The sequence below is a fragment of the Drosophila simulans genome, chromosome 2L (assembly GCF_016746395.2).
Source record: "Drosophila simulans strain w501 chromosome 2L, Prin_Dsim_3.1, whole genome shotgun sequence".
Classification (NCBI taxonomy): domain Eukaryota; kingdom Metazoa; phylum Arthropoda; class Insecta; order Diptera; family Drosophilidae; genus Drosophila; species Drosophila simulans.
In genome coordinates this window covers 11,665,057-11,786,952 of record NC_052520.2, presented here as the reverse complement: position 1 = coordinate 11,786,952, position 121,896 = coordinate 11,665,057, and the positions used below count along the sequence as shown (strand labels likewise).

General features: G+C 41.9%; 21 protein-coding genes across 41 annotated transcripts; 7 read left to right on the top strand and 14 right to left on the bottom strand.

Moving 5' to 3' along the window:
* The first annotated feature begins 444 nt into the window (after positions 1-444).
* Positions 445-83,782, top strand: LOC6732011 (calcium/calmodulin-dependent 3',5'-cyclic nucleotide phosphodiesterase 1). Of its 9 annotated transcripts, none has more exons than XM_039298453.2 (10): positions 22,565-22,774; positions 37,458-38,126; positions 58,346-58,636; positions 61,459-62,029; positions 63,412-63,525; positions 65,872-66,444; positions 77,624-77,873; positions 77,980-79,120; positions 79,774-80,012; positions 81,469-83,782. In XM_039298453.2, exons 2-9 carry the CDS (start codon positions 37,667-37,669, stop codon positions 79,920-79,922), a joined length of 3,549 nt encoding a protein of 1,182 aa, XP_039154387.1. In that variant the 5' UTR covers positions 22,565-22,774; positions 37,458-37,666; the 3' UTR covers positions 79,923-80,012; positions 81,469-83,782. The 9 variants fall into 9 exon arrangements, with proteins under 9 accessions (XP_039154389.1, XP_039154393.1, XP_039154394.1 ...); XM_039298457.2 differs by lacking the exon at positions 65,872-66,444 and adding an exon at positions 63,995-64,057 and having other exon boundaries at positions 22,566-22,774; XM_039298461.2 differs by lacking the exons at positions 22,565-22,774; positions 37,458-38,126 and adding exons at positions 51,797-51,804; positions 57,145-57,150 and having other exon boundaries at positions 58,344-58,636.
* Positions 43,174-43,527, bottom strand: LOC27209026. The gene is made up of 2 exons (XM_016184552.3): positions 43,386-43,527; positions 43,174-43,311 (listed from the first exon to the last, which is right to left on the bottom strand). Exons 1-2 carry the CDS (start codon positions 43,388-43,390, stop codon positions 43,185-43,187), a joined length of 132 nt encoding a protein of 43 aa, XP_016024721.1. The 5' UTR covers positions 43,391-43,527; the 3' UTR covers positions 43,174-43,184.
* Positions 44,329-46,924, bottom strand: LOC6732019 (maltase 2). 3 transcript variants are annotated; one of them, XM_016180016.3, is made up of 6 exons: positions 46,844-46,924; positions 45,331-46,492; positions 45,114-45,264; positions 44,866-45,061; positions 44,667-44,807; positions 44,329-44,515 (listed from the first exon to the last, which is right to left on the bottom strand). In XM_016180016.3, exons 2-6 carry the CDS (start codon positions 46,468-46,470, stop codon positions 44,449-44,451), a joined length of 1,695 nt encoding a protein of 564 aa, XP_016024719.1. In that variant the 5' UTR covers positions 46,471-46,492; positions 46,844-46,924; the 3' UTR covers positions 44,329-44,448. The 3 variants fall into 3 exon arrangements, with proteins under 3 accessions (XP_016024719.1, XP_039154397.1, XP_002079152.1); XM_039298463.1 differs by lacking the exon at positions 46,844-46,924 and adding an exon at positions 46,816-46,843; XM_002079116.4 differs by lacking the exon at positions 46,844-46,924 and having other exon boundaries at positions 45,331-46,561.
* On the bottom strand, positions 47,674-49,653 carry LOC6732018 (maltase 1). The gene is made up of 3 exons (XM_002079115.4): positions 48,430-49,653; positions 48,024-48,370; positions 47,674-47,946 (listed from the first exon to the last, which is right to left on the bottom strand). Exons 1-3 carry the CDS (start codon positions 49,618-49,620, stop codon positions 47,730-47,732), a joined length of 1,755 nt encoding a protein of 584 aa, XP_002079151.1. The 5' UTR covers positions 49,621-49,653; the 3' UTR covers positions 47,674-47,729.
* Positions 52,772-53,039, bottom strand: LOC27208601. Its single transcript, XM_039298464.2, has one exon. The coding sequence runs from the start codon at positions 53,036-53,038 to the stop codon at positions 52,805-52,807; it is 234 nt and encodes a 77-aa protein (XP_039154398.1). The 5' UTR covers position 53,039; the 3' UTR covers positions 52,772-52,804.
* LOC27206554 lies at positions 53,110-53,942 on the bottom strand. The gene has a single exon (XM_016180015.3). The coding sequence runs from the start codon at positions 53,557-53,559 to the stop codon at positions 53,335-53,337; it is 225 nt and encodes a 74-aa protein (XP_016024717.1). The 5' UTR covers positions 53,560-53,942; the 3' UTR covers positions 53,110-53,334.
* On the bottom strand, positions 53,540-53,940 carry LOC120285818. Its single transcript, XM_039298467.2, has one exon. It carries the CDS (start codon positions 53,938-53,940, stop codon positions 53,806-53,808), a length of 135 nt encoding a protein of 44 aa, XP_039154401.1. The 3' UTR covers positions 53,540-53,805.
* LOC27206508 (serine protease inhibitor Kazal-type 2) lies at positions 54,313-54,952 on the top strand. The gene has a single exon (XM_016178376.3). It carries the CDS (start codon positions 54,529-54,531, stop codon positions 54,829-54,831), a length of 303 nt encoding a protein of 100 aa, XP_016024716.1. The 5' UTR covers positions 54,313-54,528; the 3' UTR covers positions 54,832-54,952.
* On the bottom strand, positions 55,768-56,220 carry LOC123327480 (PI-actitoxin-Avd5a). Its single transcript, XM_044923929.1, has one exon. It carries the CDS (start codon positions 56,172-56,174, stop codon positions 55,968-55,970), a length of 207 nt encoding a protein of 68 aa, XP_044779864.1. The 5' UTR covers positions 56,175-56,220; the 3' UTR covers positions 55,768-55,967.
* Positions 56,104-57,588, bottom strand: LOC27207795 (ovomucoid). The gene has a single exon (XM_016183463.3). It carries the CDS (start codon positions 57,172-57,174, stop codon positions 56,974-56,976), a length of 201 nt encoding a protein of 66 aa, XP_016024715.1. The 5' UTR covers positions 57,175-57,588; the 3' UTR covers positions 56,104-56,973.
* Positions 59,091-59,345, bottom strand: LOC120285816. Its single transcript, XM_039298465.2, has one exon. The coding sequence runs from the start codon at positions 59,340-59,342 to the stop codon at positions 59,190-59,192; it is 153 nt and encodes a 50-aa protein (XP_039154399.1). The 5' UTR covers positions 59,343-59,345; the 3' UTR covers positions 59,091-59,189.
* On the bottom strand, positions 59,602-59,868 carry LOC120285817. Its single transcript, XM_039298466.2, has one exon. The coding sequence runs from the start codon at positions 59,837-59,839 to the stop codon at positions 59,693-59,695; it is 147 nt and encodes a 48-aa protein (XP_039154400.1). The 5' UTR covers positions 59,840-59,868; the 3' UTR covers positions 59,602-59,692.
* On the bottom strand, positions 62,218-62,491 carry LOC27208211 (serine protease inhibitor Kazal-type 1). The gene has a single exon (XM_016183821.2). It carries the CDS (start codon positions 62,459-62,461, stop codon positions 62,261-62,263), a length of 201 nt encoding a protein of 66 aa, XP_016024714.1. The 5' UTR covers positions 62,462-62,491; the 3' UTR covers positions 62,218-62,260.
* On the bottom strand, positions 62,707-63,012 carry LOC27207189 (PI-actitoxin-Avd5a). Its single transcript, XM_016182924.3, has one exon. The coding sequence runs from the start codon at positions 62,941-62,943 to the stop codon at positions 62,740-62,742; it is 204 nt and encodes a 67-aa protein (XP_016024713.1). The 5' UTR covers positions 62,944-63,012; the 3' UTR covers positions 62,707-62,739.
* On the top strand, positions 66,474-69,317 carry LOC6732013 (polycomb protein esc). The gene is made up of 4 exons (XM_002079110.4): positions 66,474-67,577; positions 67,650-67,783; positions 67,846-68,017; positions 68,140-69,317. Exons 1-4 carry the CDS (start codon positions 67,518-67,520, stop codon positions 69,049-69,051), a joined length of 1,278 nt encoding a protein of 425 aa, XP_002079146.1. The 5' UTR covers positions 66,474-67,517; the 3' UTR covers positions 69,052-69,317.
* Positions 83,783-84,108: 326 nt separating the features above from the next.
* On the top strand, positions 84,109-87,845 carry LOC6732010 (cyclin-Y-like protein 1). Its single transcript, XM_016178387.3, has 3 exons — positions 84,109-84,204; positions 85,267-86,346; positions 86,440-87,845. Exons 2-3 carry the CDS (start codon positions 85,515-85,517, stop codon positions 86,820-86,822), a joined length of 1,215 nt encoding a protein of 404 aa, XP_016024702.1. The 5' UTR covers positions 84,109-84,204; positions 85,267-85,514; the 3' UTR covers positions 86,823-87,845.
* Positions 87,846-88,511: 666 nt separating this feature from the next.
* Positions 88,512-102,413, top strand: LOC6732008 (gastrula zinc finger protein XlCGF57.1). Of its 10 annotated transcripts, none has more exons than XM_016178388.2 (8): positions 88,513-88,850; positions 91,819-91,926; positions 93,982-94,094; positions 94,205-94,970; positions 97,524-97,691; positions 98,396-99,133; positions 99,772-99,984; positions 100,072-102,413. In XM_016178388.2, exons 4-8 carry the CDS (start codon positions 94,436-94,438, stop codon positions 100,686-100,688), a joined length of 2,271 nt encoding a protein of 756 aa, XP_016024688.1. In that variant the 5' UTR covers positions 88,513-88,850; positions 91,819-91,926; positions 93,982-94,094; positions 94,205-94,435; the 3' UTR covers positions 100,689-102,413. The 10 variants fall into 10 exon arrangements, with proteins under 10 accessions (XP_039146999.1, XP_016024690.1, XP_016024688.1 ...); XM_039291066.1 differs by having other exon boundaries at positions 98,393-99,133; XM_039291063.1 differs by having other exon boundaries at positions 94,205-95,504; positions 98,393-99,133.
* A 380-nt stretch (positions 102,414-102,793) lies between these two features.
* LOC6732007 lies at positions 102,794-105,360 on the top strand. Its single transcript, XM_002079105.4, has 2 exons — positions 102,794-103,830; positions 103,911-105,360. Exons 1-2 carry the CDS (start codon positions 103,809-103,811, stop codon positions 105,218-105,220), a joined length of 1,332 nt encoding a protein of 443 aa, XP_002079141.1. The 5' UTR covers positions 102,794-103,808; the 3' UTR covers positions 105,221-105,360.
* A 53-nt stretch (positions 105,361-105,413) lies between these two features.
* Positions 105,414-106,800, top strand: LOC6732006 (tetraspanin-12). Its single transcript, XM_002079104.4, has 3 exons — positions 105,414-106,291; positions 106,452-106,559; positions 106,617-106,800. The coding sequence occupies exons 1-3, from the start codon at positions 105,539-105,541 to the stop codon at positions 106,734-106,736; spliced, it is 981 nt and encodes a 326-aa protein (XP_002079140.1). The 5' UTR covers positions 105,414-105,538; the 3' UTR covers positions 106,737-106,800.
* A 41-nt stretch (positions 106,801-106,841) lies between these two features.
* On the bottom strand, positions 106,842-108,100 carry LOC6732005 (histone deacetylase HDT3). Its single transcript, XM_016180013.3, has 6 exons — positions 107,965-108,100; positions 107,854-107,910; positions 107,760-107,798; positions 107,542-107,703; positions 107,427-107,483; positions 106,842-107,371 (listed from the first exon to the last, which is right to left on the bottom strand). Coding segments are annotated over exons 1-6 (771 nt in total). The 5' UTR covers positions 107,967-108,100; the 3' UTR covers positions 106,842-106,917.
* A 376-nt stretch (positions 108,101-108,476) lies between these two features.
* Positions 108,477-109,644, bottom strand: LOC6732004. Of its 2 annotated transcripts, none has more exons than XM_016180012.3 (3): positions 109,332-109,644; positions 109,153-109,277; positions 108,477-109,096 (listed from the first exon to the last, which is right to left on the bottom strand). In XM_016180012.3, the coding sequence occupies exons 1-3, from the start codon at positions 109,378-109,380 to the stop codon at positions 108,599-108,601; spliced, it is 672 nt and encodes a 223-aa protein (XP_016024684.1). In that variant the 5' UTR covers positions 109,381-109,644; the 3' UTR covers positions 108,477-108,598. The 2 variants fall into 2 exon arrangements, with proteins under 2 accessions (XP_016024684.1, XP_002079138.1); XM_002079102.3 differs by having other exon boundaries at positions 109,162-109,277; positions 109,332-109,642.
* Positions 109,645-121,896: the final 12,252 nt, after the last annotated feature.

Sequence of the window (121,896 nt, the reverse complement as noted above, 5' to 3'; positions counted from 1 at the left end):
TGGCAACTCCAAAAATACTTCGTGCTGTGAAAATGGAAAATGTCCGAAGTTCGCATTTAAACTTGCCAAACAAAGGTGGTCATTTAAGAAATAAACTTCTTTAAATGGCAGAAGAACACCAATTTAATGGAGTTAAAACTTTCATGAATATGTGACCAAATAAGAGAAATTGTGATGTCTGAAGTAGTCATCTAAAAACTGAATTTAATAATCGGATTTCTAAACTAAAACTATAATATATTTACTTGTTGAAACAAGCATATAATTAAAAAGCCAATTGATTTCCGTGGGACCCATTTTCAATTTACAATCGCACCAGATATTGCCATTTAATCCGTGCCACAGGCGAACTAATTTCTGTTTGCCTTTCAATTTCCAAACGTTAATTGCAACAAATTGGCTTGGTCAGGACCAGAGGTCTGTCCTATAACTATTTTTTCGGATGAGCAGGTGCCCAATTGAAACGCTGACCTTTGTTCAGTGCCAAACAAAATGAGTGTTATCAAGTGACCTGCGACAAAAATAAAAAAATCCACATAGCGAGAAAAGGAAACGAGGGACGGGCGAGTGTGCAAAATGTCCAATTTGAATCTATCGAATGCCCCACGCCGTTTGGCCCCCGGGACGGCCACACCTGTGCTGAGCAGAGCTCCTGTTCCCGGTTCCAGTCCGGCTGTTCCAGCTGCAGTGCCCGCGGTGCTCACGGCACGACTGACCTCGGACAACACCGTGGCCAGCGGAGTGGCAAGCCAGCAGGTGTTGCACCACCAGGTGTCTTCGGAGCGGCATCCACCCAGTTCCTGTCCGGACTCACCCATCCGCCGGGTATCGTCGAGCTTGAAAAATTCAGCTCTGGACTTCGCATCGCGGTTCTTCAACAAATGCAAAGCGGCCACATTTACGGTGGATGGTGCCACCTACACAATCGGTAAGTTAATTACTTAGTAGATTAAAGAAGTGATAGGATCCCAAATACATCAAAAGGTGCCAAAAGGTGTACTATGAAAGCAAAGATACTTTTTTCACTGCGCTTTCAGACTAAAAAAGCAGTGTTGCATACTGCGTTGCCCTTTGAGATATTATTTGCTCGCGTTTCCTTGAAATACGTACTTTGTGATATATAAAATACTTTGTGACAATGTAAAACACACCAGTGCCAGTCATCTTAGTAAGACAAAATGCACAACAAGTAGATGCAAATAAATTAAGACCCCTGTAGTACACAACTTCGCAGACGAAGGTAACAAAGTTTCAGACAAAATGAAAATGAAATCTTTCAATTTTCCGGTGTGCATCAAAGGGGAATAACAAAAGCAATTACAAGGTCAACAAGTGTCTGTGTGTGGAGTGTGGATGCATGCATAGCAAATGCGTTATTTCGGCACCTTTCCATCTTTGTTTTATATGCCCACACCTGCCAATCGCCACCCCCACTGCCCATCTGACATTGGGTGGCAAGGTCACCACCGACTGACATTGGCCAGGTGTTTCCTTCACTCTGGTTCGATTTTGTTTTCGCTTTCCCTATCGATCTGCCACAGCCGTCACAGCAAAATGGGTAATTCAATGTGAACCGATGATGACGCGTCTTCGTCTTGTGTGTCATGTTCTGAAGAAAGATTGATTGCAATTTAATAAGCTGCTTATCATTTTCTGTGGGAAAGTGATTGAAACACTAAAAGCGAAAACAGTAGATATATATTACAAAATTTTATTTTTTATTCAAGATTCATTTCTATCAAATATACATAAATAAATTGTAGCTCGCGCTGAAGCTAAGTTTGTTCACCTATTTGAAGAACAATATCTGATGGCAAATATTGATTGAACGAATGCCATTTCGTATTCAATTAAATGCGATGCCTTACCCGGAAAGACGTGTGTTGACATAGCAATTGTCGCCGAAATTGGAAACTCACGTGCCTAGGTGTTAACTGTGTCTTACTGGTCCATCCTTGAGCGCCACTTTTCCTCTTTTCCCAGTGATATGCCGAAAGATAACTTTGATACGGCACGCAACTTTGAATCCGGCCAAGTCCCAGGAGGCGAATTCGTAAACAGATTTTGCTGACTGAAGAGGATTTCGCTCGCTCTCTGCCTAAATGGGTGTGTGTGTGTGTATGTGTGCGTGGGTGTGATGTCCTGGAAATCTGCGTGAAATCGTCGGCTATATGCAAATCGTTTGATATCGAACTTTTCGAGCTCTGCGTTGCCAGGTGGAATTTAAATTGCGAGCAGACATAAATATTTTTAATTGAGAGGGCCGTGAAGCGATAATGAAATGTATCTTCATCTGAATCGATGTATCTGTATTAATGACACACGTGTCACTTAGCATTTTTTAATGATGTGAGGTTGGTTTTATTTATGGTCAGACAATCAGAGCACCTCTCAAAGGAAATGGGAGAAAGAAAATGCCCCAGCTGTGTGCCATCAATTAAAACTTGCAAATGGAAGGGGTTAAGAGTGCAGGGACTCTGGTTGCATCCATGGCAATTTCCACAGGGCGTAATGCAATTAAGAGTGTCACACAGCAAAATGGCTAAGGAAAATGGAAGGAATTCCCAAGTCCGGCCGACGTGGCAACATGTGCGTCATCCACTTTTCTAAGAACCTTTTATTAATAAGCCTGCCTGCTGGCCAAACTTTGTCTGTGGCGTTTTAATCTTTAATTGTTGATTATGTATGCACAAGTGGCAGCGGCGGAAGCTGCCCCACAAGTGAGCATCAGCCCTTGCAACCGACAGGAAACACAGCCCAACTTCGTCCTTCCACCTTACCAACCCACCCCTTTTGATTCCTACGTTCCTGCGTTCTTTGGTTCCTCCGCTCCTTGGTTCCTTGGTTCCTTGGCTCCTAGGTTCCATTTCACCCGTCGTCGATGTCTACTTGTATACTTTGCAGTCGGCGGAAATTGCTTTGTCAACGCTGCCAGTGTGGGAAATTCAGGCCAGACTGCAACAGAAGGTCCTGCACGACGGTATAAGCTTCTAAGGTCCTGCAGCTCGTCTCATGGCTGACTGATGTCATAGATGCGCAAATTAAAAATAATGACAACGGAGATTTCGCAGTCAGAAGTTCAAATTGAGTTGCTCTGGCTTTTAAATAGGTTTTAACACTGGCGAAATACCAATGTTTAAAAGGCTATATGTACATAAAGGATATATGTATGCATGTATTTCATGTATCTTTTGTTTAAAAACTTGAAAACTTGCAATTTAGAAGCTTAATAACCATAGCAAGAAATCAAAAATGTTGACAAACTTTCCTTTAAGCTTTCAGACCGACTTAAGCTCTTTGGGAATTTGTCTTACAACTTTGTGAGCTACCCCTTTCACACAAGGGTATTCGGCAATCAACGCCTTTCTGCACCTTGATTGCAGTTTATGGCGACAAGGAGGAGCGCGAGGGAATAGCACCACAAATCCAATAGTGATCCCAGTGCCCATTCCGCATCTTCCATTCGCCGATCCATTCCGCAAAACGACATTAATCAAGGCAGTAAACGATGGTGCCAGTGGGTCGGGCATGACCAGAGCCATTACCATGGCAGAGTCGTTGATTTAGTTGCTTTCCACTGGCCACTGGAACAGTCGTACCTGTTGCAATCGAGAATTTATCGATTTTCGCCAGAGGAAGGTCCTTACAGTCCTTGCAAGCCGAGGCGCAAGTCCTGGCGGCGAGCAACAAGCGAGTGGGAGAAAAATGAAAATCGATTTCACGCTCAAATTGATTTGGTTTTTATTGCTTTGGCCATTTAATTTATGTTCCCCCGACAAAAGCTGACTGCTGTGCCAGCATGCCAGAGGATAACACAATGCAAAAAGGATCCGATCCGACGGAAGGACTCGGAGTGGAATTCTTTGTTGCGTTACGGTTTGACAATATTAGCGCTTATAAATTTAAAATGCTTATAGGACCGGCGACGGAGGGAGAGCCGTTTTTCCTTGTAGAAAAACAAGGAAACATGTCGACTTGTGGGCGGAAAACATTCCTTAGGCATCGAGGTGACGGCCCTGACAAGATGTCGCTGCTCCTCGTTCGTCCTGTTCCTCCACTTCCTCCAGCTCCTCCTGTTCTTCCTGCCAATGCTGTTGTTGCTGGCAACATTGATTTTCTACTCTGCCACCAACTGCCAGCAGCAGACTATAACATACCAAACCCCCCACCAAAACCAAACCAAACCGAACAGTATCCTGCCTTTTGGACCCACGCACAGCCATACATTATTTGGTTGTGAATGTTGGTTCTCTTTCCTTTTTTTGGGTGAAGAGTGAACAAGTGGATTCGCCACTAACTCCATCGTCCCATGTCGGAGAATTCTGTTGAGGTTTGCGGGCATATTTTGGCAAAAACGTTTTTCCACCAAGCCAAACAGAATGTTACAGGGGTATATAGGGCTTTTCAAGGATTGTTTGTCTGGCAAAAACTGCAGATGGATATATACAAAAAACAAGCTATAAATGGTTTAATTAATAACTATATATATCAGCTTTATTTATTACTTCTAAGTAATAGGTACCATAACAATCGGATTATAATATGCAGTAAATCAGCAAAAATGATAAGTTAGGGTACTTATTCATTCCATAACTACCCGCTCATTAGTTTTCCCACAGCAGAGCTGCTCCATCGTTAGACATCCTGTTGGCATCCTTTACTTCCTGCGCCTGTCGCTGACTGCCGTTGTCACTTTCAACACTCTGCCACCGCCTTTTGCAATTTGTTTCGAATTTGGCATTAATTTTTCACACGGGACTAGGGAAATTGAAATGTTGCCATAACGGAAAGTCGTTACGTAGATGGTGACGAGCCTCAGAAAATTTGGGGTTGATGGCAAATTGTGCAGGTTTTCTAGTTTCACTGAAGGCTTAAAATTCAATTAAAAGTTTATTAGTCAAGCAGGAGCAAAGACTAAGTTAACTCTGTGGCTAAAACTGTGTTAATCGAATGAAACTACTTAGGCCGAAAGTTTTTGAGCCTTACATTTGCCGTCAGCCTCAACATCGAGTGAGAAGCTCATAAAGCCCTGAGACCAGACTGGATAAGTACTTTGAGAGCAGCCGAAAATAAATATCCATTTCCAACTCCCACTCCGGTAGCCATCTCATCTTTAATGGCGCTGGTATTCAATTTAATTGCCATCGTTTCCGCAGCTGATTGCTCTCAATTTCCAGCCACCAACTAGGCCTAGATATATAGGCCTGTTTTCTGGCCTGGTCGCCATGGCCAGGTGTTTGGCAAGTCGTTTGCCAACTTCAATCAACGGAAATTGAAACGCAAACGTCGAGCATCCATTTCTCCCCCCTCGACAAAAAACGTGCGAGTGATGAAAGTGAAAGCAAGTTCGCTCCGCTTTATTCCCTGTTCTATACTATACTATGCCATTCAATAAATACATTTTGGGCTCTGTGGCCATATCTATTCCGTCAGTTATTGTTTGCCCAATCCATAGCTGGCTTCATATTTATTTTATCGCCGGAATGGCGAATGAAAACCAAACCAGTCCGCACCTACTCACCCGCGTGAATTTCCACCGAGGATAACGAACTTTTTGTTTATTTCCAATGCCCAAACTGCAGAGAAAGAAGCGAGAAATTTAATTTAAAATACAAGCAGCTCGATTGGCAACAATCTCCACCCAAGGGTGGTAAAAAAAAAAGTGGAAAATAAAACTGAATTGTTTACATTTCATGGGCCAAAGCCTCTGCGTGGCGGGTGACAACATGGAAAAAAAAAACAAGAAAAAATGAAACTATTTTAAATGGATTGTCTATGGTGTTAAAAATACGATTCGGGCTTAAGCCGATGGAGGGCGATAAAAAAACAGAGGGACTGCTTTAATTTACAGCTGTTAATAAAGGCAAAAAACCTACTAAATTAAATACACTTTTTTCACAACTCGTGGCAAAGTGCGCTCGAGCATATTTGAAATGTTGAACATTTTAAGAGCTCAAAGGGCATATTGCGTGGCTCGATTGCCCTTCTGAAATGGCTGCGCACTTTTCACAAATATTTCACACATTTTTCCCTCCAATTCATTTACATCTCAAATGCAAAACCATATATAACCCAACGTCAATGGGTGTATACAAATATCTCGTGCATGACGGGAGTTCATCTTTCCATCGAGCAGACCGCAACCTAATTGAAATTGTAGTAGCATCATCAATCATAGCCACATAACGTATACGCAGCGTATGCGCACTTCAGAGCCTGCCAGCATAAGCAATATTCTTATCAATTTACCAAAACACACTCCACACACCATACAACCTACAACAGAGCACCTTGCTAACCGACAGCCTCGATATAAATTATTATGGCAATCATCGGTGACTTTTATTCAGGTCCCAGAGCCAGCTGGGGAAAACCCAAAGGAAAATGGCTTTGGCCAGTCTGAGAACGAGAAGCGGAGCTGAAAAAACAATAACACAGCAGGTGATATTTTTTATGGCCAACTCGCGTACCTTTTGGCTCCTTTATTTTTGGGCACTTTTTATGGCTTTCTCTTGTGGCGCCTTCAACGTGAATGAAACTGCTGGGCATTCATTAAGCATCCCTATTTGCTTTGCCTTCTTTGCCGGCTCGTGTAAATTTAATTTAAAGTAAACTTTTCAACTGCAGCAAGTGAAACTTTTTCACGCACAATAGGGGCGTGACTTGGTCGGCACTTAGCACAAGTGCACCTGGAAAATAAAATGAAGCCCCACACAATAATCAGGTTCCGCCGACATTGTTGGCCTGTCGATGGATGGATGAGGCAACCAGTTTATCACTATGCCGCGTTCGCACTTTGCATAATTTGTAGCCCCGGGCCACTTTTGACTCTTCTGAGCTGTTCGCTCACTTATCAAGGTTTAGTTTGTAAATATCCATAGACAGTTTTCCATTTACCAGTCTCTTGCAATTTATCTGTAAATCTATGCGACAAAGAAAAACTTTCTGCTTTATACTTTTACCCCCCTTTATTCCCTTTTTTTTTTCATTTTTACTCAACCAACTTGTTGTGGGTGAACGGAAATGTAGAATGAAAAAAAAAAGTGGGATGCGATGGGCATTAGTGGGTGTGTCGCACCATGGAGGACGTCATTGCCATCGCACACGCTAGAGAATTGTGTTTTTGGGGCGTGCCGGCCAAGTTAGTGCGGTGCTGCTTGGGTTTTAGCCCGTTTATTGCCCTGCCCGCAGTTTTGCTCTACTTTCCTCCCCTTGGGCGCTGATAAAAATCTACTAAACTTCGCGCCGCGTAATTGAAAGGCCAAAATGGATGGATGCACACAAGTTTTCGGCGGATTTCGTTCAAACATGGAAAATTTGGGCAATGTCTTAAATCATTTCGATTGTAAAGGTGTGTATTATAAGCTCTCACTGGTTACTCAGTAATAATGTTTGAAGAGCTTAGTTGAAGTTTTCGCGCAAAGGCAAGTTGAGTTTTGTTTATCTTCCAAAAGTCCATCAGAGATAGTTGACACTAGGGAAAAAGGAGTTCATGGGAGATAGACAACATAAGTTTTAATTTAAATAAAATCAAGTTTATATAAAAATGATAATGTGAACTTTAGATCAACTTTATCACATTAATTTAAAATGTAAAGCTTAAAACACTTTCGAAGTTTCTTCAAATTTCACCATTAAAACAATATTTTCAAGAAGTTATTCTCCAACTGTAAAAATTAATAACAAAGTGAATAAAAATCATAATCACAAAAAACAGCACATAAACCGATAAAAAGCACAAGCTCCTTTTCATATCTCTCACCAACCGACCGGAATCAATCTTCATTTCGCTGTCACACGCTGCGTATACGTAACATTTTTGCTGCTCCCTCTGTTTTATGGAACACAAATCAAATTTATGCGCTGGTCAACGATTTTGATGGCCCTCACTCGGCACTTCATCCCCACTAACTTGGCCCTTACCCCCCACTTCACTCTTCCCGCCACGCGAACACTTGCTACGTGTTTGGAAAACTGATTCCACTGCAGCTGCTGGTTGATGTTATTATTATAACCATTCCCCATGATATGTGTATAGATGTGTATTTGGAAAAAAAAATCCATAGATTTGTATACATGTGACCTTTGATGGTTCCTATTCCCATTTCCGCTGGAGCCTCGGTTCCCGATGCACACGTTGGCCCGGGCAAATTGAAATTGAATTGCGAACTTTAAAAAGTTTATGGCCAAAACGAGGCGAGTGGGCCAAGAGCGCACTTAGCGGGCCAAAAAGGGGATATGGAGTGGCTTACTGGAGGATTCCTCTACGGCATAAATAGAAAAAGTTGTCTTCTTCCGCTCAGCGTCCTCCTCGTTGGCAAGTTTTGTGGCAACTGCTTTGCCCGCAGGGCTTTCGTTCCTCTACTTTGGCATCCTCGACTATATTCTCTATATCCTTGTACAGGATAACACTTACATCCATGTGCGTATGTATATTTGTTTGTGTTGTGTTTCAACTGTAATCAGACGCACACAAGCAAATAAACAAAAATTCATTTTTATTGTTGACTGCACTCAATTACTTATTTATTTATTTTTCTCCTGCTTAGAACTCGACGGCACAGCACGGGACTGAACTGGTCAAATGTGCGCAATGATTTTTTTTCGATTTGTTTGCAAACTCATTTAGCTAAAAAGAGCGGGTTAAGGCAAAGGATGCTCGTTGGTCAGCCTGCGGTTTATACACGCCAGTTGAGTATCTTTAATGATATGTGGGTTATTAGGCAGGCTCTGACCAATGAAGCGATTAGGGAAAACCTTTCGATCAATGGGCCTCAGAATTTGAGTTATCTTAGTGTCCGATGAATTTGGGTAGGAGATTATAGAGGGTGCTCTTTGCATTTTTAGTTGAGCATCGGCTTATAGTCATAGCTAAAGGAATATTCATCTAAAAATATAAGCGAACACCCTGTATTGGAATCCCTGGCCAAAAGCCTGGGCAGTAAGTCATGCATGAAGCGAAACTCACTCGCCTTTTTCGTCAGTCGGCCTAGAGAACATAAGGACCTCCGGTGAATTCAGGAGGAAGGATATTTACCCTCTCCCCCCTGCATCACCACGCCTTTTTATTCCCACTGTGTCATTGATTTCTCTGCTCTGAAGTGCTTGTTTGCTTTTTAAGCAACCGACTAGCCGACCCATACTACGTCTTGACCAGGAAATGCCTCGACGAATCCATGATTACATCTGGGCCTTGGATTCAGGATTTACCGAGTCCTTCGTGCAGGCACACAAGTGCAATCATTCTGCCGCACATACGCACAGAATCGAATCGCACGCATAAATAATCAAAAAGATTCCGTGATCTCGCACAGCAAGTCAATAAATTAATGCTGAATGCAAACCAAATCGATATTCATTCGACCCGTACAATTTTTTCAATTAATTTACAATGCGTCCGTTGAATAAGCAATGCACTTAATACACTCACAAATTATGAACTCATCTCGCATGCTGAAAATATGTTGAAAATATGCTGAAAAGGCCCGAAAAATGTTAAAACTTTTCGCTGCCTGGTAAATAATTAATTTTTATTTTACAACCAGCGACATGGAGAGAAACGAATACGTGTGCATGCGGGCATCGAAAGGACGAAGGGGCGAAAGTATGGGGCACTTGAGCCAAACTAATTAGGAGCAAAAACATAGTATTCTACAGCTTGTTACTGTGGCTGCTGAATGTTTACTCGCTGCCGGCAGCAGTTGTTTTGTGGCATTTGCACTGAGAAAAACTACGATATTATTAATACAAATATTCAAAAAATATGCTAATATTGCAAATAATAATTGTGTATTCATATTGTTAAGAGCTCGTTATAAAGATTAAATTCTATTACAGTCAGTCAATTTTATAACAGTCAGTATTAAGTTTTTAGTTGAAAGCTTTTCTGTGCCTATAAATCAATCTAGTTGTTACTTAAATTTGAAATATATATTATATGGTTGCTGATCACTTATTTTCTCTGTGTATGTCATACTTCCTGCTTCCACAACGTTCGCTTTAGAATTAACCCAATAAAGTTTAAAGGCGGAGACCGTGCATACATACCAACGTATTCCCTTCGTGCCAGGTGAATTGCTGCCAAGTACCTGGCAGCTCTTTAACACTCTCTTACAGCCCTTATGCTCGTGCCCAGGACTTTTAAGTGCATTAATACATAAAGTCGTCCTGCGACTTCTCACTACCCGCTCCCAGCCTCGTGAAGTCAAGTGGACTGACTGTGATTTAAGAGATCCCTGCATCTCTCACGTAGCATCAGCATCAGCTGGCCCGAGCTGTCACTTTTTGGATTCCGGATCCTGGATTCAGGATACTGGGCGACTGTGACCGAGGGGCATCAAAATAACTCTCCGATTGCAGATGGCAGCTTTACAGGCCATGGTCCTTAATAAAACTTTTATATTGCATGTCAGTTGAGGAGAAGGGAGCCAGGAAAAATCGGAAAAATATATGAAAGGTGGAGGAGAGGCAAAGGATAAGTTGGATGAGGTTCGCTGCTCTTTGTTCGCTCGACAAGCGAGTTGCTTCGAATGAAAGCTCTCAAATTAAATTGAAACTATGCGAGAGTGATTTAAAAAATATGGTGATTACGAGCATTTTTACACAATAAAATTCACTTACAAATTAAAAATGAATCCACAATAATCGACAGAGTCAATATAATTTAAATCGGTGGCAAAATTCATGAAGAATGCCATTCGAGCGAATCAAATAACAGGGAACATATATTCATTTATTTGCCCATTTAATTGCCACCACTAAAATATTCACTGTTCATTTTTATGACATTGATGAATATTTAAGTCATTTACGTATTAATTACATTTGAGCACATAACTCATTTCGTAAGTGCATCGCAATCAACGTTGTTTTTTGTCAGCTTTAAAAGCCTCTCGTTGAAATTAATTCGAGTTCCTTTGCGTATAAAAGTTTCCCCATCTGACGGGAAAATCGATCGGGAGGGAATGGGTGTTATCCTTTTGGCTATCGGCATCTCTTTGCCGGCAATTCAATTTGGACAATTTTCATGCTAGCCTACGATTGAAAGTGCAGCAAAGTGGCAAAGTGTTGGCCAATTGCCTTTAAATATTCCCTTCGGCAAATATTGATTTATGTATGTGTGTGTGTGTGCAATTCCTTGCCAAGGACTTTCGTGTCTGGCCAAATTCGAAATATGAAATTCCAATTGCAAGTCCGGACCAGAATCCGCTCACCGTTTGCAGCTGATGGCTGCAATCCGTTGGGTGCGCCGAGTCCTGGGGATCCTGCAACGGGATTAACATTTGTGATTGCAAAATGGGTGAGGTGGGTGGTTATGAAGTCGGGAAACAGGATAACGTCTTTCAGGATTTTCCTGCACCAACGAGACCATACAATTGGCCAGCGATTGTTGCTGCTTAGCCCTGTCATTGTGGCAACTGTTGTTCGCCGGCAATCGAAGGTGGGCAGATGGGCAGGTGGGTGGGTGGCAGGATGCGGTGGGGGAGGGAAGGGGCGTGGTCGTGCGGTTTCCTGTTCATGGCAAATGCGAATGCCATTGAGTTGTGGCGACAGTTTGCCCATTTCACCGTCAGTTTGCAACTGAAAGGCCCGGATAATTGGTTTCTTGCGAGGTGACTAAATGGAAAGTACTATTATTTAATGAAATATTCCCAACTCAAATGGCCATTTCTTTACCTTTTGACCCCATCGCATGTCTGGCTGCAGTACATGCATTAGCCATCTGATTTATGTACCGGGATAAACATGCAAATGACCCCCAAGCCTTGGCATAAATTGCGGCTTTATTTTTTTAATTATTAAACAACGTCGCGGTCTGGCAAGTTATATATGTCAACGAACTTGCTCATTAAGCCGAGCTGAAGGCAATCAAAACTTTTTCCTGTTTTTTTGATATTATTTACTTTGGAAAAAAGTTTTAGGCCCGTCAATTATGGTACTTTCGGTAATTCCTGCCAAGTTTGCCGGCTGCTTGATTCACCAGTGACTTTCACTCTTTAGCTGTCATCTGACCGGCAATATTCCCCTGGGGCATTTAGGACATCTCATTAATGGCGCATAGAGATGGGGTAATGCCTTCAGTCGGGCGGATTTTCCCCTAGGTCGTCCTCGCGTGTCCTTGACATAATTTACAATTTCAATAACATTGCCAGTGCGTCTAAGCTAGGGAAATGTCGAGCAATTTATTTAAGCATTATCCTTTTGGCACAACTCCTTTGTCGTAAGTCGCAATCATCATTGTCATCATGACGATGACGAGAGGGAGGCTGTGGGCGGTGAACGGCAAGCGCATTTGTCATCATTAAGGATGGCTTGCAGGACTAAAAATTAGTCCTCAGTTGCCGGTAAGGAAAGAGGAGAGAGGTGGCGACAATTGGTCCAGGATACGATTTATGCGTGTGCAGTTCTACTCAAGAGTCACGCCTCGGTGTTCGTTGTTGTTGCTGCTGCTCATTATGGCTTAAAAAATGTTGAGCACGTCGACGCTTGTTTGCATGAAAATCGTCCTGCCGGAGTCCGTTGTCCCTCGTCCGTTGTCCGTTGGCCATAGTCCGTAGTTCTTCCCCTCATTCTCGTCCTGTCGTGGACAACACTTGAAGCCGGTCGCTGGGGTCCAAGCAGCTCTGCTCACCACTGCGGCCACTTGATAGTCAGCGCTGACATCTCATTATGGTTGTCTGCCCGTCACCAGTGCGTATGCGTGATGTCTTTCTGCCGTCTCCAATGGCCCGCTTTTTCCTTTGCTGTTACATTTATTTTTTTTTTTTTTTTGTGTTGGCAAAATGTCTGCAACGCGAATTATTTTTATGTGTCATTGAGGACCAATTTCTGTGTGCGACTTATACACATGCATTTCCTTTGCTATAGAAAATATAAGTCTCTGTACATTTCACTAGCAAGTGACGACAGGAAGAAATGAAGTGAAAGGCGGAAAAGGTTTTTTAGTCTGGTTGGAGGAACTCTACTTCAGAAAAAAATTGTCCTGCACAACGGGCTTAACATACTTTAGAAATTCTTGAAATGATATCAACATTTTTCTATTTTCCACTACAATGCACAAAGTGTATAGTTGCATGCGTTTAAATCACTTAAAATATTACACTCTATATGCTCCCATGACTGCTTGAAATCTAATCACAGCAATAAGCTCAAGCTACACAAATTGGAAAATCTCGTTAACAATTTGAATTCAATACTGGCAATTGTTTGCTTTGTGTAGCAAGTTTATTTCAGAGGCAATTTAAACAATCATAAGCTGTGAAATTTGCAGGGAGATTATAATATCGTCGGGCAGCCCAAATTCAGATCAATCAATGGTGAATATGAAATATTAAAGTAATTGTGTAGATGCTCATAAATTATAAAATACTCCCACAATGCTTATACTTCAATTGTATTACACACAGAAAAGTGGTATTACGCATAAATTGAATAGAATTAAAGTGGCTATGAAATATGCCGTCCTATATAACAATGAGTAGGATTTACATATCCTGACCGCTGCCCAGAGAGTTTTCATTTTCAGATTCCCAGAATTCCTGCCCTCCAGACATATATCTTTCGCTTGGCCCTTAATGCAGCCAAGTCAATCATGGCCCACTTGACCACAGCCACTAAATCACTTTGAATGAGCCCGTTTCTCTGTGTGTTGGCCAGGCCCAAGCCACTTATCAGATGTTTATCTTGGCAGGGAGTACTCAGGGACTTTGGCATGGGTACGAGTCTGTATGTACGTCAGTCCTCTACAATCTCTGCCCTGCATGTTGACAGCGACATTTACATAGCGGGCGCCCTTACATCCTTGTGGGCGTGGCAAAATCAATTGCATTGTTGCCAAAGAGCAGGGAAGCGGAGTGGAATGGGATGGGATGTTTGAGGAGTCGCTCGAGCCACTGACAGCACATTAACCCGCAGACAGACAAAATACACAAGGACGCATGCATTATTTATTAGCATTTTCCGCCCGAAAGACAAAGCAGCGAAGAAGGAACCTTTGGGGCCCCAAACAAAGGCAACTTTCGAGGAGCTGCCGAAAAAGTGCTCAATCAGCAGGTCGAACGAATCGCTGACTGACTTCGTTCCTACGCACGAATTGACACTTGAGATGGATTAGCATGACGCCTCAACGGGCCGAAAACTGGGCTAAAAAATGGGGAGGTGGAAAGGCCTCGGGGTGGGACACAATAAATCAAAGCGATTGGAAATTTACAATCCCGAGAATACGGAAAATTCAAATCCTCCTTCACATGGGCCACATTTATAAGGATGAGCTTTTAATCTCGCATTACCATTTATATAAGTTGAAGAATAACAAACTTACAATTAATATAATTTAAATGGTGGCGTAGGAAAGCAAAATAACACCTTGAAAAACTATGAATACAAAGCTTGTTAGCCAAATTAAAATATGCCCATAAACTATAACAGTTACACATAAAAGTAGCTTTATTTTAGGAAACATAAAAACTAAAAAAAAATTTTACAAATCAAAAATTAAACGATAACAATATCTACATAACTACATACAACTTTCCAGCCAAAAAGGTTTTTCCTTTTACCAATTTTCCTTTCCATCAATCCTTTGTTATCGTTCATAGCTGAGAAAAGCAAGTGAAAGCAAGAATCCATTATGGCGAAAGTCCTAAAAAATGTGCTGTGTCTTGTGGTCGCAGTTGGGGCGTTAAATTGGAACAGCTGTTCCAAGTTGTTAGCCTGGTTGGCTGGCTGTCGACTTTGGCTCATTTAGTCCGGATCCGCGGCGCTGGAAACTAACCACTTTTGTTGTCTTCGCCGGCTCATTTTCCTCTTTCACGGGCACTCCCGTCATGCCATTTTCCATTTCCGGCAGTTCCGCCTTCTGCTTTTTGATATCACAGTGGGAGCAACAACAATTACGCAGCGTTTTCCCATTATTCGGTAAATTATGAATTAGCTGTGAGTGGGATCCTTTCGCCGACAACGCATCGCGTACTCCGTTGTCATTACTTTCTTCAATTCAACCCAACCAATGCTAATCCTAAGTGGGTTTTCCGCCAGGTCCTTTATAATTCATTTAGTGGATCTCTGTCAACGTTGATTTAAAATTAACGAAAACCTTAGCCGTAAGTGTTGGTTCACATAAAGATGGCTGCATGGGAAGAAAATCCACCAAATTTGTTCTTAAGGTACCAAAAGTTAATTAACTTATATCGATATAGACATCAAGAGACAATCGGTGATTTTAATAAATACATTTATTTTATTATAGTAAACATTTAACACATATATTTGAATATTGCTTTTATTATTTTGTTGGCCAGTGTACATGTATTTTTGGAGCACTTTAGGTCCTGACAACTTTCCAGGCAGGTCCTTCACATCCTGGCCCGTGTGCTTGTCCTATGTTAAATGCTTTGTCGTACATCAAAATTATGTCGGCATTTATTAATGAGCTGTAAATGTGATTGATGCGAGTGTTGTTGGCCCTGTTCATTATATCACTCCGAATTTGGTTGTTGTGCTCAGCTGCAATGGTGCGGCATTCGACTATAATGTACGCGTACATATATTGGGCGCTTTAAATTATATTGCATGCAATTTACTTAATTCAGGATGAAGTGAAGCGAAATGAATCAAAATGAAATAGAACGAGTGCCTGTCTGTCTGTGACTGCCCTCCGCATTTTTGCATTACTCTTCATGATGTTGTGAAGAGGGATTTTCTTGGAAAAGAAGGAATGAAAAAATCAGGTAGACAGCCGAGTAGAAGATTAAGGATAATTTAAGGACTACTGCATGGAAAGCATTTTGTAATAAGGAAAGTTTAAATCTACTCACAAGTTTGTAGATTTAAAGTTTCCTATTATTTATATGAATACATAGGACAAATAATTTTATTCTTTCAAAGAAGAAACTAAAAACTACACTTTAATCTTTGTCATACAAGCTAAGTCCCAGCAGTCGGCTTACTTTCCTTCGGGTACATTGCAGTCCAGCACATCCTTCCTGTTTATATATGGATCCTATTTCCATTTCCGTCTTTCGCACAATCCTGTTTTTCCGCTACGTATTTGAAATCCTCTGGCACTTGCGAGGCAAGAATAAATATATTAAAACTGAAAGAGGTAAATAAGCAAAGCTCCTGGGTGAGGGTGAATGCTAAAATAGAAATCCAGCTCAGCACGCTCCTCAAGTTTGTTTCAACAATCCGTGCAACGCAATAGGAATCAGCCATTCAACTGACAGAGTTTCAAACAAAGCATCTAATTTGGCATAAAAACGTCCCCAATCGCTGCATTTCCATTGCTGTCCTTAGTTTTGGTGTAGTGTAATTAGACGTAGTCAATTAGGCAAATAATTAGAGCCCAATCTGGAGAGCTGAGCCAACAATGGGCAAACAAAGAAGATTAACAGGCATCCTGTGTCGGTATACAAGACCTGGCCAGAAATACTTAATTAACCTGAGCAAGAAACTCTCTGAAAGGGTTCCAAAAAAGCTGGGATTTGGCTGGATTTCGGTGCCTGGTGCATTAAAAGTGCATTACGCCAGCTGCAGTGTGGGTGGTGGTGGGCGATTACGACAGAGGGAAAAGCAACAGACAACAAACTAAGTGAAACAGATTGCAGCTGCAGGATCTCAAGCACCTAGCTCCTCCTCCTTCCGCACCGCAGGACCCCTGCACAATTTAAATTAATTAAGCTGCGGGGGTAAGGGAAAACAAGACATTGTATCTACTTTAAATGCAAGCCAGGCTTCTATTAGTCATACGCACTGTGGTGCGACAGTGTTTAACCCATTAGCCATCTAGACACAAGGATATAGATAAGTCTGCAATAGCTTGCTAAATGCCTGCAAAGTTATACATTAAAATTGTATTTCCTACGAATGAATGGTGATGAATTTAATCATATTTTAGTTCCTAATATGCTGGATTCACATTTAGGAGAGTATCTCATTGAAAGTACCATTTACATAATTAGTTCATTTCAATATTAAAATATTATTAAGTTTTTTAGTTTGTATGAATAATAAAAATAAGAAAAAAATCCTGCGACAAATATATGACGAATGACAAAGGCATAGGACTCGCCTAATTCTTCTCGGATCGATGGCAGGAACACAGCTAATTAAGGGGTTAAGCATACGCACCGTGTTCAACGTGGCGAGTGGGATGTGACGTGGCTTACCCGACGATAATGGCATTTTTAGCACCTGACATAATTAAACAATCAAGGACCGCCGCCGCTTCCCCGGTGGAAGGATCCAAGGGATTAGGTGTCGGCTTCATAATGCGGGCGCTTGACCTTCGGCGGAGGAGCGTGAAGTGAATCCAAGAATCCGGCAAGATGGATACGCACACACAGTGGGCAATGTGTGCAAGGACCTGGCAAACATGAACAGGGATACACGGGCACACATACATAAACTCATACACAGCAACATGGAGGGCACTAAAATGCGCTTATGAGTTTTTGCGGCAACCTCGACAACCTCGGCAACAACACCAACACCACCACCACCAGCAACAACTTAAATATGCAAATATTTGCACAATGGCAATGCAAAGATAAGATGGGAAATAAGGGGTGTGTGAAAGGGTGTTGATGATGCCACACGACCACGAACGCCCCACCTCGTCATCATGTGGCTCGGGCGTCACTTGGCAGCGCCAAAAGCCCGAACCATCCAACCGTTTATGATTTACTATATACTTATTATCGTCCATCAGGCCCAGCGACTCTGGCACCGCTTTTGTGGCTTAATCTAGTCGAAAACCGAAATTGAAACAGCTCCATGCACATTATAATATCAATTTTGGCCAGCACACACATAATGACTGCAATTAAGACGGGTTAGTTGATGAGATTTTGGTGCTGCCAGTCCGTTTATGCCATTTTCATTTTACTGGGGAGTGGGAATAGGGCTCTTATCGTTATCATTTCGAAAGGGAAAGGAGTGGAGTGTTTTGGCCAACTAAGAGAGTTTGCATTTAAAAGTTCTAAATAGTATAATATTGTCGCTCTCTTTTTATCTCTCTTGCTCTAAGCAGAGCTTTTCACCACTGAAAATGCTTTCACAAAAGTTTTTGAAAAGCTGATTGCTTGTTGGTTGGCATTACTGACCATAGATGCCGCTAACAGGCAAGGAAATAAGCTCAACAAATAATAAAATATTTTTAAATACTACTTTAAAATAATATATTCACATTAGAAAATTAGAAATTAAATTTCTTATCAGAAGGCTTTTTTAGAAGGTTACCAAAGGTAATAAAAGTTTTAAAATACATACATATATGCGTGCACAGCTTAAGTTACAGGTTAATAGCCAATATAATCAAGGCTCAGTTCTCCCAGCGTTGTCATGTGGAATTCGGCGCACCTATTTGGCCGGTATTTAACCGCCCGTTGACAATCGGGCGATAAGGAAAAAATGAAAATGGCTAACTAGCTGTCACGTGGTGTCAAATAACAGTTTAGTGGCAGTGGATAGACTTTTGATATGGCATCGCCGCAGCGGTAATTCTGCTACCGCCGCTCATTAGGCAAAACATCGAAAGTTGCTGCGATCCACAATTTGTATCGCCCGCTGATCGACTGGCTCATTGAATTAAATTTAATTGGAGCCCAGGTAAACAGTCACTCAGTCAGTCAAACATTCGGTGGTCGGTTAAGGCTTCTCCCCACCTCAAACACGCGCTGCCCAGCCATAAAAACGGCATTTTCAAATCGAATCAAATCGGATACTCCTCACCCCCTTGCTGACCAAAAAATAAAATAAAATAGATATCCCCACAATCTGCGCATGCGTGGCGCGCATATTTCATGGCAAGGCGATAATTAATGCAACCAAAAACTGAAATACAAAGTGTCTCTTGTTGTTGCTGTCCGAAGTTGCGGGGTATAAAAAGTCCAAATATTATTTTTATTAAATTTGTACGTTTATGGATACGCTACAAAAAGTTGGTTGAGGCGGCACTTCTGTCGATTGGTAAAAAAGTAATGTATGTATTTTAGATTGCTAATAACAAATAGTTTGAAGATACACATTTGATTAGGCATATATTTAAATGCCAGAATTCGGTTGGATCAAAAATTTAAGTTTATTACACACTTATATTAAAGAAATAAAAATTATGTTGACTCAGAATAACCACTATTAAAACGCAAATGCAAATTATTATACAAAAACATATACTCATACAGTTGTTGAAAGCGAATCCTTTTGCATGTCCGTCGAATGGGATTTTCTGGATAATCAATCGGCTCCGTAGGGCAGTCAACAAATCGGTCGATTGCAACCAGAAATTGCTTTCATGTCTGTCAACAGGTTTTTGACGTTCAACTCTCCAGTTCAGAGCGGTTCAGAGGGGCAAAAGTGTCCAGATAGCGACTGCAACGCGGCTCAAAAATCTGCGCATGATGATTTATTGCCGGTGGCCCGCTTTTGGCATTTGACGCATTTGTGCAACATGCGTTTTGACATTTAAAGCTGATTTGTGTGAAATTTGAACGAACAGGCGGCAACATCGCGCGGCGAATTAGTCTTTTTTTTCATATTATTTTGCACCTCGCATTTGACGCTTGTCTAGTTCTAATTTTAATTAGAATTTGTTATTGATTTAGCTGTTGATTTATTAATAACAGTGATTAAGTGCACGGCTCCAGACCGGTGAGACTGTGGCGCCCGCAGCTTATTTGCCTGGCACGCAATGCTAAGATCCGATCCGAATCAGGCCAGATCCGAGCTCCGAGCCTGTCCAGTTTTGGGCAAGCCTCAAACCAGCTTTCTGGCCAGCACGCACCACCAGCTCCAACAGCACCACTAGCTCCACACGCACCACTCGATGGTTGGGCAGCTGCAGAAGTCCAGCGTCGCTTAAGCTGATCACAAGGCTCCGGTCGCGTATCGGTGCAGCATTTAAATCGGTTGATAAAGTTAAACAAGTCCGAATAAGATACAATAATTAATCAGGAAACCGGCAAAAGCCTATGTAGTGTCAAATTTTGGATAACCCTGAGGTGAGTGCGGACTCAACTGGATAAATTCAAATGGTGATATATTGCTTAGGTGTAGTTTGTAATGGATATATTCATATAAGGTGCTCTGCCAAATTGAATCAACCAAACACAAACATCGTATTTTCATTATGGTAGTTGTGAAAGGATAGACGTACCCACCCTCACAAGTGAAATCCAAATACATATAGTGAGAATAAAACATCTTAACAATCGCCAAGAGCAGAACATTTGTAATTGATCAATATCTCAGTGGAAGTTTAAGCCAAACTCAACCATACTTTCGCTTCAACTCAACTTATCTGGTTGGAATTCATAGGTGCGCTCATAACTTTGGCCAAATTGCAATGTCTTGGAATTCGGCAATTAGCATTGGGATAATTATTGCAAGCCAGGCCAGAGCCTCTGATGTCCTTCACTAATTGGTCTACCTAATTGTTAGTCCTAAATGCAGGCCCCTTTCCAGCTGAAATGGCATTCCAGGCGCTCAACGTTGCGTATGAGCAATATTTACATTTCTGCAGCTGTAAATTGCATTTTGCACTGCTCTGCATATCCCAAATTTAATTACGTATTTGCCGAGCACAAGTCATAAACATTGAGTTAGCCAAGAAGCCAAATATTTAATGGATGAAATCATGAACTTAAATTCAATTTCCGAATGTCGGGCATAGTCTTGTAAATTCAGACATTTAAATGCAGTTGTTGCTAAATTAAATTTTCAGAACGCTCAAATTTTGACAGTGTCCGTTGATGTGTGTAAAGCAATTTGTCATGCACTTGATCAGTTTAGGAAATGCAGCTGAACAGAAATTTTATTTGAATTTTAACACATTCACTGCGAAAGATATTCGGTTTTTATACCGCTCAAGGCCAATCTAATTTTCTGCCAAACAAGATTTTTGTCTATAATTTCCTGAAAAGGAGCGACTTTTTGGCAATTTAAATTGACTATGCAAACTTAATCATCCCAAATACAGATGTTACCATAATATTTGTTTTGGGCATCAACGCAATCTTCCTTTGAACATTTTGTAATACGTTTGTAGGGTAAATTTAAACATTAAAAATGTATATTTTCTCAATTGATTATTCAATACATGATTTGTTTTTTTTATTAAAGTCTAGTCTCTAGCAATACCAAGGGATAATTTATTATTTAATAAGCATGGGAGTGGGGCGCAGATACAGCCCTTAATAAATATGTATAAAATGCTGAATGGGCAACAATGAAAAACGAATAAGGACCTTCTAATCTTTCCGTTGCGGGACTTCCTGTCTTATCCCCGGATGCTAGATCCTTTGTTAATTATGAGATGTGTTCACGCAATGCCGCAATCTCATGTTTCCCTCAATTAAAACTGATTGCCTGACTGTTACATTATTTGGGCCTAATGATTCCACCCTCCTGAAAAGGAGGATTCTTCACTTAAAATCCTCGATAAGTCTGCTACAATTATTACTCGTATTACAACTGTTTTGATAACTGTTTTCCATCTGCTATCTTTCAGGTAAGTCGCTGGGATACTTTGTGCTACTTAAAATCTTCGAAGGGCTTTGGTTATTTTTGGTGCCTGGTAAGTCAGCCCCTAAAAGCAAATAATATGCAAAACAAAAGGGAGTGAACGACGTTCAGGAACTGGGAAAGGAAGTTGCAAACACTTGTACAACTTAAGGGAAACAAGAAATTTTTAGAATATTTTTATCTCCAAGGCGCTTCAAAAAAGGGGGCGTAAGTGTGTGCGTGCCGGGGGTTTATTTTATAAAAGTATCTGTATGATTATGTATGCACCAGTGTAAGCGTGTTTATGTGTGTGTGCTGGCCCCAAGGGTCGCCCTGCTAAAAATGCTTTTCATTTTGTTTTGACTCCCTAGCAGCAGCAGCTGAAAAAACCCCCAGTTGTGGGTGGCAACCTGTTGAAGGCGCCCCTCTGTAAACAACAAAAAAGCCAAAAAAGAGGCACAAACAATGCTCCGAAAGCGAAGCCATAGGAGAGCAAAGAGTCATCGATTTTGAGAGAGGGAAAAGCGAGCGGAAAATATTGGGAAATTCAAAGATACGTTCCAGTTTTCACTTCCTCAAACAAGCGACTACCTAAAAAGCTACATAAACTAATGTATTTATATTATCGGACACAAAAATATACAATATATTTTAAATAATTTTTCCTTATTTAAAAAATTAGTATACTTTTTTAAAGTAAAATATTTCCCCAAATTAAATTAAATTTAAAACCACAGCTTTCGACAACTCGTTGTAGCTTTTCTTACCACAAGCTCTTTGCTCGGCCGAGCTTTTAGCCAATTTCCCCGATAAAATAGCGGGAAATGACGGCGAGCTTTTCCCGTTGAACCAAACTGCAATACTCTCTCGCTTGGCGAATTTTCATGCGCAGATTTCTTCGGGGCCTGAAAGCTTCTCGGTGCTGGCCAAAATGGTTGTTGTTGCTGCTTTTGGACGGGTTAGACACTCGTGAGTGTGCGTGTGTGTATGGGTGTGTGGCGTCTCTGTTTTGGATCTCGGTGTCTCTGTGATTCCGCTGCTGCTATCAACTCCGAATCCGAAAAATCCAGTTCCAGTTTATCCCCAGCAGGCAGCATGTGCGGACGTAGTGCTGCTCCTGCTCCGCATTTTCTTATCGCGTTCGCGTGCTTTCCACCTGAGCATCTCCATCCGCCGGCTAATCGAGTGTTTATCGCAAGCAGATCGGCTAGATCGGGAACTCAGATATCGAAGTTAATTTCCGTGTGAACAGTGCTTTTCGAAAATCCATTAATCAGTAATATTATTAAAAATAATAATCATTATAATCACTTGAACAAGTGCATAACCAAACAAGTGTCTTTCCGCTATTTTGTTTTGTAAATTTCGGTTTGTGGAACTTTTCGTTTATCATTATCAAAAGCGTACACGCCCTTGCCTATAATTTGTTATTTATGCAATTGACTTTTTATCTCTCTGTTAGCTTTATTACGCCCTCACACACCCATCATACAAAACAAAAAAAAAGTGGAAGATAAATATATATCTCCGTATATTTTCACTAATTTTGCTTGATTTATGTTCAATGCAATCAGCCGAATGCAATTTGTCAAACTAACAAAAACGAATCGATTGTATCAATTACTGAGCTCTGCCCCTCGCAAATAAAACAAACAATTTTGCAATCCAAGTGTAAAATATGGCACAACGAGAATTGTTGCTAATCAAATTTATATATCTCCGCTACCGATTCGCTTGGGCGGGGAAATCAGACTGTCAGATTTGACGTCATTATATTAGCATAAATAAATACTATAATCCATGCCACTCCATTAAAAAACACTTAAAAGAAATAAATAAATTTATACTAATGATTAACGCAAATCTGACTCTCAATATGCTGCTCGGCCTCGTTTATGATATCATAAAAATCTAGTAAATACAATATTAATATCGCTACACGCATTCGAAGTCCTCAGATTTATGCGTACTTTATCGCAAAATTTGTTCGACGACAGAAACGGAAACTTAACTTCCTCGATGGTTAACACATTAATGCTCAACCCAATGGGCTGGCATAAAAGTGTGTAATAAAAATACGCGAATATTAAGCATTTGATTTTCAATCGTTTCACGCATTTCCAAACCACTTTTATTCGATGTGTATTGGACGTGGACATATCGTCAAAATCACATCTAAATGTTGCAAAATGTTTATACAAATCTCGGTAAACTGTGGCCACATCATTTTGCCGCTTTTACACACACAGACATATGTTCGTATGTACATCAATGCAAACAAAGTTGAAAAACTTTTGGCTAGTACCGCCCGCCCCCTTATTCCACCACCTCCCCCTTCTAGTGCTGATCAAAGCCAACTGCGCACCGGACGCACGCGTCTACGCTGACGTCGCAGTCGAAGTCGAAATCGGCATCCAAAAAAAATATATTAGTTGTTGGTCGAAAATTCACATCGTTTGCATTCAGCCACACACACCTAACGGATGCAGTATCAACAGCACACGCACGCCACAAAAAGATACGGAGATACAAAAGTATCTAGCACGTTTTCAGCATTTCGCCTACGTCACGCCACCAAAAGCAGACTTGGCCTATGTATATACGAATAATATCGTATATATATAGATATTGTTAATTGCCCGCAGCAATTGTCGCCCCCGAAAATTGGCACAGTGGTCGGCACATGAAATCGATCCCACTGTGCGGTGATCACATGTATCAATTTTTGTTTGGGTAAAACTCTAGGCGATTGGGAAATACTCTAATAACTTTGTGTGAGCAAATTAATGTAAACTAGATTTGTGTTAAAGCATCAGCAATATCTGCCTTTAAAAAAATAGAATATCAAACGGGCTGAGTTTAACATTAATAATCTAACAGATTTTGTACAACTTGGAAGCGTATGTTTAATATCCAACATTTGAACAAAAACTTCAAATTAATGCAGGAAAAAACTCGGCAATGACCCAATTATGAAAAACCTGTTACACTTCATATAATTTATTCATTTTCACAACCTAAGAAAAACATATTTCCCTTATTCATTTTCCCGTTGTCTGCTTTTTTATGATAAATTTTAATTTTTATGCTCTACATTATTATAATATTTCCGTTTTTAGACAGCCCTAATTCAGTAAATCGCATTTTTGATATCGGTAAACTGCATAAAGCATTATGAGAATTGTACCAAAACTTCTAAATAAGTTCTATAAATAAATATGTATTTTATCTTTTAAAAAACAATTTCAACAAGGCACGGAATGTTTTGATTATTAACTCTTAGAGTTCTCACACTCTGAGTTTTTGCAAAAACACACTTCCTTCTCCTCAACTTGCCGCCAAAATTGTAATTACTGGCATTGCATTTGCAAAAATTTGCAATGAGAGAACGCTCTGTGAATAGCTATGTCGCAGGTCTCGGATACTTGTCATTCTGGTTAGGTTGCCATTGTCGATGTCTATTTCTAATTTGGACTATTGTTAGACATGGTCAAGATCCAGTCCAGCAGCTGCGAGATGCGGCAGACGAAAAAAAAATGAGAAAATAAGTCGCGTCGAGGTTTTAGAGTGTCTTGAAGTGGACAGCCGGTCGAGTGTTTGCTTTGGGCCAACATGCCAAGTTGGCCAGCTAATTGCGCCCATGCCCAGGGGATCAATTAGAGCCACAGCCAGGTAGTGCACTCGCAATTCGGCTAGGCCTGAAAATGGTCGACAAGAAATCAAATACTTTGGTATTGGAATGCAATTCAAACAGCGCGTGTACATTGCTCGATTTCGGTTACCCTTTTAAGCGGCGACAGGCACTTAAGAAATGCCAAAAATGTTTGACCTACATTTAACGAGAAATTAATACAAACAGTTATGATACTAAGAAAAAAAAAAAAACAAAAAGGCTGAGCCGAACAAAAAGGCAAGCAGCGAAAATCTCATTAAATTTCATGCAGCATTCGACGCAGATACAGCGATACAAAATGTTACAAGACAACCGAAGATATTGAAGCCGCCCATCAATTTTCACTGCCCATCAGGCGGCGAACTTGTTTCGGGCTTACACGCAACGTTGCCAAAAACTACATGGCCAAAACGACGAAGGGGCGGGAGGATAAGAGCTGGCCACTCAGGACAGCGAGACAGGCAATTTAATTAAAGGCATTTATGCTTTTTACTGCCAGCTGCGGTTGACTCTTCAATTTCTGTATTTCATGGGACATCGCAGGGTAGCAGAGTCTATAGAGTTCACCTTTTGTGCTCACCAATAACATTTGTTATGTCCTTAAAGAATTGGTTAACATTTCGGTACCATTTTCGAGTAATTATTATTTTGGCACGAAATCCTTACCTTATTCAAAGGGGAATAAATTCTTTAATGAACTTACAATTTAGAAAATAATTATACTATTTAAATTGAGATGTATAATGGTATCCAACGAGCAACTATAGGAATTCCTCATCAGGACTTCATTATCATTTATCTGATAAAATCTAGCATCTTTAATGGGTATCCCCACGTCGAGCTTTTGCTCCACTTCCTGCCAGTTCACCGGCCACTTCATATTCCAATTGCCTTTTGTCATCGTATCTGCATTGTCCACTTGCCATCTTCACGTTGCTCGCGATGATCACAAGTGCAGAGCTCCGAGCCCGAAACGGGTTTTAATCTGGCCAAAAGAGGCAACGGGGTGGACCACTCACTGGGCGCTTTTCTGGAACTGTCTTAACTGCCATAAATGATGTTAACGATGCCCTTTGGGTGTTAATTACGAATACGATTTAATCTGGACAATCGAGTGTCATTAAGTGCAGCGCAAATGATCCCCAGCTATGTGCTAATTAAAGCGACAGACCTTGAATAATCGGGCATTTTTTTCCATTCAAAGGGTATAGCAAAAAAAACGAGTATAAAGATGCGTAATAAATGCACATTAATTCAATTAGCCTGTCATAATGTTTTCGGTTTTAAACGAATAAACAAGCGAAGATAAATAATGAAAAAAGTAGATTTGTGGTTCTTGTTTATAGATAAATTTAGATGTCAGCGAGCGACCTTAGAAAAGTTCATAACAAAAAACTCTGACGCCACAAAAAAGGGGAAGAGCTTTCCGAAAATGTTCTCAAAATATTTAATGTGCGGCTTTTCTTTCTGCTGACTTTTCCTCCTTCAGTTTTCTCGTTTTTTTCAAATTTTGGCGTGTTTGCTTGGCGGCGTGGAAATGCCGACGCTTTTGTTTTGTTATTTTCCTTCATTGTTTGGCATTGTTTTCGCTGCCTTTGTTTTGTTTTTTTTCTACGCTTTTATTTTTTGGGTGAGAAGTGAGGCGGAAAAACGTCTGCTATAAAAATTAAACGCCGTTTCGAGCCTTTTGATTGACTGACAGCAAGTTTTGAAAATGTTGGGCAGGTGTCAACCAAATCTGATAACGCATCAAATCATTTTTCTGACTGATAAAAGTATATTGTTTATGTTATAAGGGAAATGTAAAACTTTTGTAAAGGAAACCAATTGAAATACATTTTATGCAGATATACAAACAATAAGGAATATAAAAAAGCTTTGTTAAAAAGGTTATACAGAAAGCGCATTTTTTGTAATACATGAAATTTAGTCACTAGAAACCTTTACCAGAAAAGTGATAAGTATTCAAGAAACAAAAATTTAAAAAAAAAAACTTTAAGTGAAAGTAAACTTCCTACTGGTATCCAACCACTTGGAATCGGAGTTTCCTTGCTAATCGGGAGATCTGCTGCTGACTCAATATATTAAGAATACTGTCATTGTCTAATTCTCACCCACTCTCGACTTATCGAGTAGATAACGGTCGCTCCCATCGGCCAAGTTAAGTGACTTAAGTGCCGTCAAGTTTGCTTCTTTTTTTTTATTTAAGCTTTTACGGCGTCGGCTTTGCGCTTCTTTTGTTTTTGTTTCCGCCGCCCTCGTTCTCTGGGGCTTTCTTGTGTGTGTGTTTTTATCTAATCAATAATCGCAAGAAATGTCCGAATAGCAAACGTGTAAAACCGTTGGGGACCACGACAAGACAAGGACGTGCTTGAAAAAAAAAAAGGAAAAATCAAACGCTAAGGCCAAAGAGCAGACAACATTGACTTCGTTGTGTGTGAAAAACTTTTAAGCAAACAATTGTTGGGCGGGCCTAATAAAATCAACACACACAAGCGTACGTCAGCACACACAGCTTCATCGGCACTTAAGTACACACACACACACACACACACACTGGCGCACTCGTGCTGACGATAATGGAATATTGGCGAAATTGATGAAGTTATTTCGCCGCCATTGTTGCCGCTTTTCGTAGCATACTTCGCAGCGCAGCCTTGCAACGAAATTCGATCCGCAGAGGCAGAGGCGTTGCCTTAATGGTCCTGGCGACGCTCAGCACACACCGACACGTGCCAATCGCCGCCTGCCAACGCCTAGCTGTATGCAACGATATTCAGATCCGCCAGGCACACACACATATATAGGCGCACCAATACATAGCCACCCCAACCACTGCGGCCATTTGACGGCTTGCACTTAATGGCATAATGAATTTATGGCGGCTAGCCTAATTATTCCGGCGAGTGTGGGTGGGGAGAAAGATAGAAGTGTGGCAGAGACAACAACTAAAGAGCTTATAAAGCGGGGAAAATTCGGGTCATGTGACGAGAATAAAATCTGGATTATAATGTACTAATACCAAATTAAAGAAAATCTTCAGTTAATTGATAATGATAATAATGCTAAAATAATAACATTTTTGTCTAAACTTTTATAAATACAGCTAATACCAGCATTCGAATTCACACAAATGACACACATATATTCTCTCATTAATTAAAACTAAATATTTTCTCAGTCATCATGGCATGACAAACTTCTCACATGAATAATTACAGACGCTTCAGGGCCTATAAATTTCCCTCATTTGCATTCATCTCCAATTAGGCGTGAGGCCACACGGCGTATACGTCATTTATGTTGAATATTTATCAAAAGATGACTTCTGGTTTGAGTATCAAACTTTAGGATAACTTTTGATCGCTTAAATTGGTTGCCACACGAAATCATTCCCTAAAACTCTTACTATTCCCCTGTAGGAATCAAACCGCCTGCCAAAAATATCACAACTGGAAAATGGTAAAAGAATGATAGCTGTGGATGTGGATAAACCGAATCCGAAAACTTTTCCTGACAATTTGAAACATTTTGTGAGGTTTTGGGACAAATTCGTATTCATTGCCATTGTGTGTCTGCCTGTGTGGTGGGGTATGTTTTGAAGGCCCGGAGAAATGGTTTCACATTTCAGCGCGCCTAGAACTATGCTACATTGTGTATCTGTGTTATTTTGGTTGCCTGCCAGCCGCAGAGGCCGCAGAAAACACAACGCAGTCATTTGTAGTCGAGCAAAAAAAGGTCCTGGAAAATGTCTTTTTACTTGTCGGGTAAATTTATTTAAATTTCGTTCCTTTTCCCTGTCATGCCGCCCTGCTACCCACTCTTTGTTATTTCTTCATTGACAATTTTTCTGGCAGTTTTCGCAGGCAGTTTTCTTTTTTACCGATTTTCAGTTGCGGTTTATTTTGAAAGCCATTTTAATTAGGAAAACTTCGGTTGCTGGGCCCAGCTGTTGTCCTGGGAACTCGAGCAGGTGGAAATCATTGCAGGGGCATTTGAATTGCTAATCAAGTTGTTGATTCATGAAATGTGACGCAGAACTCTCATCTAAAGAACAACCGAAAAAAAAAAAAAAAAAAATGTTCTAAGAAGTTTTTAATGATGCTGCAGCAAAAAGTTTCTATTCAGTAAAAACAGAAGCAAGTGTAATTTGCTTTTAATTAATGCCGACAAAGCAGTTGAAAGTGGCATGGCCAAACTTGGCCGGCTATGTCTGACCTGACTGGACTGACTGGATTGGCCCTCGGCCAATTGGGCCATTTCAACTCGGTTCGAGCGAGGCGATAAACATGCCAAAAGCGTCAAAAGTCGGTGCTGCACAAACTGCTCAGGAAGTTGCCTCAGCGAAGGGATCGAAAGGGGTATAAATCTGGGCTGGCAGCAGTAGTTTCTGGCATTTGCAAGTTCCTTTTGCCGTTCCGCATTCTCGGAAGCCAAAAAGCTGTGCGAAAATGTTGCATACTTTCCTTGGCTTAGCAAAAGTTTGTTGCACCAGGCAAATACCAAGGATTTTTTGAGGGCAAGGGACCAGAAGGCAAGCGGAATTTTCCAGGATATACATAATCATAATTGCAATACCTTGCTCTACAACCGAGTAAAGATAGTTTACATTTTTCCTTATTTGCTTGTTGGAAAACCGTTGCCGCGATGTTTAAAAAATGTTAATTGAAAGTGTGGGTTAGCTTTCCATTGAACCATGCAGCTAACTATATTCATAATTATTACATAGAATTAATTTGAAAATTTGTTAGGGGTTAGCCAACATCCTTTCGTTTCTAATTTTAGAATATACTTTTCTATTTTGAGCCAAGTCATTCCTTTCATATGGCTTTTCGTACATGAAAGTATTCCATTATAATCCCCATTTCCCTAAAATTGCGTCATTGTAAAGGTACACAAATTTATAGCCACACTTGAGTATGCATTTGATGATGTCACTAATGTTTATTCATCCTTCGTGCGTTTCAAAAACTCAAAGCCTATGACCTCATAAATCTCATTTAATTGCTTGAATACCTTAACAAATGAATAGATGCTACGCCCGACCTCCTAGCAATTTTGCTTCGCTAATAAACTTGATAAATGACAATGGCCGAAAGAAAAACCTCCCGGCGCCATTTTGAATTTCACACCATTACATGTGAGAAAATTGTTCAAATCGTTGTTGTTGCGTGCCCGAAAAGATTTGAGAAATGGCGCATCATTTGGAACGGAACAGGCCAAGTGGTGTCGAGTGCCAGGACTCCCAAAGTGATTCGCCGAATCATCCACAGAGTGGTGAAGCCACTCGAGGAGGCAAGTGGATGGGCATGTTTATTTACCCAAAAAGTCACAACTTTGTGTGTATGGCAAATACAAATAAGCAAACATCAAAACGAAAATTGCACAAATATAACCGAGTAGGGGTAAAATTGGGAATGAGCAGTAGGCTATCTGGAAAAGTTGATTTCTGTTTATGATGTAAGACATTTAACTACCCCTATTCAACTCTTTTATAACCGAATCAGAAACCATCCTTTGACTGTGCACTTAAAGGATTATTATATACATTTATAAATATTTTAATAAATTATATATTGACTGAACAAAATTTTTTAAGAAAACCCATTCAGCAATTTAAATTTATAAATATAAAACAACTTTGTAAATATAGAAAATATTGCATTCTAAGAGCCTATTTAATCCAAGTGTTCTCAGTCAGGCAGAAAATACAAGTTGCATTTTTAAAATACGAGTATATCCATTCGATCTTCCCAATTTTTGCCATTTCCCGCTTGAGTGGAGCAAATTTGGCCAAGAATACGACTTTCGTCCAAACGTATGTACGCTGACAGAGCAACTTTTATGGCCAAAACAGTTAAGAGACTTTGTTGGGGTTCGTGGCCAAAGTTGGTTGGCCATTTCGGCACTAATCGAAAGTTCCTTTCTTTTCAGATGGCCAAATGAAGTGTTTGCATTTAACGGCCCAGGCAACAATAGTGACTGAGTGGTATGTGGGTGTGTAGGGGGTTTTGGGGGCATTATGCAAAAACTGTTGCAAAAAGTTTTCACTTCAAAGTGAAGAACCGGAGAACGTGCCACAAAAGCAGCAACAATGACGTCGACGCCTTGATTTGTTTTGAACCACACTCGGATTCAATGAGTTGCACAAGAACCGAGCAAAACTTCCAGACAATCAACGGTGGGTGATGTTAGGTGGGTGGTGCAGTACAGTGGCTCAGTGGTTCAGTGGTACGGTGGGTGGTGTCTGGGTGGCCACAGCAACAGCTGCAAGTGTAAACAGAATGAGGTCAGTTCTTGTGTTGCATGTTGCTCGGGCATTAGGGTAAACTGTTGATAGACGTTGGACGACGCCTAATCACCAACTGCAGAACGGCAGATAGGGATAGATAGGTTTTCTGGTCGAGAGGACGTGGTCCGTATGCAAATGAAGCCACATTAATGACTTTAAAAGCTGCCCGCCGGACTTTCAAAATAGGTTGTAGTGTACAATATAGTGCACCATGCGAACTGCACAAAGTGTGTACTTTTTTATAGTACTTTTTACTTAGTTTCATAGCAAAACAATCTTAAGGTGCTAAATGCGGCGATGAGAAAACTAGTAATATATCTTAATTTGTAGTTAACCAGTGAAATAAAAGTCTAGACAATCTGCAAGAAACACCATTGCAATCTTTTGTTTAACCTTAAACGTTTAATGCAAAACAGCGGCAGTTTAAAACTTGGCAAAAAGGCTCAAGATTTATTGCACCTTATCCGACGACTTAAACTTTTCCCTACGGACGGGGGCAATCCTTCTGCAAACTGACGAACCCATCCCCACCTGGGGGATCCAACCATTCCTGCCTTTCTTCACTGCGTATGCCATAAATAATAAATACGTGGCACATTGCCACCCCAAGTGGAACTTTTCTGCAGTGCGTTCAGAGGTTCCTTTGTGGTTTTGCTCGGTGCCAGAGCCCAGGGCGAGCTCCTCTCAACCTTCCATTTAATTGACAATTGTCTGCAGCTGAGCAGGAATAAGGCCATAAAACATTGGCAAAGTCAACAGTGTGAAAAAAAGTATCCAAGAAAAAGGAAATGTACGAGATGAGCCTCGGGAAAAGTTTTGTGAAACAGGTCTCTGGAGCCCACGAACATTTCTATTTGTCGCCCTGCCAAGTACATAAAGCAAAGCTAAAATGTAAGCACAATAAACGCATCTGAAGGCTACTGCTCCACTGCCACGCCCCCTTTCTACTTTGGCACTTCCTTACGTCCTTTTTTTTGCGCACATATTTTTTGACAATTTATTTATGCGTTTAATAACGACATCATCAGCATGTAAGCGAGCACACGCATAAAGGACTCCACGCACATATACATATATACCAACATTTACATGTATGATGTGTCCAGGGGCGGGAAAGGGGGTAGCAATAAAAATGTCGCTGATTTGACAATGTTCTTTATGTTCAGAAAGTCGCTCGAAAGGCTTTCAACGCCACAATTTCTCCCCCATCCGCCTGTGAAAGGTGGCTCAACTCATTATGCAGTAATTTAAAATGACTTGGAACTTTTCCGAAGGTGGGGAACAACCTTGGGTTTCACTTAAAGGGTTAAACAAATGCTTCCTGTTCCCCCCATTAAATATTTAATATTTTTCCATTAGCAGTGAAATCAAAGATTAGCCTACCGTAAAATGAATCATATTATAAAACATTTTAAACAGTTAATATTTTTGATGGAAATTACAGTTTATAGTGTCCGCCATTTATGATAATATAACGTATTATGTATGTATATATTGTTTTTAGATTTCTTTAATACTTAAAAAATGAATACATTTAAATATATTTTTCCCTGCCCTAATCCTACCTGTTCGCTTACTCAGTAAAATCCATTAAGCAACGCTCATCGAAATGTATTATTGATTACGCCGATAAACTCCCTATCTGAAATAAACAATTCGTGCCCCAAAGAAACCGAAAGGCAATTGTTGCATGAAGTTCCGCATGGTTGATTGCCAATCTGTGGCAATTATTTTCTGCCGGGAAAAAGCCAACTCCCCTATTATCGTTTTCGCATTGTTTATGCGTCAATGGGAAAACGAGTAAACAAACATGGCTATAAATAAGCGGCTAATAAGGATAATTGCCTGCTTTACAAATTGTCGCAAAATAGGGTAGCGGGAAGGGAAAAGAGGAAAAGGCCTCAAGATAGCGATACGAAACCACAAACACACAGATAAGGAGCAGCACATCTACAAGTCAAAATAGTAATAAATTGCTGGAGAAAATTGCGTGGTGCGGCGGGAGAAAAAGCCCAGTCGCGAAACCGGAACATATGGACAAGGATGCCGAGGAGGTCCTTTGAATTTTATGTGTGTGCAAAAAGCGCGGGACGAAGTGGGGCAGCCGAGGACAGACATCCTTATTTATGGTCGTGCGGTGCGGCAAATTAATAATGCGACTTTTCTCATTTGTTTGCCGTTTCGTCTCTGGCTTTCGTCCTTCTATGTAAATGGGACTTTGTGGCAGGAACTGCATTTAACCCACAGCTGGGAGTCCTGTTCGTCTGTATGTGCTTGTGTATGTGTGTGTATAAATAACAAAAAACAAAAGCAATTTGCAATGTAAATGCTGACGATAATGTGGTTCCCGAAGCCAATAATGACGATGATGAGGTGGACAAAGTCAAGTCAGCCTGTCTGGCTTCCTTTTTCACATTTGGCCTCATGTGGCAACGAAGTTTGCCTTTTTCCTTCGCCCCAAAATGCTAATGAGCCGAGTCAAGACATTCCCACTCTATCTCTACTCTCTGTGTATATTTTCAATGACTTCTCCTCGAAAGTGTCGCCCCTTCGGGCAGTTGAAAAATTTATTGCACACTTCCTGTCGCTCGGTTTGCTGTTCCTGCTCCCCTTCAATTACATGCAATTCCTTCTGGCTTTTTATGGCATCCCGCATCGATCCGTCGCAGAATGTCGTGTGTGATTAACGGGTGCAATACGCCGGGTCCTTCGTCCTGACAGGCCGACATCCTCCTCGTCTGCAGGCCTGCTGTCCTGCGCAACATTCTTGGCCCCAACTATCGCACTTTAACTCATCTTTTATTTACACCACTGCCGAGACAAACCCGCCACGGCGACGCATTGGCGCCCCCCAAACATGGGGGGAAAATTACACCAACAAACAACAGGAACGGGTCATGTCAAGGGGCCACACCAACAACATCACCAAATTACAACAATTAAAACAGGGGGAAACCGTAGCGAAGGCCCAAGTATATACAAACATACGTACTCGTTTATATGCGCAAATGACAAGGGCGACAATGCATTAAATATACACTGATCGAAATATGTAAATTTTCATAAAAATGCTATAATCTGTCTACAGATTAAATGTTCTTAAAGTGCATATTGAAAAATGTCTGTTCTGTATTTTAAATATCACCAATTAAAATGCCATACTGTAAACTGCAAATTAATTGTTTGAACAAAAGCAAAGAACCACATTCACTGAAGCGCATAAATAAAATGCACTTTGTGCATTCAATAAATGAACATTTTCTAAAACTGCCAATTTTAATTGGCTGTCTTGGAAAGTGCATAGCGTTATTTATCGGAGATTCCTGTTGGTTTTCTGTTATTGTGTACGACTTTCAATGCGGTTTTTCCTTTTCCCTACGCTTTTCCATCTGAATTGTGTATGCGCTTTTAATTATTGCCATGAGATGGTATTGTCGCTTCACTTTTATTATTCTCCTGTTATTTGCAATGTTTTCCTTCGAACATCAGCCCTCATGAGGGACACGCCCCGCCTCAAGTTGGCTTCAACGCCCACATTAACAACATTGCCACATTGCGTCCTGGCAAGTGACAGCTTTTAATTAAATAATTGACTATGTTTTGACTATCTTGTGTGTGTTTGTGCGTGTGCCCAGTTGTTTGGGTCTCATCCAGCTTTCATCTGTCAGATCAGTGAGACAAAAAGGCAAGCTAACAAGATGTGGATGTGGAGCTATCCAGATAGACGTGTTTATGATGCTGGCTAGAACGACTGACAGACGCGAGTTCATTGAAACTTTTCGACTGCTGGCTGACTTTTGTTGGCCATCAGAGGAACATATAAGTAGATATACTATAATAAATGGCATTAGTTATGCGGGTCGCTAAACTTTGCTCCCAAAAAACCAATAATAAATGTGGGCGGTGCTAGATAAATGGCCAAGACCCTCGCTGGCCAATGAGTATCAATTTTAAATTTATTCCATAAAAGGAGTTCTCTGAACTCCAAATGTCTCTTTTCAGGGGTTCATCCAACCCCTCGAACCGCAGAGATAAGACGGATTTCGCAATTTATGATGCCACAAACGAAATTTGCAACGCAAAATGTTCTCCGCCCGGTCATAATATCTTTCTGTTCGTTGCCCAGAGCATTGGCATTGATTTCAGGCGAACATCTTTCGTTAATTGAGTCGTAAATGCGGTGTTATTGATACCTCATTAGGCAGGCTGATAAACGCGGCGTATGCGCAATATTCCAGCGCCTTAAAGAGACTTTAAGCCGAGTGTTTTGGTCCTGCTTATGTAAGTCCTGTCAGCTGCTCCTGACATTTGCCTCTCGATTCTGCACCACTCATTCAAGTGGACGCCCTGTGGCATCGGCAGAAGCGGCAACAACAATAATCTCGACCACAAAGCAAGAGGACAAAGGACCAAAAGGCTGGCAATTGGGTTTTCGTTCAATGCGGGCATTCTCGGGCAACAACAAAAACAATTTTATATATGTACATAAAAGCTTAATTAAAATTTTATGATTATCATTTGGAATTCATCTGTTTACCTTGCAGGGGTTAGAGTTTAATAAGGAAAAACAATCTCGAAACACTTCAGTTTTGTTTGCTAATTAATGTTGGTAGACAAAAGCAAAGCAGTTGTTTTTTATTGAACATTTTAGCTAAATGTACCCAAAATAACGCTAACAGTATATAGTAGTAACTAAATTACTGCACTATATATTTCATTAAACCAGAAAAGCTGTATGATTAAAGTTATGGGTCTGCACATCTATAACATGGTTAGACAAATTTGGCTCTAATTACAACCAGACTAAAATATATTAATTAAATGTGAAATACTCTTAGTCTCTATGAATATCTGCGCGCTTATTAAGTGAAAGCTCCCATTGGCCCCATTTGTTTACGTTTTAATTAGGTGGCTAATGTTGATAAAAGCGCCCTTTCATATTTTGCAAATAATCCTTCTTCAGCGGCAACGACCTGCAACATTCCCAAAAGACGGCACGTATTTCAAGTGTCTTTTTAGGCAAGTTAAGTGGAGTGAAGCGCTTGAGCCACGTGCCAAAAGTAGAAAGAGGTTCCACCTTCGTTTCCCCGCGGCCGCATGTTTCCTTAAAAGTGTCGCCATTCCACTTTATTTGTTGAACGTGACGAGCCAACGACTTGAAAATATATATATATATAGTAATAGGTTCAAAATCAGTATAAATACAAATAGCTTTGTGTAGACCACACATGAAGGACCATACGGATTTAAAAGAATTTAAGCGTTGTCATTGGTGTTGTGTTAAAACAAATGGTTTTTGGAAGCATAAACAACAATAAAATGGCGAGCACGCATAAAGAGAGAACCGAAGCCATATGGCATTGATGGATTTTTGATAAATGGACGAGCGTTATGACAAATATGCAAAAAAATCCAATGACAAACTGACCAACCAAAGAGCCATGCGAAAGGCGATAAAATCCGAATCAAATAACGCCAAACAATGTCAGTCAAAACAAGTGGAGTGGCGGGGGGACTGAGGGGACAGGCAGCCGTCGAGTGAGCCAAATAATTGACAGTAGCATCAGGAAAAAAATTAGAGCGGGGGCTTTGTACACTGCAAAAAAAAGTAAAAATAGGCAGCCGTGCAGCTTTTTTTGCACAGTGAAATGCCATAAAATATAAAGTGGGCCAACTGAAAATCAACAGCTTTGTCATCAGAAATATCCAGTATTGTCAGATAAAAATTCATAACGAAAACCTATTCTGTGTTTTTTGCAAACCACACCAATATACGAAGGCAATTCATATATTTAAAATAAAATAAATATGAAACAATTCTTTGTTAAGTAAACTTTCATTTTATATTCTTTTGTGTAATACCACTTTAATTGCATTATTTCGAATGCACGTCGAGTGCACAACGCTGCGTATGCGTAATATCAGTCACTTTCTATTGTTTTGCCTGATTTCACTTACCCTATTTCATTTTCATTCAAACTTAATTTCAAACAGAAAGACATCATAAAAATTCATTGCAAGAGGACATTGTGAGTTTAAGTGAATTTCAATAGTGAAAATGCATATAAAATTTAAATCAAATACATATTCAACTGGCATACGTCGACAAGGCAAATTAAATCCCACGGTTTCGTAAAATGCATTTCGAGTCATAAATTAGATCCACCGATATACGTAGAGCGTTCTAATCTAAATCGTTAAAAATGGGCGATACTCTGGACGAGACGCCGCCAACGCGTCGCGACAAACCACAAACATTGAACATTGGGCAGGAGGAGCAGGTATCCGATCCTGCATCCGGCAACACCTCCTCCCCCGTATCCTCAATCGCCATTCCCGCTGCCCGCGTACCGCGCCACCGATTGCGTCACGCGGATCGGGATCAGAAACGGGATCACTCGAGCGACGGTCTGGTTTCGAGTGGCGAACTCCGGGACGAATTCATGGGCATCGATGCCCAGCCGCGTCGCGAGAGTCTCAATAGCTGCGAGGTGGGCAGTCCGGGGACCATGTCCTCCAGTCTCGGCAAGGCGGGACGGCTCAACAGTTCCAGGTACCCGTCCGGCGGCGCTGGTGCCATCGGCCTGAGTGTCATGGGCAACCTGGTGGGCACCACCACCCGCAAGTGCGTCCTCACGCTGGACGGGTACTCCTATGTCATAGGTAAGTGGCTGCTGGTCGGATTTAATGCAATTCAAAGCTCCTCTTTTATTAAGTACGTACAATAAAAGGTCCTAGCAAGGGAAGCTTTGGACGATGGAAGGATAAAAGAGAAGTGGGTTCGTGGTATGGGTTTAAAAAGAACCGAGAAAAATTAGAAACACTAATACACATTAAAAATAATTACCAACTACTAACTAGTAACCATTTGAAAAAACATTCGGAAAACTATATATTTTCAAACGAATAAAATTTTAAGGAAGAAATGTATTTCTAATAAACCACAACCACTGTGCGGCGGGAGTCACCTTGGGACTTGGCTCCTTTGTTTCCAATCTTTGACCTGACCTTCCCTGAACTCCGTGAACAATAAAGAGAACAAAAGTCTAAGCAGTATCAAAGATCTAGTTTAAATTTCGTCCCACTCACATTTCCTCCTGAAACTCATAAAATAATACGTGGATGCGAATGTGTGTAACTTATTTTTCTATCATTTCATTGCAGGTAAGTCAATTCAAATGGCAACAAAAAGAGCTCCACAAAAAGCAGCAGATTGAGGGTAATTCTCTGCAGGAAAGGTACGTTCGTGGCTCGGTGCAGCATTAAATTGAAAATGAAATTGAATTTCCAACGAGCTGGGCTATTATAAAAGTTATCTCTTCGCCCCAGCCCCCACACCCATCCACCAGCCCATCTTACGGGTAGCAACAATTCATTTAGGATTCTTGTTGCTTGTTGCCCGGTTGAGGTAAAAATTTATGTGCAACTTTTTATGCCTTCTGCATATGCCACGCAGATTTCCTGGCCACCAAAAGCTTAGATTCCCAGCCAGTTGCGTACACACACGGTAGGGAAATTTTAAAAGTCTATGACCAGGCAAACAAGGCTCTGGGCCCCGATCCATTTTGAGTGGCAGCCGTTCTGGCCAACCTGGATAACCGCCTTCTGTTCTGTTGGCCATATGTACGACGTATTTCCGTTTCCTCCGCAGTGCCCCTTTCAACTTGGCTTACATGGTTGCCGGCCAGTTGTGTTTCGGCTAATAAACTGCTCGGGACTACAGTGTAAGCTCAAGAGGGTGTGCTTCCATTTGTGTGTCCATTTGAGATTAAAATTCATGAATTGTATTTCGGAGTAAACGAATTCACCCGGCACCGATGGAGTGCATCAGATATTCAGCAAAATACGCATGCAATTTCGGATTTTCATACCAACAGATGGCAGAAATGAAAAATGTTTTCTCGTTAGATGCTAGCTGCATTTGAGAATTGGTTATTAGTTTATTCAGTCCTCAAAATTTTTGATTTCAAATTTGGATTTTCAAATCATAGTGTACTTTCATGTTCGAATAATCTAATTATCCAGATTATTAATTATAAATATGTTTTACAATATGACAATATAATTTATTTATACAGATTATATAGATTATTTACTTTTCTTACCTGGAAGAAGCCTTTAAGCTCGTAATTTAAATCGCTGCTCTCTTTAAACTTTTTGCGTCTTTTAGCTGAAATAGTCAGCCCAAATTAAGCATTTGCCCATAATACCATTGCCAATTCTTTTAGCCCAAGGTCAGGTTTGTGCCGCACGGCCCCTTTGAGCCTTTGAATGTCCTGGCATGTCCTGGGGTGGCTCGTTTACCCGGTCACGTAGTGGCCACAAATCGTGCGGCGATTTTGAGACAAAGCCGGGCCACGTGGAGTTTGAACCCCACCAGTCCCAAATGCCACGCCCACCGATTCCGATTCCGAACCCAAGAACGAAGCCTTCTTTTTGTGCCGTTTTACCCAAGTCGCTTGGCGGCCGCCTGTCCTTTTGGCTTTCAATTTATGGGCGCTGCAATATTTCGCAAATATCCGTAGCATATCCTGCGGCGACAGCGCAGACAGCATTGCAATAAATAGTCAAGAGTTTGCCAGGCTGTGTGTGTGTCTGTGTACATATGTATGTATGTGATTGGCTGAGTGTTTGGCTGGAAGTGTCCTTCAATTGACATATTACACTTGTTGTTGTCCTGGTCGCGGCTGTTTTGTCTTTCGCCCTTTTACTGGTTATTGCCGTCGATTTGTTTGGCCGCCCCATTTCTGGAGGGGGCGTGTCTGACAGGGAGGAGATGGATGTTACTGTGGACGGGATTTGTATGGCTCTCGTCTGGCTGAAGGCACCGCTTGGCTGATCAAGCATTCGGCCAACAAGTTCGACCCATAGGCAGCCGTCTAATTGATGTGCCGGCAAACAGCAGATGGTTCCATACCCTATTTTTAGGTATTTTCTTTACCCAAAAACCCTTGCCCTTGTGAAAAAAGGGTTAAGTGGCTCATTTAGTTTGCGGCTCATTGGTTAATTTCAGAAATTGCCTTTTAAGTAATTAATTGTAACAAGGAAAGAGGGAGCAAAAAAGGAAGTCAAATTAAGATCGATTAAGAAAAAAAATATAATATAAAATGATTAAAATATATAATAGAGAATAATATTTGTAATTGTACCTAAAATTTAAGAAATAAATTTGACCATATTTTTGACCACTTAAGCAAGTTGACTTTTGTCAAATAATGTTACCATCAAAAAGATAACTTTTTTAAAAGAACCACTTACCAATAATTTAACCCCAAATTAAGGTTGGCAGAAAAGAACTTCTCGCCTCTTTGGGCAAGGATCCCAGGACCTAACTTCCAATCGTGAGTTATCAGAATCCGTGGCATTCTCTCAGGCGTGGCAATGGAGCAGTGCATAACTGAGATGCCTTGACCTGCCTGAGCTGCGTAGTAGGGCTTTCTGGCCAAAACCGTTAAGGAAATTTAATCAAATTTGCATAAATTCCGCTCGAACACAAAACGCTCAAAAATTCTCCGAATGCTAAGGAATGCGACAAAGGCAAGGAAAGACAGCCAACACATATACTCATATATACGAACATAAAGTTTTATTGTCATGTAAGGGAGCTTCATTGAATTTTCCTTGGCCAAAGCATACTTTAAAGGATAATGTATGCAACTCGCTCTGTCCTTTTGGCGCCCCTCCTGCGTTTTCTTTTTTTGCTTTTATGGCAATGGCCTCTCAATTGGCAATCAATTTGCCTTGGTCTCTGTGGGACAACTTTTTCTTTCAAGTGTCAGCGACAGCCATAACAATAAAAGAAAAAAAAAGGCTTAAAATCAATTTTCGTTAAACCCTTCGAAGAGCACACAGACAAAGGCACAGACATAAAAATGATTACCAATGGCCCGAACTCGGAAAATTTTTTAATTAAAAACAGTTAAAAGCGGCGCCAACGACTGTCTGCAAAATGTATGTATATGGCCAAAAGTCCTGCAGAAAAAAATCACATTAAAAGCAAACTCCAAAATGGCTGCTGCCAAGAACAGAAACACGCGCGCCGAAATGTTGGTGAAAATCTGTCGGAAAGGATGGCCGCAAGGGTACCACTGCTGGCATCAAGGTGCACAGCCTTTCTGTTAGAGCCTTCCCCTTACCTGTCTGCTACAATTTGGCTAACTAGCACAAAGGCTTAAACACACACACATCGCTTAGCCACGCAGTGTGTGTGTGTACATGTGCGTCTGTGTGTTTGTCCCGCTTGTTTGCCTTCTGCCTCCTCGAATGTCAGAGAACAAAGGCCAGACATCGCAGCGCCGTTGTCCTGACAATTCGACAAGGTGTTCTTGTCATAATTTGCAACTCAATTTCGCTCGGATTTTTGGACCACTTTCCAGTTAGACGCTGCTAAGTTTGCTCGGCGCAAATGTTTCAGTGAGCAAACTTAAATGTAATTTAAACTTTTTAAGTACTACTCAGCATGCTAGATAACTTTTTTGGAGGTTTTAACTTTCTTCTTCCTTTGATTGAAGTTATAGGCTCAAAGTTACAAAAGGAACTTTACAAAACCACATACTTGGAGCTAATACGATAATGTAGTAGGAGGCCTCAAACGTATAGCTTATGCGCATTTCAAATCTCAGAACACATTTCCTGTCAAATCCGAGTACCAGTTCCCCAGTTAATCGTTCACTCGTGGAGGTCCTTGTTGTCGCAGCCAGCTTTTCGCTCTGGTTAATTTGCAGGCACTTTGCTGTAATTTCATTGGCATATCCGGTTCCTACTGTATCCGCTGCCATTGCCAAGGCATCTGTCATTGGGCCAACTAGTCAGCTTCGGTGGATGTCTTCTGTTCGAAGGCATCAATGCGTTAAATTCGCAGTGACGGCTGTCCTTGCAAAACGCGAAACTATTTGAAAGCGGCAACAAATTGAATAGGAACGATTGCCGACACTTTCCCATTCACCGCTGAACTCGCTCACTTCAAATTCCCCGGGGCCAGGATAATTTATCAAGTTTGTTAGTGCAGCTGGAGACAAAAAAGAAGCACTACCTTCTCGTCGCACGGATTTGTAAAGTGATATAGAGGTATGCAGTTTCAGTCAGAGGATAACACTTACATTTATTTGCTTTTTGCCTTTGCAGAGTGTCAAACGCTTAGCAGGAAGATAAGTGCCTTTGCCATGAAAATCTCAAATATTTAATAGGGCATTAGGATGAACAGAGCTAGCCAAATGAAAATGAGATATAAAATGTCATTCTTAGTTTGTACATTGTAGTTAGCAGCAGGAAAGCCATATAAAGTTTAAGTAATCAATATTTTCAATTTTTTTAAGTTATTATTTTACATCACTCCACTACATTTTTTTTCCAAGTAAAATATAATAACAACACAAGCTTACATTAATTAAATTTAATTCATACAAGGCTATAACTTTTAACACTACAAGGTTGCACAGACTCAAACCAGCTACTTGGAAATCAGTTCCGCATTATATCCCACTCAAAAAGAAAAACCCATCTATCACCGCATTTCCCTCCGAACTTTTCTCGCCACTTGACAGTTCCACTCTTGGAGGAAATTAAATTTGCAAATCCCATCGGCCACATTCAGGAGTCGTTAATCCTGGCCAACTGTTAATGACATTTAAGCCGATGTTCGATTCATTAATTAAGCAATCAATCAATCAATCAGCGAGCACACATACACACAGAAATTGCCTGGGGAATAGCTAAAATCAATCAAAACCGATGCTGATTGAAATTCACTTTGGTCCATTTGTGACGCCACAAGTTGTAGACCAACAGTCCCACCAAAACCACATTGGCCGACTTGATGAGCTGCTTAACCAAGTAGCGACGTTGTTGGCTAAATACGGAAATGCAATCATTATCACCAGGCTTAAAAGTTGTCTAAAACAGCCATCTCGGGCCGGAACTCACCTCATTATCGCTGAGTTGCGCTCTCTTAAAACAATTCCGCCTCCAGGGGGCAGATTAAATCCAAAGTCGTCGGCCAAAATGCTGTAGCTGGATTATTTAAGTAGTTGATATTAAGTACTTTCACCGATTCCGGAACAGAATGGGTTAAGAGCAGAACGAAATGAAACGCAGCGGGGCATATAGACAGCAAAATATATATACTCTTAATCCGATGAGAGATCCGGTTCAACGTGGCGTATGGGTAATGAAATGTTTAAATTTGTGTGAATTGGTTAAGACTCGAGCAGTTTTTAATTATATCGCTTGTCGAACTGAAAGAAGTACTATCGATTAAAGGTTTTAAGTTTTACTGAAAATGACTGGGATTAAACGTTTAAGAAATCCAAGACTTTAAAGACTTAATCGCTGTGCTGTACAAATAATAGTACTTTTCTTATGAAATTGCATGGATGTTCACAACATTTTTGTAATTTTCTGGCCATTCCCAACTATTAACTTCTAATCCAAACAACTTCCATTTGCTGGCAAAATATTTGTACAAGCATCGAGCAATCAAAAGTTTCCAACAAGTTTGCCATAGTTGCCACTCACAAATATTAAATTCAGTTATTAAAGGACATTTAAAAACTTTTGCATGTGGTATTATATTTTGTGCCGTCCTTGCGACATTTCCGCATGGGTGGGAGGATTCTGCACCAGTTCCATAAATCTTTCTTGGTTCCTGGGTGTGTTCTTCCTCCATACATGAAAAATTACAGTGGCCGGGCGAGAATGAAACACCAACATCAACAGCGGGGCCAAGTGTTCTGGGCAAGTTGCCAGGAACAGGCGACGTTGTGGCCACTTTTTTCCGGACAGGATCCGAACCACACTGCCCTCTTTGCCTTCATTACCACTGGACAGCGTTCAATTCAATCGAGTCAAACGAAAAAAATGCACCAGCTCTAGGGTCATTAATTTTCCCCCATTATGTATTCAATCGCGTGACATTTTGAACTGGAAATGCAATTAAAGAGCAAAGTTTGCCGCCATCAGCTGGTAATTCCTCTAATCCCATTCCCGGCTAGACCAGCCGACAGACGAGACCCTCACGGGCGGCCAGGAGCAATGCACTTGCGGCGAGGGATTGACTGCATCGGGAATACAGAAAGAAAATGGTATAGGGACATTAAGATTTAAGGGAACTCTACATTGATGTTTTCCCATTATTATTTAGCTACGATAGTTTTTTACGGTGCAAAGCGGGAAATGAGTGACCAGAATTCAAAGGAACAAACTTACCCAGGTTGATATTTGGAATCCACGCCGGAAACTTCAACCACCAGTTTCTTGGGCTGGCTGAGAAACTCTGAGAGATCCACCAACTGCTCCTTGTCGCTCACATTTATCACGGTAATTATCGACTCAAAATTGGGATAGGACCTGCAAAACGGTTTTCCAATTAATCAATGTCTCTTAAGGGCAAATTTCGACCACCTACCGCTTAAAGGCAAACACCCAACGAGTAAGGGGTTCAATATTGAATCGACCCACACGCATAATGGCCGATTTTCGCAGCTCAAGCAGGTCCTTGTAGACGTGGTAATGGCTCCTGTTGGCCGCCTTCTGGGCCTCCAGGTTGAGCTCGAGGTAGTTTGGGTGGACAGGCAGCCAGGTTTTGGTGGCGGTGGAAAAACCTGTGCGAATTAGTTATTATTTAAGTTATAATAATATTATATGATGGCTTACCGGCATTGGTCTCGTTACTCCACTGGAACGGTGTTCGGACTGGGTCCCGGGAGACCTCCTGGTAGAGCTCCTCTCCAACATTTAAGGCCGGTGGATCCACCGTGTCCTCCCAGCTCAGTTCGCGGTAGTCCACCATGCCCAGCTCCTCGCCCTGAAAAGTGTAGGGGTAAAGCCAAAGGACCACAAGCAACCAACCAAGTCAGCAACAAAATCTCACATTATAAGTGACGGCGACACCGGGAAGGGTGAGCAGCAGCATGTTCATGGCGTCCACACTGGCTGGACCGAATCGAGAGGCGACCCGGGGGTTGTCGTGGTTGCCCATGACCCAGTTGGCCGCGTGCCCGCGTGGCATGTAGATCAGCCACTTCTCCACGTTGTAGACATAGTCACGCGCATCCGAGTCGCCTTTGACATCCGTGATAAAGTGAAAGTTGAAGGGCAGATGGGAGCCCCGAACCCCGTTGGAATCCTCGTAGTAGTCCGCCAGCTGGGTGAGTCCTGCGTACGCCTCCGTCATCATGATGCGTGTGGGTCTTTCGGGGTGCTTGGCACTAAAGTCATCCAGCAGCTGCCGCCAGTGATGAATCATTTCCAAGACTTCTGGCAGATCCCTGGAGTAGATGTGCTCGGTGTAGTCATAGGAGAGTGAATCCCCTGTTTTGCCACTCAATGGCTCATCTTTAAGAGATTCGTCCTCGAACAAATGATTCACTGCATCGATGCGGAAACCAGCTACGCCCTTGTTGAGCCAGAAAAGCAACACATCATCCATGGCCTGAACCACTTTGGGATTACGATAGTTCAAGTCCGGCTGCTCCTTGGTGAACTGGTGCAGGTAGTACTGCTCACGACCTTCGTGCCACTTCCAGGCGGATCCGTAAAACACCGATGGCCAGTTGTTGGGTGGCACTCGAGTGCCATTCTCCTGGACGATGCCATCGTGCCACACATAGAAATCCTCGTAACCCGGCTCCCTGGCCGCAGACTTCTTGAACCACTCATGCTGATCCGAGCTGTGATTCGGCACAAAGTCCAGAACAACCTTGATGCCCAGCTCGAAGGCCGTGTCGATCAGCTCCTCGAAATCCGCCATGGTGCCATACTCCGGCTGGATTGCCTTGTAATCCGATATATCATAGCCAAAGTCAACCATGGGCGACTGAAAAATGGGACTCAACCAGGTGGCCGTGATGCCAGTGTCCGCCAGATAGCGCAGCTTGGAGGTGATTCCCTTCAGATCGCCGATACCATCGCCATTGCTGTCCATGAAGGACCTTGGGTAGATCTGATAGAAGACCGTGTGTTGCCACCAGTCGATAAAGTCCTCCGTGTCGCTCTTCACCAGACCGGCCATACTGGAGCCGGAGTTCAGCAGACTAAAAAGAAGGATTTGGATGAGTGGAGCGCGCATTTCGGCGAGGTATTCTGTTTGATGTGCTCGAGAATTGGCAGTGCGACAGGCACTTTTAAAGCGATTCTACCATATAATTAAAATAATTTTTGCATTAGTCTTTGTCTAATTATCAGCAGTCGTATTAAAGGTATAATTTGTTGGCAGATTTTTATCAGCTCCAATCAAAACAAATTGCGGTGCAAATTAAATGAGTAAACAAAATTGTTTTTCACAATTTCACGGCACTCTGCACTTGACAAGCCAATCGGTGGAAAACTAGGTGCTTTTTATAGACATTTCACCGACCGATCTAGACCAAAATCACTATGCTCACCTCAAGGAAATCAAAATAAACTGAACACAATTATATTTCTCGATGCGTTTTTAGCATCTGCCGGCGATGAACTCAAAGCTTTTGATTATGTGGATGCCATCAGCTGATCGAGAGCTTTGGATCCACAGACGATAAGAGAAGATCACGATGTGTAGAACTTTCAGGTGGCAAACAAAATAAATAAATAAAAATATCTATAGCCCCCACTACAGAAAGTAAGCATTTATTTATTTGAGCTACATTTTATCTTTGACTGTAGTGTAGCAGTAGTATGCAAATTTTCTTTCACTGTACTGTAAAATAGTGAATTGATGGGAAATTAAAATTTCACATTGTCAAGTGTAATCACAAAAACAACGCAAAAACGAACCAAATATGAGATAACATCAGAAAATTGTCATAAATTTTGAATAATGCCTTTGCTTTTGAGAACACCTAACAATCAACTTGTTTATAGCAGCTGATTAGACATACAATTGCAATGAAAATAAAAATCAAAGCAAATTTTAGGGTCGTCAACCACCGCTAAGTGGAAATTTAATTAAATTCGGCAACCATTTATCAGCTGCCTGAGCCCCCAAAAAGGGCCAAAAAAACCTGACGACAATTATGAATTACGACTTGGAATTAAAGTCGAGGGCAAACAGTAGGGGGAAAGTGCCCCAAAGTGAGAAGTAGAAGGTCCGACACCAAGTGCTCTCAATTCAATTAAAATGTTTGCAATGCGCTCATGTAAATGGAAATGTGTTCCGCTGTCAAATGAAATGGAAACTCGATTAGATGGCCCCTGTGAGATACATTTAAATACGAAAATAGAAAAGCACGGCTGGTTGGCAAATGGAAAGTTTTCTCGTACTTTAATGTGGAATTCCAAGTAGTTCGCCGCTTACTTTCGCTTATTCAGCTGAATAACTAATCCCTCGTTGGGCGCCAATTCAATAGCCTCGGCCTTAAGTCGATCCCCCACCCGATGTTGCGAGTCCACTCCCGCCACAAGGACACTCAGTCGATTGGGCTGATCTATAAAGTCCGCGATGTTCACCAGCTCAGTGCGGTTGCTCACGTTCACGATGGTCAGCAGAGTGTGCTCGTTCTTCAGTTCTCTGATAATATATAAAAGAAAGACGAAAATATATACAATATAACGTTAATATATCCCCAATATCCATTTCCCACTTACCGCTTGAAAGCGAAGACCCTGCGATTAACCACTTCTGGTTCAAAGGATCCGTTCTTCAGAACTGGCAGTTGTCTGAGCTTCAGAAGGGACTGATAGATCTTGTAATGACTTCGCCTCGCCTGCTGCTGATTGCGAAGATTGAGGTCCTTATAATTCGGATTGACAGGCAACCAAGTGCGGTTGGCGGATGAGAATCCTGCATTTAGATCACTATTCCATTGCATGGGAGTTCGCTCGGGATCTCTAGAGATCGTCTTGTAGTTGTCGATTCCAGCCTCACAAGCGGGCTGATCCACCGTATCGCTCCAGCTGATGTCCCTGTAGTCAGTCATGCCCAACTCCTCGCCCTAAAGTAAAGGAAAGTCTGTATAAAAATATCCTTAAACAATGAGTTTTCTGTACACACATTATAAGTAATACCAATTCCTGGCAATGTCATCAGCAGCATATTCATGGCGTCCACAGATTTCTCACCAAATCGTGATGCCACTCGAGGATTGTCGTGATTTCCCATCACCCAGTTAGCCACATGACCATGTGGCATATATATGAGCCACCTGGAGATATAGAAGACAAAGTCTGCAGCTGTCGAATTGGCATTCAGTTCAGTGATGAAGTCAAAGTTAAAGGGAAACTGGGGGCCCTGCACTCCATTGGAATCTTCGTAGTATTCCATTAATTGCGACACCGAAGCGTAACCCTCGGTCATCATTATCCTCAGTGGTCCCTCGTGGTTAGCTGTATAATTATCCAGAAGTTGCCGCCAATGCTGAAGGAGGCCGTAATCCTCAGGCTGATTTCTGGTATAGATGTGGCTCAAGTAGGCCTCATTATTTGGATCATCGGTAGTGCCACTTGGAGGCTCATCCCTCAGTTGAGCATCCTCGTAAATATATATAATGGCATCGATGCGGAAACCGGCAATACCCTTGTTAAGCCAGAAGAGCATCACATCGTCCATGGCCTTAATCACGGCGGGATTTCGGTAGTTCAGATCGGGTTGTCCATAGGTGAACTGCCTGAGATAATACTGCTGCCTCTCCTCGTTCCACATCCAAGCGGATCCGGAGAACACCGAGAGCCAATTGTTGGGCGGCACACGAGTTCCGTTCTCCAGGAGAATACCATCCTCCCACACATAGAAATCCTCATATCCTGGCTCTCGGGCCACTGACTTTATGAACCAGGGATGCTTATTCGAGCTGTGATTGGGAACAAAGTCCAGGATGACCTTCACGCCCAGTTCATTGGCCTTGGCTATCAGGGCGTCGAAGTCCTCAAGGGTGCCATATTCCGGCTGTATGTTTGTATAGTTAGATATATCGTATCCAAAGTCCACCATTGGTGACTCATAAATGGGACTTAACCATACGGACGTGATGCCCGTATCCTTAAAATACTGTAACCTAGACGTAATACCTTGAAGATCACCAATACCATCGCCATTGCTGTCCTGAAAGGATCTCGGATAGATCTGGTAGAAGACCTCGTGCTGCCACCAATTGTATTTCGCATCCAGCTCCTTTGACTGGTGGTTGTGGGCCAATATGCCTACTAGGCCCACACTCAAAATGAAAGCTATTTTCACTACAACCATCGTGGTCAACGAACGAACTTGTTTTCTATTATCATCAAACTTTTGCCGGCTTTTTATACTGCTGCCGGCTTTTCAATTCCGGTTTTGTTTATTTGACTTGGCGATTTGATCGCTTAAATATTTGAGCAATTGTTGAATCACTTTGAAAATTGTTTAAATGGAATTAAACATTTAAAGTTTTTTGTTCGAGCCGGCTTTTACAACGGCCAGTTGACCAAACAGTGGGGAATTTTCTAACCTTTCCATTAAAACAATGAAAATGTATAACTGGCGGGAAGGAAGGACGGAACTAAATCGATACATAGTTATTGCTAAAAGATGACTTGTAGTATTGTTGGAACAGCTACTTTGCAAGTTTCTTAACAATGCTTCGACTTACAAATGTAAAACAGAATATACATTTGTTATTAGCCGCAATTCTTGATGAAATGTTATATATTCAAGTATAATTTGACCAAGCATAAACTGAAAATTCTACAAATTTTTAAACTATATTTCTAATTTGAAACCGCCTCCATTTTAAATAACAGATTTTTACCCACTTCACAAGCGGCCATTAAATATACGCCAATTAAGATTTCCAACCGCGAACTTCCGTTGCGTGACCAGGGCGACCAAATGAAATTTCACCCAATCCCCCCCAGACTTATTGTGGGCTGAATCTGGCAGCTTAATTAAACATTTTACTGGAGTCGAGACAGCAGAAACAAGGAGCTGCCATTGTGTTCCTTTCTACCTTTGAGCAAACTGCTTGTTATAAACTTCTAATGTATATTGAAAATTGTTGCACAAATATGTGCAGAAATCTTCACGTGTAAGCCAAGCAGAGTCGGCATAATTTTGCCGCTTTTCACGGCGACATGAAAAGGGTTTGACAAGGGGGCGTGGCTGTTCGCATTGAGATTCCTTTTCCGACCAAAATCAAAGCGAAGAAAATTCGCTGTAATTTCGAGGCCGCACCTCTGGGGAAATGCCAAAGAGGCGGGGAAAGTGGAAAGTTAAAGCGAAATGTTTTGAGGAGGGGAGGGAGCGCTGGCTAATCCACCCGTCTGCATCCCCAAAACTCTGGCAGCTCTCAGTCACCTGTCTCACCTGTCTGTGGGTTCCTCGCAGGACACCAGGGTTTACCTTTCATGTCGCGACTCTGATTGAATTGCCTTTTGCGCGAGCAGAGGACGCGTTTCGGCCGCCTTTTGTGTTGGGGAATTCTGAAAGAGGAAGGAAATTCCCTTTTTTTCCAAGCACTTTTCAATTTGGCTTTCTGCCTGCGCCGGTTCGAATAAGTAAATATACACGGCCTACATTTTTTATTATGTAAATATTTAATCATATCAGAAAATTCGGGGTGCCTCTCATCCAGCTTGGCATATTAAAAATCAGCTCCCACTAATCCGGTAGCCCCAGATAAATTTACGAATTTATCACACGCGCCTAAACATATGCTACGGTTTTCCCTCATCCGCATTTTCCTCTTTTCCGCCTTATCCATTTTTTATGCGAGTGTGCGTTGTTGTCTGACAACCCTTGAGCATCAGCAAATTTGAGTTGGGCGGTCTCTCATCCAGCATTTGATTTTATTTATTTTTTTTTTGGGCTGCTATTTAGTGCTGTCAATAGGTTTACGCTTATCAAATACTTGTTATCAGAAATCGATTACAAAAACAGCGGCTGAAGCGGTACGATTTTGTTGGTTTGTTGTCATTTGTCGTGATTGCCGTTGTCATAAGTAGGTTCCACATGTAAATTTCCATACATATATCCCGGTTTATTTGCCTGTTTTTCGTTCAAACCCACCCGACCTTCTCTATCTTGCTGTTATTGTTATGACTCCAGGCGGGGCAATCCTCTTTCGACCAAATATTATCATTTTATCTGCTTTGACTCTGTTCGATAAGCTGGCATTCAAGTCACTGACTGATAAATGTTCGGCATTAGGGCACTTTCGTTACCAATTGGTATTACAAATTGGTATTTGCCAGCATAGGTTATTTACAGAGAGCGGCGAGTCAGTTAAACGGGTTAAGAGTGTTCATATTTATTAAAGTCTAGCTTACTGTGCCCATTGTGACTATCTAACAAAAATATTAAAAGTATAAACAAATCCGAAACGAGAGGTATTATTTCACACTCTAAATAAGGTATACAAAAATATTGATTGTGCTAACGAACAGTTGGAAAAAAGACGTTTGTTTACTCGTTTTTACATAGGTAATAATAATTTTTTAAATGCAAATGTGGTTATTAGAATAACACTAAAAAGTGGTTAAAAGCAAAGCGAAAGGTTTTCCAACTTACCTTATTATGAGCTCCACTAAAATAATTGGATATAACATAATCTTTCTCTGGAACGAGATAAAAACACATTTAGGGCCGTGATTCAACCCGTTTTGTTATTATCTTTTTAATAACATTGTGGCTAGTCGAATTCTGGACTACAGCTGTCAGCTTCCTGTCATAAAGCCAATGGCAGTAGCTTCCCCGAATCCCATAAAAGCGGCCGATTACGTATATTAGACATGGTTTTCGGTCTTGTTAGTACTGCGCCTTCGGTATTAGCCAGTTGGTTTGTTTGCACCCAATTTGGATGTTGCGCGTAGGCACGTATTGGGATTCAATTAGTCAAGCCACTGTGCAGAGTTAATAAATCAAATCCCAACCATCAGCCATCCTCCAGAATATCGAATCGCTGCTGGCGAACGATTAATTATGCATAAATTTGATTGATGTGCGTGAGGCGACTGTTTAATCGGTGCCGAAAGCTCCTGCGACTTACTCTTCCACCAAAAGTGTCAACCAAAAACGAGCTGCGACCCAAAGTCACCAGTTGATTAACGAGGTGATGACGCACTCGACGGCGATTTTAATTAGCATTGAATGGAGCTATTTGCATATAATACACACCGATGCGCATCGTCGAGAAAAACAGATTATAAAACAGAAATGCAAGCTTACTTATACTTAGAAATAAGTAATACACCTACAGTGTAAACAAGATCACGTGATAAACAATTTATTTTTTTAGGGAATTTAATTATAAGCTGAAACACTTGAAATCGTGGGCTTTAACAAGTGTACTTGCCTGTTAAAAGAAAAAAGAGCCCGTCGTGCTGATGATATAATTGGTTATTCTTTATTATTATTTGATTTTTTGTTTGCTTTATTTAATTATGAAGTAATTGCTTTGTCAAGAGAACCGAGAAGCTTGACAAGATCCCATTTTTTTGATGTTTAAAATTCTTCCGAGCTTTCTATATTCCCGCTGAGTGCACTCAAAAACACATCTATTCTGATAGGTCACACCATTGGTTCCACAGACCTCTGCCTTTCGAAGATTACAGGGGCAATAACTAGCCTCCGATGAAGCCAGAAATAATATAGCCAATAGCCCCAAAAGAGCCATCATAGCCAAGAACTTCATTTTTCCTTAGAAAATGAAAAATTATCCGATGCTCGCAGTCGTTTTCCACCGAATGTTCTACCAACACTGAATTTCAGTTTAATTAATAAACACCATGCTTTATTTGTTTAGAGTATCTTGGTTATAATATACATTACTGATAAACGAGAGAAAGCATTTCAGATTGTTTTAGTAAGAGTATTAAGCTTTTGATAGTTATTCATATTATATCATCTCAAAAACCATCTCACAGCACTCATCACTACAGTATTTAGGTATTTGAATCCAGTTGGTATCGAAGGTTGATTTCAGTTTGTCTAGTTGCAAGGTCCATCCTTCCTGATGTTCAAGGTGCGTCCAAGTTTCTTGTAATCCCTTTGGCTGCACTCAAACTCACAGCGATTTTTGAAGGTAACACCATTTGAGCCGCAGACCTCAGTGCCCTTGGTCTTCAGATCGCAAGGACAATAGCTGCCCTCCGAGGATCCGGCAAAGAGGGCGATCAAAAGGCCCAAAACGACCAGCAAAGTCAGATACTTCATGTTTTCTATACGTTATACGTGGATATGTGGAATGAATGGGGTTTTCTGTGCGGAACACGTCGTCGTCTCGCTGCGAGCATTCAATTAAGACTGAGTTTCGAATCTGAGTCGTTTGTGTCGAGAGTGTGAATAAAAGTTTTTGATGCTTTTGTGTGTGCGTAAGTTTTGCTAATTAGTCAAACAAGCTGCTGATTACTTCGCACTCCTCTCCCGACCTCCGAAACACCCAACACTCCCCACTTTTTCTCACATCTGCTGGGTATTCGTTTCATTTGCATGTGCCTTCCGGGCTTCCAGTAACTTACACGGCTGGCAGTTTAGAGCCCGGACCGTCAGAATGGCGAATATGAAGAGCATCAGAACCAGAAGTAAACCTCTCATGGCGGCAGTGGCTCCACAACTGGATATATAACTTAGACGAATTTCCCCAGGGCCGCCCAGGCAGCTAAGCTAATTGAAATTGAATGGCAATTGAAATTGAATAGCTAGTGTCGTGTAAATTGGCTCACAAAAAGGCTGGCGTTTCATTAATTACCGTGCCTCCTAAAAAGCGAAGCAAAGTGCATGTAAATTTTGTGTAGATTGGGAAATTCCCTCGACTCTACCTGATCGCTGATAAGAAGGCAGAGAGAAATGGGCGAAAAGCTCTCAAATATAGTGAGTAATAGAGTGAGTATGGCTATAGCTTTTCGGTGTGAGCTTTTCATTCGACTATAAACAATTGCGTGTTTGGTTCTGCGATAAGCTAAATAAGCAATTAAGCTGGAAGTGCCGGAGCCCATAAATTATTCAAATAATTTGCAATGCATATGCCTAGCATATCAAGCTTTAGGAACTGGAATTGCTCGCATTTCAACGGCTAGCCAATCACAATGTTTAGTTCTCAAAACCAAAACACTCACTACTCCAAAGCACCACGAGAGCTGATAAGATAGGCGGCCAAATCGAAGCCAGCCAAAGCTCCATTGAATGAAAAAATGTGTGCAGCTCCAGTATCGGAATCAGTCTAGCAAGTGGATTAACCCGGTAACAATGAAATTCCTAAGCATTCTAGTGGCCCTGTGCCTCCTCCTGGCCATCACCATATCGCCCATTAGCTGCGATGATACGGAGAAGGTGGAGAAGCCTTTCTGTCCCTGTCCCAGGAACTACGAGCCCGTTTGCGGATCCAACTTGGTCACCTATCCCAACCGATGCGAGTTCGACTGTGTACGCCGAAATGTTGAACGCCAGGGACGCAGTATGGGACTTCTGAGAGACGGAACGTGCTAAGCCCCCAATCCTTTCGACACACATGCCAAAGAAGAATCCAGAAATTTAATCGTATAAAAGTGCCTTGTATTAATCATCAATGTGAAAAAAAATATAGAAATAAATCAGCTTATCAACCAGAGTATTTGGCATTGCATTTGATAGCGCTTGAACACCTTATCGCCAATACGAATCGTACAAAACGCGACACTGACAAAAACTAGTAACCACTTCCGAAGTTTGCAGTGATTTATGAACTCAATACTTTCGTTCAAGTGGCTTTCGCCACCAAAGATTACGAAGGGTTCGCAAATAATTTAAAATTAATCTTCGATGAGTCACTACAAAATCACCTATCTTTCACATTATGAACCAGATTGTAAAATTGTTATTACTTGTTAATTTATAAAGTGGCAAATATGTGAAAGTCAAATATATGGAGTTTTTTCATTGCTTAAGTATTTTGCATAAATATTTCGAAGTTTTTAAATTGGGCAGATTTAAATCATAGCTTAATTAAGAATATAATATAATATAATATAATATATAAATATATCTTATACATTCATGTTAAGTCAATTCAATTTTTCTAATGCTAATCAAAACATCTGAAAAACCTACTTTCATTCCGCAGCCCTGGCTTTTTATAATATAATTGTTGTTTTATTAGTTGACTAAAGCTATGGCAACATTTGTCTAAATAGAATCCAAGCCAACAATTGGGTCAATAACAGAAACCTAAAAAGTGCACACATAGAAATTCAGTACTTTTTAGACAGTTGTTTTTCATATAATTTATTTTAAACCCGGCTTCGGCATACCAATTGAATAAATATGAATATTCAATTATTTAAATGGATTAGTTTTCATTGGCATGAAACTATTGGAAAAAAATACTACGGAGTCAGAAAAAATATTAGTAATCACATCACCTTGAAAGTATTGCAAATTTATAGATTTTACGATATAAACTATTTTTATTTGTACCACAAAAGATTTAAACAATACCGTTTGTATAAACACAGTTTAAGCTTAAGCGATTCGTCCTGATACCAGAAGCATATACATTTTTAAATTATTTATACATATTATTTATTGTTCACTTTTCATCATACGAATGTAAGTCGAAAACCAATTGGCGATCCATGTTCAGCTTTCTAGCATCTTCCCTTCTTTACCATAGTAATGAAGCGTCCGTTTTTACTTAAACAATCCAAAACACACGGGTTAGTATAGGTCAAGGAGTCCGATCCGCACACAGGATCATAGTTTCGAGGACACGGGCAATCGTACTGGAATACCTGGCCCACAGCCAGGGCCAAAAGTGCAGACAGGCAGAAAGCGATGAAGGCTAGGCAACGCATGGCTATAATGCTAGACAGGCTTGGCAAGACTGGAGCTTTCCCAAATGATTGCCACTTATTTATAGATAAGCCAGAACCTGCCACCTTAGCAAGCCCTAGTTGGAAAAACTACAGCAATAAACCGTGACTTTATAACTTTCTAAGGTTCAAAGTTAACCGATGCTCGCAGTCCTATTCCACCGAATCTTCTACCAAGACTTAGTTATAATATGCAATATTGATACGCAGGAATATATATTCATTAATTTATTAATATATTTTGCTTTATTTGTTGGGTAAAGTTATGGCAACATTTGCCTAATTAGAAGCCAAGCCAAAAATGGGGTCAATAACAGCAGCCTCAAAAAATGCACACTTAAATATTTAGTTCTCTGTAGACAGTTGTCTTTCATCTAATTTTCCGGCTTTGTTATGACAATAAAATAAGTATGAATAAATATTTATGCATTTAAATTTTCTATTTATTTGCATTGTCATGAACCTATTGGAAATAAACACTGCGAAGAAGATTTAAACAATATCGTTTGTGTAAACACAGTTTAAGCTTCAGCGATTCGGTCTGATACCAGAAGCATATATGTACATTTTTAAATTATTTAAAATTTTTATTTATTAAACACTTTTTATCAAGTCGATATAAAAATGGCAATTCATCTTTAGTGTTCCCGCACTTTCCCCAATTTTTCACAGTAATGTAGCGTCCGTTTTTGGCTTCACAATCCAAAAGACACTGGTTGCATTTATTATTCACATTACATCATACAACTTTTGGTCGGCCATAACCAGGTGGATATACATATTACTTGCACTTTTTCCATGTTACCACTGTTATGGGGTTTCCACTTCTAACTTCACATTTGAATTCACAGTAGTTGCTGTAGGTCTTGGAGTCCGATGCGCACAATGGTTTATATATAAGATTACAATGGCAAAACTCCTGACCCACAGACAGGGTCAAAAGAGCAAACAGGAAAAACCCAATAAAGAGCAAATATCGCATGGCTATAATGCTAGACAGGTTAGCCAAGAATGGAGCTTGCACACTTGATCGATACTTTGCAAGCCGTAGTTTCGTGGAAAAACTTCAACAATACAACGTTACTTAAGCACTTCCTAAAGTTCAAATGCCGTTTTTCAGGGGAAAAAATTTCTAATGAATTATATACGGATTATAAACGGATTTTAACTATAACTGTGTAAATTTGTAAATTATCTCGTCACTCAATGGGAAATGCCCATCATTTAGACGACGTGGCGTATACGCAATATAAAGTATAAGCAAAAGAAAATTGAATCTTTCTATAAATCATTATATATATATGTATATATATATATAGATGTATAAACGCTTATTGTTCCCCTAGTTCGCTAGTTGCTCGCAGCTGTTGGCCTTGGCAACTTTCGCACAAAAAAATCTTTTTTAGCTTGGCCTAATAAAATCCTTTCAACGCACAAAAGCAATTTCAGTCTAATCTTGTAGTGGCAAAGGAGGCAGCTTAGTCTGGTCGAATCAAAGCAAAGGATATTACAAGATGAAGCTGAAGAAAAGCTTAAGCAGAAGGAAAATAAGTGGGGAATCACGGATGCCATAGCGATTGCCAAATGCTCTTTTCACAATGAATAGATGGTTGAGTTAAAAACATGAATATTAATATTTTTAGACAGACGAATTTCATTTTAAATAATAATTTATAAAATTTTAACTATTAGTTTGGATCTAATAAAACAGTGATAGAATTTTCAATATCTACTGAACAATTTGCTGTCTGTGTTTAAGATACGCCCTTCCAATTTAAGGAATCCGCAAAAAAGTTTCCCGACCCTTTTGGCCAAGGAGCAAACAAAATACACAACACAAATACACTTTTGCTAAGACCGACAGCATTAGAAACGGGGGATTTGCAGCAAGTGAAAGACAACAAAAGGATTTGGGGCTCATATGGATGTGTGCACAAGCGAGGATAGTTTGAATACTGATTGCCATGCGGAAACCTGTTGGATGCCACACTGAAATTCAGATACACACTTAAACAAACATGATGTAGAATATCTGAAATTCAGCTTAAATGTTCTTTCTATTTCTTCTGATATTTTTTCTATTTCTATAGATATATTTGTATGCAATATAGTTAAATAATAGTACGCAATAACACTTCTACTCTTACTTTCAGTTGCCAGCACGCCGGAGAGTTTGCCCAGCAAGCGGGACGAGGCAAGTGGTGGGGCGGGCTCCACTGGCGGCACAAGTGGTGCGGCAACGAGCAGCAGCAACAGCGGTGGTGGTGCAGCGAGCGGTGCAGCGAGTGGGTCAGTTGGCCCTGCAAGCGGAACGGCAACCGGGACGGGATCGGCGTCCGGAGGAGCAGGTGGTGTCAGTACGCCGGCACAAGAAGCCGCCAGTCCCACGGTCTCCGAGCTCAGTGGCAGCGGCTCAAATGCGACAATAAATGGTCAAGTGGCAAGTAAGTAAAGCGCAGCTCATGGCATTTTGCATCCCAGTTGTGTCCCCGCTGTTGTGTGCATTATTTTTGCATATTTCATCATCTAAACCTAGTGCTCCTGCTCCTGGTGGCATTATAATTTCCATTTTGAGGACAGGATACTCCGTGCATAATCCATTCAGCACCAGCTGCGGAGATTGCGGTGGCTAAGTCGGTTTGACATCGCTCGGAAGTTGCATGAATTTAAATGGGATGGCAATTCGTGGATTGTTGTGGTTGGAAACCAAATCGGCTAATTGAAATTGCATCGCAGCGCAGTGGTCTTAATTACATTTTTGTCCTATCGTTTGGTTTAACCCAATTAATTTGACCAGATATAGAGGGCTTTTTTAAAACGACTTTCAGGGGCTAGAAAATCAATAACAGCGTTAGGCAATAGGTTAATATACACATAAATTATTTCAAACAACTGATATTATTGACCCTGAAGTTTGTTTTTTTTTTATCGAATCGTAAAATATTCTTATAGGGCTTGTTCTACAACCTGATCGTTGGTCTCATGCGGATATCGCATCTATCTTCCGTAGCTCCAAGTACTTGCATTGTTATTCCAGCACCATCCTCTATAGTTAGGTGTGCAAAAAATTAATCCATCCTGTTCATTATACCTGGCTGTCAAATCCAAAAAATGAATCAGGCAAAGCACAATTAAATTATAGAAATGCATTGCCACAAAATATTGTGAATAGGAACTGATAGAAATCTGTATACATATATATATAAATGAGGAAGTCATTACCACCCACAGCGTTAAATTGTAATTTTTCCACTAAATTACAAGAGCTTTCCATTGAACTTGAAGCGTTAACTTATAATTTAGTTGCTGAATTAATCTGAGGAATAATAAGAAATAACCTATTTCGAACAAGTAATGTTCTTTACTTTAAAGCTTATATGATACCTTTTAAGTATTAAACCTACTTACATAGCGTAAAAAAAGACAAAACCAATTTTATTATCGAAAGTTACTTGGTATCATTTTCTGGTATCATGATTACAAGTCACAAGCTTTTTTCTTTACTTTCCCTTGGGCCACATATTAAATCTTTTATCCCAGCACACACCATAGGGTAAACAATAGGTAGAACTTTTCTTTTCGTTCACCCCGTTTGTCAAATCCAAAAGAGCAAACAGGCAAAACGCAATAGGAATATAGCAATGCATCGTTCAGATTATAATGAATACAACCTGATAGTAAGTTTGATTATATACTTATAGGAAATCCATAGACTGTAGAGCATTAAATCTTGAATTTCGCACCAAATTTACAGTTTTTAATTTATGATATTTTTAAAGCTAGCAAATAATAACAAGATATGAGGCTATAGTCGATAGTTTCCCGACTACCAGATACCCTTTAGTTAACTAAATATTTAGTTAACCAAATATTTATTTATTTATTATACAGTAATAGATAGAGTAGTTTGCAAAACTACGGTGTATATATGATTAGCACAGCAGTAGATGGAAACCTAAAGTATCTTAGTGTATAAAAAAGATTGATGGTGGGCCATCGATCATGTTACCAGTTGCGAAACGCACTTTATGCGGCCATCAGACCATTTAATTGCCGGCAATTTCCATCGCCGTGCTCACATGGGTCAAAACTACATACGGAATTGGGTTTTTAGTCGTAAGGCGATGCCAGGTGGGGATGCCAGCAGAGCACTTTCCTCCGGTTACCCCAACATTGTGGGGTAAAACGAAGCGTTGGAAGTCATTAAGGACGTGAAGAGGCGCCAGTAAAAGGAGCATAAAACATTTCATCCCAAAAAACTCGACTCGATAAAGAGCCCGCGTATCTAGCAGTTAAGCGAAGGAATCTCGGGTGTAACATAAATTTAAGTGCAGCATAAAGCGGATTTTATGACTGCCCCATCACCTTTCTACCGAGGTGCTTGCACTGTCAAAATAAATGGAATGCAGTTAAGATTCTCGCAGCCAGTACGAAGACACTCCGCTCTTCTTGGGGCAGCAAGCCCTCTGGGGTGGGGGTATTTGCAGATAGATTGCTCCCTGCACCCCCTCCCCAACTTGCCACTTGACAAACACACACAGATAAATCCTTTGCACTTTTTCGACACGCCCGGGATGGAATCTTAGGGCCAACTTAGGATGACGCCACTCAGCCAGCTCAAAGACGGGGGTTGGTGGGGATGGTGGAGAGTGGGGCCAGGACATGCCTTTGGGGGGAAGCAACTTCTTTGGGGCTTTTGTTCGCTGCTCGTTAAGCATTTTGCTCTCACTGGGGGCTAAACTAAATAAAGAATGCCATGCTACAATGGCCTCAAATGATGGGAATAAATTATTGATTTCTTGTCCATTGCGTCCAACGATTTTTGATCGAACAACGGAGGGAAAAATGTAAAGTTAAAATTAAAAAAAGATTTTCTTTGTTCATTTTCTTTGACATAATCCATGTTGTTTTTAGAAACACAACATTATTGAAATTATTATATATTAATATAAAACCAAATGGGGTAACAAATAAAATTACAAGAATTATTCATAAAATTAAATTATATTTTATATTTAAAGATTTCTTCACACAATTATATACCTATTTTACCATATTTTACATATGGTTCGCATAGCACTGTTACCACTGTACTGGTTTCATCCAAGCCCTTCTTGCATTTTCAAGACCTTTGGGGGTGCCTTGTGTGCTTCGTTAGATCCCAGTAGGTTCTTAATCAATGTGTCAACAGTGAGAGTGATATAACTATATATAAGCAACCGATTCAGTTCCTTCGCCCACTGAATTCTCAACGGCTTTCTTGCAGGACACGGCTCACTGACGATTATCCGACGCACCAATAGCCGCAACTTCACCCAATTCGACGGCCAACTGGCATCGCCCTCATCCACCGCCTGCAGCAGCACAGCGCCGGGAATTGGCTTCGCCCAGACGCCGCTCAGTGAACCACTTGCGGAGCGACTGAGCTTTCGTGCTTCCGGTGGATCCAACGGATCCGCGTCCGCCGGCGACAGCCGATCCAGCAATCAGGGCCCATCAAACTCCGGACCAGCCGCCTCCGCCGCAGCCGCCGCCGCGAAAATGCAGCCATCATCGCCGAATGCCACCAACTATCTGGCCGATAATATACAGATCTCGTCGGCCAATCTATCGCAAACCGAAATGGTCGTGGGTCGCGATTCGGCCGATTATACCGCCATGCATTCGATTAACGTGGGCGTCGGCAATTCGTTCCTGCGCGGGGACACCGATATACCGCAGGAGTCGGGACACTCCTTCGAAACGCCCTCGAATATGTCGTTCACCGCCGGGCAATGGGATACGGAAAGTTTGCCGCCAGTCGACACGCCAGATGCTCTTAACAAAGCGGCCGGAAGGTAAGTTCCTATCAAATAAATACAGTAGGTATGCGATATTTGAGCAAACTTTAATATCAATCCAAAACCATTTATATCACGGTACAAAGAAGAAAACAAAAGAAAAACTAGTGACGATCGCACCTTTGACATTCAACCTCTGTGACGAACCTTTTTCTCTTTTTTTAAGAAGAGTATAGAAGGATTTCTTTTATAACTCCTTAATATATTTAAAGAGTATACTTTTGAGTACTAGCATCTTCCTTTCTTGACATAATTTACATTTTCATGCGAGGCTTTACATATGAGTAAGCATAAGTGAGAATAGGTGATGTTGTCGGATCCACAGACAGGCTGATAGATTTTAGGACACGGGCAGCGAGATTTTTGGGCCTCAGTCAGGAGCAAAACTGCAAGTAGGCACACAGCGAGAAAAAAATTGTTCCAACGCATTGTTTTTTGTTTGCACTGATCAAATACGAATACAACTTTCAAATCCAATGGATACTGTTTTTTAAGAAAATAGGCAAAGGGAATACACTTAAGGCGATACATTTTAATTTCACGTCTTATGACATTGATTTATTCGGGGTACCGGTTTTGACTTTCTAACGTTTCACTCCAATTAATATTTATTTTTATCGTATTTTATATTTAATTTATTTCACTTAAGACTTAAGATGATGACATTTTTGAAATTGTTTTGTATCTACATTTATTATTATCTGATACTAGCATCTTCCTTTCTTGACCACTTTAATCGTCATAACTTCCGCTGCGCATCTGAGTTCGCATATGTTGTTGTAGGTGACGTGGTCCGATCCGCAGACGGGTAAATAAATTCTTTGACACGGGCAAAGGGGTCTTGTGACTTGGGCTTCAGTTAGGACCACAAATGCCAGGAGGCACAGTGCAATGAAAATTGAGCTATTCATGGTATAAGTTTCTGGAGTGATCCGATACGAATGTGGCTCTCAGCCGATCAACACACAAATGTACTTTATGTAAAAGGCAACAGAAAATGGTTCATTTTCTAAGCGATACATTTCAATTTAACGTATTAGGGTTTTGACGTTTCACTCAGATTTAAAATGTGGTTTGGTTTAATTTACTGTTTACTCTGACTGATACAAGTTATGCATCCTCTGTATGCAATTAGAATAAAAAAATGGATAACATAAATCTTAAATTTCACTAAAGATTAAGGAATTTTCTCTATGCTTAAACTATGCTTAAAACCTTCAAGATGAGGATTGTATTGCACTCATATTAGTAAATATGTTGTTTAAAGGGTATGTAATCTTCGGTTTCCCGAAGCAGCTTCCCTTCCCGTTGTAAAGTACTACTACTTTAAATTTATCTATATTACACCTATAAAACTAACAAATTCATTAATTCCACAGGATACGCAGTCTCCTCCGCCGCATGGATCATGAGACCGTCGCCTACGAGGACATGCAGCGGAATCTGCACTACGCGGCTCGTGTGCTCGAGGCGGTCTTCATAGACGAATCAAGGTAGGTGTAAGTGGTGGCTCTGGGCCCCAATCAAGATATTCCCAAAAAAAAAAAACATTTTGCAAGCTTCTTGGCGAGCTAGCCTGACCAAGAGGATAGCGAGTCGATCCAATCGAAGTGATCTGTGGACAACTCTGCTTCAGCTTGGGCTTCTTTGGGGCTCCCATCGAATTGGTGTAGGCCTTGTTAACCATTTTGAGTAGGACCCAAAATAACTGAAATGCTGCGTAGTTTCAAAATTTCGGATTTGCACCCAAGGCAAGCTTTCCCCCTCAGCGATAACCAAGTCCATTTACCCATCATCGAATCATCTAACTTCGCTATATAATAAGCATACACCCAAAAGACGAACCCTTCGTTCGTTCGAGGTCCTTGTTAAACCTATTGAATGTAAACATATATCTGAATATTTTTCTTTTTATATCCGTTCTGTTACTGTTACTGTGTGTGTGTCTGTGTTATTGAGCAGAAGCCCCACAACAGGTAAAACAAAGTTGGGGCAGATTGCGTCCTCATCCGTTGAGAGCGAAGAGTAAGTGTTCCCATCGAGTCAACCTTGTCGCTTTGGTTTTGTCGTTAACTCTGTTGATTTTGAACTCTAACATCTCTTCTATAGTAAAACCATACCCCAACTCGCGCCCACATGAATCCAATAACCCACAATAACCACTATTATTCACCTATATCTCACCTCTCTCTACTTTCTACTTTCAACTTCTTTCTAACTCTGTTACCGACTTTTTCTATCCTCATTCTTTGTAGTGCTCTCTTCAGTTCGTGTATTTCGATTATCGAGATCTATTCTTTGCCTTGCTCTACCAGTAATAAAAAGGATCTCTACACCATTATCATCATCTTCATCATTATCGTCATCGATCGTATCTATACTGTCTTTCTATAACTCATCGAACTCATTGCCATAGAACGTTTGCAGATATCGAGTATTTCTTAGCTATAGCCTAGCCTTACGTAACGTATAACTGTGTACTGTATTCTAAGGATCTTGAGAGTTACTAAGCTAAGGTTAAGACCCCAAAACACCGCCCCTAACGAATCGCAGCACCGTATTTTTTTGAAGTACTGTCTCTAACTCAACTCTCGGTGTCTTACTTATGTGCTCGCCATTTCTTTCGGTGTATTGCATTACGTCTACTCAAGTTTGTCAATTCACCAGATGGAATTCTCTGTGTGCTTCTACTGAATTTAATCCGTCCTCTTTTCCTTCTGCTATAACTTCGCCTTTGAATTCGACATACAACTTTAACCAGAATATTTTTGAAGAGCTGAAATTGGAATAATATTTTTTAGGATTTTTACAGGACTCAGCATTTAAGCTAGCAATTTTTTTTATGCTATTTTATTCGCAAAGCATATTGCTAGCTTGAATATTGAGCCGAATTACAGTTTTTATGTCAGAAACAGACGATTTTTTAGTGATTTTGAAAATGTTAAAATAGTATTCCGGTAAGCTATGCATTTTACAACCCGATTTTGGTTCGCTTCCCAGCCGCAAAAGTGGACTCTCCGCAAATACAAGCCCAATGCATCAGTGCATTTTTATTATTTACCACACTTTCAATTAAATCCTCCCCCAAAACCTCCGAACCACTCCCGAATGTCATCTGCATATGTATGGAGTATGCCGTATCCATTGTATTCAGGTGCCGGGGAACATGAATTAATAAACATTTTTCTACCTACCGGGTCCACACATGACACGATTCTTCGATTTACATTGCCAAGTGAGGTTGAGTTGAAAGTCGTTTTCCCATTTGTTTTAATTTTGATTTTCGTGAAATAACTCACAGAGTTACGCAGTTAACTCCGATTGCCATTTGCTCTAGGTTTTTTGTTTTGGTTCAGATTTGATGCATTTATAAAAGTTGCCCTACAAGAATAAAATATTTAATTTATTTTTACATAATTGTGAAAACTACAACTCTTGAAGGGCAAGTTTTAAAACATGAGGATAATACACAATTATTTTTTGTATAGTGAGGCAATCTTCGTGGGAAAAGTCCAATCCTCTGCCCCTACTAAACCCAAAAGCTTTATCACAATCTCTCAACTGATGTTCTATTTATATTCTTTCTTTCTATTGCCAAAACTATTTACCTAAAACCAAAAAAAAAACATGAAAACTAAATGAAAACTTTTACACAAAACACACAAACAATCCGAATGCCATGCAACGTCAAATCAACGTGGTGTCTCGTTACCCAAAAATTGCCCATTTGCACCGGTTCGCTGTTACTCACTGCCAACTGCTGGGCGCCGAAAAACTTGACCGCCTGCCTTGGCACTCGAAACTGGCGCCCAACTTGTGATGGCCATTTACTACTGCAGGGAGGGCTGCAATGGGAACTGCAAGAACCTAAACTGCAGTCGCCACAGCCACGGACACGATGACCAGCAGCAGGACAACAACAACTCCAATAGGAGTTGCAGCCTGCAGGAGGCGTCGCCTGGGGGAGCAGGTGCGGGTGGAGGTGCTGGTGCAGGTGCCACACCAGGCGCTGACAACCAGGACAGCATAGAGAGTCGCACCAAGGGCGTTTCCCAGGCGCCGCAGACCCACAGTGGCCCAACGGGTCCACCATCCAACACCTCGAGCGAAACTATCGCACCACCTGCCCCTAAGCTTCAACCCGCCCTGGAAACCGTAAGGGAATCGGTGATGGAGGAGAGCCCTTCGAAGGATCCCGGCGACAAGGGACCACCACCGCCCGCCAGCACATCCACATCCACATCCCAAGCCACCACCTCCTCCAGCGCAACCACGGAGCCAAGTGCCAAGGCGGCCGAGAGTCAAGCGGGAAGTGCCGGCAGCAGTGGCAGTTGCAGTAACCCAGCGGCGGTGCACCGGCAACGGCGCCTAAGGACACCCACCTGGGCCAGGTCCATGTCGACGAACAAAACGTACTTGAAGTTTGATTTCTATGCTAGACTAACGTTTATCCGTTACGCCTCTTCAGTTCGTTCGATTTGCCTTTATCGTTTCACGTTTGCGTTAACCAACCTACCAACCAACAACAACCACACAGCTCCAGAATGAACTACTTTCTATACTTTCTATATATACACAAATAACTCTAACTCTGTCTCTCTATCTCTCCTCTATCCAATCTATCTGTCTGCTGACCTCTGTCTGCGATTTCCACTGCTGTAATCTTCTGTCTAGCCTCTGTCCCCTACCCCAAATCTTTTGCTCGCTTCTGTTGTAAATAACTATTTTATCCTAGACTAATCAAAAAAAAAAAAGAAAAAAAGGACACTTGTTTCGTTCCCCACCCGCGCTCTGCGTGATTGTAAATGTTTCTTTGCCGCGTATGGAAAAAAAAATGTTCAAGAAATTGCTTACTACGTTTAAATACTCCATGAAACTATTAAATCATACTTACATTCGTACGTAGTAAGCTTTTGAAGGAGTGAGAACTGGAAGATATAGTTTAAATGTATTCAAAACTGCTTGAAGAACTTGAACAACTAACTTTAATTATTTTACACATTTGCATTTCTGAGAAACTATATCTTCCACTTTTTACGCCACTCGCAAGCAGCAACTTTCCTAGTCTTGTCGACCAGTGTAATTTTGAGAATACATGTACAAAATTTGAATACCGCACATGAATCCATGGCATGTTGATTGTCCTACATTTGTTTGTTTTCTATATAAAATAACTAGCTTGCGCATGTGTTTTGTCATTTTTGAACTTTTTGAACTTTCCCGCCTAAGTGTGTTTAATGTTTGCCAACACTGGCCAGCTGATCGTGACCAGGTGGCCACGCTGCGCAATGGTAAGACCGTACTGCCTGTAATGCCTGGGTATTTTTCGCGATCTGTGACTGGGGTCACACCATTGCCGCCAAAAAAAAAACATTTTCATTCGCCTCGCTATTTAAACATTTAAAATAGCATTATCGAATAGTTTATTGAAGTCGCGGCCTAATTTGGGTTTCATTTAACCGTGCAAACGTGCCGCGCGTTCGAAATGAGCAGTGATAAAGTGAAAAACGGCAACGAGCCCGAGGAGTCGGAGGAATCATGCGGCGTGAGTAGCGAATGACAAATGGCTGTGCGAACCGAGAATTAATGGATCTTTTGGGCCATGTGCCGGCTGCAGGATGAGTCGGCCAGCTATACCACCAACAGCACCACCTCGCGCAGCAAGTCCCCGTCATCCAGCACGCGCAGCAAGCGCCGCGGTCGCCGGAGCACCAAATCGAAGCCAAAGAGCCGCGCAGCCTACAAATACGAGTAAGAATATCCAATAACTGAGCGGACAACTGATACTGAACCCACAAATGATTACCCCGAAGCACCCACGTTAAGGAGAACCACGGAGCCAACATCTTCGGCGTGGCCTTCAACACGCTGCTGGGCAAGGATGAGCCACAGGTCTTCGCCACGGCGGGCAGCAACCGGGTGACCGTCTACGAGTGTCCTCGACAGGGCGGGATGCAGCTGCTCCACTGCTACGCAGATCCGGATGTGAGTCGCCAGGATACAGAATACACTTTCAAGACCCTATTGATCAGTTGGCTACAGATATGGTCTCGAAAGTAATTGTACAAACTTGAAATTCATCAACAAATCTTCAATTCCCTTCCCAGCCCGATGAGGTATTTTACACCTGCGCCTGGTCGTACGACCTGAAGACCTCTTCCCCGCTCTTGGCCGCGGCTGGATACCGCGGAGTCATCCGGGTTATTGATGTCGAGCAGAACGAGGCGGTGGGCAACTACATCGGCCACGGACAGGCCATTAACGAGCTGAAGTTCCATCCGCACAAGCTGCAGCTTCTGCTGTCGGGCAGCAAGGATCATGCGATAAGATTGTGGAACATCCAGAGCCACGTGTGCATTGCCATCCTGGGCGGAGTGGAGGGACATCGCGATGAGGTGCTGTCCATAGACTTTAATATGCGTGGAGATCGCATTGTGTCGAGCGGCATGGATCACTCGCTGAAGCTGTGGTGTCTGAATACGCCCGAGTTCCATCACAAGATCGAACTGTCGAACACTTTCAGCCAGGAAAAGTCAACTCTGCCATTCCCCACGGTGACCAAGCACTTCCCCGACTTTTCTACGCGGGATATACACAGGAACTATGTGGACTGTGTGCAGTGGTTTGGCAACTTTGTGCTCTCCAAGTCCTGCGAAAATGCCATTGTCTGCTGGAAGCCGGGACAACTCCATCAGAGCTTCGAGCAGGTGAAGCCGAGCGACTCCTCCTGCACGATCATCGCGGAGTTCGAGTACGACGAGTGCGAGATCTGGTTCGTGAGATTCGGCTTCAATCCGTGGCAGAAGGTGATTGCCCTGGGCAATCAGCAGGGCAAGGTGTATGTGTGGGAGCTGGATCCCAGCGATCCCGAGGGCGCCCACATGACCACCCTGCACAATTCGCGCAGCGTGTCCACTGTGCGCCAGATCGCCTTCTCCCGCGATGCCAGCGTGCTGGTCTACGTGTGCGATGACGCCACCGTGTGGCGATGGAACCGCAGACAAACGACTTCCATCTGATGGCGCAGCTGGGCGCAACCACAAACCAAATCTCACGTGGCCAAAACTTACAACATTTCCCTCAATTAGTTCCTAGTTGGTTAGCATTAAGATATAGGATTACGCTGCAGTGCTGTCCCAAATTATTTCAAATAAATCCAATTAATAGTTGGGTGAGGTTTGAATATGTAAAGCCGGTTGCTTTTCAGATGTAAGAACGAATAGCTGTTGCTTACTGCTGCCTTTATTTATTGTAAATAAAGTAGAAGCAATGTAATTTCATTAAATATGTATTTTCTGCTTAACCAGAATCAAAACTGCTGCTCTTTAAGCGATGTAAACGTCTTCAAGCTGGCTGAGTGTCCCCAGTTGGCAATTCTAATTGCGAAACAAAGCAAAGCTGCGCATAACAAATGGCTTTCAATTGCTACGTCATTTATATGCATTGCTGCAACGCCATCCAGCTCCAATCTGCTGGAAATGCGGCGAATAAGCGCGACGAAATTGAAACTGCCAACGGGCATGCGAACCGGGATGAGTGGGTAACCAAGCCAGGCCAGGCGGACAGCGATCCCGACCAGCCATAACAGCTCCCAGCAGACTGATTAAGCGAGCAGAGTGCCACAATGATTCGCCATGACCTAGCTGGATTTTCATCGAACGCTCTGCTCTCGTTTTGATGAAAGTGCAGGCCATTTCCATCATGGCTTTCCTTTTTTTTTTTTTGGGGTTGTATCTAATGGAAGTTTATGAAAATAGCTTGTTTCATTACGATGGGAATTTTGATGGGGCTGCCAAATGGAACACTACTTGTGTAACATAAACATGAAATGGAATTTATGATAAAGGTTTGCCCTAATTTTCATTTAGTGTGCACATATGTACTTATAGCTTAATTTAGTTTCTTATTTGTGAGTATTTTGTTCACGTTAGGGTATTCGAAAGTTCTGAGTATGTTAAACGTATATATCTTGGCCCTCATCGTTCGCGGCTGATTGGGTTTGGCATCTTCTTTGTCCGCTCTCCTTTGATCTCCGAGCAGACCCGATTCCACTCCACTTGGTGGTTGTGAGTAATTAGCTGAAGTTGACTCGGAACGACTTGGCAGCGGCATTAAGTTGTCGAACTGGCCGATGATTCGCAGAACTCGGCGAGGCTTTAGCCTTGACACGCAAAGTCGAGCTAATCCGTAGCCCCATTGTTCTAGTTTGCTTCTTCTTTGGGTGGCCATAAATTAGATTGGAAAGAAGCAACCATGGGAGCTCCTCCTGGACGCTGCATTATTTTTGTCAACCGTACTCGTTTGTCTGTCTGTCCAGATGCAACTCGGCACGCTCCTCGGGCACCAGCTCCACACACGTCCTCAGCTACGCCCGTCGCCACAGTCACATCCACGAGAACGACTACGACCACTCCAGCAAACGACGCATCATCCGCCTGCGGTTTGTCCACCCATCATGCTCCTTCTCCTCCACATCCGCCACCATCTGTGTCTCGATGTTGTTGCACTCGCAGAAATCGCACTCAAATGTGTCCTAGCTTATATTTTAAATACTTATTATATCTTATAACTCTTGAAGTGTAAGGAAAACCATTATGTTGAACAATTCGAAAAATATGTTTTTTAAAGATTCTTTCGGGAGAGAAAGTATGAATACTTCTAGTCTGAGAAATTCCACTAAATTTCGTTTTGTTCATAATATAACTTAAAATGTACGTTTATTGTGTACTTTATTTCTTCAAGTATAGTTGTGTGATTGCTTCTGCTGTCTTTTAGTGTGCTCACTCGCAAAATACGCAATTACCCGCACCCTGCACTGCGTCACCACGAATCCGAATGTGAATCCAAATCCGCATCCCACAACGATGATGATTTGCGTCTGCCACTTGTCGGGCCAAAAATTAATCAAGCCAAGAGCCGCGCCGCTGGCAAGGAAGAACTGGGATGCGGAGGCAGTGCGTCCTCCGCCTGAAGGAGCCTGTCACTTTAATTCGGTTAACATGTGCCGTCGACACTGAAATTAGTTAAGCGTGTCAGTTTTTGGCAAAGCTTAGAAGTCAGTCAGTGGGGGTTTGGGGCGAACTGTCTCCCACTAAAAGCCCCCGGAATCAGGCCGAGAAAATCCCGGAATTAGGTTTTAAGCTCTTAAAAGGGGGGGCGTGGCGTGTGCCCACTTTCGATTTATGAAGACAAATCGTCAAAAGGCAGCCGACGTGCACTAAGAATTTACAAAAGCCCAAAAATTACTTGGATCTAAAGAGCTGAAAAGCTGGTGGAGAATATAAAAAAACCCAAGGGGAATCCATTTGTAATCAGGGGGCATTTTTAAAGGTATTGAAGTTTTTGGAATATTTTTGAAGAGCTGTGAAATGTGTCAATGAAAATAAAAATGTATATCTTTGCAGAATAGATTTAATTTAATTTAATAATGACTTTAAAGGGCATGAAATAGAAATAGAAATAGAAGGTTCTTTAGAATGAATACCCAGAAATAACAATTGAAGTTTATTACTCTTCAAATTCACAAGTTCCCCATTCGATTAGCATATCTAGCCATACTGCCGACCCATAAAAACCCACAATATCCAAAGTATCTTATCATGGTCGCTGACGCAATTTTGGCATTGTTTAATTATGATAAAAAACAAATAGTAATAAAACTTTGAAAAAGCCTCTACTGGGAACTGCAGGAATCACCGGCTCTGTAAAATTTTGAGGCACATAGATACGAGTACAGAAACTGCGCATGTGAGTGTCGTAATCAACGGCCCAGATATCTATTGTTTAAAAATTCACAAATTAAATGCCATTTTGCGGCTTCATTCATGCCGATAAGGTGCAAATAAATTTAATGTGTTTTCGTTTTTTGGACTCGCGACGCACACACAACGCGTTGATCGGACAAAAAATAGTGCAAAATATGTGGAGAAAGGGCTGTGTCAGTCGGTGAAAATAAATAGCAATTATTCAATAAATCACAATTAAAGGCAACCCATTTTGCGAATATGCCGCAGAGGAGGCGGCAGCGGCGAGAGGGCGTGGCAAGCAAGTAATTGGAACTGTTTCATTAATAGTCATTAACTCTGGTTGTCAGCATCGATTAAGTGATGTATGTGCATTATAATTAAGCGGTTTGCGTATGTAGCTACCTATAAAACACACGCACACACACCAGCAGCGGGGACCAATTAAAATTGCGAATAATATTCAAATGAGTCAGAAGCAAACACCCCCATCGACCGCTTAGAAATTGGGTCAACACAACCCAACCCCACCACCCAAAAACCCCACCCACGCTGTCCAAGTTGAAGGTTACTATAGAGTATCGAATGTATATACTCGCTATCATCAATCATCTATCGGCGAGTACAATGGGAGTGACCCAAAAAGGGCAAATAACCCCACAGGACGCAGGACAATCGCAGGACGAATGCCGTGGCGGCACAGCTGATAGCACCATTTATCCGAATGCGAAAATCAATAACAAATGATGTTAACTGCCAATTTCTGCCACATCGGCAGCTCTCGAAGGTGCCGCATGGAATGGGTTCGACTGAGTTGGGGAAATGTATCCAAATATCCAAAATAGTCGCATCAAGTGAAAGGACCTTGGGGCCATTCTGTTGTCCAGCCATTAGGTTCTGGCTCTGTGAAGTCCTGTCTTCCGCATTTCTGGTAGCACAAAGCGAATACGCACTTTAATCGCACAAAGCCGTGGGCGTACTTTGAGCTGCGAGGGTCGCTTATGAAGTTTTAAGAAAGTAAATCGAAAAGTTCTCAAAATGTTAAGAAATTCAATCTATATACATTCAAAGGTGGCGACTTTAGGATATTCAACTGCTTGAAAAAAAAAATGTTGTAAAAAAACTATATCCTATATATGTAATATATTATAACCAAATATTTCATATCTTCGAAGATAAAATGTTTATTAGACATTTCAGCTTTCAATCTTTATACCAATTGAAACAGGCTTCTTTCAACTTTGATTTTAAGCTAATTCGGCTTAGCTTGTGGGAACTCTTGAAGCACCACTCGCCGTATTTTTGCCAGGTTATCTATCCCCCTGGCTTTTGTATTATGTTACACGTACGTCCTTGCGCAATCTCCGCCCATTCCATAAATATTTGGGAGTGGGTTGGCCGAGGCCAATGGGACATGTGAGCCGATTTCGTGGGTGGTTTTTCAAAAAAGCCGCCGCCGACGCAAAATCATTGGCACAAAACAAAGCTGTCAATTTGCCAGCAATTTCCCGTGTGCCTCCGATGGCGATGACAACCAGGAATGTGCCCCCACAACAACAACATCCTGGGAGCAAGGACAAAACGCTTGGGGCACAAGTACAGGAAATTGCACGCATAACTATTAAGTAGCATGTTTCCCGGACAAAGTGGGCGGTTGGGCGGATTATCATTGCCCCTTTATGGGGCAGTAGTGACATCGTTTTTAGCCGCAGCCAGCTACTGCTGCCTTCACCAAAATGACCCCAAAAAAACTAAACTCTAAAGTCCAGAAGACATTAAAGAACCATTTTCAAAGTTAAAGCTTTGGGCTACACATTTTGTGGAGCTAAGCAGAAAAGTACAATTTAGCAAAAAAGAAGTTTGTTAGTTTAAAATTCAACTTAGAAAAAGTATAAAATATCTGTTGCATGCACTTCCAGCTGCACTCATTCCCATTCAACTGCAACCTGTTGCAGGCTTTAAGCCATTTTCCCCACGATTAAAGCTCGCGTGCTGGCCAACTGCATATTGAAAATGGAGCGGGTGGAAAATGCTTATGGAGAAATCATGCAAATGTGCCAATAACTGATGCAATTTATTTTAGCAAACGCCGCAGCACGCAATTTGCCGCCGCACGCTCGAGAAATGAAAATTGAATCAAAAGAAAGTGCTGAATGCAATTGGCAAAAAGAACTGGGCCGAAAGTTTTATGACTAGGTAGTCACCCACCCAAAAAATGCCTTTCAAGCGCCCATTCCTTGGCCATAAAAATGGCATGAAGAACCAGGAGGGAAATGTTGGTGGAAAGTCATTAAACAAAAGGCAAACGCCAAGGCCCCCGAAGAACAGAAGTTACTTTCAGATACAGATACTTTTGCTACGAATTCTGGTTAAATGAATTCGTGACGTTGTCGTGTTTATCAGGCTCCGGTTATTCCCACGACTTCTGCTGGTTATTACCGTTCATCCTTAGGAAAAGGATACTTTGTTGCTATTGTTTCGTGGATGCCTCTTAGCATTTTGTGTAATTGTTTTGTGGCAAATAGTAAAAATATACACGCTCGAGTGGACTAGATACGGCTAGGGAATACGCTGGAAGAAAAAAAGGGGCTATACAATTGAAAAAATTAAAAGACACTAACTAATATTTAGAAAAAGACTAAGAAATAACTATATAATCATAACTATAATAACTAAAAACTATCAACTTAAAGCTTTATATCTAGTAAAAACTAAGCATTTGAGTTTCAGCTCATGGCATTAGATCATTTGATTATTCGACTTAACTTGGTATAGCATACTACAAATCTACTGGTAGTTTTGCTGCAAACTACATCAGTTATTTCTCTCAGTGCCTGGCCTTTTGCTACATAATAATAGTTGAGCGTTGGGCTTGGCATGACTCGGCGATGTCCTACTGCTGACATAATTGATATGGGCCAGCTAGCACAGTTTACTCGGAGTTTTCCACTTTTTCCGCCGGCCTTAAACACCGTGCTCCAGTGTTTTTCCTCCTCCTGCAGTTGGCGTGTGCCGCACCATGTACACGCAATCCAGCTGGGCCAGGACTCCGCGGACGACTCCCAGGATCACGCAACTCTGGCGAACTAGCTGGGAATGGCTCTTTCTGTGGCAAAATTTCGCCAACCGTTTGCGGGTACTTTTTTTTCGCTCAGTTTAAATTTAACTCGCAACGGGCCAAGTACACACAAATTCCAGCAACGAGCGGCAACAAGAAAGAATATTCGAAAAGCGAAAAAAAAGTAGAGGAAATACCCGAAAAAAAGCGTGCTGCACAAATATTTGCTATTCCGCCGTCATTAAAAGCGCATTTTGTTTTTCTGGCCAGCTAATTACGAGAGTGAAGTGCCAGTGAAATTTGTCGGCCTAATAGAGCAGAGCACCCCCACCCGTCCCCCTCCACCCGAAAAATGTCCAAGTGAAAGTGATGTATTAAATTAATCGAGTGCCAAAAAAGCGGGCACGACATTGCCACAAAGTCAACCTCCAGCTGAATTCCATGTACGAACCGGGTCCGAGCAGCGAGGAGGGTGTTGTATCTGAGCCTGAGCCCGAGCCAACAGGGGTATCTGTATCTGTATCTGTATCTGAGGAGCCATCGGCGAGCCGCTCCAGCCGGCTGACCGTCATTACCGTGGTCGTGGTCGTCGTCGCCGTTCGCGCCATGAGTCGTCTGAGGCGTGAAAGCAGCCGACAAAGCGTCATCACCGTCGAGCTGATACAGTTCATCATTCAGTATCGCGCCAAGGAGACGCAGGAGAAGAAGAAAAGGTGCGATCTTGCCATATCCAGTCACGGATTTCATTAAGCCATAAAACCAAGATCCCCATACGATAGACACTAACTATGTTCTGTGTGTCCGAAGTGGAGCATGCCATGCTGAGCGAATGGTATTAAATACGGCGTAATTCTACTGCAACAAACCAAAAACCGAAAAAAAAACCCACACACACAAAGTGTCTGAAAAGCCGAGTGAATTTATATAGCTGCAAAATATATAGACCAACCGCAACATTGGTAGGAAGTGCACAGAGAATAAATCCACATGACACACACTCGCCGCACTTTATGGGCAGTGTCCTGCAAGGATGAAGGACACCCAGTTTTGGGGACTTCAGTTGGGGAATTATGGGATCAGCAGGGAAGGGTATATGTATCACACAAATGTTTAAACTACACAATGGGAAGGGTATATGTATCACACAAATGTTTAAACTACACAATGGTTGCAAGTTCTTTAAGTGAAATCAGTTTATAATATCTTGTGATACTTTAAGTGATAATTATCAGACATCAAAAAGTGAATTATCAATCCTGGCCAGAAATCGTGTGCAAAGTCTAGATTATTTGTGAGCAGAGATGCAGATGGGGCCACTGACTGAGCTCTGAAGTTAGTGTAATTAACCATAATTGAATCATTCGCTAATTGGCTTAAGTCACTTGTCCCCACTTTTTCCACTCACTTTTTAGCTGAGATTTAAGTTAAAGTGCTTTCATATTGTGGGTAGAAGGAAAATGGCACATAATGAGAGGAAAATGATTTTCCAAGAAAACTGTCATCTTCGTTTGAAGTTATAATAGAAATTTAATATTCACCATTTTTGTCATCCTATACTTTGAGCTCTTGGCCAAATTGCAACTATGTGGATAAGTAAATGTTGCTGAAGATGATGATATTATAATTAACTTTGGACTATGAGACATTTACTAATATTAATGTCATTCCAAAAAATTCAAAAAATATTTCTAGTACTAATGCAAATTCGTATCATTAAACTATATGTATTAAGCGTATCTATAGGTATATCTACCTATAATAATTTAATATATCTATATTCATTTCTTGCGCAACTTTTTGATAATAATGTGGGTTGTCTTTCATCCACTTACGTAATTTTAAGAATTTCGAGATGGGTCAAGCACACAAATGAATGGTCGGGGGGTTATTCATCTTGTTGTCAAGGGAATGCATTGATTGGGTTCCTGGTAAAAAGGAGCGACATTGATAGGGCCAATTACTACGGATTTCGCCAACTGTGCGTGGGTGGGCCAGTGTGGGCGGCGAGTTCCGGAGCCAATTAGGAAGACTTGGGATGCTTTTGTGGGCCAGTTGGTGACTTTGGCAAGTGAAACCGGCCGTACCGAGCACGAAATTCTGTTGCAGTTGCTGTTCTCGTTTTTTAAATGTTGCACATAATATGCACAGATACTTGGCATGCAATTAAGACAATCCGTTGAGTCGCCACCATAATATATACACACACACACTCGCACTCACACAAGCGCCACACACATGCCACTTGCCACATGCCACACGAAGCATGCTCTTGTTAGCTTTTTGCATAGTAGCAACTTTTGCCCCTCCCACCCAACCACGCCCACAAACTTTTTGAGATTTTAACTAGCTACTGCAAATATATAGCGTATAAATGTAACTATCTGTATCTGTAATTGTTGCTCTAACCTAGTGAAACTACTTATTTTCCTGCGCTCACTAATTAAACTTTTATACTATACAAAACACTAAACTTTCTTTCTACCCCGAAAACACGAAACTTTCCTTTTTTTACGTGCAAAATTTTAATCAACACCGAAACTTGGTTTCGTTTTAAGTTTTGATTGTTTTTAAACTTGGCTTCCATTTTAAGTTGAACTTAGCTACAGCTTGTCGAACTCGAAAGCAGACTTAACCAACTTAAGATTCGGTTTTCATTTTTGTACATTTACTGAGTATTGTTTTGGTAACCGATTAACCCGGAAAATCCCTTTTAATGCAATTCAACTAACAAATGATTCTCTTTTCCACTCCAACCCCAACCCCAAACCATCCGGGTTGTTCTACAAACAGGCGCCTGGCCGACGAGGACGATGAGCTGTCGGAGGTGCAGCCGGATGCAGTGCCGCCGGAGGTGCGCGAGTGGCTGGCCTCCACCTTCACCCGCCAGATGGCCACCAGCCGGCGCAAGAGCGACGAGAAGCCCAAGTTCCGTTCGGTGGCCCACGCCATCCGGGCGGGCATCTTCGTGGACCGCATGTACCGGCGCGTCTCCAGCTCGGCCCTAACGGCCTTCCCACCGGACGTGGTCAGGCTGCTCAAGGTGGGTGCTCCATACCATACACAGTAGTCATTCAATACAAGGCAAACCCCTTCTTACTCTTTCGCATCCAAAACCAATCCCTTACCAATTTAATGATCCACCACAGAACCTGGACGACTGGACCTTTGATGTGTTCGCCCTTACGGAGGCGGCCAGTGGCCAGGTGGTGAAGTACGTGGCCTACGAGCTCTTCAACCGCTACGGCTCGATTCACAAGTTCAAGATTGCGCCCGGGATTCTGGAAGCGTTCCTGCATCGCGTGGAGGAGGGCTACTGCCGGTATCGGAATCCGTATCATAACAATCTGCACGCCGTGGACGTGATGCAGACGATCCACTACTGCCTGTGCAACACGGGTCTGATGAACTGGCTGACGGACCTGGAGATCTTCGCCTCGCTGCTGGCCGCCCTGCTCCACGATTACGAGCACACCGGCACCACCAATAACTTCCATGTGATGTCCGGTTCGGAGACGGCTCTGCTGTACAACGATCGGGCTGTGCTGGAGAATCATCATGCCAGCGCCAGTTTCCGGCTGCTGCGCGAGGATGAGTACAACATACTGTCGCATTTGTCGCGCGAGGAGTTCCGCGAACTCCGCGGCCTGGTCATCGAAATGGTACTCGGCACCGATATGACCAATCACTTCCAGCAGATGAAGGCCATGCGCCAGCTGCTGACGCTCCAGGAGGCGACCATTGACAAGCAGAAGGTGCTGTCCCTGGTGCTCCACTGCTGCGACATCTCGCATCCGGCCAAGCAGTGGGGCGTCCATCATCGCTGGACGATGCTACTGCTGGAGGAGTTCTTCCGCCAGGGTGACCTCGAGAAGGAGCTGGGTTTGCCCTTCAGTCCGCTGTGTGATCGCAACAACACGTTGGTGGCCGAGTCGCAGATCTGTTTCATTGACTTCATCGTGGAGCCCAGCATGGGCGTCATGTCCGACATGCTGGAGCTCATACTGGCGCCCATTGCGCCGATGAACAAGTCCAAGCCCGCCACTCTGGTGGAGCACGAGACTACCGCTAACTCCACGACGAACTCGGCGATCGTCATACCGAACTCGGGAATCACGCCCAGCATGGACAAGCCACGGGATCATCGCAGCGAGGCCAAGACCACCGCCGCCGAGTGCCTCGCCCGCAAGAGTGTCACCGGCACCACCGCCTCCAAGTTCAACATACCCAAGCCGTGGCTCACCTGTCTGGTGGAGAACAAGCGGATATGGAAGGAGCAGGCCGTCAAAGGTGAGTTCACTGCACTGAGGCAAATATAAAGTGCAGACTTAGAAGTAAAGAGATATTCTTGAAATGCCAATTTCATGCGTAGTTCTCAGTGTAGTGCGCTTTCATTATCATATTAATTGCCTGCCGATTCGGCCGCTTTTTGTAGTCACATTAAGAGCGCTAATTGAGTTTGACCTGTCCTCCGCTTTGATCTGCCGCCTGCCGATGGGCGTTTATTATTCATGCATAAACCTTCTTACGCAGAGCTGATAGAACGGCGCCGAAAGAGCGGTCATTAGGCATCAAGAATCAGGAGCCCCTGTCCTCCTCCATTCCCAAGACAAGCCCAATCCTATTACGATCTAAAGTAGATGATGAGAGAGGAATTGAAGGATTTGGCGGGAAGTTATGTGCCATCAAGTTTGCTCTGAAGTCAAAGATGATTTTTGCTAAGAAGTCCTTGGAATTTTAAGTTGGAATTTGTATTTATTTACTTCCTTATACATGATTTACACTTATTTAAATATTAAATATAAGTAACAGTTTTCATGATCTGAAACAACTTATGGTCTAAAGCAGTCTGTCACTTACAAGTGGGTTGGAAAATAGTGCAATTTATGCTTAATTAACTTATGTAGTGAGGAATTGGAAAATTAAAATTCCCCTGTTTTCAGATGCCGAGGCTCGGGCTTTGGCCACCGCAGCGGAGGAAGCTGCAGCTGCAGCGGCGGCGGAAGCGGAGGAAAGCAAGCCGGAAACGGAAGCGGCCGATGGCGAGCAGAGTGAGGCAGCTGCGGATCCGGCAGATGGCGCTGCGGCCTAGGGGGGCAACTGCGCCACCTGGCGGCCAGCGTCCAACTGAAACGGAAACGAATGCGGAAAAACGGAACACAAGAGGAAACTTTGATGGCTACACTGCACTATGGTCCAGAATTCGTTTTTTTTGGCATAAAGTCTAAATTTTTATGTCAATATATCGTCCTCTAGCAATTATTTTCTAATAGAAAATTGATCATATAAATAAAAACAAAAAACAAAATTGACCGAAAGCTTCACTAAATCGTTTTATGAGCTTTTAAAGTTGAAGTGTTAAAAAGCTGATTGAGAGAATGCAATTTCCGAAAAATTACTTGCTTACTTTTGCATGTGGTATGATCGTTAATACGCATCCAAAAATTATAGTAAAATATGGAAAATAAATGCCAAGGTATGATGTTTTTAACTTATGTAGGTAATATATGTATAGTTGTACTGTTTTTATGTTGTGTGACATCCAATTTATGTGTATTTTAACAGAAAATTCTAACGTGTCCCCTGTGTTTCGTGGAGTATAACTAATTTTCTGACAATTTCTGACAAAAGTTAAAAACGTCAGTTTGTACCTTTAACTATTGGCTTTCACGGTAAAGTAATATCTTTTGCCCATTTTTGCTCGTTTTCTTAAAAATTTGATTTTAAATAGGCAATTTTGAGTTCAGACATAGCGACCTCCTGGACATTTGGAGGCGTAACAATAGGCAAAAAAGTTATGTTTCAAATTACGTTTATTCCGCAATCAACAACAATAATCAGGAATCGAAAAAGACAGAAGAGATTGACAAAAAAATAGTAAATTTTGAATTATTTATTAAAAAAAAACTGCCCGAGTGTAACAGACAACTAGACCGATTTATTTTCAAGCATACCAAGTAGATGGCGTCAAAGATAACAATTCTTGTTAGTGATTTTGAAAACTCCAAGACACCGAAGCAAATGGGACGCCGAAACTTATCTTACCAAAATGAAGGAGAAAGATTAAAAAGGAAACTGAAAATACGAGTGAAGCCCGGAATAAGCTTTACAAAAGGGACCGACTATCACATGCAAAAAAAGATATTCGGATCAATAGGATGAGTGATATTTTCCACAGAGCGATTGATAACTCGGACCCACTATTATCAACAATTAGTTTAAAAGAACGAGAGAGAAAAAATAGGAAAAACCACTTCCGAAGGCAGTAATAAGTCTTTTGGAAATACAGTCTAATTTTAAACCTGATCCATGAGACAAAATATTGGATTCACAATCTGATTCTGATTCGAATTCAGATTCGGAAATTTAAAATGTAGAACTAGAAAAAGAAAAGGGGGATTATTTTTAAAACAACAATATACACGACTTTAAAAAAAAAAAAAAAAAAAAAATGATATTTCGTTGACTTCTGAGCCATACCAGTAGTTAATATGGGAGGCAAGAGAGGGCGTGGTCGCACAGACTTCAAATTTTCTGTGCAAACTATTTGTGATTTAACAACAAAATGTACAAAGTTTCAAGTCTGTAGCTCAATTTTTAGACTTTATGCCAAAAAAATCGAATTCTGGACCACAGTGCACTGAGAGAAACCGAGGAACGAACGAAGCTGCAAGAATATTGTTTACTAAGCTTAGAATCAGCCTAGAATATTGATAACAAAACGCTTCAAATGCGCTCTCTATGTGAATTGTGGTAGAGTTAGAATTAACGTACATCATCTATACACATAGGTACATTAATATCGATATATATGTATAAATACTGTTTACTTTGTTGTTGCAAAAGGGAAAGCAAATTGAAAAACAGAAGAAAACTTATGAAAATATTAGGGCCAAGCACAAATACAAACGAACAGTGGAAAAAAAAGGAACGCGTAGATGTAAATAGCGAGGAGTTCAACTGAAATTTGTTGTGAATTTGTTGGTTCGTTGCGAGCATTTATATTTAGAATTCAGTTGTACTTGTGTTGTACTTGATTAGTTTTAGTCAAATGTGGAATTTATCGTATGATTTGTCTAAGTTCGATGTACGCAATTTCGTTTCTAATTAAATACATATATATTTTTGTAATCGTTTCCACCTTTTTACTTTCGCCCTTAGTTTTGTGTGTTTGCATTTACCAAGCATTCGAATTGCTCAATTTAACGAGTGGTTTTTCAAGGAAGGGACGACAGATGCGTCGATCTGTCTAGATATTAAGTACCTAACTAAAAGCTAAACCAAAAAATACCTGACAACTAGCTATACGACTTGTATATACTCTACACCAACCCCTAACAGACTTTCCCCACAAAAAAAACCAAGGCAAGGTTTTCGAAAACTTTCCACTCTACAAATGCACATAGCTACCTATACGATGGGATATATAATATTTATTGTTAAGAATATAATAGTCACGTTTCTACAAAACATATTTATTTTTATACGTGAGCGCGGGACAAAAGTGAGAGCAGAAAGTGGAGGGCTTGAGTCGCAGGAGGATTTGATTTCCTTTCGTTTCGGTTTTTCTTTTCCTTAATCAACTTGAAATGTTTTCAAACGTTTTTCAAAATGTCTGATAGCGGGACCATTCTTTTAAGATTTACCACTGCTCTTTACCAATTTGAGCAGGGCGAAAACAAGCGGAAATCGTTGGGAAATTCGAGGTGGCAAAGCCGGCGAGCGAAAGTCAAAGGGCAGTGGTAAAAGTGCTTAGCAGTAAGGTACCAAATTATCAGCTGAAATTGGGATCATAGCTTTATTAAGGTAGTCGATAAATGTACGAACAAATCGTGGTGCAGATGTGTATAGCGGATGTCTACTAGTAGCCATAGCCACAAATTAAAGACAAACACGAACAGAACAAACAGAACAAATAAACGTACACAGCAGATTAATCTACTCCTAACCATTAATGGGATAAATATAGCGCCAGAATACCTATTATGCGGACCGTAAATATTATTGAACAAACAGTGTATGTTAGTGTATATCAAACTTGAACGCTCAAAGCGATGCGCATGCATATATCGTATATATACATATATATATAGCGACCTCTCTCGAAAATCTGTACAAAGTCCTGATTAATATAGCGTTAGGCTGCAGACCCTCGATCAAAACAAAAAAAAAAACTGAAAAAGTTGTTATTTATCTCTGTTGAAAAATGGGAAATCCACAGAAACACTAATCGAACGTATGCAAACAGATATATATATATATGAGGTTTACGATTCAATGTTATTAGCAAAAAGTAGTCTAGTAGTATCATTAACACACACATAGACATATTATATAGTTCCGGCCGATGTGCAAACTTGTTAACGAGAGAAACTTAGCTGATGGAACAATATGAAATACACAATTGCATACGGTAAATAAGTTGAAAGCAATCATTACATTTAAATAATAAATATAAACTACTTAACTATAAAGCCCCTAATGAGAAAAAAAATATACAAAAAATACATTTTGTGTAAATACAACTTGCACAGGATGCAAAAAGATGTAGTATATTAGCGGAATGCACTCTAACTAAAGGGAATACAGTAGCCATCCCACACCAACTAAAAACCGAAGGAATCGCATATTACTGAGATCTGTAAATAACTTTGTTTCATCTGTTCATTTCTAGCCCAGTTATTTATATATCGTATAAGCAAACTAATTGTGTACTTTACAAGTTATCTCGAAACAAAAGCCTACTAATGAAACGTTTTTAATTTTCCTACTATGTTAAACTCAACATTTAATATGCATAAACTAACGGCGATGGTCTAAAAATTGCAAACAAGTATTTGAAATAAAGGGTATATGGCTGAGATGTATGCTTATTACGAAATACTTTCAAGTAAATTATAATAACACCATATGACTTTTAATATACTAATAAAAATTCTTATTAAACCTAAATGGGGACGGTTTGTTTTTGGAAAAGGAGGAGTTTAAACAAACCTAAATTTTTTATTTAATTAAAAGCCCGCTCTTTGTTGAATTTAGTGCTGCCACCTAGTCATAAGTGTGATATCGATAAGTGGCGTTTCAGTACTTTACTTATCGACTTTCTTACATTCCCCTTTATATATTTCCATTTGTTATTATTATGGGAATTGTAAATGATCATATATTTCAAAGACTAATTTATCACTTATTACCAATATTTAAGAGTTTCGCAATGTTTTTAAAACTAGGCACTAGTGCATTTATCTGGTATTTTTATACCGCAAAATGCCATCTCTTAGCCGGATGGTGTTTTTGTGCTAACCATCTACGGCCACACCAGCACTGATATCTATCGATATTTATAAAATACGATACATTTCATTTTCGAGCAGGTAATTAAACAAAAAAGGAGAGAAAAACACCGAAGATGTGTGAAAAGTGTTGCACTACTAGCTCGCCCAACTGGCGGCCATCGCCCCACCAGTGAGATAGCAACCAACTAGGCGCAATCTCAAAATAATCCCGATTTTGTGGCCATTCGTGGGTGTTTCTCCGGGCAGAGGCCGAGCAGCGCCGCCGGCGTCGACTGCGGTGCCAGCGTTCATTCATTCATTCACTGCAATGATTAATGTGCGGGGAAAAACAATTCAAGTGATTTGAGCAGTGATAGTAAGGAATCTAGGAACTGGGCAATCAGCTGCCCACCCGGTGACAAATTATCCCATAGCTCCGGCCTTCCGCGCCGTAAACAAAGTCACAAGCTTCGCTGCCGCCCCGCCCCTCCCAGAAATAGGAAGAAGAAGAGGAAGGCAGAGTCGTGCTCCCCACACAGAAAACAAGAAATCGGCGAAACTAAAGCAAAAGACCTCGCCAAATTAGGCAACTTGCTGGCCAGTGTGTCGTGTCGCGGGTTAATTAACTTTTCGCACAACAATCTGGCCGGCCTTTAAGCCAAAACGATTCCGCCTATAAACAGAGCAAATAAATGGTAGATAGTGAAAATAGCACAGCTTGCAGATCGAATGCGGGAATACCCTACCATATATGCATGGCATATTTGGATTTCGTCATGTGACTTGTTTCACGTCATTATCTTTTAAAACAACAAAGTTTTTATCATATCTACAGCTGACTTTCCCTACAATTTATATGATAGAAGTGCTTCCAAACTTTCAAATCAATCAAATAGTCAGTCTTATCAGCCGCATATTGTGGTTATTTCAATAGTAAAGTGATGCCATCACTTAGATCATATTAAAATTCTTAGCACTAGAAAGTGTTATTAACAATAGTTTAAATGTAGTCCAAACTTCTCAGAAATCGAATAGCTCCCGCCCCACAAAAGGGCAGTGCAATTAATAATGGGTTATGGGATGAGAATGAGAACAGATTTGCAGATAAGATCGAATGAAAGCCGAGGCTAAGCGTTATCTACATACATATATTCTTTGCAGCAAACGCTCGACGACGGGCAGCGGTAATTGTGGAGCGATAGAAACGCCAGCGCCATGCCCATAGACATAGACGCACGACGACCAAGTGCCAAAAGCGAGAACCGAGCGTGAGCGACTGCCAGGAGCAGGATCCGTATCCGGGGTCCATCCGCTAGTCAAGAGAGAGCGAGCGAGCGAGTGAGTGAGTGCCAAGCCAAGTTGCATTTAGTTTGAGCGCCCGACCAACCGAACCAATCCGAAACGGCAAAATGGGCAACAAGAACTCGTGCTGCGCGTACTCCAGTCCGCAGTCGGACCGCAAGTCGAAGGACATGCCGCCCGTCTTCGAGGAGCGGATCATCCAGCTGGGTCATCCGCCGCACACGTCACAGCACCAGCTGGACGGCCACCATGGATCCGCGTCGGCGGTGCACCTGCACCACCACCATCACGGCCACAATCAGCAGCAGAATCAGCAGGGCGGCGGCGGTGACAACTATGAGAACCAGCAGAATCTGCAGCACATCTCCGAGCGAGAGGCGCTGGAGGGCGAGGAGGATCCGTCGGTGGATCCCACCGCAGCCACCATGTTCCTGGAGCGATCAAAGGTGGAGAACGGCGGCATGACGCGCAAGCGATCGCAGCAGCAGATTGCCCAGCAAGCGGGAAGCGGCGGCGGAGGAGGTGGCGGCGGCGGCAGTACTCCCGGTGGCAATAGTTGCGGCGGTGGTGGCGGTATGAAGAAGAGCTCCTCCTGCTCGACGATCTATCTGGACGACAGCACTGTGTCGCAGCCGAATCTTAAGAATACGGTCAAATGCGTCTCGCTGGCCATTTACTATCACATCAAGAATCGGCAATCGGATCGCCGGCTGGACATCTTCGACGAGAAGCTGCATCCGCTGACCCACGACCAGGTGCCGGATAACTACGACACGCACAATCCGGAACACCGGCAGATCTACAAGTTCGTGCGCACGCTCTTCAACGCCGCCCAGCTGACGGCCGAGTGTGCGATCATCACGCTAGTCTACCTGGAGCGGCTACTCACCTACGCCGAGCTGGATGTGGGACCCTGCAACTGGAAGCGCATGGTGTTGGGTGAGTGGAGGGCAGCAAGCTTCAGATATTCAGAAAAATATATAAAACCTCTAGTTTGGTATTGTTTACTAATCTATAATTGATCTTCTGCAGGTGCCATTCTCCTCGCCTCGAAGGTGTGGGATGACCAGGCCGTTTGGAACGTGGATTACTGCCAGATACTCAAAGACATCACCGTGGAGGACATGAACGAGCTGGAGCGCCAGTTCCTCGAGCTGCTGCAGTTCAACATCAATGTGCCGTCCTCGGTGTACGCCAAATACTACTTCGACCTGCGCACGCTCGCCGAGGCCAACGAGCTCAACTTCCCCACGGAGCCGCTGTCCAAGGAGCGGGCCCAGAAGCTGGAGGCCATGTCGCGTGTGATGCAGGACAAGGTCACTGCCGAGGCACTGAAGAACGGGATCAAGAAGTGGTCCTCCATGGACAACATCAGTCAGGGCGGGCCGCGTCGCAGCGTGGCCATACTATCGTGATTTATATTAGCTTACTAAAACCGAACAACCAACCAACAGCAGCAATGAGTCAAGAGATCCGTACTCTGTAGTCCGTAGTCCGATCGAACGTCATTGGAGAACCGTAGCTCAGCGCTGAATCAGATTTTGCACACAGATTCAGATACATTTCGTAGGCCACCCGGTTGCATAAGCTTTGCGGGTGGCTTTTTAGCCAGCACACACTCTAAGAAAGGAACACCCAAATGCGTGCAGAAAGATTCACAGTCTTATATACATATATACATACACGAAGAAAAGCGTTTTAACCACACGTCTCGAATTAAGGACCACTTTTTACATATATGTACATGCGATCGATGTATGTAAGCGAAACTACCGATGCAGTCAAGGATTTGGATGATGATTTTAAACAGAGACACAGAAGTACTACTACAGCAACGCGTAACCAATTGCCAAACGAAAGATCACAGAAGCAGAAGGAGAAACCTAAACCGAACAGTAGAGAATTGTTTGTACAAAACGGCTTAAATAATATTGTAATTGACTTGGCCACCTAATCAGCTGGCATCTAAGCAATTTAATCTCAACGGTTGGCCACGGCCACCAAATCGTCATTTACTTAGCGCGTCCGCGCCCAAAAAAAAAACATTTCCCTGTACATTTGTTACGAATTTAATTTGTTTACTTTGCACCCATTTTTTCTTAATAACTTTATATGATTTCGTGTGATTCTTATATAGTTTCCATTTAGCTTTATACGATCAACGATATTCGGCTTCCCCGCGTCAGGCTTCAGGCACAAAACGATTTTTTGGGGGCGCGGCCTGCGGCAAGTTGATTTGTTTTTTGGTTCTTAGCATTAGAAAAACAAACAAAATCCGAGCGAGAGATGCGAGGAGCACAGCGCAATATTAACCCAAAAGATTTGTGAGTAAATTAATGTACTAGACATATAAGGATACGAATTATATGCAAAATGTATTTTATTTTGTAATTTATTTTACGATAAAGCTAAATAAAAGCAAATCAAAGAAATAAAAAGACAAAGACTTTCTATATCTTAGTTCTTGTCGCTTTTTTTTTTCGAAAAAGGGGTTTTGAAATCGAATGGCGCTTGTTCGAAGTCAAAACAATGGCCATTTGAAAAAGAAAGTTTTTGAAACATATTGTCTTTCTATTAAATATCATGCATATGGAAAAGACTTCTAGCTATTCTATATGCAAAAACATTTTTGAAACATTTTATCTTATTCTAAACAAGAGGATCGACTTAGGATTCCTTTTCTTTGGAAAATCTTATAAAATGTATCGTATAATAAACTCATTGTCCTTCTTAAAAAACCCTTCCCACAAAATACGTATTAAAAATAACTCGAACAATATCAAGTGAAAAAGTAATTATCGTTGCCTACATAATTTGCTTTTCTAGAGTATAAATGCTCCACTTGCAGATGCAAAAAAGAACTCTTTTAAATTTGAAGTTAGATCATACTATTTAGGTTTATACTTTCAGAAAATATTATAATTCCAATTACACATTAAAACTAATTAAATGTACGCTGCTAATTATTTTTTTATTTAAGAATATTTTACAAAAAACTAAATTTCCATAGCTATCGACGCAGTGCCATCCCTAGTTTGGTATTTTTGAGTCTTTGGTATCTTTCCGAGTTACATTGCAAATAAATCAGCCCGGTCACACTGCGAGCGCTGGAGAACTATCGATTCAGATATCGATGTCATATCGATACTTCTTCCAGCTCTATACACTGCTTCTCTCGCTCTTCCGCCCGCAACTGAAACTCTGGATCCGCGTTAAATGTAAAGAAAATAAAGACACCGCTCTAATTAAATGGCCAACCGCAAGTGTACAGTGCGCGCAATGCAGTTAGTGACCAGTGGAGAGTGATGTGCGAGATCGGGCCACGAAACCAAGATCGCCATTGAGCAATCCGGGAACGGCGTCTGTTGAAAAGGGACGCTGCTGCAGGCAGAAAAAGGAGTGGTAGCTCGCTGGTCTATGGATAAACCCTGACTATATCGCTGGTGAGTGCAATTCGAATTGGCGACTCCTGCATTCGTATTCAAATTGGCCAATTGGACCCGGTCGAATTTGTGTGCCTAACCGTTTTGCCGCCTTTTTGTGCCCAAGCCCCGAAAAAGCAGCACAACTGCGCGAGGGGGTTGGGGGAGGGAGCTGCGGAGACAGCGGCAGCGAATCGTTAATAAGAACAACGCAATCGCACGCACACACACACACACACATGCGGGCTCGAGCACGCATTGTATCTGTATCTTGCGGTGTCTCTCGTAGTCGCTCTCGCTCTCTCGCTGCCTCCACACCTCTTGCCAGTGCTGGCAACTTGAATTCTTTCTAGCCAGTTTTTGTAATTGGAGTGAGTGCAGGTGCTCCTTAGCTAGATTTCTACTCTGAGTGCTAAAAGGAGTTGAGGTAGTTTTCAACTAACATGAAGATTTGTTGTAGGGGATACTTTAATCAGTAATTTATTAATGGTTTTTTAACTTTTGCCATTTTTATACAAGGTTATTAAGTTTGAATTGAATTATTTTCATATGTGTTTTCGATTTGCATATATTCCGATCAGGTAAACTGCCTTGTTATTAAAGATCGTTTTTCTCTGTGGCTTATGTAAATGTTAACTTTTAGCAGCTGATCTATCTTTATCTTTTATCTTAACTTATAAGGCTCTTTACTGAACATTCGCGCTAATCAGCTTGTTCCCTGTTATTTGTTATGCTTTTGCCATATAAATATTACACATTTCAATAAGATAGTCAGATATCCTAGTTATTATGCTAAATTAAAAAAGTTCAATAAGTAACTCTTAAATATAAGAGTCGAATCAATAGATCCCCTCGCCAAAGCCAAACCGCCTGCACTGGCTCTCCCACTGGACTTTTGTGCTTTCGGCTGCCGCCCGAACGCGTCGCACGAAGAACTTTTACATCGGTCGCCTTTGCCTGCTCGCCTTCTGCTGCCTCCGCGTCTCATTCAGTTTTCAGTTTGCTTTGCTCTGTTCGCCGTTCACCACCGCCTCTCACCCGCGCGGCGTTTCGATTCTGATTGCCACTACTGTTGCACACACACACACACATTCGCCGGAGAGTGTGCCCGCCACCACCACCGTTGCAATATCAAGTAAATTTTCATATACTGGCGTCATAAGAACGAACCGAACAACCTTTTTAAAGCTTGTAAAAACTGCAGTGTGTTGTACGAGGGGGGAAGCTGCTAGAGGGGGTGGGTCGGAAATAAAGGGTGGGGGAGAGGGGCAAGTACCGGGGCAGATTGGAAACAATTGTGTTTATTTGTGAAATTCGCAGGCAAAAAAGAATGCGAGAATTATTAATCAAATGACTTTGCGGTCGACTTTGCTGTCAGTGTATTGGTGTGTGAGTGTTTTTGTGTGCGAGTGCGAGAGTATCTGTGTGTGCTTGTGTATGTGAGCTGCGCACATCCACAGCTACAGAGTTCCCATTAACGTCATCATCGTGTCATTCTTGCAAGTTGTAGAGCGGGGAGGGGTGACGCAGGGTTGCATTTTTCTGAAATTTATTAACTATAGCACTTTGAGCGATCGGTGGCGCTCTCCGAATTGGCACTTTTTTCGCCGCCATATGTTAGAACGCAGCTCCCGATTCCAATTCCTTTGGCTTTTTTAATTGTGCTCAGAGATTTGTGCCTATGTGTTTTGTTTAACAATTATGAAATGCACACTAATTGGCTGTAATGAAAATGTGACGGACGTTTCTCCAACTCGATCCTCCATCTCTACTCTCTCGCTCTTTTTCCTATTCGATTCGCCGCTCTCTCGGTCGAAATTTGAGCGACAGCCAAACAAAATTAAAAATAAAAAGCGGCAGCAGCGGCAATAATTATAACTATAACTCGAGTTTCGGATCTCGGCATATAGAATGTGAGCCAAAAGGCAAAACTTGTATCGACGCGCCGCCTGTACCCGCTTCTCTCTCTCTTTCGCGCTCTCTCGCTTGCTCGTTAGCTACTCTCTCAGCTTTCATTTTTTCTGTCTCGCCTCCTCGCTTTATTTTGTACTTACGCTTTGCGATTCAATTCGTTTTTATTGGTTTTCCGCTTTAGGCGGCTGGGAATTGTACGTAGCGTCGTTCGTGCAAAACGTTGTTGCTGCTTGGCCAGGGGGATAAGGGGTGGCGTTGCCGTTGTCGTTCAATGAATAATGAGAGACAATGTAAGGCAAAGAGAGGGAGAGAGGCAGGAGTGAGAGAGGCGAGACGAGAATAACAAAATAAAAAAAGCAAAGCCGTGTACAAAAGTGCACGAAAAGCAGTGGGCAAGAAGGGAACAAAGAGGAGGCGGCATGGCAAGAAAGACACAACTTTTTTTCCCTGCTGGCAGCCAAAAGCAAACCAGAATGGGGAGAGGGAGAGAACGAGGAGAGGCCCCCCGTCTAGAATCTAGAAGAAAAGCAGAGAAGACTGACTGGCCGAGGAGGAGATGCACGCACATACAGCTCTTCTAGATATAGATACAATTAATTTGATTTGTTAGCACCGAAACCGCACCGCACAGCACCGCTCGCTTCGAATTGGAATAGTTGGAAATGTAAAATTTGCAATGCCCCCCCGATGGCAATTCCAATTCCCATTCCCTTTCCAATTAGAGTTAGAATATTTTTGCTCTTCTTTCCACGCAGACGCAGCCTTAGTTTCGGTGTGTTGGTGACTTTTGCATACATATGGATGTACATATACATATATTGACTGCAAATAAATTTTCGCTTGATTTGCTTTCGCCCCCCTTTCCGCTCTTTCCACACACGTATGCAAGTATGCATGGCTGTGTGTGTGTGTGGAAGTGGAACCAAAACTGAAACCGAAACTGGCAGCAAAGGGAAAAGGGGAAGACTGTACCGCGGGCCGTTTGAATATTTCGCGTAAACATAAACACCGCAAACAAACTGTTGCTCACTGGTTATTATTGTTGCCATGTCTCCCCTCTCGTTTCTGCTTGCAGGTGGCCCGGCCCAAAGGAACATCCGCATCCGTCTAAATATACTTTCAAGTCCGCTCCTGGCGAGCCTCCCCAGTAAAATCGGCGGAATCGGGCCAAGAAGAGAATGAGGTAAGTGATTTCAATTGCTGCTGTTTTCACATCAAAATACAGGGTGACTTTGCCGCTCACCACCCAAAGGGGTTATTCAACCCCATTCGATACGGATCATTCTTGTTTTTGGACCATATGGCATAGTGTTCTCGTATAGAACAGCGCTTCTATAATCCCTTTTATAATTTTTAATCCCTTCCGTAACGAGTAACCTAATTCGTTGGACAGCAACTGCTCGAATGCAAATCTCAAAGTTTCAAAATAAACTTGTTTGGTTGTTGTTCTTACTTCCTTAATTTCCTGCAGTTTCTGGATATTACTTCATGAAGAGATGCCTTAGATAATATTACTTTAGATTTTTAAATCTATGTCATCGGTCTATTGCAGATCATCCCAAAGATTCTAGTATAATCATAATATTCTTGACAAATTCTTATAAAGCTTAAGGGGCGTAATACGCTGGATACACTTTACTGAATCAAGACTAAATTGCAATAATGACCCATCACTTGAAAGTTATCTTAAAGATATGCTTAGATACATGGAATTGGGGATACCCGGTAGTTAACACAAAATTCTTTTGATCCGTTGATGAAGTGCTAAGGTTTTTGACCTGCGTTTGCGGTTTGCACTCGATTAATTCGTTTTGTGGCGATGCTTGAGTTACAGTTACTTAATAGTGGGCGGGGGTCCAGCCCCTTTGTAGATTGGGCCATTTGTCTTGCGTTCTGTGCTTGGCTTCATCAGCACTTTACATGCCCGAAACGAAACCCGCCCACTTTTCTTTTTTGTTTTTTGTGTTTCTGCCCGGGCTGGGCACTTGCACACACACATGTGCGTGCAGAAGACATATGTACATATGTATTTGGAGATTTGCACACACACATAAATGAAACATTCCTACCTCACCACATTAAAAGTGGCGCCCTTTTTTAGTGTCCTTTCTCCCGCTCTGCGCTCTCCTCGATGTTTGCTGAATTATTTGCTCGAGAAAAACAAGAGAGTGTGAGAGCGCAATCACGGGGGAGCTTCGCTCCACTCCTCGCCTCCTCTCTCTCTCTCGCTACCATTTGCTTAGCATGTAAGCTGTAAGCTGTAACTGTAAAGCGCTTAGCGAAAAGGGGCGAAACCAGGACCTATGCAAACACTCCCCACCTCTCCCGCTCATGCGCGCGCTCTCCCTCTCTTCTATTGGAGCTCCCCTTACGCTCTCCCCTTGTGCACTCGCTCATCCATCTTTAATTCGCAGCTCGGTTTTTCCTACACACGCACACACTTACACGCGTTGTCTTTAATCGATTTGTACTTCTTGATATTTACATCAGCTCCCCCCCTAACTCGTTTTGCTCTTCCCTCTCTTACACGTTGCGCGCTCGCTCTCTTCTGCTTGCATTCTCTGATTGGATATCTAAATCCTGGATCCTGCCCCTCCCTCGACTTAACAGCCTCAAATTCCAGCTCCACTCCCATTTTCGTGTCCCTTGTCATTCGTTTTGCTGCCTTTTGCCATTTACAATTTATATAAAGTTATTTCATTGTAGGCCCTCTTCTTCTTCCTTTTATTCCTTCGGTGATGAAGACATACATAGCAATATGGGTGTGTGTGTGAATGTGTGTGAGTCCTGTGGTCCGCTAATGGGCAATTTATATCACTTTTAATGCCCAGCAGCGAAATCAATAAAACGAAGAGCTAGCTGGCCAACATCTTTTTACATAAATTAGTTCTGGGTGATGATTGTTTACTTTGTGTGTAAGTGGGGGGGTTAGGACTCAACTGTACTTATGTGCACGTACATACATGCAACTGACATTTGCATTGTTGCACTGCAAATGTCCTGTAATGTCCTTCGGCACCAGAATGCTGTCAAAATGCCACAGGACCAACACCTTCACCTCGACCGTGTGCTCATCTGTGTCTGATCATCCTGCTAAATATCATATGGAGAGCCCTTTTGTAAGGCAGCTTTTAGCTTTGGGGTATGCAGCATATTTGCAACATCATACATCATATCCTCGTAGATAAACCTTTACCCGTCAATAGATTTGATTCCAATAAATTTCATTCATTTACAGGTGAACAATACGAATTGGTTGTGCGCCAATTACCCACTCAAATGGATCAACTGTTAAAGTAGCAACCACAACATCAGCCCCACGGGAGCCAGAGCAACGGCAGCAATTTCATGGTAATTGTCCCCCGTCAGCGTCGATAAGAAAGACCTCGAAAAATACCTGAGCAGCCAGAGATTTAGTGACACCACCTCCACCTTCCACTTGCATTTTTTGTTTGTTGTAGCCACGCTCAGCGAAAGCAGTCGACAGCAGCAACAACAGCAATATGTAGGCGCTCCTCAGCAGCAACACATGAAATACAACAACCAAGAACAGCAGCAGCAACAACAACAACTACTCCCAACAAACCAATAACTCCCAAAACAAAAAACAACACAACAACAAGAACAACATTAGGATATAGGAATCAGGGAACGAGCAACGCCACAACGATCGCCGGGATCTGGACACAAGAATGCAGCACGTGAGCGCTGCCAGCTCTGTGCCATCAGTAGTAACTCCTGTTGTGACCACTGGTGGGACAACGATTACATTGGGCGGCCCACCACCGCTTCCTAAATCCGAGCACAAAGAGGATGGCAAGCCGCCGCACGGCATCGAAATGTACAAGGTGAACATTGAGGACATTTCGCAGCTCTTCACCTACCACGAGGTCTTTGGCAAAATCCACGGCGATGTGGTCAATCATCAATTAGCAGCAGCCCACGGCGGCCAGTTGCCACCACCTCCTCCGCTACCGCCGCAGGTTACCAGCCATGCGGCGAGTGCAGCGGCAGCCGCAGCAGCGGCGTCCACGAATAATGCCGCCGTTGCAGCGGTAATGGCATCAGCGAATGCAGCAGCGGCCGCGGCGGCAGCTGCATCGGCGGGGGGAGGACTACCGCCGGCCACCAGCGGCAATGGGGGCCAGCAGGTGACGGTGACGACGACCAGCAGCTCGACTAGCAGCGGCGGGAGCACCACCAGTGGGGGCACCACGACCACGGCGGGTGAGTTGCTTATGCCTAAAATGGAGGGCGGCATTCATGGCGTGGACGGCAGCGGCAATGGCGGCAATGGTGGCGGGCAAAACGTGGCGCTGGCGCCAGACGGTACGCCCATTGCGACGGGGACGCACGTCTGCGACATCTGCGGCAAGATGTTCCAGTTCCGGTACCAGCTGATCGTGCACCGGCGCTACCACAGCGAACGGAAGCCGTTCATGTGCCAGGTGTGCGGCCAGGGGTTCACCACGTCGCAGGATTTGACGCGCCACGGCAAGATCCACATTGGCGGGCCCATGTTCACCTGCATCGTGTGCTTCAATGTGTTCGCGAACAATACGAGCCTGGAGCGGCACATGAAACGGCACTCGACGGACAAACCGTTCGCCTGCACCATTTGCCAAAAGACCTTTGCCCGCAAAGAGCATCTGGACAATCACTTCCGCTCGCACACGGGCGAAACGCCCTTCCGTTGCCAGTACTGCGCCAAGACGTTCACGCGCAAGGAGCACATGGTCAACCATGTGCGCAAACACACGGGTGAGACGCCACATCGTTGCGATATTTGTAAGAAGTCCTTTACGCGCAAGGAACACTATGTTAACCACTACATGTGGCACACTGGTGAGTGTGATTGATTGGTGGGGGCGGACAATGCGAGCGGCGAGCGCCAAAACAAAAAGACAGATCAGATTCTCTCAGAACTAAATACCGAAAAAAAAAATATATATATCCAAGACCAACTCCAGTCAGACCAAATTCTATCCATAGAGTACAAGAACAACAACAGCCATCACCACATCACACCAACCAACCAAACCAACCAAGAACCAAATCAAAAATTCAACCAACCAACCAAACCAATCAAAAAGAATTGACAACAAGCACCGCAAAAAATATATAAACTTCATCGTGCGTCCTACGTCTTCTTCCACCCACTCTCTCATACACTTCTATCTCGCTCATCGCTTGTGCTTCTTCTACCCGCCAACTCCCACAGTCCCGCCCACTGTACTCACACAGAGAGAAAAAACATAAACTGAAATTGGTCATTAATTTGGGTAACTTTCCTGGCCAAATAGTTCAACTATCTTATCACCAACTTGCTTAGAATGTGCCGAAATGCAAATTTCATTTCGTTTAAAAACATCTTACAAATGTTTTCCAAATTCCATGATCTATATTCACACTAAAACCGCATGAATTCCCTTTTAATCTTCATTTTTGAAATGACAAGGAATAGTATTACAAATCAGTTCAGAAACAAAACAACTTATCGTGCCTAAGGGTTTCATAAATTCAATAAGTGCATATACATTACGGCACTCAAGCTAAGGTTTTTAATTCTCTAGAACTTTTAGGTATAGATATAGTTCTGATTTTTTTCTCTGTGTCAACTAACGCTTCATGCGAGCGAATCTCCAAAGAACTGGAGAACGCTCCTCGCCTAATCCCGCTACAAAATTAAAAGAAAACACGCTCACTCGCTCATACCGCTCCATTTCCCCCCAACCATGATCTCTGCATCACACATCCCCAGCTTCACCAAGTCTTAATCATGCTCACATGCACCACCAATCCAAACACTTCATCCAGTGCTCGCTCCACTCCATCACTCCAAGTCCATGTCCAATCCTTCACTCCCGTTTCGATTCGATATCTAATGCCTGTGCAACTTTGTCTACGCTCTCTCTGCTGTCGAACAGGGTGTCCAAAGCAAAGAAAAGTCAAGAAAGTAAAGAAAAGCTAAGAAAAGTTCGTTGTTGCTGCTTGTCGATTGCCAACGTCTCTGTGTAACTGCGACATTTCACACTCGATCACACGAAAGCAATTGGATCACACACAACACAAGAAACACGCACACACACACACCAACCAGCTCACCTGCATAAATATCTGCTAGGTAGGCTTAGATACCTACCTTAAACTTTAGCTCTTTGGCCAAACTTTCTTCTGGAACCGCACGTTCCGCACAAAAACGTAAAAAAGAACAGCATCCTGAGGATCAGCATTGAGTAGAAGCAGAGTTGACAGGCACACACAAAACAAGACACACATCCAATGAACATCATCCACACCACATACAATCCACAACACATCTGACACCACCACGCCCACGTCCATATGCCCGAGCCAGCAGCCTCCGTTCGCTTCGTTCGTTCGAAACCACAACAACGCAAGCCACGGCCAGTTTCACACCAAACAGAAAAAAAATACGAAGAAAAGATTTTAATACGAAAGAAATAAACCCACCCACCCACGCAGCCACCCCATCACTAAACAACTTAAAAAAAAAAAAGAAAAAAAAATAAGACTGAGCGGTGCGCGAGGATGGGTCGGGGGATCTGAAATTTTGTTTTTTCTCCGATTCGCCAACATTTCTCCAATGGGCTGCCGCAAGGATCCCTTTTGGAGAAATGGTCGCTGATTCGAGTTGAGCGAGAAAAAAGAAAATGCTTGCGCTAACGAATGCGATTTTGTCTTGTCGAACGAGATCAAACGCCATTCCCTATATACAACAATTCCGTTCTGTTCTGCTACCCTCTCCCACATATCCAGGTCAAACGCCGCACCAGTGCGATGTCTGCGGCAAGAAATACACGCGCAAGGAGCACCTAGCCAACCATATGCGATCACATACCAACGAGACGCCGTTCCGTTGCGAGATCTGCGGCAAGAGCTTTAGCCGCAAGGAGCACTTCACCAATCACATACTTTGGCATACAGGTAAAGAGACAAAACGAATCGTAAGCCCGCTTCCTGCACCTCGATCCCGATCGAATCCTATCCACCAATCCAGCCTCCAGCTACAGTCCACGACACATAAAAAAAACCCCGTATACACAGACACTTGGCGGCGCAGCGATAACGAACTCTGGCTAGGATTGGGGTAAAAGCTAGTTGCACTCCACTGTTCTTCGTGGATCAATTACTTCTCCATGTGTTCTAATATAACTAACGTTTGATTTAGAATGTAGTCTTAGAATTCCTTACAGCAATTGTATGTTTTGATAGTCATTTTCAGCGTAACTCTCTATAAAAATATGTTTTGATAGGACTTAACTAAGAAGTCAGCCAGTTTTTAAATTCTTTTCTTTAATCGGTTTTCAATGTTTAAAAGCTGATTGATTCTACATCTTAAAGTTTTCTACTTCTCTTTAATCCCTTGAAACTCATGGTTTAGCACTATGATATGTTCTTGTAGTTAGTTTTCCTAAAATACAGATCGCGGAGACAGTGAACACACGATTTCCCCCCGTCGCCTAGAGGAGATATACAACACAATACCAATCCGCGCCAGGTGTCCAGTGACCCGCAACCAGCCAGCCCAAACCATGACCGCCCCCCCCTGTTCCATGGCGATGATTACTAATCTCTAAACATTTTTTCGTCCCATTCGCGCGACACCCACACATTTGCCACGCAAGCAGGCGAGACGCCGCACCGGTGCGACTTTTGCTCCAAGACGTTTACGCGCAAGGAGCACTTGCTTAACCACGTGCGCCAGCACACGGGAGAGTCGCCACACCGCTGCTCCTACTGCATGAAGACGTTCACGCGCAAGGAGCACCTGGTCAACCACATACGCCAGCACACGGGTGAGACACCGTTCAAGTGCACGTACTGCACGAAAGCGTTCACGCGCAAAGATCACATGGTTAATCATGTACGGCAACATACAGGCGAGTCGCCGCACAAGTGCACGTACTGCACCAAGACGTTTACGCGCAAGGAGCACCTGACGAACCATGTGCGCCAGCACACGGGCGACTCCCCGCACCGCTGCTCCTACTGCAAGAAGACCTTCACGCGCAAGGAGCACCTGACGAACCATGTGCGCCTGCACACGGGCGACTCGCCGCACAAGTGCGAGTACTGCCAGAAGACGTTTACGCGGAAGGAGCACCTCAACAATCATATGCGCCAGCATTCGAGCGACAATCCGCATTGCTGCAACGTTTGCAACAAGCCGTTTACGCGCAAGGAGCACCTGATCAACCATATGTCGCGGTGCCACACCGGTGACCGGCCCTTCACCTGCGAGACGTGCGGCAAATCGTTCCCGCTCAAGGGCAATCTGCTCTTCCATCAGCGTAGCCATACCAAGGGCCAGGAGATGGAGCGGCCATTCGCCTGCGAGAAGTGCCCCAAGAACTTCATCTGCAAAGGTGAGTGAGCTCTATGATTGTTGGCTGCGCGTTGCATGCATCCAGTGGAGGCACGCGTGGCGTGGCGTCAGCATAGTGTCCCAGCTACAGTCATAATCCAAATACCTTAATCCCAATCCTTCTCTCCAGTTGCTGTTGTGGGGATTGCTTTCACAGCCTCCAAATGTCGTTTTCGTGGGTCGATTCTAGTCAGAAACCAAATCAAAAATCTTTTAGTTTTTCAAAACATTCATGTTTCTTAACTTGTTTTATTTATTTAATATATGTAGCTTTTTTATTAACCATTAAAGAAAAATATCAGTAAAAATATAACTTAAACTCATATTGAAAGTAATTAAGTACATATTGTGTACAAAATTCTTTATTTAATTATATAACTAAGTACATTTTATCATCAGTGCATAACTTGTTGCATTGAAAAGCAAATGATTTGAATAATTAGTAGATTACTTTTAGCAATATTTAAGATTTCGGTTTCTTGTTAACACACAGTATGACTAGACATTTACCTCTTGAGCCTAATTTGCATGCCGACAACGACTGTGAGAGCAAGCCCCCAAAACTTACCTGAGCCGTTTTCGAAATTCAAGATCCCCGACGATCAGATCTTCATGTCGCTTCCATTGTCCGTTTCGCAGGTCACTTGGTCTCGCACATGCGCTCCCATTCGGGTGAGAAACCACACGCGTGCACACTGTGCAGCAAGGCGTTCGTCGAGCGCGGCAATTTGAAGCGCCACATGAAGATGAATCACCCGGATGCTATGATGCCGCCACCACCCGTGCATCCGCATCCGCAAATACCGGCTGGTGTGCTGACGCAAGTCAAGCAGGAAGTGAAACCGATCATAAGTGAGTCGGCAAACACGACTGCGCTAGCGCAAGCGAGTCTCCCCGTGCCCAAGTCGCCCAACTTAACCGGTCCTCCTACCGTTTCAGTTCCCCATCACTCGGCGACCACCACGATGCACACCATCCAGCAGATCACGGCGGGTGCGGCGGGCGGAGCCGGTGCGGTCCAGTTAACTCCGGGTCTGGTGCCCCTGGTTACCTCCACGCTCATCTCACATAATGCTGCTGCCCAACAGCAGTCGCAGAAGCAGCAAGCAGCCGCCGCAGCAGCTGCACAGCAACAGGCCGCAGCCGCCGCTGCTGCCCAACAGCAAGCAGCCCAGCAACAGGCAGCAGCCGCACATCAGCAGCATCAACAACAAGTGGCCGCGCAACATCAACAGCAGGCTGCAGTGGCTGCTCACCAGCAGCAGCAACAGCAGTTGCAGCAGCAGCAACAACTGCTTCAGTTGTCCATCCAACAGGCGGCTCACCATCATCAGCAGGAGCAGCATCGTCAACAGCAGCAACAGCAACACCAGCAGCAACAACAGCAGCAGCATCACCAGCAGCAACAGCAGGGTCATCCACAGGCCCCGCCACCGCAGCAGCAACAGCAGCCGCCGCCCATCGCCTTGATCAGTGACCCAAGTGCTCTGGCACGCGCCGCCATCCAGCTGCAGCATCTGCCAGCGAACGTGGAACAGCACCCGGTTGTTTACTAACAGTAGCCCCTCCTGCACGGCTACACTCCCACCACAGCGCACTCCAGCAGCACGACGAGCACCTCAATAGCTGCCACAGCGGCCACTGCGTCGTCGCAAGCGGCGTGGTGAAGGCATGCGGTGCCACCAGTGAGCCAGTGCTAGTGAGCCGAGCTGACGCGACTTCTCTAAATAGGACACACACCATAACGAGCGCACCCCATATAAGCAGCTAGTTGTATGTACAATAGTTTTAGCAGCGCGCTGGTTACGCTGATCGGTGGCCCCAAGCGGATATCGTGGTACGCTGGGTTTCTAGGGTGTGACGATTTTTAAAGCAAGCGTGTATGGTAAAATATTACTTTTAGGACAAAATGGTACGGTATTGCCGTTCAAATGTCCAGTCTTCTAAAGCCCCAAAATTCGAGTGATGTTAACTAAATATTTCGTTGGCAACTATTTAGATTTTAATTCGTGAAATATTGTAAAGCAAACAATTTGAAATAATCAAATCACCCTAGAAACTCAACGAGATGTATTTCCCAATCGCAAGCAAACTAAACTCTCCTCAACTAGTCTGCCGCCGCCAGCTTTAACGTGCAATACGAATCATCTCATAGTTTGTTCTTGGTATCTCTCCCTTTTATGTGTATCTTTAATGCTTAGGCGCTTAGCGTCTAATTTTATTCACGTGTTTTCTACATTTTTGAAATGTGTGCCAGGCGGCGCGTGACTTTGTTTGGTTCGATCGATATGGTTTTTGTGATATCCGATTGTTCCTAAGCTGCGCTCAGTGAATCAAATGGATCCGAAGACCAATCCGACTCAGGCAATTTTCTCGCTAGACACTTAAAGTTAAGGGGTTTTTGTTGCCGTAACCAGCAAAAGCGCACCATCTTGTATTTTTTATTGTGTTTTGTCTAAGTTATGATTTAATCCATATGGAGCGACATTCATAGAAAGCATCCTCATCATACATAAACATATGCAGATATGCATAGGCATACAATTATAATATATACTTATAGTTTGTAAATAACACGCAACAAGACCCTTGGAAATCTATCGAAAATTATTATCACAATTGTATTATTTTTGCATTTTCCAAGGAGGATCATTGATAGCGAGCTAACGCGCGAAAACTTTCACATATATTGGCCAAGTGTAGTCCTTAACCCAGTTTACAATATATCGAGCCCTGAAAGTGGGGCTGTGATGATTATGAGATATATATATTATTATATGACAGTGGAAACAGAAGCAGCATAACGGCAGACCCAACTAACGAGATAATGAAAAGGGATTAAACAAACAAGTTATTATATTTAATGTTAGTTGATCTACTAAAAGTAATAATTGAAAGCACGGATCGAAGGATTGGAGATAGGAGTTCCCGCGTGGGAGAGCGAGTAGTTTTTAGTTGGGCGCGTCGCCCAATCATTATGATTACAATTACAATTACGATTATGATATATGAATACTAAACCTATAACAACAAGTTATTACCCCACTATTAAAGTTAACAAGCAACAACAACAACAACCCATACATATACATATATACGACTAGGCACAACTCTAAAATTAATTATAACCCTTAACTGTGCTTGTGTTGAAAACAACAAACATTAAGAACAAGTTAAAGCCGTAACGAAATAAAAGAAAGTGAAAAATTAACGAGAAAGCCCCAAGCGCCACAAGCAACAACATATCTGCTTTAAATTTTACAAAAAAAAGGGAAATCTATTAAAAAGTAATATTAAACACGAGTCAACGTTTAATAATTTAGTAAGAAAACTCACACTACACAGACAAACTGACAGACATACGACCTACACATTATGCTTCCTTTTAAATGCAACATTTTATACATTTAATTATCGAGAATTGAATGCTTAAAATACAATTTTAATTTAATTTAACAAACTGTAACTGTACACGAATAAACGAAAAATGTAAAACTGTTTGTTTAACCATTTGAAGACAGAACTTGGTTTTATTTAACCTAATTTTATTGATTCACAATCATCGCAGCAAAGTGCACATTTTGAATACACTTCGAATGCAGGGAACAATTGAAAATTGTAAGAAATTATCATTGATTATATGCATGTATTTTGCTTTTACACTGAAAATAATTGTTTTCGAAGTCGCAAACACACACTATCACACGTCTATAATTATGTAGTTGAGTATCCGTGTTAGTTTTTGGGTGTTTTTGGATTTTTGGTGATGTGTATAGAGCGCAGTATATAGAATGCATATAGAGATATATATTATTGTACGATTATTGACTAATATATAACGGATATGTATGTGTAGTACGTGAAAGGCAAGTTTAAGGAGACGACAATTCACTTGTGTTGCAATATTAATGAACAAACGAAATAATTTACTTGTAAGTTGCGTAGTGCAAGCCGTGAGAATAGAGGTAACTTTCTCCACAACCCACACTCACTGATCGACAGACACATACCCATTAACCTTAATGATAAAACGCTGGGACAGCGCCGAAAATGTTTCCTAGGAGAAAAATTAACAGAAGCTGAAGAAAACGCTTGGAATGCCCCAATTAACGTAAACATTAAAAGCAACAAACAGTAACAATACTAAATAGAAACAATAATGTACTATAAATCAGATACAATACAACACTATATATACCTAAAATATATATGCCTATACGACAGAAATTGGACAACAAATGAAATATATATATATATATATAGTATATATTGTACAAGTTACGAGTAAAATGTAATTAAAATTTATGAAGTAGTAAGCACTAAACAAAACAAATAAATGAGCAGCAAAAACGCGCAGCATAAGCATAAAACCGGATTTTACAAGAAACCTATTGAAGATATGGTACATGGGCTTAAAACTGAGTAACCCCTTGTAGAATTATATTTTTTTGTTAAGGACATTTTTTTTATTTCGTATCTTTGAGATCCGTCGAAAACTATCGGTCCGTTTTCCCATCTCCAAAAGGATAAGTCGTTTAGGTAGCGCGAATTTCGCCCGATCTGCCTGGAAACCCACCCCTAAATGACCTTCGCACTAGGTAGCATCGGACTACTGACCGTGGCAACTACATGGATTCGTTAGTATTCCAAGCACCACGATCGAGAACAGACCGCAGATGACGTCCGCAAGCGATACAGGTAAGGAATTGGCTAAAAACGAAAAATAGAAAAAACAATAGCACTGAGCCCATTAAGACGATTGTCCTTCAACTTTTTAGAACCCACTGCAGTAACGCTGCTCCAGCTGAATGACGATGTCCTGGCTTTGATCATCCGCCAGCTGGACGTGTACCAGCAGTTCGAGATCAGCAGGTTGAACAGGCGCTTGGAGAGCATAGTGCACATGCTCTGGGAGACCCGTGTTCGCAACGTTGTCCTGCAGGACGAGATGTTCGGGCGATCGGGAGCCAATTCCCGACAGTTTGTGGCTTTCATTCTGGCCCTGGCTCCGCATATGCAGCGCCTGAGCTGCAAGCAGTTGGATCTCCGAAGACTGCGACTGCTCAGTAACCACACCCTGGAGAGGATTCACTCCTTCGAGTGGCTGGGCAATGTGTATAGACGGGGACGCGTTCGCTTCGTGGATGAGGATGTGCGAATGCTGCAGAGGGTATTTCCCAATCTAAAGAGCCTCAAACTTAGAGGCTGCCAAATTACCGGGAAGTACCTATGCGACCTGGAAGAGCTTACCGATCTCCGCCTGGACGATTGCCAGTTTCTGGAATCGCAGCACTTTAGGGACATCTTCCGGCAGCTGCGACTGCGCAAATTTGACATAATGGAGGACTGTGACGAGGTAAACTGCTGTGATCTGGCGGATCTGCAACTGTGTCCCACATTGGAGCATATCAAGATTGCGGATTACCACGTGTGTATGGAGTCGGATATTACGCAGCAACTACTGAAATTGCCTCACCTGCGAAAGCTGTCGATTTATTCCAGGAACTTTGTCTTCGATGTCCTATCGAGGATAGTTAGTCCCACAAGTCCTCCCGGCGATGGCCGACGAATTGAGGCCATTAGTTTCAGTGGAGTTTTGCACGACTATGGCCGGTTCTTCAGGGAGCTGGGAAATCTCGGGCACTTGACGCGTCTGGAGCTGTACAGCCAGCCGGAGGAGGAGGAGGAGGAGGGCGGCCAGGTGCAGTGCCTGGGGGATCAGATACTGCGGCAGCTAGCCAGTCAACTGGGTGGGCTAACCGAGCTCCATTTGTGTGGCTATCAGTTGGAGAGTCCTTTGGGCCTGCTGGAATTTGTGATCAATTGTCGGCAGCTGAGAGTCCTCGACATTACGCGAACCTTCTGCCATGGAGAATCCTTCGTCTGGCGGTGTATTGCCATTTTGGCCAAGCAAAGCTGGCGCACTCGCCCTCTAGAGCTGTGGATCCGGCATAGCGATATCAAACCGGAAATAGTTCACAGTCCGCGCTGCATGGACAACATAAGGCTGCTAAAGGTGGATGCCAAACAGATCGGACGCAATACGGACTACACATCTGGCGTACTCAAGTTTAGCTTTGTGCGGTAAACCGCTGCCCCGTGATGGGATACGCTCCAACTGATCGAGCTCCAAATTAAAAGGTTTTAAACTGAAATATAGTTAAGTGTACTCCTTTGTCAATTGCATACCAAATAAAAAGATGTAAATATATTTGCAAAGCGATTTTTTAATGCATTATTATTTTTACTGCCTTTAGGGATTAAATAGATTAACTTCATGTTGTACACTTTAAAATTCAAACACCCAAGTCCTTGCAATAAGCGTCAATCCAAATGAAATTCGAGTTCAGAGCTAAAACCTCGTCGACAAGCCAAACTTTGGACCGATGCCCACGAGGATGACCAAATGCGCCAGCCCTTCCGCCGAGCCTCCATCTACCTCCACCTGCTGTTAATAACCGAGGCCGTGATCGGACTGCTGATCCTGGTGGTGACCGCCTACTACCACACCGTGCTCACCGGCTATCTATCGGAGATCGAGTGCCGCCTGGTGTACGGCTATCTGTTTGGGATCTACGTGTTTGGCGCTCAGGTGGTGGTGACCTTCCTCTGCAGCATTGCCATGTGGCGGCGAATTTGGCGGCGTCGCTGCACGCCCAACATTCGCCTCTTGCTATCCGTGTGGGCCTTCTACTCCTGCGTAATCATTGCCTCCGGTTTCGGGTGCATTTGGAATCTTTACCGGGGTGTCGATGTCCTCGAGAATGCGGCGGACACCTCGCTGACCCGCGGCATCGACATGTACTACTCGTGTCCCGAGTGGAAACTCCTGTGGGACGGACTGCAGTGGCACAAGGAGTGCTGCGGGGTGCATGGCTACAAGGACTGGATGAACGCGGAGTGGATGCCACGGCGTGAGAATAACTGCACGTCGATGGTCCTGGCACCCTTCGCCTGCTGCAAGCGCTCCTGCGACAGCTGCTTTAACAACTTCCTGCCCGGTGAGGGTCAGTCCATCGGTGGCAATAGCCGGCAGCCTTTTCCCGCTCTCACCGTGGACTCCATCAATGCGAACGGATGCTTGCCGGCGTTCGTTGGTGCGGTGTGGAACTGCTTTTACATCCTGATGGCGCTATGGGTGCTGGCCCTTAAGTTTCTGGTAAGTAATTGGTAATGGACAACGTTTGCAGGTCAGAATAATGGGGAATAATGGAGACATCGCCATTAAAAGATTAAAATTATATATCTCTTTGTCTGGTAAATGCATTAGCGTAAGGCATATTCAAATCAAAAATAAGAATATCTAATTTTCTTTTTAGATCGTGCTTTGTTGTATGACCAAGTTCATAGTTCACCGACAGAACGAGGGCGATGGCTGCGATAATGTGGGACTCACGGACGATGATGGCCATCCCTTGGTCGTGGTGGTGGGTTCAGAATCTTAACTAATCCAACGATAGCACCTAAATCAGTCGATCCCCCAGAAATATCCGTGCAACGTGCGCTGTGTGACAATTGCCGAGGATGATCTGGTATCCGACAACGTTCCCGATGTTAACTACTGCAATTGCACCGAAATGGACGACGAACCGTGTGGATACTAATATTGTGCTTAATTTTACTTTTATATTTTATATTAATTTAATTAAATTTACGAATTTGAGTTAACTTAATATCCAATCGGGTAACATTAAGAATGACACATCTCGTGAACGCAAAATATTATTTATTGGATATTATTGGATACTTATGACATGGATGTTGTTCTCTTGGATGTTACATGGATTACTTGCGCATCTTCTTGGATTTCTTCACAGTCTTGTCCACCAGTTGAGCAATATGTTTGCGCAACGCCAAAAAAGGCTTCAAGCAGATGCGCTCCTCAACGAGACCCACAGCAATGGTATGAAAGAAATCGGTGACATCCACGGGCTTGGCCAGCGACTGACCTGGTGATCCGGAGCCGGTATCCCCTGAGGTCTCGGTCGTAGTGCTACGTGCCATATTACGGAGGAATGGTTCCAAGTTGTCCCAGCTACGTTGGGAAACGCGAGCTCCAATGGACTCTGATGGCGCATAATTGGCGCGAGAGATGATGATACTCTTCTGAGGCCCCACGATGTGTACCTTCTGGGTCTCTGGCTTCTGTACCACCAGTTTGGGTGAGGTGGGGTTTATCATTGGAATTTTTGGCAACACGGCAATTTCGGTAATCTCCAAAGCACTTTGCGGGCGTTTGCTGTGGGAAAACCGGAATCTTATACTCCTTGTTACATTACGCATCTTTAACTTACGGTGCACCCGCCTCATAGGTGACATATGGGGACCAGTCTGCCCCATCCAAATCCATTCTAAACGGTTCACAAAATGAGTGAAATGATTTTGCTGTATAACTTTAAATATACTCACTCATCTTCGTTGGAATAGTCATCTTGATCACCTTGATCATCTTGATCATCTTGATCACCTTGATCATCTTGATCACCTTGATCATCTTGATCATCTTGATCACCTTGATCATCTTGATCACCTTGATCATCTTGATCACCTTGATTATCTTGATCACTTTCCCTAATAATGGGGTAACTTGTAAATAATCTATCAAAACATTTTAAAATAAAACTTACACAGAAGGCTCGTTTGTAATCTCATCACTTTCGGGAGCTCTAGAAAGAAAAAATAATGTGAGTGTTTTATAAAGCTATATTAATGAAGTCTTACAAAGCTCCTTGATATTCATCATCATCGCCCACAATGTGAGGAACCTTTGGTTGGGACCTGCAATAAAGAATCCATCAATATATTTACTACACTGCTTTCCTTTTTAATTACATTTTTAACAAATTTTCAACGTCTTGCTCCTGCAAAATGACAACGTGAAAAGCCGTGCGACCAGTGTGTCCACAATAAGAACATCAGTGTTGATAAAAATACTGTACTGAATACTGAAACCCTACTGTACCATATGTAATTGATACATGAAATCGAGTTCAAACTTTAACCACGTATTATTGACAACTTATTTTATTAAATACTAAAAGTGTCGGTTTTGGTCAATTTTAGCCTTAAAAGTGTAGTAACAAATACAAATTTTTAATTCCTATAAAAAGACGAAGCAGTGTTGTATAACAGGCTTAATTTACAAACTTCCATATGCAAATGTAATTATACATAAGTATGTAAAGTCAAGCCATCACAATGTAATTTCACTTTCGGAAATGTTTTTATATATTGGGTGGGTTTTTGTTTTTATTGAACTTTACATGCTTATAACTAAAAGTTAGCAAACCTGGAATAATTTGAAAAAATACAGCCCGACCCAAAACCAAATGCGCATGCCGCAATAATGCAATAATTCAATCTTTTAATCATACATATTGTTAACTTTTTCGACTTTATAAACATTGTAAAATCTCTAATGCATTCGATTGGGAAACATAAACCATAAGACATGGGCGGGAACAACCTATTCCTGGCTGATTTCATTGGCATCTGAGAAATCCGAGACGGCGACGCTGCTGGTGCTGATTAAATGTCGATCGGGCATTTCGCCGATGGAAGGAAGAGTGGTGCTATCGCTGGCGCTGGACAAAGATACCTCCTCCCAACTGACGCCGGAGTCGCACTCGTTGTCCGGGGAAACGGGTGTGGCGTCGGCATTGTGCGGCTCCTCCTCCGGTGCCTGGCCAATGCTGATAGCCGCCGTTGCTCTGGAACGTTTGCCAACTAGTTCGACGTTTTCATTGCGATCCGCAGCAATGCGCTTGCGCTCGGGAATTCGATTGTCCGAGGTGGGACTCCAGTCCATGGCACGGTGCACTAGAGCCCGAAAAGTTATACGGATCGGCTCGCTCGGTGGACTGTCCACTTCTGAGGGATTTCTCCTGGTCACTTGCGGCGATATGATCATCGTGGAGTTGTGCAAGGCACTGGGATGAGAGGTCAAAAAATCAGACTCGCTTTCCTGCCGACATTAATGAGGAGCTAATTAGTTTATGTTGTTTATTATTTACTGAATACTTTTCCCACATGCAGAGCCCTTTCCAGATCCTCATCCGGGGGACTGATACTAGCCGATTGCTGCACTACACTTGCTAACTCGGTCATTTCCTCAATATCCATGCCTTCCTCGTAGACGCCTGCGCCTGAGCAAATAGTTAGTTATATATGTTAAGGACGTCTAACTTAGGATATCTTACTTTTGAGGAAGTCAACTAATCTCCTGTTTGTTCGGCTGCGTAACTCCATTTTCAGTGGGACAAAAACAACAACTTTGGTAGCAATATTATTTGGTTACAATGCCTTTGCGCTTCTTCTTGCTGCTAACGGAACTTTGCGCCAGACTGAAATCGTCTATAACGCCATATCGATAGTTAAGATTTGATCCCAAGTTAATGGTCACACTTAGAGATGGTGCAACAAGTTTTTGAGTGGTATGTAAAAATATCAAAAACTATTAAAAAAAGAAAAAAAACGATGTCTCTGAAAATGTTGTGGTTATTATAAACCCAATATACATATATATTTTTTTACAAGTGATTCAGTTCTATAATGTAACTTGATAACATTTTATATGTTTTCATCGTAATTTAAGTCCAGTCTAAAAAATACCTCAACAAAAAGCCTTTAAATAAATTCCAAAAAAAAAAACCGTACACTTCGTTAGGTATTGGACTTAAAAAACAATTTATGGGTAAAAAGCTGGGCTCCAAAATGGCGAAGTTTTAACACCAGCTCTGCGAAGTTGAAATGCATCGTGTAAAAAGTAAATGCTTTGCGAACTTTTTGTGTGGTCAACCTGCTGACCAAAGTTGCAGCTTTCACTGCCCACAACGCTGGCAATTGTTTTTCTAATTTAAGTAAAAAAATATGCGTCTCTTTGCATTTCGTTTGCATGCCCAGCCACCTGCGAGTTTTCTGGCCCCCTGAACACGCCCCTTTCACTTTTTACATACCTCGGAACCCATCGTTGCATCCCAAAACGAAAAGCGAGTTGAAATTCAACAAAATGTCAAAATGCCACTTGAAGTCAGTTTGCCATTTTCGCTGCCATGGAGCGCCTTTTCGACCCGAAAATTGTTCTTTATGTGGGGCAGTTTTCAGCTCGACTTTCTCCCCATGGAAAGTCATAATACCCTGAATATTTTCAGATCATATACGGACTGGGGTGCTCCAGAAATATGCAGGCTTATGAAAACTTATTTAATAAAAACGTTTTAAAAAATGCATTTGGTAAATTTTCAGTCATTAGTGCCTTATAGGTTAAAAAAGCATTTCTTTGAGAAACAAAAATAAAAAATTTATTATATTCGAGATATATTTTATAGAATTTATTTTGGTTTATTATCTGTTAAGGTATTTATTATATTTTCTTGTTATATTTTTGGCATCATGTTTTTCGAGACAATATTTTCTATCTAACCAAACTATTTTGCTGGTTAAAACCAGCGACACCAAAAATAAAAGCACAAAAAATTGGAAAAGTTTCGATGTCGCGTTGGCGAGCATTGCTTCTTTTGCATAGGAGTCGCCATTGAGTCCCAACTGCATTTGGCTTTACTTTCCCCTCGCCGTCGACCCACCCAAACCTCAGTTTTAGTGGCACATCAAAGGCAAATAAATACAAAAAAAAAGAATGAAAAAAAAGGAAAATAGAAGAAAAACCTGGACCAAAGCCGTTTGTGTTAGCCCGCATTTTGTACAATTTTTGGCTGGCATTTAAAGTCCGTTCAATTACCGCGAAACACGTTTGACAGGGCAACAAAAAATAAAATAAAACGCCAACTTGAATTATTTGCGTTAGCTAAGGAAACGAGTTTAAGCGAAAATGTATTCAAATTTTATGCGTTCCTTTAACCCTTTAATGCCCCACCCATTTTCGCAGGCAGTGAAGCAGCTAACACTTATTGGATTAGCAAATATGTGCCGCTGTCGATTTGCTTTTAGTGGCTCCGTTTTATGTTTTCATTATGGTGGGGGACTAAAGGATTTTCGCCATTAACTTTTGCTCGCCAGCTTTCCGGCACATTAGGCAGCCATTATTTGGCTAATTTTGCATCTTTCGGCCATATAATTTACACCAAATAACACACGACTGCACACACACACACACCCGCAAATACCTTGAACATGGCCAGTTGTAAGTGCTGCGTGACTGCTGAAATATTCGCGCAACACTCATACGCCGCGTTGGCCATTGCTGCGTTTCCGGTCTTCGAGCTGGCTAATCAATGATTTGGAAATACCTTACACAACATTAACTTTACACCACGACCCTTTTCAACTGATGTTTAGGGTTTCTTAAGCTATTTTTTAATAAATAATATATTTAATAATTAAGCAAATTTTTGTTAGTTTTTGAGACAAGAAACATCTTCTTCCTGTATGGGGGGTCATGAAAAGAGTGCTGGCGCTCAAATTGCTGTCGTTTTCTTCTCATCCATAAACCTGTTATAGCCATATAAATATACAATATCTTTTCAAGTACCACAATCCCATTATCGCCTTTTTTCTTCGATTTTTCAGCATTTTTAAACGACTATCTCTGGACTGATGTTGGTCACAGCTCCTGCATTTGCATTTGAATTTTCACAACATACGCTACACAAATAAAATATGCAAGCAGCAAATTTGTAGCCACACACACACAGTCAACAGTACAAATTTATTGGCAATTTTTGGGATTTAGCCTGCTGGCTGCTCCCGAAACTCCGCTTCCATCCAATTCGAGCCTTGGCAAGAGTTTGATTGTGCAAAATTGCAAATCAAACATGACTAAGGGACCCACTCGATTCCAGGGAGGAATTGGGCGGTCTGTTTACAAATGGCAAAGAAGCGCCAGCAAAATGGTTCGAATATTTTACAGATGACGATGGGAATGTTGCATTTTCCGGCTGGCGTTCTTTTTTGTTGTCCACGCTGCACATCTGTTCCTAGCAGGTTTTCCAAATATAAAGTGAAATGCTTAGGACAGCAGGGAAAGCAAGCACTTCCTTGCACTTTTGACTCTCCTACATTTTTAGACGTTGTTATATGGATATTGTGGATAAAATAATTTTTATGCGGTTTCTGCCTTGATTGAATACCTATAATAGTTAGTAAAACTTGAAAGTACTTAAATAAAATTAAATGAAACATAATTGTTAATAAGTGTTAGACCCAGAGGGTTTTAAAATTCGTTTTAATAAAATTAAATGCATTTCGCTTTGTTTGACACTTAAATAACATTAGATTGCCTTTGGGCGAATTCGCTTTATTAACCTGTCTAATGATTTCCATTCTCATTAAATTACTTGTCATTTGTTTTGTGGCAGTTTGTTTGCTGACCAAATGTTTAGCTGCTTAAAAGCCGCCGAGATATTGGCATAACCAACTTGAGAATTTACATTCGAAAAGCATTTCAGCTTGTGTTTGTTTGCTGTTGGCGATTTTCATATATTTATTTCGGAGTTCAAGGAACTGCAGCTTTAAATTTGTAACTATTTACACGTTCTGACCATTTGTCTACTAATTTTCCAACCTCTCACACAGCAGCAGATGCATTTTCAGATACAGATACACCCAGGGCGCTTAGAAGTATGCTATGGTTTGCTTAGCTTAACCGCAAATTTCGCGTGGTGTATGCGGGGAGATAAATGAGCGTGTTTCAGTTGCATTTCCGTTCCTCTATGCATTTCCCCCAGAAAAATAAAATGAAATAAAATATATGCAAATAAACATAAATAACGTGAAAAGAAGGAAACCACAAGCAGACATAACTAACAGTGAAAAGTGAGTGCGGAATAAAAATGAAATGAATGCCGGGCCACAACTAATGCATGTCTTGGTGTGTGTGTGTATGTGAGAGTCCTGGATGCACCATCAAGTGTGTGTGTGTGTATGTTTATGGTGCATATGTTTATATTTATGCTTGTGTTCACTTTTTCACATGTATGCATGTGCATTTCATGGCGAAATAAATATGTTTGTGCGCTACTCATTGTCGCAAAATTTGTTTCCTTGCCCGCATTTATTTCCGCTTTTCGGGAGTTGAGTTTGATTAGCTGCGTTTGAATGGAAAATATGTGTATTGGGGTAAACTTTCATATTTGTTCAACTTTTTCGAGCCATTTTGTTTGGATTTTTATTTATAATAAGCTCAACAAACTGAAAGTAGTCCGAAAATGAAGAAAAAGCTCGACTAATTTGAAACAGTTTTGTAATTCAAATGAAGGAATGCATATTGATTTTTTTGGGTTCACAAAACATTATTTTTAATAATAGAAATAATAGAGGTATAAATATGCAGCATTTCTTTTAAATAAAAATGTCAGAAATATAAATTGAATAGCAAACATGTCGTTCCAAGCAGGTAATATGGAAATCTTAAAATCCTTGATCAACAAATCCGTATGTCAGAAGCACACACTTGCATCCCAGTGTCTTCAGTTATATTTTATATCATTTTATTACATTTGCATGCGCTTGGAGTAGACAACGTTTTGTGTCCCCAAGTCCTTGCATCATCATCCTTCGGATGCAGTGCCACATCCGGTGTGTCCTTTTCCACATCCTACTCTCTTCAATGGAGCGAATTTCTCCTTGGCATGTGTTTTGCATTTTCTGCGGTTGCCCTTACTCTATGTATGTATGCAGATGCATTTGTGTGTGTTTGCACACATTAACACATTATTGTTGCTGTTTTCGCATGCACACCAAAAACTTAACGAAGCAAAATATTTTCGGTTGTTGCATTTCCATTTTTTTTCATTTTTTTTTTGCTAAATTGTATGCCAATTTTTCTGTGTTGTCTCTCACTTGGCGCTTAATTCTCGACTCCACCGTTTTGCATTTTGGCATTGCATATGTAATTGCAGCAGCAATTTTGAAGCAAAAGCAACAAAGAAAGCGCTTGTTTCACAGCTAATATTTAAACGCTGAAAGCGAAAAGGATAAAAGGGAAAATTTTTGTGGTGGGTGGCCTGGGAAACGTTATCTTAGCTTTGGTTGCAGCCGCAGTTCCAGCTGCATTTTCAACATAAGGATCAGGGGCGGCATCCAGTGGATTTCAGAACTCATAGTTACACAAATAAATATTTGAACAAATTTTGAGATTCCGTATATTTTTTAACTCTCTTAAAAAATATGTTGTTAAATAAAGCTTACAACTTCTCGAGAACACTGAGGATATGGGAATTCATTATCATAAATTTATTTAAATTTTCTTTGTTGATTAACCCCTTTTAGGCCACGCCACTGATATGCGGAGCATGTAAATTTTTTGCTTGCCCAACAACGTCGACATCGACATTGACAACTTTGTTGTCTTGTTGCTTGCGTGTAATTTCTTTCTGCTGTTGCCGCTTGTTTGGTTTGTGGTTGTTGCATGGCTGCGGCCTTCAGACCACCCACCACCCCAACCGACCCCACTATTCTCGCCCAGCATCAGCTGTCTGCCTTTAAACGTGTCAAACTCAAGTCCCCGTCTAGGTGCACTTTGATAGTTCCCCAGCAGCCCCACTTCCGTTACTGTGGAAAAGTGTCAAACGCAAAGGCAAAGGCAAGTCGCCTGGGGAAAAGTCGAGGAGCTCACTTTCAGGTGGAAAACGGCTTTCCTGGTGTCCAGCTGTGGTTCTATCAGCCATGTAACTGGAGCTTTGTGCTTGCGTTTATTGGGGCTGCTCGGTTTCTTACTTTCACGCAAAGTAAATTATTCATCATTGAATGATCGAATCGAAAACAGATTTTCAGACCTTTCAACGAATCAATTATACAATTTTACCCTATTATTTAGAACACCGCTTCAAGGAAATAGAAAAGTATCAAAATAGTTGCCAGTAGTAATAAAATTACATATATCCAAAACATTTATTTAAATCCATTATTAATTAACCATTCACAATGACCTATTTATCAATACTTCTGCTTTTGAATTAGTTGCATAAAAACATGATTTTAGGTAGCACACCAATGAAAACAAGAATTACAAGAAAATTAAAAACAAAAAACATTTTCACATTAGGTGCATTAATTTTTTATGTATATATCGGCGAGAATTTTGCAAATGGCTGAAAGGCATTGCACGCACATAATTTTCATTTGTGATTTGTATAGCTGAATAATCACAATCAATAATGAATTTGCATAAATATTAAATGCCATTAGTCTGTCATCACAATACGATATGTTGTTTTACGATTCATATTGTGTGTGTGAGGTCTTTTTCGGTTATGTTTCAATGGCCAAAACGTATTGAACTTTGCCATAAGGTAGGCAAGCTAATTTTATATTAATTTTAAAGTTGCATAGAAAGAAAATTTTGGCATTTAATATGAAACTATTAAGCAGCGACAACCCTGTTTCAGATTCCCTAGGGCTGCCACTGCCATCGTTTATGCGCGTAATTAGTTGGCATTGCATACTGGCGAACCCTAAAACGTTTACACTATAAAATACAAGGTTTTTTTTAGAAGCCCAAATGAGTATAATATAAAATTTTTTAGTGCTACTGCAGCAAGGTGTAAAATGTGTCCAGGCAACGGGAGGTCCTTGTTGTCCTTGTCAGTCTCGTTTGCCATTCTCCGTGGCGTTTGCTTAATGTCTTCTTTATTACACCGAATTTATCACCGAAACTGAAATTGGCCCCGACTCCAGACTCCCGTGTTCTTGCACATCTGTCGTTCAAGCCAAGTCTGTCTCATATTTGAAACTATTTAAAAAACAAGTTTCCATAAAAAATATATTCGAAAATGCCAACTTATTTATTTAACACAAGCATTTAATTATTTGCTGATTTTTTACTTGTAACTTTAAAGTTTCCAGCTACAGGGCATTGAATAGTCGTAAAACTGTTCTTTATGATTCCTCTTTTTTCGCCTTGAGTTTTCGATATTAATGCTGCAGTCGTGGTGCTACATAAAGTTACCAACACATGCACATTTTAGGGCGTGTTAAAAACACGGCTTATATCCTTTATGGCACACCAGCATGCATTCTTACTCCCCGAGGATTAAACACCCACACAGAGACAAGGAATTAATGTGTGGGTTTTGTGCTAATGAACGGCACATGGACGGACGTCTGTGTGTGTGTGCGTGTGTGTTTGTGGGCACTGTTTTTGAATTATAGCATAATTTTTACCACTAAAGTGGGCGGCATCACTGGCTTTTTTGCTGCTCGCATGTAGATTGTTCAGGGTAATTTATACCACATATATTTGGCCAGTACTTAGAAGAAGAAAAGGCGGATAAAAAAATATGCAAATGTCTGCTCATACAAAGATTTTTTCATCTCGTTTTTTTTCTAAGAATAATAAGTTTTTACAGCATTTAAATTTATTTTTATTTAGGGTATTTATAGAATATCAGTTAAACACATTTAAAACTTTCGTTGGCTTAAAATGTAAACCAAACCATAAATATAATATAATAGATTTTAAGATTGAGAGGATTACATTTTAATAAGTCTAATTAAATACATTGATTCCCATACTCTTGTTATAGTTTTGGTGTCTTATAAATTTTTTTAAGCTTGCCCATCTCCTGACTAAACTCAACTATTATTTAGCTTTCATCTGTTTGGCTAACGACCACCTTTAGAAAGTGAAAGCTAATGTAACCATAACCGGCTGCAGTTGCCCTCAAAGACCTTGGATAAGCGCCATTCCTGACACAATGGGACGCAAAGTGGATGCAGTTCAGCAAAATCGGTTTGCGTAGATAAGGAAAAGTCAGCAGATGGCTGCCCCTTGAAGCTGAAACCTAGCATGTTGCACTGTCGAAAGGAGGTAGCGACAATGGCAGTTGCCCCAATTGCAGTCGTCATTTGACGGCCCTTTTTTGGCGATATTACTGGAACATCAAGGGCAGAAAAAAAAGGGCCAGGATCTTGACTAGACCTTCGCTGATACCCTTTATATAATGAAAACAATATTTAATGGAGGAATATTCATAAAATACATTCATTTTTTTACAAATCATTTTGAAAAATATAATATATATTCAAATTTAATTTTAATTTATTTTATGTTCAATTTTCTGGTATGAGTAAGACCCCTTCGAACATTGCAAATCCACTTTCCTCGCAGGACTTTTTGTCGCTCTCTTCACCTGCCACTCACTTTGCGACTCGCGACTTTTGAACGTATGTCGTCGTGTTTTTTCGAGCGTTTTCTTCTGACTCGACGTCCTTTTGCCAAATTGAATTTGCATGGCTGAAGGCTAAGGCCAACGTTAAGCGGCAGAAACTGGCCAAAAAGGAAATGGGCATGCGGGGAGCGGCGATGCAGATGCAATGCAATGGCAATTGTCGCTCATTGGCCGAAATGGCAGTGCATTTTCCGTGTGTTTTTTCCCCGTTTAAGTAATGAAAATTCATGACGCTTTTCGGACGGGTCAACGGGATCACTTGAATGGCTTTCCGTGCAGCCGTTGGACCTTTTTGGTGAACTGGCTCGAATGCATTCGCTGCAATTATTTTCGCATTTTTAAGCAATTAAGTGGAGCCGTGGTTGTTGGCCACCTTGGCCACAGGTGTGTGGCCCCATCAGCCATCTACGGAGATAAACCAGCACAGGCACAGAACAGAAGGATGGAGAAGCGAACAGGAGCAAAGCAGCTGCCACTTGCATTGTTAACCTCTTGTCCTCGGCAACCTAAGTGCAAATAAATTGAGGCTGTTCCGGTTACTTGTTCGCCCTTTATCCCCACATCCCCAACTCGCTCCCTTCTCGATTAGCCTCTTTGACTCGCTCTTCTCATTCCAGTCCCCCACGCCCCCAGGCAAATGACATGCAACCGAAGCTGTTCTGCTTGAAAAAATGATGGGGGAAATCGGAAAAACCGGGACGGGAAAGCTGTGCTGACAAGCGGCGCGATAAACCGACAGCCATGTCAAAGACAACATTTCAGTTGGTTAGTTTTGCACTGGTCTGCGACTAGAGATGGTCGAGTTAACCACGATTGGAGTTGCAAAAAAATGTGCGAAAGCCACTTTATCCGCTTTCTAACCACTCCTACATTTTACGATCTTCATTTCGAGTTTACCATACAATTAAAGATCAAGTTTTGAATATAAAATAGAATACATTTTTTTACTTTCATATTACGATAAAATCAATGTCCTTATTCATTTAATGTGATGTAATGTAATAGAAAAATGTGTTTATTACCGCTATAAATAGTTGGTTTTAGTTCACAAAAGCTTATCAAATGTAACATAAAATATTAGAAAATCTAAGAAAGCTATAAGTACCTTTGCCGTTTAAGTTGGAAGATTTGTCAAAAACCCATAAAAATAAAATGCAAGTGTCAGTTTGAATATTTTTTTGTTAGCCATGTTGAAGAAAAAAATACTTTTGCATTTCACATGCCCCCTGACACCAGCTGGCTAAAAGCAGCAAAAAGTGCTGCCAACAAAGTTTCCAGCCCATCGGGACTTGGGTACATCTCTAGACCGGCTTTCGGTGGGTGGAAGCACTCGAGTGTTGGCTGGCTAACTGGCCAAATCCTTTGTGGTGGACACAGACGGGCAAACGACTTGACGCTTCGCTTAACTTAAGCGATTTTTTATGCGGCCATCGGAGGAGCTGGCAAAATATGCCATTCATGTTCTAGCTTGGCTCAGATGTTGCTACTTGGCTCACTCTCTCTCTCCCTCATTCTTTCCGTTTTCCAGCTCTGTGCTGTTCTTCTGGCTGCAAATCTGCCAGCAGCTAATTAGCAAGACTCCGCAGTGGCAAATGTCGACATCAAGTATACGCCCCGTAACAAGTGCCAAACAAATTGCATTTTCTTCCCCACTCTACACGTTCGCTCCCTTATACTTCGATATATTTTTTTTTACCTTTAACTTGTTTTCCTTCTTCTGTGAGTGACCAAAGGCAGCAAGCTCAAAGTGAAAATATGTTTGCTGTGAGAAATCATGTTGGCTGGGTGCTTGGAAATTGCATTAAGCTCCATTACAAGCAAACTGCGTTGCCCTCGCCCAGGAAACATCTTTTGGACTTGGGGGCCACATTCGCCCAACATTCTGCCCAATATGCCAGTGCATTTACTTTTGCCAAATTTATGTGGGCACTTCGACGCACTCAAAGGGGTGGATGGGGTGGTTGGGTTGGTTGGGTTGGTCGATGTGAATGGATGAGTGGGTGGAGAGGGGGGCGTAATGAAATATTATCGATATATATTATGGGGCTTACACACATGGCACAATGTGTGCCCCATTGGAGGCACACAAGAGGTACAAAATCTGCTTCGATGCCAAGGAAAACACTTTTATATGGCTTACACAGAGTTCCCAGATTATCAACTGTTTACTATTAGTTTTACTCAACTGATTAGGTTGGATCGACCAGCTTTGGGCTTTACTGAAACTTGGTCTTTGTTTTGCAGTTTGTGTAAAGAGTTACTCTAATATAATCCACAAACTAACTAAAATGTGAAGACTTGAAACAAACGAACCACGAAAACTTTAACAATATGGAAATCAAAAGGACGAGCCATTTCAGATTATACTTAACTATTTGTCAACGAATATTTCTCAAAAACTGAAATTTGTCATAAACTTTCAGTTCACTCGAAAAACCGAGACCAGTGACAAATGAAAATTCGTATTTATGAGTTGCTTTTAAAAATAACGTAGCTTTAAACAAAGTTGATGTTTTTCCCCACTTTGATTTTGTTTATAGACCCTGTGTATGGATTAACAATTTTGATTTATTCAACTTGCAGCCAAGTAAAAATGCGAAATGCAAAATGCACAATTCGCATGCACACGAAAGGGGAGTGGGCAAAAAATAGATGAAATATAATAAATATGGTTGGAGTTTTGCCTGTGTGCGATGGTATGTGCAATGCTGGGCAATTGTTGGTTGTATAAAACACATATATATAAATAAGAATTGATTTTTATTTTTCATAAATTTAATGAACGGCTGACTGGTTGTCTGACTGGCTGAGCCAGAACGGCGCCCTATTTGCCAGGAATCGTTGCACAATGAATGAATAATTGACAAAGAAATGATTTTTAATTGAATATAAATTTACAGCTGAACGATTGTCTGTCCGAAGTGAAATCTACCAAAGGACGGAATTTCTCTGAACCCAAAACATTACTTTGCAACAATGTGTATACGGAATGCATGTATTTAAGTTTCTATCCGGGTACAGCTTTATTAAATTGATATTTAATCGAGAAAATACCAGTTTGATTCGATCAATTTTGCACGAAGAAATATAAACAACTTTTCGGTCTTATTTTCGGATATATTTACAAGTATTCAAAACTGACAATTAGAATTGAAATTTTATATCTTTCCAGACCTCACTAACGTCAAACTGAATTCCTAAACAGTGCGTACAGCTAGAGTACAGCTAAATTATTATATTTAACAGATAGCAACGTAATCAAAGTCAGTGCCAGCCAACAATTTGCAAATTTATTGCCCGGCCAGAATGGTCGTCCTTCACGGGCTTACATTCAACACAATTTGAATTTGAATTTGAGTTTGAGTTTGCCGACTTAGAGTCGAGCCAGGACAAACAACAAACAGCCGAGGAGCCAAGTGCAGCTGCTCCTGGCTAAGCCAAAACAGGAACACAAATGCGAGCTTGGAGTCGGGAACCAGGAGATGGAGTTGGATTTGTATTTGGAGTTTCCATTACCCTTGCCGGCGGAGCAATAAATGCCAAATGCAAACCGCCTGCATAGACCAAAAACATCTGCCCGCCTGCCCGTTCGGTCCAAGCAATTGGAAAATCCAACACCCATTATACCCCATCGCACCCCACAAGCAATACCGTCCGTCCAGCGTCCAGGATCCAGAATCCAGCATCCTCGACAGCTCGGTTGCAGGACCAAGCTGTAAATCTTTGATGCAGTCGAGTGAATTTACAGTTGAGCGGCCAATTAAATGTTTTGTGGGGCACTAAAGTGCGTTGTTGTGTTTTTAGCACTGAACACACCAGGTAAATCCATAAAAAGCGAAAGCAATTGGATGCCATTGAATGCCAATAGAATGTGGGTTACTTTAATTACCAGATTCAGCTGAATCAGCCTGGACTGTGCAAATGCCGCCTAAGCAAGTGTTAATAAATTGGAATAATTTTCGAGTTTTACCTTTTTCCCTTCTTATTTAAACTAAGAGGTCAAGTTGTAAAATTCTCTTGTCCTAGGGCCATTTTAATTTAATACAAGGCTATACACTAAGCACTTCATTCATAATAAACACACCCAAATGGCGGTCCGAGTGGAGCGTTAATTGATGAACTCATTTGTAGAACACTTATCCAGCAACCCCAATGCAGTAAATATTCCATGGCATCCATTGAATAGGAGGTCACCGGGCAAAGAGGAATCCAAATCCAAACAGCTTTAGCTATTTTTCCGGGCAGCTTTGAATTGGCTTCGCCACGATGCTGGATGTGGAAAAAAATGCGAAGAAAAACCGAGGCGACTTCAATAAATAATTGATTAAGCATAGTTAAGGAAACCAGCCACGCTGGTGAATGCAGCTGCAACTAAGGATAAAGGATACGGCATAGGGAATAGGGATAAGGGACAAGGGATAAGGTCTGGCAACCACAATGTTGGCTAATTACTCAACGATGCTCATTAAGAGCGCTGAATTTTCACTTTTCAACGCTTTCCACCTCGCCGCCATCGCAGTCCAGTAATGAAGATTTATGAAGGCCAAGCGACGCCTGCGCTGGGAATTTGTATTCTTTAAACTTTAACTGCCCCAGACATTGTGCGCTGTATTGTGTTGATGAAAGTTTAATGCATTTT

Coding starts and splice junctions, on each gene's coding strand:
- LOC6732011 (XM_039298453.2), top strand. CDS start 37,667: ATGGGCGATACTCTGGACGAGACGCCGCCAACGCGTCGCGACAAACCA. Junction 62,030..63,411: donor CTTAACAAAGCGGCCGGAAG/GTAAGTTCCTAT, acceptor TTAATTCCACAG/GATACGCAGTCTCCTCCGCC. Junction 79,121..79,773: donor GAAGGAGCAGGCCGTCAAAG/GTGAGTTCACTG, acceptor CCCTGTTTTCAG/ATGCCGAGGCTCGGGCTTTG.
- LOC6732019 (XM_002079116.4), bottom strand. CDS start 46,527: ATGCGCGCTCCACTCATCCAAATCCTTCTTTTTAGTCTGCTGAACTCC. Junction 45,062..45,113: donor GAGTAACGAGACCAATGCCG/GTAAGCCATCAT, acceptor TAATTCGCACAG/GTTTTTCCACCGCCACCAAA. Junction 44,808..44,865: donor TGGGTGTTTGCCTTTAAGCG/GTAGGTGGTCGA, acceptor ACCGTTTTGCAG/GTCCTATCCCAATTTTGAGT.
- LOC6732018 (XM_002079115.4), bottom strand. CDS start 49,620: ATGGTTGTAGTGAAAATAGCTTTCATTTTGAGTGTGGGCCTAGTAGGC. Junction 48,371..48,429: donor GAATTGGTATTACTTATAAT/GTGTGTACAGAA, acceptor CCTTTACTTTAG/GGCGAGGAGTTGGGCATGAC. Junction 47,947..48,023: donor AGGGTCTTCGCTTTCAAGCG/GTAAGTGGGAAA, acceptor ATATATTATCAG/AGAACTGAAGAACGAGCACA.
- LOC27208601 (XM_039298464.2), bottom strand. CDS start 53,038: ATGAAGTTCTTGGCTATGATGGCTCTTTTGGGGCTATTGGCTATATTA.
- LOC27206554 (XM_016180015.3), bottom strand. CDS start 53,559: ATGAAGTATCTGACTTTGCTGGTCGTTTTGGGCCTTTTGATCGCCCTC.
- LOC120285818 (XM_039298467.2), bottom strand. CDS start 53,940: ATGAGAGGTTTACTTCTGGTTCTGATGCTCTTCATATTCGCCATTCTG.
- LOC27206508 (XM_016178376.3), top strand. CDS start 54,529: ATGAAAAAATGTGTGCAGCTCCAGTATCGGAATCAGTCTAGCAAGTGG.
- LOC123327480 (XM_044923929.1), bottom strand. CDS start 56,174: ATGCGTTGCCTAGCCTTCATCGCTTTCTGCCTGTCTGCACTTTTGGCC.
- LOC27207795 (XM_016183463.3), bottom strand. CDS start 57,174: ATGCGATATTTGCTCTTTATTGGGTTTTTCCTGTTTGCTCTTTTGACC.
- LOC120285816 (XM_039298465.2), bottom strand. CDS start 59,342: ATGCATTTCTATAATTTAATTGTGCTTTGCCTGATTCATTTTTTGGAT.
- LOC120285817 (XM_039298466.2), bottom strand. CDS start 59,839: ATGCATTGCTATATTCCTATTGCGTTTTGCCTGTTTGCTCTTTTGGAT.
- LOC27208211 (XM_016183821.2), bottom strand. CDS start 62,461: ATGCGTTGGAACAATTTTTTTCTCGCTGTGTGCCTACTTGCAGTTTTG.
- LOC27207189 (XM_016182924.3), bottom strand. CDS start 62,943: ATGAATAGCTCAATTTTCATTGCACTGTGCCTCCTGGCATTTGTGGTC.
- LOC6732013 (XM_002079110.4), top strand. CDS start 67,518: ATGAGCAGTGATAAAGTGAAAAACGGCAACGAGCCCGAGGAGTCGGAG. Junction 67,784..67,845: donor CGCGCAGCCTACAAATACGA/GTAAGAATATCC, acceptor ATTACCCCGAAG/CACCCACGTTAAGGAGAACC. Junction 68,018..68,139: donor ACTGCTACGCAGATCCGGAT/GTGAGTCGCCAG, acceptor TTCCCTTCCCAG/CCCGATGAGGTATTTTACAC.
- LOC6732010 (XM_016178387.3), top strand. CDS start 85,515: ATGGGCAACAAGAACTCGTGCTGCGCGTACTCCAGTCCGCAGTCGGAC. Junction 86,347..86,439: donor CTGGAAGCGCATGGTGTTGG/GTGAGTGGAGGG, acceptor GATCTTCTGCAG/GTGCCATTCTCCTCGCCTCG.
- LOC6732008 (XM_039291061.1), top strand. CDS start 94,436: ATGCAGCACGTGAGCGCTGCCAGCTCTGTGCCATCAGTAGTAACTCCT. Junction 97,692..98,392: donor TCACATACTTTGGCATACAG/GTAAAGAGACAA, acceptor TTGCCACGCAAG/CAGGCGAGACGCCGCACCGG. Junction 99,985..100,071: donor GGAAGTGAAACCGATCATAA/GTGAGTCGGCAA, acceptor CTACCGTTTCAG/TTCCCCATCACTCGGCGACC.
- LOC6732007 (XM_002079105.4), top strand. CDS start 103,809: ATGACGTCCGCAAGCGATACAG. Junction 103,831..103,910: donor GACGTCCGCAAGCGATACAG/GTAAGGAATTGG, acceptor TCAACTTTTTAG/AACCCACTGCAGTAACGCTG.
- LOC6732006 (XM_002079104.4), top strand. CDS start 105,539: ATGCGCCAGCCCTTCCGCCGAGCCTCCATCTACCTCCACCTGCTGTTA. Junction 106,292..106,451: donor TGCTGGCCCTTAAGTTTCTG/GTAAGTAATTGG, acceptor TTTTCTTTTTAG/ATCGTGCTTTGTTGTATGAC. Junction 106,560..106,616: donor GCCATCCCTTGGTCGTGGTG/GTGGGTTCAGAA, acceptor TCGATCCCCCAG/AAATATCCGTGCAACGTGCG.
- LOC6732005 (XM_016180013.3), bottom strand. Junction 107,704..107,759: donor ATTACAAACGAGCCTTCTGT/GTAAGTTTTATT, acceptor CCCCATTATTAG/GGAAAGTGATCAAGATAATC. Junction 107,484..107,541: donor GACTATTCCAACGAAGATGA/GTGAGTATATTT, acceptor TGAACCGTTTAG/AATGGATTTGGATGGGGCAG.
- LOC6732004 (XM_016180012.3), bottom strand. CDS start 109,380: ATGGAGTTACGCAGCCGAACAAACAGGAGATTAGTTGACTTCCTCAAA. Junction 109,278..109,331: donor ATTAGTTGACTTCCTCAAAA/GTAAGATATCCT, acceptor CTATTTGCTCAG/GCGCAGGCGTCTACGAGGAA. Junction 109,097..109,152: donor GGGCTCTGCATGTGGGAAAA/GTATTCAGTAAA, acceptor TAATGTCGGCAG/GAAAGCGAGTCTGATTTTTT.